The sequence below is a fragment of the Thalia democratica genome, chromosome 9, assembly GCF_965202585.1.
Source record: "Thalia democratica chromosome 9, ktThaDemo2.hap1.1, whole genome shotgun sequence".
Lineage (NCBI taxonomy): Eukaryota > Metazoa > Chordata > Thaliacea > Salpida > Salpidae > Thalia > Thalia democratica.
Window position 1 is genome coordinate 31,888,318 of NC_139173.1, and position 144,179 is coordinate 32,032,496.

The following is a 144,179-nucleotide window of genomic DNA, read 5'->3' on the forward strand; positions in this document are numbered from 1 at the left end:
AAAATAAATGAATTGTTGAAAGAAATAATGAGCAACGTTTTAAAATAAAACAGATTTATCAGTTTTTTGAAGTTAATATAAATGTTCTGGTTTAAATCAATAAATTTTGTAAAAAATAATTTTAAAGGTTAAAAAATGTTAAGTTATAATAATGCTGTATTTTTTAAAGCGGTGCATATATTGAATTCGAATTAGAAATAGTTTTTAGTGTATATTGCAAAATTTTCTTAACTTTTTGATTGAAAAGAAATACTTACTAAGAATTTGTTTAAACTTGCTAAACTTTTTAAAACCTAAACTTTTGTTGTATAATATTTATTAACTTTTATATTATCTTATAAAATTTTTTCTAGTAGTTATATTTAAAACACATATTTAAAATTGAAGATTAATTTTGATAAGTAATTTTGTATATCTCTATTTACAGATTTATATAAAATGTTGAGGCTAACACCAAGGTATTTGAAAAATGCAGAATCATCAGCAAAACTTTTCAACTTATTTTCCACCACTGAGCCTGCTCAGAATTTGACTGAAGCAAAAGGTAAACTAATAAATACACCTTGTAATATCTAAAATTTTCTATATACTATATATTTTTTTTGTTTTATACCTTTTTTATTTTAAAAATCTAAAAGCATATAACTGAATTTGAAAAATGTTTTTACTGACATTCAAACAGTAGAACCACACGAGGAAAACAAAAAAATACCAAAGCCGTTTTTGGACCCTGAACTGCAGGACATCCGGAAATCATCGGAACTCCGCTACATCATTGAGGAGGAACTGTTTCGTCACAATGGGATGACTGACGATGACGCCAGAAACTTTTCGGATCACTACCCTTCCCCTCAGCCCTTCGACCCCTACAAGACCCCCTTCCCTGTCAGGTGGCGATTTTAAACAAAAAGTAGTAATTTTATTTTCAGTAAATAATAAACATTATGCATTCATATGATGTCAGCTTGAGTTTTTGAGTTTAGATTTGTGTTTAGTTTCTGTTTTAATTTTGTCTTTTTTATCAAGTTTTAACAAGACCCCCTTCCCTTTCAGATAGAATTGAAAAATATTTGTAAAATTAAAACTAAATATTAATGATGTTATTCATACTTAGTAGTTGATGTTATGAGGTCACATGATTTCAGTTTGAAGTTTTGTATGGGTTGTAAAATTGATTTGGTGCTTAATTTCTGTTTTTTATTTTGTGTTTTTCGACAAGTTTAAGGACAAAACCATGTATTGAAAATACATTGTTTTATTAATTTTTCTTACACAAGAATTTGGATAAGCTGTTTATTTTACAGTTATTTTGGGATAAGTCTACGTTTTTTTAATGTAAAAGCCTGCCAAAATAGTTTAAAAAATATCTAAAATGCGTAAATGCAGAACTTCTTATTAATACTTTTAACAATTGAAATAAAGTTTTGAATAATTATGTTAAGCTAAAGTTAATTCAAAGTTTTATTAAAAAAAATGTTTTATATTTATGAACAAGCCATAAGTGCAAATATATATTTGAATATCTAAACAATGTACCTCAAAACATTATAAAAGACAACAAAATATTACTTAATTATAAACTTTTCCTTAATTTATATAAAACAAGTCCTGTCCAAGCATAATATCAGTCTTAAAACCCATTTAAAATATCAGTCTGTTTTGAGGCAGATTTACTAATTTAAGCCTACTTAAGCTAATAATTTACAAATATTTATCACAGGATGGGGAAGAAGTTGAACTTGTGCGTCCAACCGGACAAGTTCGCGAGCACCGAGTTCCTGAAGGTTCAAAACTTCCTTCACGCACCACCGCCCACCGTCAAGAAACAGTGCGATGCCATTAAAGGTTTGTTTATGTAGTTTTATAAGTCACGCAGACTTGCATAAAAAAAATTTGTTCTTTGATCATCATTTTATTTAAAAAATAAAACTCATTAGAATTTTATCCCCTCCTAGATTTATTTTGCTCGTGACCTCAAATTTTAAGAAAGCGGTCTTAAAATACATAGAAATTTATGTGATACAAGATTTTGAAATATTATCACTTATCTATCGAAAAACAGGATTCACAAAAGTTTTTTGTAAGTCAATATAAAAATTGAATTAGAAAAAACAGAAAATTAAAAGGAGATAGCTTAAAATATGTTTTTAATGTTGTGAATTATGTTGATGATTGAAATATCGAATATTAAAATATTTTTTTTAAACAGTCTACTTTCGCCTTTGTAGCTTGCACCTTCATGCAGTAGCTGTTTACCTATCAAACTATGATCCCTTAAATAGCAAAAGCTACAAAAAGCTTAGTTAAGCTGTAAGAAGTAGTATTAAAGTTATGTGAAAACCAAGATTAACCCATCTGTGGTTTTAAAATAACTATATATTTATTGTTTTTTGAATTAACATAGCTCAAATTTTAAATATATATTTTTTGTAACTATATGATAATAATATATGTGATAGTTAGTCCTCATATAAAAATAAAATTTGACATTTTTTTCTACACTGCTAAAACCGCATTGTGGGTTGCAACTTTTTTGTAAGTAACTTTCTAAAACTAAATTCATAACATACCAGTGGCGTCGCGTGGTATATTTTTTAGGTGGTGCAGAATTTAAAAAAAATCCCCTACTTTAAAACTTTTTTTTATCTTAAATAAAGACTTTTTTCTATAACAATTACAATAAATTGCTATAAATTTAAAAGACTCAAAAAATGTTAACTTACTTATGAGTATTAATTTTTAAGAAGGCTTTAAAGTTTTAACTAACAGTAGAAAAAATTTAGACAAATCAAATTTTTATTATATTGAAAAATACAGCAACTTTATTAGTTCTTTTTTTTGACTCAACTTTATTTAAAAAATATTTGATTAAACATCATACTAAGAATGGTTATGTTACTAATGTTTGATTTAACAAAATAATAAATGTCTTATTAGACTTGACAAGAAAATTAAAAAGTCTACAAACAAAACAAAAAATGTTTTGTACAAACTGCAAGTTTATTTTAAGTAAAATTTATTTTACTAAGTAGAAAATAATTGCTTATTTATTGCTAAATATTGAAAAAATAAACGAGTATTAACTTATAACTAATTAAAACTGTTGATGTTTGAAAAAAAAAAGCTTGACTACTAAGTTGAAAACACAAAAGTAAAATAAGCAAGCTCATAAATATCAATTATTACGAAGTCTCTAACTTACAAGTCAGAATTTAGATTAAACAGACTAATATTATAATAAGAAAATACAGCAAATGCAACAATATTTCTCTTAGCCTCAACTTTAGTTTAAAAATATTGGATTAATTAAATATCAAACTATTTATATTAGTTTTACTAATATTTAATTAAAAAAACCTATTTATACTTGGCAAGTAAATTAAAAAGTCTACAAACAAATAAAACGTTGTGTACAAATTGAATTTTTTTTAAAGAATAACTTACATTACTCAGTAAAGAAATTTTAAAGAATTTAAAAATACAATTAAGATAAAAAAAAAGTTTGACTAAGTAAAAAACTCAGAAGTAAAACAAGCAAACTAAATAATATTAAGTTTTACAAAGGCTCTAAAGTTAAAACTTAAAGTAGCTTACAGTTTAGATATAACAAACTTATATTTTAATAGAAAACACAGCAAGTATAATAATATTTCATTTTAGCTTCAACTTTACTTGAAAAATATTGGATTAAATACCAAACTAAAAATAATATTTTTACCTATTTTTAACTCAACAAAAAAGGAATGCATAATGAAGCTTGGCAATTAAATTAAAAAGTCTACAAACAAAGAAAACCTTATGTAGAAATTATAACTTTTTAAAGAAAAACTAAACTTGCTTAGTACAGAAAATGGTTACTACTGAATAAAAACCTAAAAATTAATCTGAAGTTCTAACTTTGCAAACATAAACACTTAAACTCTTACTTTTCACCTTTGTAACTATAGTTCATTCTTCTCTCCTTTTGGTTGATAAACTTCTCCATCACCTCTTCCTTGAAATTAGTACAGTTTTTAAGAAGTCCCTACCAATTGAAATTACACTTAAAGAATTTAACCTTGACTGACCCATGGTGTTTCTCAAAAATGTTTTGATCCTTTTCAAAGATGAAAATGTTCTTTCAGCTTCTACACTAGTCATGGGAATAGTTATCAGAATTCTAAGAAGCTTTACAGTCTAGTTAAATATTTTAGTCAGGTTATGTTCTTCAAGATATAACAATATTTTCACTAAAACATCCTGATGCGTTTCTGTACGTGAATAAAATGTTTTCAGTTCTCGTTCTAACTGTTTACATTCAACTACAGGATAACACTTCTTCACTGTTTCTATAAACTTTAAAAGAAAACAAGATTTATAAACAGTAAAGTATTTTGCCAAAAATAACTGCGAAATTCTTAAATGGCATGAAAACTTGAACCTTTCAGTGATGTTGAAGCTGACACTATCACAGACTTCTTTTGCTGAAGAAGAAAGGCTTTTTTTTAACATTCTCTGTACTACTTGAACTGCAGCTTGAAATGTTTCCAAATGTTGTTTAACTTTTTGAACAGTTAAGTCTGTGCATTGCATGATGTTATACAAAACTTCAACTGCAGGCATAATTTCCTCTGTTAACTCTGACAATTGGCATGATTTAAGCTTAGAAACTGTCCAATTTACTTGACTAGTATTTTTCTGCATTTTCCTAGTTATAAAATCTATAAAAATAGCATTTACCTTTTTCAACAAAAATTTGTTTTAGCTATACAGAGTAAACTAATAAACAGTTTCAATATTAAAAAAAAAGCAAGGTTGTCACTCTGAAAACAAGGTTGCCACTCTTTGAGTCAAAAAACTGTCCTGAGTGACCTTGAGTTGGGATGAAACACTTTTTTCACAACTTGATCTTATTTTATGTAGTTTTTACCAAGCTACAAGATGTTTTTTACAGATTTAAAAAATTTAAAATATTTTTTTAGATGGTCAAAGTTGAAGGCAACAAAAGGTTCCTTATGGGAGGCACAAATTAAAAAAGGGTTAAAAATGTTTCTTTAGATGTTTCTTTTATAAAACAAAACAATTTGCTAAAATAGAAATCCAAAACACTACGAAAAAAAAAGTTATAACAAAAGTAATTTTTTTTTGTATATATAAAAATATATATTGATACTTTAAAATTTAAAACTTCTCTTCAACAAAAGTAAAAAAATTTTATAAAAAGTAGGATGAAAAAGTTTGATAAAAATTGCTTTAAAAATTATGGAGCATATAGGTTTTCAGTAAAATTGTATTTTTTTGCTGTTTTGGTTTGCTCCTTGTATAATAAATCATTGTACTCTCTGGCTTTGACCGGTTGTATCTAAAAGTTTAATTGGAAATTTCAAGTTTATTAAAGAGTAACTATTAGCTTTCTGAAAAAGTTAAAATAAGAACAACATAAAAAAAAGAGCCTATACACCCCCCCCCCCCTTACCCCTTACTATTTTGCACAATTTTTTTTTACATACATTAAGATTTTTATTAATCTTTTTTCTAAATTTAATATTTTTTTGTTGGAGATTAAAAATTCAATAATTCTTTAAGGGTATGTTTTCTTTATTTAAATTTAAATTGTTTTTCATTTTGATGACAGTATTTTTATCAGGAGCTCAACTTTTTTAAGTTTGGTTGGTGAGGCTGTTGACTTTTCAATAAATTTAAAGATAAATTATAAATATGTAACCATTATAGCAGTAAAAAAATGGTTAGTTAGTTTTCATGTGGCCATAGGGTAAAACACTTATTTTTTAATTTTAAATAAGCTTGTTATTTTCAGAGTAAAAAACTAAAACTGCTTTAGTCAGCCTGAATATTTTTCTAATTTGGCCTGTTTTAATTTATCTTGGGTCATCTTGAAGTTTTTTTTAATTTCTAAGTAATCCTGATTATGAGGCAAGGCAACCATGTTTCAACAATTTTATCTAAAATTTTTGCTTTGTTTATGAAAAAATTAAACCAAAAGTCATATAAAGTAGACTAAATTTTCCTAAAATGTTAAACTACTCTAAGTAATCAAAGTTTCTAAGTTAGGTCTATTTACTTTATTTAAATATGTGACTGTTTCAATAATACTAATTTTTATTTAATATAAATCTATATTATTTTTCTGTATGAGTAAACTAGAAGTTTATCATAAACTTCTTAACATTTTTTTCAGAACTCAAATTTTACATTTAAATATAATTTAATTAAACATTTTATTAACTTTATGATAACAATAATTAGTTATAGTTAAGGTTATGTATGCAGATTAAAATAAAAAATAAAATTTTTAAGACTTTGGTGATTTAGGTTTTTTATCTATTTTTTTCAAAATATGTAATTTATGACAAGTTTTGCTCTTTTATTGTTTCGTTTTAATCGAAGTGATCTCTTAAATTTAAAATATCATGTGGGTATATAAACTTAAGTTTGCACTTTGCAGTAGCTTAGCTTTGTTTTTAATTTATGTTTACAATAGCTCGTAGATGATACTTAAGCAAGTTCTATTTTAGGGAATTTTCAACTTAACTTACTTACCGCAAGATATTGATTTTGCGGTAATTATTGAAGAAATTTTGCTTTTTTGAGTTCATTTGCGGCAGTCAGCTAAGAGTTTGCGGCAGTGAAGTGGGCAAAATGGTCGTTTTCAAAATTATAGTTTTAAAAGAGATTTCGTTATAAAAAATAACGAAAACGTTATAGATACTTATTTTTTTCTTACAAAATTTCAAGGTGGTGCAGTTGCGGCAGTGCAACACCCCACGCGACGCCCCTGTAACATACTATATTTATACAAATTATTTATAATATAAAATAATAAAAAAATGAAACCCAACATTTAAAGTTTGAGTTTTAGTAACTGTATATTTTAAACAAAAAAAATGTAGGTTTGTGCACGAAATTTCCCGAGCACCTTGAAAACGAGATGGAGTTGGAAAAGGAGTTTCCAGTGGAAGTTCACACCGTGGACTACGTCGCTTCGGCTAAAAACCCCAGGGACGAACGTGCTAGGGTGGTCGAAAAGACTGTGAGTTGAATGAATTATAACAAATTCATTATATGTTTGTTTTAATTAAACATTTATACTTAATTGAGTTATTAAGGCCATAGGGGGGTCCAACATTTTTTTTTACAAAAAATAACTTTGGCATTAATATGAAAGCTTAAAGTACAAACTACAAGCCAGTTTTTATAGAATTGAAAAATATCATTTAACTTTTTTGTAAAAATTTTCTGACACAAACGTATGGAAGGCAAATTTTTCAGGGTCAATTTTCTTGGAAATTTTAAAATTTACTGAAAATCTATCTCCTCCTTCATTTTTCAAGCAATCTTCTTCAAATTTTCAGGAAACGTTCCTTATAATAAAAGGAAAAAACGTTACTTTAGAATTTTAAGAATTTAAAAAAATTAAAATTTTATCACAAAAATTAAAAAAAAAAGTTTTTTTTTTTTAAATATATTTTTACAAATTTTTTTTTAAATTCCAAAGTAACGTTTTTTTGTTATTGTACAAAGATTAGACTGTAAAAGTTTGAAGAAGATTGCTTGGAAAATGTAGGAGGAGATAGATTTTAAATGAAATAGTTTTTGTAGAAAAAATTCAAGATTTGTAGTGATGACAGAAGTACTAAAAATTAACTTTTATTTTAAAGAGCTTCGCTAGAAATTAAGGCTTTGTATAATTTAAGGCCTTGTATAGTAAATAACAAACCCATATTTTGTATCTCAGTCATCAAAATGAAGTTAACTTAAAAAACAAAACTAATTATCAACAATCACACCAGATAAGGCTGTGCAACCTGGCGCTAGATGGTCACGCCAGGAGCAAGATGATGAAATTGGCCAATCAGAACGGCCGTAAGCGGTACAACCCGGCATCCGACCAATTGACGTTGGCCAGTGACAGGTTGAACAACAAATCTTTATAGCAAATTTCTTGTATGGTTTAATTGTTATTGTTATTATTGTTATTATTATTACTCTGTTGTTATATTATATTGTTAGTATGTTATATAACTCTACGCAGGTGCCCGTTAAAGAAGCAGAATTCAGATTTCGTTGATTACCTGTTGACTGCTCTGTACTTTGAATCATGGGTTGGTTTTTTTATAAGTTAATTTCATTACTTTGTTTATTGTTTTATGTTTTTATTGTTATTTTTATTGCTTTCTTTAGTATTTTGTTGTTTATTTATTAAAAAATGTATAAATAGTAAACACGTAAGGTAAGTGATTAGAATTAATTAAGAAGGTAAGCTTTAGTATATACAGCAGGGTTGCCACACGGTCAGGAAAAACTAAAAAAAAATGACAAAAGTCAGGAAAAAATGGGGGTTTTTGAACAAAGTCAGGAATAGTCAGGAAATTTGACAAAATTTAAAAAAAGGTCAGATTTTGTCAGATTAATTTACAAAATCCATTATTTTCCAAAACTTTAAATAGGAAAAAAAAATTTTTAAATCCTTTTAAGTCAGACTAAACTTACAAAATTATTTAATTTCCAATGCCTTTATCTGGTATAAATGAATAAAATATCCATTCTAAAACTGCAAAGTTTTTTTATTAACATATTGAACAACTACCCTACTTGAACAAGCAGTTTTTTTATGCTCTTTAGTATTGATGATCTGTGGCAAGAACACTTCCATAGTGAAACTGTGATATATGCATAAAAATTTTCTTGCATTTCTTTAGTTATGTGATACTCTTTTGCAGCCTTTTTTGACATTGTACTAGAGTACCCAGCCTATTGTTGTCTTTATGCATGAGAACATTTCGTGTTCGGTAATTAAATTTCTGTGCATCATTATGAAAGACGAGAGAGTTACGAACCTCAGCTTAACCAATTATTTAAGGTTGAATTAAATGATCAAGCTTCCCTAAAACCTGCCCTTGATCAAGGTTGTTGTTGATTTAAACACAAATTATAATACAATTATAATAAGTATCTTATAACTTGATCAAGAAATAATTTTAAATTTAACATGTTTGAAATGCATCTTAACTTAAAGCACACCAATAACCGCCGAATCCTCTGCCGAAACTGCTTATATATGCATTAAAAAACGCATTAGTTCTCTCAAATAAATAATTTTATTGTGGGAAAGCTTATCAAAATGCATTATTTTTACAAAATATTCCCACGCCCTAAAGTCATAAAACATTTATTACTTATGATTCCCGTTTTAAATAGATTATTTTTAAGAGTTCCCACATTATCGGTACACTGCAACCAATTTGCTTGCAAATTTGAGGAAAAAAAAAAGACCTAGTTGAGGAACAAAAGATCTTAAATTCAACAAAAAGTATAGATTATTTGTTATAAAAGCGGTTGAAAATATTCGGCTATTGGAAGTACAATTGTAAAAAATATGTCATGCTTAAATCCGCATAGCCTTGAAAAAAGTAGGAGTCACAATTGTTATTAAGCGTTTTGCCAACATTGTGCACTTCTTAACATAGTAAAAAATGTGCTCCCACTCTGAAGGTGATACTAGCATTGAACAATTTAGAACTTTGGTAAATTATCCAATGAATGAATTAAAGTTCAATAGCTTCAAGCAAAAGGAAGATTTTTTGGATCAGTTCTATTTTGTAACATTTAAATTTTCTGCCAAATCTTCTCTCGGAAAGTTGTTGCAACCATTATTTGTGTTGCACAATGACCAGGCTGAGGTCGAACTAGATTAAGTATTAACAAAGCTCTGCTTTAAAATAGTATGAAATAAGAAACTATTACATCCAGAAGAAGAGTTAAAGATTTTATGTAGGCATACAAACTAGAACTGTATCAAGTTAGAAAATAAAAGAATTTTGCTGATAGAGCTGTTTATTGCAAATACATCAATCATACACAGATGGTTCAAGTGATGTAATGGAAGTTAGATGATTGAATTCATCAAAAAACTGTTGTTTTAACCTGTATAAAAATAAGATTGGAAGATTTATATAGTTTCAAGTCTATGATTATGTATTTTAGAATAAGTTTAACTTAAGAGTTTAGATTTAGAAAAGTCAGGAAAATTTTATTTAATAGCCAGGAAATTTTTCTCAGCTTGATCTGATACAGGTTTGCCACTTTACCTGGGAACCCGAAAAAACCTGGAACTCGACAATTTAAGTAAAAATAACCTGGAAAAACCTGGAATTTTCATCAAAAAACCAGGATTTTTTAATAATTTTAACATTTTCAGTATTAATTTCGATTTGACACAAAATATCTATAATGTAAATAAGATTTTTTTGTCATCATCAAAAAGTTTTTTATTAAAAAACACATTTAAATTAACTTAACAGTATCTTTTCAATGCTTTTATACTATTTAACACAGTTTCATGTATAGAAATTAGCTTAAAACTAAAAATAGACCCAAAAATGTGTACTTTTAAAAACCTGGAAGTAATTTGGAAAGCCTGGAAAAAATTTTGAAAAAACGAGTGGCAACCCTGTATATATGAAAATTTTTATACTACTTCAATGAAAGTTAAAATTTATTTTAGTTGTGTATTGTTATTTGTTATATGTTTGTTAATTTTCATAAGAATTTTCGTTTTGTAAAATATAAATGCAAGTTAAATATATAAGTACTGAAGGGTTTTAAACAAGAATTGTTAATCCCAAAACTTAAATTTGAATTGATTTCGCAGTTGATAATTTTTGAACAACAATAACTCTGTTGATCTTGTTTTTGATTGAAATAGTAATTAAAGCCAGTTAGTATAAAAAGGCTAGTGTGTACTTTTAGTATGTAGTATTTACAACGTTTTTTATTAGTTTGTTTCTGTTCTTGAAGATGTTTAATATTGTGTCACATTTTAAAATGCTTTTGTTTGAGGTATCTTGATAACAACTTTTTTGCTTTAACTTGAATCAAATAGTTTTATATAATAAAAACTTCTAGCAACTTAAAAAGTGTACAAAGGACACATACAATGAAAATTGGTAAATAAAACTGTATAATTATTTTTAAAACAGAAAGAAGAAAAGTGGGAGAAGTTCGAGAACGCTGCGCAGGACGGCACCGACAAGTTCTACGAGTGGGAAAGTTCCCCGTCTCGAAACAACCTGAAGAACCACAAAGTTGCGGGCGCGCAAGAGGAGGCGAGGTACCGGGAGGCGGTGACGGCGGTCAAGCTGGAGCCGGATCCGCTGGAGAAGTACAAGTTGGACGCGGACCGGAGGAGGGTCGTGGAGGATTACAAGAAGTCCGTGCTAGGCCTGCTCGGTCTGAAGAAATTGCAAGTCGCTTGATTGAAGTGAAAGTAAAGTTTAAGAGTTTGAAAAATTCAGATTTATAAAATGCTATTTTTTGGTTTGACACTTATTTATTATTCATGCATCTTTTGTGCTGGCTTGCGTTAGGTAACTCTAGAGATAACTTTTTTGTTTCAGTTTAAATTTTAAAAAGTTTACTTAATATAAAATTTTACAGTTAAAAGATTTATTAAGAGATAAATTTAGATGTGATTGAACTGAGATACTTTTATTGTATAAAAAACTGATATTAAATGGTTACATATTTATTTTAGCTTTAGAAATTGCTGGATCTCTTCGTAGGGAAATTGTTAAAAAAAAAAAACTTCCAAAAATTTTAGTTAATTCATAGTTAGTACAATTAATACTAATTATTTTTTTAGTACTTTACTGAAGATAATAATAAAATGTTTATTTATTTCAGTTTCGACTTTGAAAATAAAATTTTATTTTTAGTAAAAGTATGGCTATAGTTTGATTTTTTTTTCAATTTACGTATAAATAAAAAAACTAAAGCTTAGTCTTTTACCGTTAAAAACTTTTTTAAGTTCTCGTCTAGAAAATTATCGTTGAAAACTGAACAAAAGTACTATTTGAAAATATTTCTTACTTCTTAAGAACCTTAAAATTTTATTGGCTGTTAAAAGAGCAAGATGTAGAAGAATTATGCAATTATGAACTTGAAGATTTAAGCAAACACTCTATAAATTTTCAAAAAAGAATTTATGTTTTTAGCATTTGGAATTAAGCTGCAAGTCCTAACAAAAAAATAAGATATATTAAAACATAAATCTAAAGCGGGGTTTCCCAAACTTTTTTTCATAAGGCCCCCTTGCTCGAATAAATAAGTTATTGCCCCTTCCCACTTTTTCAAAAAACTACCATTAAATACGCTTATGAATTTTTTGTTTTTGCTCTTGATCATCAACTCCAGAATATCTTGTGTAAATTTCAAGTTATGGCCCCCTGTGGCACCTTTGCTGCGTATGACCCCCTAAATTTCTGCAATAGCCTACTTTGGGAAACCCTGATCTAAAGCAAACTGCCGATGAGTTAAAATATGAATTTAATAATTCAACATCAAGTTTAGAAATTATTTCTAAAATATTTTTGTTACAGTGGTCTTGGTCATGAAGTAACTACTAATATAATGTTTTTGTTTATATAATAGATAAACTAATGTATAAATTATTAATATTAATAGATAAGTTTATACTACTGTTGTATTTCATTTTTTTACAAATCACTGTAATTCGTAATTGAGAATTTAGCATTACTTACTTGTCTTGTAATTTTGAAATTAAATATTTTATTTTTGATATATTAAAAAATACTTGTACAACATACAGATGGAAAGACTAAACATTAATAAGTTTAAAGTCTTTTAGATAGACTTAAAAAGTTTCATTTATTAGTTAACATCAAAGAAACTAGATTTTGTGGAATAGACTTTAAAATTTAAAAGTTTTTAATCTAATAAGTATGTGTTTTGGCAACTTTCAATTTTTCGGCAAACATTTTTTTAGTAAAATAAAACCTTTCAAGTTTTATTTTAAAATAACGCTTTTAGTTAAATTAATTTAGTCATTTTTGACTAGTGAAGAAAGTCATGAACTAGCACATTGATTTTTTTTAAATTTAATCAGTTAGTTCCGGCTCTAAATAATCCTGATAAGTTTTTATTATACTGTGCATAATTACTTAACATGGGAACCGCTCAGTTCCAACCCTCGATTAATTCCCACCCGATCAAGTTCAACCACTTACCGACCAAGGGGTAATAGTTATATTAGAAATGAATAAAAATAATAGTAATAAATAACGAAAAAAAAAAATTGGGTGGGAATGGTGCGCGGGCGGGAATTGTAAGTACATCTTTTAGTATAAATAATTTAATAATGTTTATTTAAATTATGGTTTATTGGCATTTAAGTTATGCTTATTTATAAAAATTCGACTGAGTGGAGTTAGTTTATTGAGTTTTAAAGTTATGTGTTGCTGGAGATTTTATTTTAAATAAAAAAAAGATACTAAAGTTGAAAAAAAAAACAAGAAATCAAAAGTTTTTCAGACTGCCTACTAATAAGACTGAAACTTGATGCGTTGAACATCATACAAATGCATTGTGGACAACAGTTTAAGTTCCAACGTTTCAATATTTTTAGTAGTTCTGAGTTGTTGTGGATTATCATTTTAATAAATATTTTTCTCGATTTTTTTCACCATATTAATCTTGTTTATTAGGTTAACTATGGCTGTGAAAAAACTTAGAACTTACTAAAGTATTCATACTTTTTATAATTATATATTTTCTTTATGCATATGTTTTTTGAAACTATTTTGATAGTTTTTAGTTACACCTTCATATGAATATTTTGGTTTTCAAGCTACTTTTTGAGGTACATTATTAGTAATATATTACTAAAAGTATTAAGAAAGAATTTAAATTGTCATGTAACTGAACGCTGACCTAAAAGCGGTTACATATGTTCTAGAAATCGATAGCTTGATTAGTGAGAAGCAAAATTTACAGATGTTGGTCATATCAAGAGTTCAAGTTTTAATTACCTGTTTTGTTCTGAAAAGTGCACAGTCTAACTTGTAGCAAAGCAAATTTTGCTTTTGTTCCTTATATTATATAATTTAATAAAGTATCTAAATTAAAATTTGTTGAATTTTTTGTAAAACAAACTTTACTTTAAGTAGTGAACTACCGGATCTACAAATTACGACCTGGCTTGATCCGGATTCAAGCAAAAACATTGTCGGATCTTGGATTCGGTAGATCAATAACTGCAAGTAATACTAAGTTACTTTATTTAGACAGCTAAAAATACGTGAAGTTTGTAAAAAAGTACTCCTTTTATATGAATAGCTTGTTCTATAATTATTTATCTCGTTGGTATGTATTGTCAAATCGTTACATCAAGATAATTAAATGCCTAGCTAGAAACATTTTTACTTAAGTAATTTTTCGCGGATTGACAATTAAAACTTATTGAATTAAAAAACTCTACTTTCTAAAAAAACAAGTCGACAATGATCTTAGATTAAGTTAAATACAGATTTTGAAATAAACTTTAATAAAGAATTTAGTTCACATCAACTAATATGCAAAAGAAGATTGTTTGTTTTTAAAGTTTCAATTGCTAAAATTTCTTCTTACCAAAATAATAAAAAAAATAATAGATCTATTTATTTTGAACTACTAAAGATTTGAGACTAACTAAAAAGTATAAAGTTTAATTATAAACTTATATATTTGCTTAATATCACTACAAAGATCTAACGTAAAGTTTATAGATATTTGATTTAAAAGTTCAAGAATAAAGTCATTTTACAAATAGAAGAAGAAAATTTTTTTGAAACTGGAGTAAATTAACTGAAAAAAGACATAAAATATTTCTAAAGTATATCAAACAAAAAAACTGTTTACCTACTATAGATTTAATTTTTTTAGAACTAAATCTAATTTTATCATATTTTAGATGTTGTTGTACCAACAAGAAAACAATAGTTTGAACAACTTTTAAACATTCTAAAGTAAAATTAATGAGTACTTTGTTTATTATAAAATAATTTTGTCTACAGCAGAGATTTAAAAAAAAACTATTGACATTTAAAAAATCCCTGGTGTGTATAAAGTTTTTAACATAAAATGAAACTGCATTAAAAAGTCAAAGTTCAAACTTACAATTTTATTTCGTATGTATCTTTTCAAAATATTTTAAGCTTAGAAAAATTATGTTATTATTTACTAGCAAAAAAATGCATTGAATTAATCGAATGTTTCCTATTAAGCAGAGCGTCTTAATACATATTTACTACAACATTTACATTAGTTTACGACCTTAGCTAAGTTTTCAATGTATATCAACGGTAGAAAGTGAAAAATGTTGGTAGTAGAAGTATTTAATGTTTTTTGTTAATAAGTAATAAATGAGTGAGATATGTTTTAAATTGTTATTTAATTGTTTTTTAGCGAGAAAAATAGAGTTATAAAAGTTTAGTCTAAGGGGTACGAAGAAACCTTTCGGTTATCCAGTCAGACTCCACGGATACTGTTTAATGTGTTGTCCAGAATAAGCTATACGTTTCAACATTTTTATGTTATAAGATACACGTTTTCAACAAATTTATTTTTTTGTTATTGTTTTTCAAAATGTTTTCAAAAACAGCTTTTGAAAATTAAAGGGAAATCAGTATAAAAAATTTAAATTTTACAGTTTATGTCTTTAAACAGGTTTGTAAATGCATTTTTTTTCCTGTAAACTACTACTATTTGTTGTGTTATATATGGTATCTTTTGATTACTTAATTTTACTGCTTTTTTTCAAATATAAAAATTCTTAATCATTTATAGTTTCAACAGTTAAAGCAAATGAGTGATGTGTAGTTTAATAGTTGAAAGGTATTTTGTTACACCAGGTCTTTTGACCATACTTGTTTTTAGGGTGATATTTTTTATGTTTGCAAGTATTGTTACTTCATGAATAATAAGCTATTAATATTATAAGTAATAATCGGAAAACATTATTTTTAAGAAGGTTGTTTATTAATGCTGCAATCTTTATTTTTTTGACTTTTTGCTTAAAATAAAAATAATACTTGACTTTGTACATTACATACTGCTCACCTATAAAAAAAAAACAGAGTTATTTAATCTGTAGAAATCTGTAGATTTAATGTTTTGAACTTAGTTGAAATTAGTTTTTATTCAACTAAATTATTGTCTTTACTAGTAGGAAGACAAGTAGTTATTCAGGTTATTTTTAGCACAGATGAGGTATTTTTTTTGCCATCATTCATTAAGCCTACGGCTTCTCAGTTTAGTCCTAATAGAAATATTTTATTTCAAAATATATTAGTGATTGATAAAAGTTTATAAACTTTTAGTAAAATAGCATTAAAAGCACATCAAAGAAGTAAATTCGATTCATGTTATACAAAAAAATTCAAGTGTGTACATTTGAATCTAACAGTTAAACTTTATTAGTTAGTATATGAAATTTTTTGTTTGAAGTTAAAAAAACATTCAGTAACGTTTTTTGAATTAAAAAAATAATACAGATAAAAATTTATAAAATACTTTTACGTCCTAAAATTTTTAGTTTTATATCGTGCTTGAGTCGACTGCTTGGTGTTCTTAATATAGTTTTTCAACAAGCATTACTCAACAGAAATTTATTTTGTAAAAAATCTATGTAGAAAAAATAAAACTTAACAAAAGTTAAAAATCTATGATGAAATTCAAAAGAACAGAATTAAAAGTAAACCTAAGAACTTTACTATATTTATTCTATCAAATTAAAGTAAAAATATTAAAAAAATTCAAATTAAAGCTTATTATAAAATACAAAAACTAACTAAATAAAACAAGCGTGTTGAAATGCGTTATAAAACAAATGAAGTAAGTTTATGTAATTGCACAAATGTTAAAGAAGAAAAGTTAGATGCAGATGTATGACAAAAAGTTCAAGATTAAAAATCTAACTTGAATTATATATAAGTTCTGAAGCTCACTATAAAATGCACTAAACAGTGTTGTATGTAATTATAAACTATGGTATATAGCAGGGGTCGGCAGGCAGTTGGTGGTCGCGGGCCAAATTTAGAGTTTCCAAAGTCTTCGCGGGCCGCAGTTTTAGTTTTAGTGACATTTGAATAATATTTTGGTTTTAGTTTTAGTCACACTAAAGAAAGGCTTTAATTTTATTAACCTCCTTATTTTAAATAACTTTTAGCTATACATAGAATGCCTGTTTAAATTAATACTTATTAGAATAGAATTTACATTGACTAATATACTCAAGTGTTAATAAACTATGTACTTTCATAAGCACTTAATAAGTTAAACTTAATACTTTAGTAATTTTACTTACAACCTAACTCTGTATAAAAGCCTAACTTGAAAGACAATTTATGGGTTAATTTTATACATTTGTTAACCCTTTTTACATATTTCTAAGAATATTTACTTCAAAAAAAGTTTTTGCGTGTTAAATAATTTACACTCATTAGAAAATTTATTAATTAGTTAACTTAATAATATTAATACCTGTTTGTATTCCAGAAAGCTAAAACAAATTCTTTAACATAATTTATATTTGAAAATTTAAAAAAAATATCTTATTAGTAATTAGTATTTTACATGGTTGCCACTTTAAAAGCAAAAACTTCTGAGTTGTATCAAACCAGCCTAAGTTTATTAAAAGTTAAAAAAGCTAATAAATAGTTGTTAATCAAGCTTAAATACCTAGTTAAATTATCATCATTACCAAAAAGTACACAAAATGTAAGAAAACAATAAAAAATTACAACTAGTAAGCTACACTACAGTCATAAAAACTATTCTGATAATTAAAAGATTTCTTTAAAGTTTTTGTAGTAAAAGTTTCACACACACCTGAGTTTTCAAGCTCTAAAATAGCCTGTTTGTGTAGCAACCCAGTTAAAATAAAGTTCACAACATAAAGAAATAACGAAGGTTATTAACAGTAAATAAATTACATGCCAAAAAATATAAGTCAGCTGGAATGGACAATTAAAATTTTTAAACAAATTTAACAAAAGTATAAAATTCTGTTGAGTCATTAGCGAAGTAGAAAAACTTTTTAGCAATTCTTTATCTGGAAAAAGCTTTGCATTTAGAAATAGTATTTGTAAAATATAAGACGAGCTACAAGAATAAGAAAACGTTAGTTAGGAGTTATTGCGAGAAACGATAAAAAAACAAATCACCAAAGTCAGTTCTCCAACAAAGCACATGATTATCTTTAGTAACCATAGAATGATCAGAAAAAATTGTTAAGGCAAGTTTTAAAGTAGCAAAATTTATTACTTAAAATGAGATACCGTTTAAAATTGAAAACTTTTCTAAAGAATTTATGTTGGCGGTAATGAAAGGCTTTTGTTTATTTCTTCAATGACAACTAGATGTCGTGTTTAGGAAATGCATTGAGGTCGCATAAATCAGATTAGGACTTTAATCAATCTGTTAACATGAGAGCACTAATAAAAAAAACTATTGCTCATCTGAGAATTTTTATTAGAGATGTTTTTACTATCGTTGACATTTTAGTAGAATTTCTTGGTTTAGTTTCAAAGCAAAGCACAAAAACTGGTGAAATTTTACAAGTAAAGGTGCAATGCACCAAAACAAAGTTTTTGGAAGTACAATTCCTTCTTTTATTTTTAGTATAAAGTTTAAAAAGTTGAAAAAAATGTCTTAACAAACATATCAATATTAAAAAATACTGTTAAGCTACTTTGATATATTTTCTAATAGAAAACTATTTATTCGGTAAGTTTTTTGTGTCAAATCGAAATTTTATTACTTTACATGAAAAAATTGTTTGAAATTCTAAGTTTTTCAAAAATTCTCAAATTCAAGTTTTTTCCAGAAATTTTAAGCATAAATTTTCAAATTCAAAGCTTTTCCTGGATTAAAGTTTTTTGGCAACACTGATTGTTCACACTTAAATGTACACAATAATATAAATAACATTTTGAATTATATTAGCTGCAAGACTTAAAATCAAACATATGTTATAGCTCAAACTAACACTGTTGATTGAGCAAAACATACATCATAAGTTTAATTTGCCACTCTTTCAAGCAAAAAAAGCCAGCCTGAGTCAACAAAAACATTCCTGATATTTTTGTATACAAAAAGCAATTCTAGCCAAAAACTTAAAAAATGACTAAGTTGGCCTGAGATTTAAAGTCTTTTAATAGTGATAGTCTGAGTGTGTGGCAATGTTTAGTTGTTTATTTGCTTGAATTTGAACTATTTTGATTAACAATGTACAAGTTTAATAAACTTACCATCTTTAAATCTAGTTTATATTAAATAGGTAACTCCAAAAAACAGCAACTGTGTGTATTGATATGCAAGGCATAAAAATTAAATAAGTTTGACAAAAAAACTGTTTGAATAATGAAAATGTATACCTAACAAAAACTATGTTAATTTATTTCATATATATTGTTTCAAATGTGTGTGTACAATTTAGATATTACATGTAGAAACAACAAGGTTAGAAAATTACGCATAAACTAAACTTTAACTAACTAAAGTATTAAATAAAAAGTGATTTAAAACATGAGAACCTTTTTAAGTTGGTTTGCATATAAATCAATATTAAGTGCAATAAAAACTTTTAAAAAATTAAAATGTGTCAAAACAAAAATCAAATAAACCGTATTTCTTATTACTATATTATGTTAAATTTTTTACACTAAAATGTAACATTTACAAATAAAAAATCTATAAAGGAAACTTAGGTATAAAAAAATTTGAAAAACGATATCTAAAGCTATAACGAAATGACACTTTAGTTAATTACTGTGCATTACTTTTGCACAAAATGGAAAACATTTGCATTTAGTTTATTTAATATATAGGTATTATATATCTAAATTATTAAAACCAAGCACTCTTTACACTCTTTTTCAGATAATTACTTGCTGTTGTAAAAAAGAGGTTATTATAAAACTGAGAAAAGTATCCTGTTAGAATGCTAAAATGTCTTTTTAACATTTTTAAACTAAAGCAGTAATTTCTACTAACTATTTTTAAATATTATACAGAGACTGAAAACCTAACTACAATCAAATTAAATAAAATTACCAAAAAAATTTAACTTGAAATATATTTTTGCTCGGCGGGCCACATTTACATACTCGCGGGCCACAAAATTTTCTTTCGCGGGCCGCATTCCATTTAAAAAAATAACGAGGTCGCGGGCCGCAGATTTACCCTTCGCGGGCCGCAATTGGCCCGCGGGCCGCAGTTTGCCGACCCCTGGTATATAGTCTAGGCATAATATAAAACATGAAAAAACTTGATGTTTTGAAGTTAAGGATTGTTGAATGTTGAACTAAAGTTGAAAAAAACATACTATTAGTAGAATATGTAACCACAAACATTTAATATCTTTGTTCGAACTAAGTTTAAAAAATACTGCAAGAGTTAGAAATAACTAAAATTAAACAATTTTTTAAGAAGTAGACTCGCCTGTATTCGTTTTACCGATCTGTTTAGTGTTTTTGTTAGCATTCTGGTTCTTTCCCCTGATCCTGCTGGCTATGTTTAGAAGAGAGTACCTCAGTGGGGTCTTCCTGCGAAACGCCGGGTTCTGGGTCGCGTTTTGGGGGGTTTTCGGGTTCTGCTTGGCGTCTTGGGGCCTAGTGATCTGGACCGTCCTCTTGGGCTGGGCCAGTCGGTACAATCGGGACGAGATGGTGGATTTGGAGGAGGCTGAGGAGGAGGGTCGGGAGGTGTTTTGGGAGGAAAAATTTTGAGTTGAAGGTTTTTGGACGGAACTTTTTGGAACGGCCGTTTTTTGGGTGGAACTTTTTGGAACGGTCGTTTTTTGGGTGGAACTTTTCGGGCCAGCGGTTTGAGGTTTTGTTTTGATCGGTCTCGTCCTGGACTGACTCGTAGCGGGCCGGCTTGAACTTTTCTGGGGAGTCGGGATTGGCGTGGTTCGCGGGCTGGTTGCCGGGTTTGAGGCTTTCAGGTTTGAGGTTTTACGGGGTGGTTTGAAGGGTTTTGAGGTTGAAACTGGGTTGGGTGATCGCAGCCTACTTCGTGGTTCTAGATGTTATAAAAAATAGGTTATTTAAACCTTCTTTTTTTAGTTAGAGCTAATTTTTTAGTTAATGATAAAAATATAATTTTTTCAATCTTTGAAAGGTGTTAAGCTTTTTTACGGTTTGATAGTAAAAAGAACAAAAATCACTTTGGTACTTAATAAAAGTAAAGTTTAAAATTGTAGGTTTTGAAAAATATTATTTAGATAACACTTTATATTAACGTAAAGTTTCAACACACAACTAAATAAACTTTTTTACTATACATGCAGCAGTAGTGTTATTAAAAAAAAAGGATTAAGCGCATGCAAAACATAAAAAGTAAAATATAACTTGTAGAAACATTTTTTAGTTCTTAAATTAAAGACTGTATCAACGATAAGTGATTGTTATACAATTAAGTTTATGAAATAAAACTACATCCTAAAAAACAAATTAGATTTAGTATATTTAAAAGTAATTAAAAAATAAAAAATAAAACTAAAGTTCTATTTAATGTAGTTATTTGGAAACAAAACAATGTAATATATACAACAATCGCATGCAAACTTTAATTATATAATTAATTATTAATATAATACTTTTAAAATTTAGTTTGTCTGCCAACTAGTCAGAACATTTTACTGTCTACTAAACTTGGAATAAACTACGTCCAACTTTCGTTGACACCCTTTTATCAGGTTCTTATAACTTTTACCATTAATAATTACCACTGGAAATAAGTTCGTTATATTTTTCAATAACTTCTGAAGTACACAAAAGTTAGTTTTTGAATTAAATAAGTGAAATATTTTCAAAAGTGAAACTTAAGTCTACACCGAAAATTAATGACAAAATACCTTACTTTTTTGGGGAATTATTACCTAAGACGTCTTAAAATCTATTGAATAAGGCATCCTGAAATAAAATGAGCTATTTTTATATTAAGAAACAATACTAGAAATACAAAAGATAAAATAATGCAGGCTGTTCCTAAAACTATTTTCAGCCCAGTTACTAAACTAATGAAGCTTTAAAGTAAAATAGAAATAAATAAAAAAGAATTAAAAAATCGTTTATATATAAAAATTGATCTTACAAAAAAATAGTTGAGATTTAATTGAATAACAGTAAAAATTTCAAAAGGAGAAGCATATGGTGATTTCATAGGTCAAAAGATATTATCCTTCAAGTTTATTTTTTATTTAACATAAAATATAATAAAGAAGTTTTATCAATCTTATGCAATACACATTTAGTTTTTGTTGAAGTGTTTTAACTATACAAAAACTTCTCAACTAAATCTATCCTATAATAGCTTTTTTTTCCCTATTTAATTGCCTAAATGTAGTTAAATATAGTTTAGTTTCAAACAACAAACAAGTTAATGTGCTTTCTCATTCTATAAAGCTCTAGTGTTTGTATTTTTACTCTTACAGGTATTTCTTATTGAATGGTACAGTTGGAATTCTTGTTTTTTATCTTTTTTGATTTTCTTCCTTTTGCATTGCGTTTGAAAAGTTCTTTAAAAATGGTTTACTATAGATTTTGTCTATTTAATTATAAAGCTTAAAATGAAATTTAATAACGTTATACGGTTTTTAAAAATGTATATTTTTAATGTACTTAAGAAATTTAAACAAAAACTTGTGCAGCTATAAAATCAAAAAAGATGTCTATAAAAAAAACTACGAAAACTACTAATATAATGTTATAGCCAACGCGATTTTTTAATGTACTATGTAAAATAATGCTTGCGTGTTATAAAGTAGTTATTCCTCACACTTTTTTTTTTCTATAAACATAGAGTAAGTAAATTAACGCAAGTTAGTATTATGCTTACATTAAAGTACTCATTTAACAAATGTAAAAGTTGTATATCTTGAAACTTACTTTTTATACTTAATTCTCTGAAATAGAACATACTACAGGTTTAAGTCTTATTTCTTAATCACAGTTCATTAAGTACTAATTAAGTGTTACAAAGCGAATATTTTAATGCTTGAAGCAGTTCGGTTTTATTTTCTCAATAAAATTATAGCATTACTTTGTTACTAAAAATTTTATTCAGCTGGCCACAAGTGTTAACAATTTCTTATGACTTTTATAAAATAACTTCTAATACATGTACTTATAGTAGTTTAAAAACAGTTTTGATTGTAATCACCAAGCCTTTAAACTACCACCATACTTAAAGTTTTAAATTACAAGCTTACTACTAAATATTGTTTATTTAATTTAGTTCTTTACATAAAGATACACTTTACAGAAATTTCAAGTAGCTTTTATTATAATATCGCATTAAGGGTATAAAAAGCTTATGTAAACTGAAATTACGATAAGCCTATAAATGCTTTCAGAAAATTATTAATTGAAAAAAATATCCAACGACTAGTCATAAATATTTAAATTAGAAGTAAGAAAAAATTGTAGATTTAACTGCTTTGTAATTTAATGTTAAAAGTTACGTAACGATTCAATTTTCATATTACTACGAACATGTGTATTGTTAGTTTTATGGAATGATTACAAGTTTTACCACCTAAAACTATTCATTAACACCTAACAGGAATCGATTTTTTTTTGCGTAAATAACACTTAATCAAAACACTTTGCATATACTCGAATAAGAATGTACGAACACTTTGTTCAAGCGTTAGATTTTTTTAAGATTTTTTGAGGTTAAAAATTAAGTTAGATCCTACATAAGAACAGTCAGCAGAAAATAGCATGCTGATCACAAAAAGTTGATTGTGACGTACTGTTGATTTACTTTTATGACGTATAATCGATCGCGTCGAAAAATTCTAAGTCTTCGTCTTCGCTTGAGCTCGATCCGTTCCAAGTTGGTTCTTTTTTGTCGTTATATTTATATGTTTGTGGAAATTTATCAAATTTATCAAAATTAAAAAAAAACCATATATAGTTCTATGAAAATACAAAAGTTATGTATAGCTTTGTATTTTGTTTATAGCTAAAAATAAGACTAATAGTTTGAGTCACTTGAATTTGATTAATAATGAAAATTTTAGGATAATTTAATGGATTTAATTAAAAATCATTAGAAAAATTCAATTAAAGTTTTATCGATTTTTTTTCAACTAAAAACGTGGAATATGATTGCAAATTTTCGTTTTGATGTAACTTGATGCTTAATTTTTTATTTACAGTGTTTTTGAAATCATTTGAGAAATTGAATTGATATTCAATTAATTTCGATAAAAACTAAAAAAACGATTGCATTTTTTTCATCAAGTAAAATCATATGTACTTTTATTTCAAATGTAACTTACTGCTGGTCTCCTGACTCGTTGCAGCGGTAGACGCAGGTTTTTTCGGATCCACTGAAGATGAAGCCAATTGATTTGCTTTCTTCTGCGTCAGTCCCGTTGAGTGTCTTTCCTTCGCATTCCTCTGAAAGTTAACTTTCTGCGGCCTGCCCACCGTGGACTTCGACCTGGGATTGTTCCTGGAGAAATTGGTGTCGGGCTGTTTCAACTTGGACTCGTTGCTTTTGCTCGCCACTTTTTTCGCTTCTGTTTTCGGTTGCGCAGACTCGTTTTTAACGTTTACTTTGGGCTTTTGCGTAACTTCACTTGGTTTTTCAATATTTTTACTTTCTGAAACTTGAGCTGCTTTTGGCGTGTCAGGTCTATTTTCTTCCACTTCACCTGAATTTCCTTTAGTTGAACTTTCACCAGACTGCTCTAAACTTTCTTTGGGGTCTCTTGTTTCTTTAACATCGGAAGTTTTTTCTTCTGCTGTTTGGTCCGGTAGCACTTTTTCACTACATTTTTCTTCACTGTCTGAAGAAGCCTCTTTCGTTGGTGGAATTTTTACAGTTGAACTTAGAATTTCAGTTTCTCTTACCTTATCTTTGTTTTGAGGCGTATTAGTTTCAACTGCAGTGTTTTCAATAGCAGGCTTGCTACTTACATTATTTTCGTCTTTAAACGTGGTTTCAACCAAGCTTTCTTCAGTGTCTTTAGTTTGAGACTTGGTAGTAAAACTATTTTCAGTTTCTTTATTTCCAGCATCATCTTGCTCATTTTCGCTCTCACTTGAGCTTGAACTCGACGAACTGCTTCGGCTTTTGTTGCTGAGCTTCTTCTGAAGTTCGTCTAAAACCTTGTTTTGGTTTGCTTGGTGGGCTTTAACGTTTGATAAAATTGATTCTGAATTCGTTTTAGTCTTAAGGTCCTCATTGCTACTTGATTTGTCGTTGCTGTCTGCTTTAGTATTTTCTACAACCTGATCACCTTCTTTGTTTAACTTATCCCCAACAGGTTTACCAGAAGCTGGTTTAATATCATCTAAATCTTTGTTGACGTATTGAATTGCTATACCTTTAATGTTATTATTATTTTTGTTTGAATTGTTTCCTGATTTTTCATTAGTTTTTGGTTCTATAGACTCTGTTTTCTCTAATTTTTCATCAGTTGCTTCTACTTTAGTTTCTTTAACTTCGTTTCGATCGTTATCTACTGATTTTTCGTTCTCTTTCTTATCACTTTTATCAGTTACAACATGATCGACCTTGTGTGTATCTTTGTTGTCAGCACTTGGTTCATCTTTTACTTCTAACGCGTTCGTTTTATCTTCATCTTCAGCAATCTTCACCAACTTGTTTGGGTCGTCATTATCGTTGACTTCTTTCTCTTGTCGCCTAAAGGATCTGTTAGATGAAAAATATTCATAAACGAATTACAACAAAGGTTTAATTTTTTTTGGATTATAAAAGCAAATAAACAGCAAATAAAGTCAACGTTACTCATACAGGCTTACATTCAGTTTTACAGAGATTATTCTAAATATTCATCTAACATTTTTGTGTAGCATGAAATGTTTTTTACGTAGTTTACAAGTTAAAAGGCTTAAAATTTTGTGTAAAATACTTTTTTATTAAAATACTAGTCAGAGTTAAAATCATGTAAAAGTCGATCTATAATAAATTTTTTTTAGTAGAAAAACAAACTTGATAAGTCTTGGATAAACAATACCTCTTATAACAAACATTTGTAACTAAATAATTAAACAATTTTTTTGTCAAGTTTTACAAAGACAAACTTTTTAACAGATCCCAGTCTGCTGTTTTTTCTCCCAACCGGACCTGCGGTCTTCTTAAGCGTGAATCCTCTTTTAATATCACCCAGCAATTGGTCGATGATGCAAACCTGTATGGATAACATATATACTTAAAAGATTTTGTGTTTTACACAATAAAAAAGTCAAAATACTTGTTTCTTGTGATTAAATCGTTATTTTTTAAACAAATAAACAACAAACACAAATATGTCTAAACTTTATAAATTTAAAGTCTTTAATTTGCGTAATACAAAGCTGCTATACAACAAAAGTAAAAAAAATACTAAGCGAGTTGTAATTGAAATAATAAAAAAACAAAGATTTTTTTTTTCGCTCACATCAGACGGCGGCGGGGCTCTTGATTTCTTCTTGAACCCTCCCGGGTTGTTCTTCTCCTTTTCACGCATGGCCGCCTCTCGCTTCCTCTTCTTCTCTTCTTGAACTTCCCGCTCTTTGTTTTCTTTCAGCGCTTTTTCAATCTGTAATTTTTTTTATTTCTTTTTAAAATTTTGTACGGAAAACATTTTACTAACACAACACGTTTTCGTTAATTTACTCATACAAACAACTGCAGTAAATATTTTTTTTTACCTAAATAAAGGTATTGTCTGAATATGCTAAAAAAAAACAAGCAACACTAAACTGTTTAAAGCTTTTGTTTTTATTATAGCAGTAGACTTTACAGTATCATTAATGTTTGATAGAAGGTAAAATCAAGTTTACAGAATGCTGCACTTTAAAGCCAATATAAATAAAAAAGAGACATTCAGTCGTTACTTTATTTAAAACTACTTAATTACCTAATAACTTAGTCAAAACTATATATAGTGAATATCCTTTATGACTTGTCAGTGTATTTGATCATCGTGCAAACTTTAAACAATTTTAAAGTAATAAACTCTTTAAAAACTATTTTATTTGTCCACTCATGTTTCACACACTTGATTGCAGAAGTTGGAGATTGTAGAGAAGCAGTCCTCCAGCTTGAACTTGTTCACATCCTCCACAATGTACTTGGCGATGATCTTCCTCAGCCTCTCCACCTCTGCGAAGTCCTCCTCGATCCGATGGAACCTGGCGGTGGCCTGGGCAAGGAACGCGCTGAACTGCTCCTTGATGTCGTCGCTCCCCTTGTTCACCTGTTTTTCATTTATTTATAAAGTTTAAAATTTTTGTTCACCTGTTAGGTTTTGAGTCGTTGTTGAGGTTTCTTGTGACATTTTTGTGGTTAAGTTTTATAAAAACTTGATAACATTCTTATAAAACGAAATTAACTGCTAAGAAGGTTTTAGTTTTTCCTAAAATTTATAACAAACAGTTTTCAAGACAAAAACAAGAATTTTAAACAGTTCATTTCGATAATCCACTATAAAGGCGTTACAGTAAATACAAAATTTTTTTACCAGTACTTTCTAAACTACTACAAAAATCACCATTCTTTCGAGCTTCTTGATATTGGCTGACAATTTCGTGAAGTCGTTCTTCAGCTGCTCAACCGACACCGTCCTGCACCGAACCACGTCCTTCAGGTCCTCCGGGATCTCCAGCAGCTGCTTGTGGTTCCTGCTCGCCTCCTCCATCACAACGTGGAGGAGGGTCATCCGAGGCTTGTTCGACTTCGTCTCGGCCAGCTGGTTTTAGGTTAATGATTAATTTTTAATCAACACTGAAATTTGTATACTTGTACTAATGTTAAACTAAATACTATATTAAATAATTTGCATAAAGAAATGTTTATTCAAGTTGACTAACGTTTCAATTTGACTACAATAACAAAATTAAATTAATTGAGTAGTTAAACAGCTATTTTCACCAAATTGTTATTTATTAGTTTAAGCACGGTATGAAGCTTTAACAAATTTTGGTAAAAACGAAGATGGTACAAAATCTTAAATCTATGACTAAAATAACGCATACTGTTAGTAAATATAATTTTTTAAAACTAAAGTGTGTATTTTTAGTTAATGTTGAGTTTGAAACTTTATCAAACCTTAAGAAGAGACGTGAACTTGAATGCGAATGCTCCTCCCGAATGAGCTCCGTGATTCATGAAGTTGCCTGTCTTCAAGATCAGCAGGAACAAGTTTTCCAGCTTCTTGCAGTTCTTGATTGCTGGGAAACACAATGTATAGGGTTTTTTTTTTGAAGAAAAATATTTAACACGACTAGACTCGCAATGTTATTTGAATATTAAAGACAACATTTTTTTCCTTTAAAGCTAAATTTGTAAAAAGTTAAGTAGTTATCAAAAAATTGATAAGTTAAAACAAATAAAAAGTTAATAAAAATAAAGTTAAAAACGTTGAGTTATAACTATTTTAATTGCGTTTTATAATTTTAAATTACCATTTGTCAAGACTTAACTCGGTTGTAAAAACAAAAATTTTTTACAAACGTAAAAAAACGTAATCAAAAAGTTAATAAAAATAAAGTTAAAAACGTTGAGTTATAACTATTTTAATTGCGTTTTATAATTTTAAATTACCATTTGTCAAGACTTAACTCGGTTGTAAAAACAAAAAATTTTTAAAAACGTAAAAAAGCATAATCAAAATGAAAAACTCACCGTTACAAGCAGAGATGCTCCTGCTCAGAGGCGGCTCGATGGACTCGATCTCCTCCTCAAACAGCTCCCTGGCGATGCACGCCTCAATCCTCAGGTTGTAGTCCTGCAGGTGGGACAGGTGCAGGAAGTACTTGTCGCAGTTGGCCAGCAACGCGGGGTCCCCCTTGTACGCCTTGATGTTTTCCAGCTCCAGTTTTTCCGGCTTGAACTTCACCATCCCTTTCAGCTTTTCTTCGGCTATATTAGGTTGACTTATGCTTTATACAGTGACAAGTAAGTACAAGTTACTAAAGTTACACAAGTTTAAAGAAAGCAGCACCTAACTCGCTTTGGCTAAAGTAAGAAAAAATATGTTTTATATTCATGCTATAAATTACTAAAGAACATTCAACCCACTTAAAACGTCCCTATCTCCGTTCTTCAAAGCTTCAATGATCTTCTCATTCGGAAGGCGAAACTGCTTCAGAAATATGTTGATGTTCAAGCTTCTGCGGGAGTCGACAAAAGACACCTTTGATAGAATATTTTAAGTTATTAGTACTGCACTTGTTAACTGAGCTGTTAAAGCATTTCAGCTATCATAATCGACTTGATAACTTATAAGCATTTCAAAAAGTAGTATCTTATAGTTGAATTTACTGTACTTCTTTTTAACAAGTTAAAAAAAAAACTTCTGTTGGAGCAGCCTTTTTAGTTTCCTTCTTTTCTTTCTTCTGAATGATTTTTTGAGCAAACAGTTCTTCAATTTTTTCATAATTTGGGTGCAAGTCATTGCTGCTTTTTTCCATAGATTCCCAAATACTATCGGTGCTGTACAAATAAATATAATCTAACACTTGATCTTAGTAACAAAAACTCTAATGAAAAATTGTTTTACATTAAAAGACTAAAAATTTCTTACAAAAATAACTGTAAGTATAGAAAAGAGTTATTAAATATTTAACAGGAAAGTTAGCTTGAAAATTGTTAAATATTCTAAATATTTTTTTTTGCATTAGGATTTATTAGAAGTTAGGCTCATCATAAATTAACCTACCTGACAGTATCACTTATCAACTTCTTAATAAGAAAGCTTATCTTTATCATAAAAAGACCTACCTGACAGTGACTGATTTTTCAGGAATTTTCTGCCAGTTGAGCTTGCGTAGCTTCTTGGTCGGTTTCGGCACCGACACCGCCCTCCTCACAGGTGGCGGGGGTGCTGCCTGTCGGGCGTACGCTCTTGGCACTCCTGGTGGTAACGGTATGCCTGGAGCAGCTGGTATGCCAGGCGGTGCTGGAATTCCTGGTATTCCTGGAGGAGGTGGAATTCCTGGTATTCCTGGAGGAGGTGGAATTCCTGGTATTCCTGGAGGTGGTGGAATACCTGGTATTCCAGGAGGTGGTGGTATACCTGGTAAAGCAGGTGGAGGAGGTATACCTGGAATAGCAGGAGGTGGTGGTATACCTGGAATTGCTGGCGGGGGTGGTATACCTGGAATTGCTGGCGGGGGTGGTATACCTGGTATAGCAGGAGGTGGTGGTATACCTGGAATTGCTGGCGGGGGTGGTATACCTGGTATAGCAGGAGGTGGTGGTATACCTGGAATTGCGGGAGGTGGAGGTATACCGGGAATAGGTGGAGGTGGTGGTATACCTGGAATTGCTGGCGGGGGTGGTATACCTAGAATTGCTGGCGGGGGTGGTATACCTGGTATAGCAGGAGGTGGTGGTATACCTGGAATTGAGGGAGGTGGAGGTATACCGGGAATAGGTGGAGGTGGTGGTATACCTGGAATGGCAGGAGGTGGAGGTATTCCCGGAATCGCTGGAGGTGGAGGTATACCTGGTATAGCTGGTGGAGGTGGTATACCTGGAATGGGTGATGGGGGAGGTATTGAAGCAGGAGTTGATTCCACTTTCGTATTGATTTGTGGTGCAACCAAAACTTTTTTGCTTCCGAGTGAAACTTGAACGCTTTTATTAACCACGCTTGCCGTTTTCTTAACTTCAGTTCTGCTCTTGGGCTTCAGGAACTTTCTTGCTTCTTTCTCCGTTTCAACGGACGTTAAAGACTGGGCGACTTCGGTTACTACTTCCCACAGAACTTTCGACAATGCAGGCCCGTCTTTGCTTTCAGGCTTTTCTGCTTCTTCATCGCTGTCTGCTTCCACCTCCAAGTCAAACTGAAGCAGGCATTGAAGCAGCGTTAGAAGCTGGTTTGACTCTGGCTTGTTGTATATCTGTATATTATTGTTTATTGAATGACAAAAAAAGCGCACAAAATATTTGGTCCTAGGACCTAGTGCACGAAAAAACCTTTCGGTTATCGAGTCATACACCACTTGGATACAGTTTAACGTCTTGTCCAGGACAAAGTATTCTATAAAAAGAATGTTATATATATATAAAGTATAAAACTCTAAAAGTATATTAAATAATTTTATAAACAACAAGTTTTAGCAGCATTAGTTTATTGCAACTTAATTTTATTAAGTTTTAACTATCTTTGTCTTTATTATCTTTTTTTTTTTTGGTTTTAAAACTAAAACTAACATTACTCAAGGGTAAAAAATGTATTTAATTATACCTTTTTTACAAAAATAATTTGTAAATAAAACTCTAGTCCTGATAACTTAAAGTCTGACTAAATAGCCGTTGAGTTTCTTTTGAAAAAAAAAAACTACTTAAAGTTTCAATGTTCCAACCTTGTTGAAAACAGCTGAAAAAAGGTCTTGATGACTGTTTATGTCGAGACCTTCCTGTCCCATCAGGTGGGAGACCTGAAGTTCATCCTCTTCTTTTCGTTCGTTGAAAACCTCAAGCTGAATCGCCAAATCTTCAGACTCGTTTTGACTTCAATTATTTTAAAATAATTTAGCAATTTTTGTAGACTTAAAAGTTTACATTTAAAAAGTATTTAATTAATTTTCATTAAGTTTTTTACTTAACTTAAATTTTATTAGGCAAAAAGTTTAGTTAGAGTTTATTCGAATAAGACAGCATTTTTAAGTTGCCTCTTTAAATATTTTTCCTATGATGTTCTCAAATATTTTTTCATGTACTAGAGCTAAACAAAGAGACAAAACTAAACTATTTATATCTTTTTTGAATTAAGTTTATAGAAGCTCCACAATTTTTTCATAGGCAGATCATTTTAAGCAAATATTTTTAAAGTTATTAAACTTGTGCAAAAGTTAATTTATAACTAGTCGTTGAACAACTGTTCTTTATAGATGTAAATATTAAGTAATATCTAATGATTTGTTTGATTGTAATAAGCTTTATATTATAAAGTGGTTGAAAAATCAAGATGGAAGAAAAAAAATATTTTCATTAATCTTGTACAAATAGCCAACAATTGTTTTTTATACAATGTAATTTTTATTTTTATTCGATGTTTATAGATAACAATTTTTAAATTAATTATTAAGATTACCAGTACGATAAAGCTTTGCGTCGAAAGGAAAACAAATATTTTTAAACAAGAACCACAGTTGAGTAGAATGTGTGTTTCCATGTGTGATAAGGTTATATAAGCTTATTAACTTTTCTTTAAGTTTATGCTTGAACTTTCACTAAATTTTAACGCAAAAAAAAATCAACTAACTTTTTTTTCCTATTTCTGATCAGTAATATATAAGCAGATATATGTAAAAAGGAAGAAATATCATCTATTATTATCTAGGTATATATGTTTAGCAAATTATCTTAGATAAAGTTTTTTTTTGTTTACAGTTTGATTAAAAATGAAAAATAGGGTTCTAAAATTTCAGAAAAAGAAACTAAAGAAAAAAGTTCTATAACACTTAAAACTGTTTTAAAGCGTTTATTTTTTTAAATTTTATGTATATAATATATAAATGAGGCGGTAATAACTAGAAGTGTGTCTGTTATAAATAACCTTCTTTATTCAAAAAAAAAGCAATCGCTATATATAAGTTTAAGTATCAAACATTTTAATTCTGTATTTTTTTAAACAAATCAGGATTTATAAAACGTAACTTAAACTGAAAAATGTTGTTTATTAAGGTAAAATATATTTACAAAGTTTTTTTAAGCAATGCATGCAAATAGATACTTTACTAATCATGCGTTACAACAATTAAGGTTTTTTAGATTGAATTTTTTTTAAAGAATACTAAAAAATTATTTAATTTTCTAACGCAAACTTTTCTAAAAATAGTTTTTTTCCCAAAACATTTTGTACTCCGATTAAAAACTCATTTTTTAACTACGTCTTTTAAACAAACGAAAAAGAGTTATACACAGTTATTTTATAAAGTTTGTTATCTATTTTTGACAACTTTGTAATCACAAGAACTTTTACATTTGATCATATGAAAAATCTAAACAACTATGATTGCATGAACGTTTTTATTTATACTTACTACAAGTTGGAGTCTGTTATATCCCTGAAGAAAGAATTTTTGAATGAAAAAAATAAAGTAAAAATAAATAAGTGTATGTGGTACTATAATAACTTGACATTTTTTACAGCATACATAAGTACTTTCAAAAGTTAGTACACTGGTAAAAGTGTTTAAAATTTAAAGCTTAGCTTAATAAAAATATCTCAGCTGTTAGACACAAAAATTTGTTAAGTTGTGAGAATTCTAACAAAAATTATCTTAACAAAGTTTATCATACATTATAACTATGTAGAAGTATTAATCACTAGTTGTTTTAACATGAATTATAGTAAAACTATGACAAAATATTCTCACTATTTGTATAATTTTTAATTACTTTAACACTTATGTTTGAAACTTTCATTGCGACATCTAAATTATATTTAGTGGATTTAATCTATAAACTGTGTTCCGTATCTTTAGTCAAAAATTAATAAAGATAGGAGAAAACAACACAACTAATTAAATATTACTCACCTGAGTTTTGCATTTACATCTAGTAGCTGAAGACCTGTTAAAATTTTAATAATTAAGTTTTCAAAGTTTTAATAACTTTTTAAAAACAGCTTAGAATAGCTTTATGAATATTAAATTGTGTTTTTGTGTTTTTTTATAGTTGATTTGTCAACATTTTCGTATAATCTAAAAACGCTATAAACGTTATTAATATTCATAACTAAGTAATAAAATGCTTAAAAACTAAATAAAATTATTTTAAAAGTAAATTTTAGATGTATAAGTATGAATTGACAAGTTTGCTTAAAATACGTTTCCAAAATGATAAAAACATACCAATAAATTCATTTCTAATTTGTATGCGTTCCTGTAAAGCTTCGGTAGATAGTATAAGAGCGTTGATGAACGAAATAATAGCTACTTGGTATGGTACATTTTCCGATAGTTTCAGCTCGTTTACCACTACACTGAACCTGTACCTTTGCTGCTTTGCTCGCTGTAAAATATTATACATATGTTAATCTAAGTTAATTGTTATCATATTAAAATAAACTGTTACGTTAAATTTGAATTTCCACTTAGATTAAACTTAACTAAACATTTAAAGTCAGTGGTTGTTTTTTAAAAGTTTTTTTTTAAGTTATCTATCAAAGTTTTAAACATTTAAATATTTTATTTTACTTACAAATTTTTGCAGAAAATTGTATTGAAAATTCTACTACAAATTATATACAAATAATCTTTAAAAAGTAAACTTAACACGTATAAATTCGATATTTCATATGAGGGTGAAAATAAAAAGTTGATAAGATCTTGTTTTACAAAAAATTAAATAACAATGAAGACAAGTTTGTTTATGGGGTTGAGTTTTTAAATGAAAAGCATGTACTGCTACCATTGTTAGAAAATTTACGTAATATAGCAAGTTATTGTTAGAAGAAATTTACACAAAATTATTTGATAAGATTTTATAATGAAGCAAGTTATACAAATAAAAAAGTTGAATATTTTAAAGCATTTTAAACAAACATAAACTATAGTAATATATGTTCAACTTATTTTTAAAGCCTTTAAGTAACTTTTTATACTAAATTCTAAGCTACTTTTTATTTAATTACAACATCTTTATAGCTATTAATATTGTATATGTTTGTTTATATTTAAAACCAAATAAAGAATAGATATGAAAAATTAGCGTTTAAAAAATAGTACTCTACATCAAACTTATATGTGAAACCAAACAACTTTCAAAGCAATTTAGTGATCACATGGGTTTATTTTCACAAGCAACAACTTATACAAAATGTTGTGGTTTATACCACTTGTTTCATTAAAGCTACTAGAATTTCACTAAATAAGTTACTGTAGTACAAAAGTTTTTAGCAAAATTGTATTATCAAATACCACAAAACTAAGTTTTGAATTATTTAAGTAATTTTTTACACTAAGTAATCACAAGTCAATTTTGTTTGGAATAAGATTTTTGTATAGCTTTTAAAAAACAAGCAAAGTTTTGTATGATAGTTAAGTTAAGTTAAGTTAAAAGGAAGCAAGCTATTGTATTAAAATTAAAAAAGCTATCTTTTTACTTTCGCTTGTAATCGTCAATTATTTACTAAATGTTGTTTGTTTTGATCAAAATAAATTCAACCATCAAAAAGCAAACAACTATAACCTTTTAAGTGTATCGTTATTTCTATATAAGGTTTTACGACGTTATTAAAACGCACTTATACTGTGAAATTTTATTAATCATTACCAGATTTGAAAATATCACTACAACATTTAGAAAATATTTAAAATATTTTCATAAATATGTCTAATAAAACTTTTATATTCGAAAAGCTCTTTACTTAAATGATAATTTTAGAATCAAGCAAACTAATCAGTCCTTTTAAATATAAACTATAGATAAATTAAGAATGATTTACGAATAAAAATTTATATAACATAATGTACATAACATAAATACGAAAAAAGAGTTCTATATTGTAGTTTAAAAAGCAAAATAAAATTAAATATTAATTGCCACCTTTGTACTTTTTTAAATTTCGCACAAACTATTTATTTGTGCAAGTAATACTACTAACTCACGTAAAATTATTTGCCAACTTTCAAACTAAACTGTGTTTTCAAACTGAAGTGTAGTTTTATTTGGATTTTGTTAAGAATATTTTAACGGGTCATAGTTGGTAAAAAAAAGTACATTAAGTAATATAAACTAATTAAAAAATTGAACAAAATTTTAACACACTTGTTTCCGATATATAACTCATAATAACTGAATGATACAATAAAACATAGTAGACTGTAAAAATTTAAGCAATTAAGCTGGTTACAAGCAAGTGTTGCTTATTAATTAAAGTTTAGTTTTGTCATTTCTATAAAAGATTTCATTTAATATTAACCCTGTTTGTATTATTTCTGTTGGAAGTTTTTAAAGACCCTCTGTTTGTTTTGTGTTCCTTCAATTAAACAAGGAATTTGTTTAACATGCTTTTTAATTTATTTCAAAAACTTAAAAAGTATTTGTGCGAGATTATGTGCGGAATATTTATTTTACTTTCTATTAAATACACAAAACTTGATCTTTAATTATCTTGAAAAAGAGAGCAGTAGCTTGAGAATATGCGTTGGTTTGAGTTGTTATAAAAAATCTACACAATAGGTTTAAACAGCTATTACAACTCTCATAAACAAAGACACAAAACAAAGTAAACAAATAATATCAATGTATTCAAATGTTAAAGTTGAAGAATAATGGAACTTAACAAAGTAGTTGTATTCTAGTTCCTTTTAAAAATCGAGCACAATTGACCATTAAAAATACCTTATGCTATTAAAAGAATATTTGTGTTTGTCTTTTGGAAAAATATACTTATGTTATTAACTTCTTCTTACGTTTTATATAATCGTTTTGTGGAATCATAATGTCTATATAAATAAAAGTAAACTAAAAAAATATATATAGAGCTTAGTTTTCAGTGTACTTTTTCGGCCTAGTTTAAGTAAACTGCAAAGTGTTTTAAACTATGTTATGTTTATATGCATAACACTTTTAAAACTTTTGACTAATGATAAATATTAGTTTACTATTTCTAAACAAAAATGAAAAGATTATTTTCTTTCGAAAGCTTAATTTTAAGAAATTACAGTTGTATGAGCAAGTAAAAAACTAGGAAAGTTGATATGTAAAGTTAAAAATCAAAGTATATTAAAAGGTGATAAATCTCAAAAAACTTTATACATTAAAGTGGTATTAATTTGATCATAATAAGCCAGAAGGCACAATCACTTCTTATATTAATCAGAAGAAAAGAATTTAATAAATTACAACTTTTAAAAGCAAGTTGAGCCTTACTATTTTTTACAGATCAAAGCTGTTTTTTATTGTGTGTTGACTTATTTTAAAACTTTAAAAATATACTATCAATAATTAATTTATTTTTAACTTTAAAAAAAGTGTGTTATTTATTTACATATGATTGATTGAAAAAAGTGATAGTAATTTTTATATGTAAATATTTACGTACAAATTTTACGTGTACTTATGTAAAAAATTTTATTTTATCAGTTTGATAAGAATGGTAGTTTTAAAAATGTTATAAAACAATTGCTTTAGTAAAAGATAAAACAAAGTCAGCTAAGCACGAAACTTACTTTGAAAAATGTCTTTATAGCTTTTGAAGTTTAAATGATAAAACACTATTGTCAAAAATTTTTTGCCTAGTTTTTACATTTTTCAAAACTAAAGTTTTACTTAAAAAAGCTAGTTTTATGTTCTCTATACGAAGTAAAAAGTTTTAACTTAAAAAGATCTGGTTTTATAATATTCTATTTGATTATCTAAATAGCTAGATGTTTGTTTAACTGTTTAAATCTGTTATATAAGTATGTTTTGTATAAGATTTATAAAACATTTTGTTTACTTTGTTATCTAGTAGCATTTCAGCTGAAGCGGCTAATTATATGCATGAATAAATTGTAAAACAAAAAAAAAAACATAGTTCAAAGTTCGGTAATTGCACTAATAAGTGAAACAACCGAAATACAGCTATGGAATCATTTAATAAAGCATATATTCTTAGTATACACTTCTAGCTTTATATTAATTACAGCTTTCAAATCGTAAATATATAAGTTAAAAAATCTATAATTAAAATGCAGTTATCAAACTTTTAATGAATTTAAGACGGGTTTATCCTTAGAGATAACTTTTATAAATCAATTATCTTAAACTTTCTGAAAACGCTTATTCAAAAATTTAAAACATTTAACCTTACTTATATACAAGTACTATTAGTCCTGTCCCATTAATTTAAGTATTTTTATAAAACATGTTATTTATTTTTTAGTACTTGGATACTAATATATATAAAGTTTGCCTACATAAATTCAAATACACACGTACCAAATGAACCAGCCCCTTTGAGCAAACAATAGTAAAAGTTCAAACATTTAATGTTTATCTAAGCATATAAAACTCACTCTGTAAAATTCCATCGCGTCGAACGCTCTCCCCTTGCCTTCTATTGAGTAAATGCACAATGCGGCCAACAGCTCAAACACTTGCTTTTTCACCATAACGTTCGCACTTGTTAGGGCTGTGTTAAAAAATATACAAAATTTTATTCAAATTATTATTCAAATAGCTTATTTATATGTTTAAATTTCGTTATTTAATTTTATAAAACTGTACACTTATCCCACACTTTTTTAGACTTTTTCAAATATAACATTTGCTTTTGTTAGGGCTGTGTTAAAATAAATATATAATTTTATTCAAACTATTATTCAAACAGCTTCTTTATATGTTTAAATTTCGTTATTTAATTTTCTAAAACTGTACACTTATCCCACACTTTTTACACTTTTCCAAACATAAAATTTGCACTTGTTAGGGCTGTGTTAAGATATTTAATATAAAATTTTATTCAAATTGTTATTCAAACAGCTTCTTTATATGTTTAAATTTCTTTAGTTTTGTACTGCAATTTTCTAAAACTGTACATTTATCCCACACTTTTTTAGACTTTTTCAAACATAACATTTGCTTTTGTTAGGGCTGTGTTAAAATAAATATATAATTTTATTCAAACTATTATTCAAACAGCTTTTTTATATGTTTAAATTTCATTATTTAACTTTCTAAAACTGTACACTTATCCCACACTTTTTTACACTTGTCCAAACATAACATTTGCGCTTGTAAAGGTTGTCTTTTAAAAAGTATGTATATTAAAATTTATATTTGAATATGTTCTAAAACAGTTCTTTTTGTATTAAAATTTCATTAAGTTAGTATTGCTATACTTCAAAACTGAACATTTTCCCACACTTACTTTAAAGGCAATATGCTTGAAATCTATAATTACAAAATTTATCTGGAAAAGTCTCGAAGTATAAAACCTATTCAAAAAATTAAAAATATATATATCTTGGATCAGTATAGAGCACTAAGAAATGACCAAGTTTTATAAATCAAGCGGTGTTTCCTAGAATATCATTATAAATATTAGTTTAGACATATATTTTTACCGTTTATAATCAAAACTGTTAAAGCGTGTAATTAATGTTTATTATTTATTTTAAGAAATAAAAAGTATCATTTCTACATTTAATTTCGACAGTTTCATTATAAACTGTTTGGTACGAAAACATTTTCTTTTGTTTTACATTACTTAATATTTAAATACAATGAATTGTTATTGGTAAGGGAATTCAAATTATTCTCAAAAGTACAATTCTCAACCAGTATTTAAAACCACACTCTTTGTTTTCTCCCGGTACGTAACTAAAGAAGATAAAATTAACGTGGTTTCAACAAGTAGTTGCTAGATTCCATTAAAAAATATCGATTACCTATCTAAATTTAATGACACTTTGTAAGTAATTCTCTCCTGCTTTAAATACTACAAGAATTTAGTATGGCGTGCCTTAGGGTAGCTAAAATTTAGAACTTTACTGACTTTTTATAATATCAACGTTGTTTCAAATTTTGATGAAAATTTTAAAATTATTTTGAAAATAAGGAAAATTTGATATTTTGTAATTAAAATTACTGTTAATAATTAATAGAGTAGTTAATCTAGTAAATATATCTATAAGTTAAAGTTAGTTAGTCATTTTTTTTTAATTATTAAGTTTAAGAAAAGCTATACCGTTTTTAAATGTACGTTTGAACTTTGCACGTTTAGCTAAGCAGCAATTTACTGCAATAAACTTGTTTTGATTTACTCAAAGAGTTGTGCAATTCAACTAAAAGCTTAATACATATAAAACCATAAAAAGAAATTCAAATAAAAACAAATAATTTTTCAAAATAAACTTTGCTCTAGTTCTACTACGTGATGTTCTTGTTAAACGCTGATAAACACTTTTTTATTGAAATCAAATATTAATGTAAAACAAGTTATCCCAAATTTTAAATGTGTTATTTACGGTAAAAAGTCTTAAATTTAGTAACAACCTGTAGCAAGCATTCTTGTGTAATCTTCCTTTGCGATGACGTATTCTAATCCAGTGATTGAATTCATCACTGCTTTGACGCACCTATAGGTTTTTTAGTACTTATTGGATCAAAAAATCAGTTGTCATCTAGAAATTACTTATTAAATAACTTTAAAACCTCACCCGACACACTGCAAAAGTTCCATCGAAATTATCAGACTTTCTTTTTTGCTCGGCTCATTTGAAAGTCGGTCCAGAGTGTTGAAAAGAACGTGTAGACCGTCTTGCTCCAAAAAGCCCTGTATTTATATAATTTAAGTATTTAATTTAATTTAAGTAAATTAAGTATTAAGTTTGTAAGACTTTTTTGACTTTATTTTACTTGTAAAGCCAGCAAAACAGTTTTTTGAAATATACCGTAAGCTAATTTAGCTACTTGTTTATTGTGGTAAAAATCAATACTGTTTTTAGTAAACTTAACATCAAATCTGTTAGCTTGTACATGAGTTTAAAGTAGTTTAGTTTTATTTCAGTTAATTAAACCAATCATTTTATGGAAAGTTTAATAAAAAAGTGTGCACACTCAAATAGTTAAAAAAAACTAATTGCAACGCAGGAATAAATGATCAAAACGAAAATATAAAGTACACTTTTTAAATGTAAATACTTAACAAAAAAAATGTATTGTGAGCTTTTTAAAGTAAAAAAAAAAACAATTTTAATCATCAAACCTGCATCCACTCCTCATCCGACGTGGAGATCTTCTTCTTCAGCCCGGAGAAGTTGTTCACGGAGGGATGGTGGAGCAGCTTGATGCAGAGCTCGGGATCGGCAGCGTCCAGGTTGGACAGCACCTCCTCCACCTCATCCTTCTCCTTCCGCTGCGCCTTCATCGCTATGTTCTTGAACTTCATCCTCTTCATTGTGTTCTATTTGCTCGCTTTTAGATAAATATAAGATCTACAAAAAAGTATGTTTTTTTTTTTTATTTATTGTTTTGTGTAAATATAAATAAATTTTTGTCCTCTTCATCTTCTATTTGTTCTTCACTTTTTTATTGGTAAACATTTTTAGATTTTTGAAAAGTTTTAGATTTTTTCTACATTTGTGTAAAAAAAGTTTGTTGTTTTTACACAAAAAGTGTTTATTACACAAGCTTGTTCTTCGTTTTTAATAGTTATTGGTAGGTCTATGAAATGTTTTACTTTATTTCAAGTTTGATTTATAAAGGAAATTAAATACGTTTAACTTTTTTCTTCAAATAATACATATAAAATCTATATATTATTTTTCATTTATCTTTTGCCTTACTGTCATGTATAAATAAATTAATATTTTTGAACGATAAAGAACTTCATTTTTGTTTGTTCTACTGTTTGCTTCCAATAACAACTGATCAGTTTACTAAAGTTTTACTTTTTTTTTTCAATATTTACTTATAAAATAAGATACAGAAGTATATTTATAACGAAAAACTAAACTGTTTATAGTTGTAAAATTTTCACTTATGGATTTTAAAAATATTCATGAAATCTTTTTAAGCTTTGTTTTGTACATAAGGCTTGTTAATAATTAAACACGCTCAGCTTAAGGTGGAGTATAAGAAAGCGTCATATTTGTTTTTCTATGCATAAATTAAGAAAAATCAAAACATAAAGGACTTAAGAATTTATACTATTACAAAGTTTTTTGTAAAATAAAGCAAATTTTATTAAAAAATCAAAATGTAAATACATTTCATTAGTCGTGTTTAATCAATTAATGATATTTTTATAAGGTCTTTGAGTAAACTTTAAGCATTTATTGTTAAAATTTAAGTACTATTGTTCGATAACTTTTTGTAGTTTCATGTTTACTACGTTAAACAAAACTAACAACTTTAACAGACAAACATTATCATTTAAAAAAGTTTAAATCGTTTTTCAAATTTAAACTAAGCTTCGAGCAGTTTTACTACTTTTCTTTAAACACTTTAGAAAAAAATGTGATTAAAAAAAATATCTTTTTAAACTTTTATAGTTTGTAAAAACTAAATTTAGCTTAAAAAGTTGCTTCGGATGGTATATAACAAGATGTTACTCAACAATCAGAAAGTAAAAACTAGTTTATAAGTATTAAGTAATAATTTTTTATATATTATGCAAAACAGATTTTCAAGCTTATATAGTTTTAAACAAGTTCTAAAAATCAAAAAAACAAACATTAGACTTAAAACGTAAGAAATAGTTTATAAAACTCTATAATATAATCAGTATTAACTGTTTTGAAATTTGTTGATCAGTTTTAAAGTTGTTCTTACTAATTGAACTTTGAACAACTATTAGCGATTTTTTAAGCTTTAGTTTTCAAAAGTTAAATTTGAAGCTTCAATCTTAGGTTACATGTATTATCTTTATAAAACAAGAAGTTTTTAAAAACATGCTATTCTAGAGTAATTTACGTTAAAAAAATATAAATATAAGTTTTTTTAAACAAATTTATAAGCTTTTTACTTTTCTCTAACATTCAATTCTTTTAGATAACAAATTAAAGCGAAATACATAACAGCACTAAAATAATACTTACATTTTCTTATTTCTAAATAATAACGTTGCATAAGAAAACAATATGTAAACAAATATTTACTATCTGAACAACCTAAACATTTATGTTTTTTACTAAGCTTAAACGTTGTTTAAAAAGTTACACTTTGCAAACAGTAAACAACACTAAAAACATAAAAATTACAATTTAACAAAATTTAGCATTTCACACATAACACTAATCTTCAAACCATCGATAAAATTAGCTTCTAAGATTGTTTATAAAGCAAAATTTTAGCAAAAAACTAGTAAAAAATAAAAAAGGTAACTTATGCAAAAACAAAATGTAAAAAGTAACATAGACAGAAAAAAAAAACTTAAATACTTCACTTATCTATCTTTAGCTTTCGATAAGATCAGCTACTAATGTGTTATTGATAAAAAATTTCACCGAGCACACCTGACTGCGCTTGAAGAAGTTTGTGGTTGAATTTGTGTGTGGAAGAAGCATAAGTAATTACGAGCAAAAATCTGTATCTTTGAAGAAAGCTGAAAAGCTCTTTACTACTGCTAACGGACAAAAAGCTATCTGAAAAAAACTTTAGTTATAAAGATAGAAATAAGTTTGAACAAAACATTGTCATGTTGTTCATGCTTGATAGTTAAGTAGGCTTTTTTTTTAGTTAAGTGTTTAATTTAAGATAAAACATTTGTTTTAATTAGCATTTAGCATAAATTTTTTGTAATGCTTTAAAATAGCGATTCTTAAATTGGGTAAAATTATTCTTAGGGGTAAATATTTTTATTACAAACTATATTAATTTATTAATCGCTTTTAAATAAATTAGTTAGTATCTAACTGTACTTTCTTTAAACTTAAATAAACACTTTAAGTTTTACGATTTTTTGTACTTACTAAGCTTAAAGCTCAAAAAATGTAGTTCTTTTTTTCGAAATTAAACACTATTTTGTAGATTAGGGGTAAACTTGGTAATGACCTTCCAAAAAGGGGTAAAAAATGAAAAAAAGGTTAAGAACCGCTGCTTTAAAGTATGTTAAACAGCTATTTCCAAAAAAAAAATCTGTAAAAACTTAATGTAAAACGTAAAACTTTGATTTTTTAATTTAGCTTCTTAGTAACAAGCAAATATTAGTTTATATATATAAATACTTCTTTTTTTTTTGTTCACTTAAAGTCTTTATTTTGATATCCTAAGAATATAAAGTAAAATTTAGTTTTGTTTTAAAATATTATAGTAACTTACACTTATGTGTAACAATGAAAAATAGTGTTTAAAAATTGTTACAAACTTGTTCTACTTGTGGCACTTGTTTTTAATACTTGTCAACCAAAGTTTTAATAGTTCTTCTTTAGAAAAAAATTACGCGCATAGTCGTAATTAAAAACTAGTATAGAAAATCAAAAAGACTAGTTTTATGCTATCAGAATATGTTTATTTTTTCTTAAAAGTTAAATTAAACATACTACCATAATTTACTTTGTTAAGTTAAATATAAAACGAAATTTTTGAGAAAATAGTTCTATGCAGTACAGTACAGTAATAATTCTAAAAAAAAAAACAAGTTTTAAAACTGTTTATTAATAATAAAACGAATAGAAGTTTATGCTTAAAACAACGTGTTCAATCTATCATTAAATAAATTTTGAAATATAAAAACAAAGTGTTCCTTAAATTTAAATATTTAGTTAGTAGTTAAGTTAAATAAATGTTTAGTTACAAGTTTTATTTTAAAAGCCTTCATATTCTTGAAGTTATACTAAGTCTAAAGGTTTTTTTTTTACAAGAAATCGATTTTAACAAGACTCTTTTAATATTAAAAAATTAATTACACTGTAGTGTTGGTTGTATATTTAAAGATAACTTCTATTAAAAAAAGCAAAATATTTTTTAGTCGTTGAAATTCTTTTAGTTTAAAACGTTATTATGTGTATTACCTAACTTAGTAGTATAGAATTTATTTTGAACTAAAATATTTGTTTAAAACATAAAACGTGTTCCTCTAAAACTTATTAATATAAACAAGCACAACACCCGAGTCAATTACCAAGCTGTTTTCGAACCAAATTAATTTTTATAATGATCAATTATTTTTATACTAGTTCCAATATAAACGATTCTGATTGTAATAGTTATAGTTTATTGAACGACAAAAAAAAGACAATCAAAATATTAGGTCTTGGGACCTGGTGCACGAAGAACCTTTCGGTTATCGAGTCGCACACAACGGGTGTTTTCAAACGTCTTGTCCAGGACAGTGTTCTGATGGTGATCAAAACAAAACTGATGTTTGAACGGTTACAGAAAAGTGTTAAGTTTTAGATCAGGGTTTACTAAAGTGGGAAAAGGTTTCTTTGGGGCCATGAGGAGCAAATAGGCCAAAGTGGAGGCCATGGGCTGTAAAGGGGCCTCAGAGGGGCCATTAGGTCATAATTTGAAACTTCCACTAGATATTCTGGAGTTGATGACGAAGAGAAAAAAAAAAAGATGGTACTATAACGTTAAAGCAGTACTTATAAATATAAGCACTTATTTTTTCCACATTCTTACGGTTTGGTACAATTACTATTTTTGTTACATTAGAGTTAAACTGCAACTTACTTGTTTAAATAACTTATAAAACTAACGCATCGAAGTATATAAATTAGATATAAGTTCGAAACTTGTTTCTAAAAAATTTAAGTACAAAATAAGATTAGTTAAAAATCTAAGTTAATGTGTATTAAAGTGATTTGAATTTTGTACCAAATGCGTTTGCGCTACTTTGGTAAGTTTTTCTTTCCGTAAACTTATAATAATGAAAAAAAAAACACTTATCAATTGAAAGTCGTGTATCTTGTTTTTTGAGTTTTAATTTATTTGACAGCTTATAAATTTAATGGTATAAAATTTATACTTTAGCACTTAATTTAGTAAAACTAGATGCATGTCAGTCTAAGTGCGAAAACCCATAACTTTTGTAAAAAATAAATTTGAATAAAATCAAACTATGACAACTGTGCTACAGAACAAGCAAATAAGGTTTGCATTTTAACAGGGATAATTTTGTTTGTACAAAGTTTTAAATTGCAACTTATTGAGTGTATAATAAGATAAACGGAAAAATGTTTTCTTTGATTGATCAATTCATAAAAATTCTTTTATAGAACTTTCTTTAATCAAAATCATTAAATGGTAAATTTTAAGCTTAAAAAGATTTTTTGTAATTCTAACTAATTTTTCAACTATATGTGAATTTATTACTCTCAGAACTTAATGTAAAAGGGTGATAAGTTCATTTTTTTCTTTTAGATCTGGCGGAGAAGTAAAATAATAAACGGTTTTCACTTATTTGTTACAAATAATTAACTTAAAATTTCTTGATTTTGTTAAGTTGTCCAGTAACAAATGCTAAATAAAAAGTACTTAACTTATTGTAGACTAAACTTTTTTATATCATATAAATACAGAGTGAATACTATATTAAATTTAAGAAACTTTCTATTTACAACAGGTGTCATAAATTTTATAAAAAGTAAACACTTTCACAGTCTTTAAATATGTGCTGCTATTTTTAAATAAAAAAACATTAAAACAAGTGATTTACTAAATGAACAAATAGTTAGTATGAAATTATATTACAAAAACTTTGTCGTTTTGAATCATTAGTTTATTGACTTAAAAATTGAACCAAAACTAAAACAAATTTGAAAATTTATGAACTTATCATATTTGAATACGTTAAATTTCAAATAAACGTACATACTAAAATAAAAATACTTCTTTAAAGTTTTTAGATAAATTATTTGTAGGTCGCACTGTTAAGAGAATCTTCTGCGGGCTGTAGTTATTTAAATTATTTGTAGTAATAAAGATACACTATTTTTCACCAAAATGCGAAAATAATCAATAAATTTTTTATAAAAAACAATAATAAAATTACAAGTTTTGTAGTAGTTTTCTACAAAGTTTAGTTGTTTGTACTAATTTTAAAGAATGTTTTTAGCTGAAAAATACATTGCGGGCCGCAACTTTCCGATTCCTGTATAAAAAAGTCCAATTTATTTTTCTAAAACTTAGTCCTCTATTTGAGAATTAACTTTGATAAAGCTTACTACCACAAAGCTTAACATAATTTCTAACATCCCATCACATACTTCTTCATTTAGTCATAGTAGTAACATCTTACTTAATGTAAATAAAGATTATTGAAATAAAATAAAGCTTGAATTTAAAATAGAATTGTAGTTTTGCTTAAGTAAAAAGTAGGGTAATGTTTTATTGAAAAAAAAAACGTATTTAAGTTTTATGAAATGAAGTTTCTAAGAATAATATGTTGACATTTAGATCTGATTATATGCTCAATTACTAGTATATTATGATAGTTTTGATAGATTAAAAATTAAGAAATTTAGGCCATTTAACCTGAAATCTAAAAGTTTATACTGAAATAAGTTAAAATAAATTTGAAACTTTTTGGAAAAAAGTAGAGTTTTGAATATAATTCATAACAGAATCTATAATTTTTAATAAATTTTTGTAAAAATTTATGAATTTTATAAAAGATAAGTATAAACTAATATATATAGAATATAAAATCTATATTTTATTCAGAGTTTTATTTACCAAAAAAAAAACGATTTTAAGTTGCACTTTATTTAAAAAAAGTTATGGTAAAAAAATCAGACTGTCCATTATTGCAGTATTTTATCAGTAATTTGTATATAACAATATTACCTTTCTGTACTAATATTACTTCTGTACTAAATCAGGGACAAAAAAGCTTGTACTTGAAAAAACCTAGATAAAAATCTGAAAACATAAATAAATTTCTAAAAATCCATTGGCTATCCTTAACAAATTATAAATTTTTGTTCTATGTTAATTATAAATTTTTAAATAGTTCACAATCATTTATCAACCTTAAATAACCATTAATTACTAAACTTTAATTACTAGTTAAGGACAACTAGTTTTGCAATTCGAATGTCATTATAGTATTGTTTTAATATCTTAGCAATAAAAGTAATTTAACTAATAATAATACTACTTGTCATAGTAAATCTATATAATTTTTTGAACTCACTATCTACAAGTACTTATATATGACTATATATATATATATATATATATCTGAAATAGTTAAACAAATTTCAGATCTTAATTGAACATTTGCTGAAATGTTTTGTAATAGAAATGTTTGCAAGGCATTCAGGGGCCTCAGAAGTGTTGCAAAGTTGGACAAAGCGTGTGCCCAAGCAGCTCCCAGTTAGTTCTAACTTTAAACTTAATAATTAATATGAACAATTCTATTTGTTAATAACAGTTTTTAAGCACTAATAAAAAAAAAGAGCTAATTGAAATATTTTTAAAGAATTTTCACACAACAAATCAAGATCATATTCAAATGCTTCAAACTCACAAACTTCAAACTGGAAAAATGCAGTTTTGCTGGCAGCTGGAGGAACTCTGTTAGCTGCTGTGAGTTTTTATAAACTGTCTGAAACAATTAGGATAATGCTAATTAGATTTTGAATATTTTAATTGTATACCTTCCATTTGTTTGGATTAGTTATTTTAAAGATTTTCAAAGCTAAAGAGAGTAAATCAATTTTTTAAAGGTGGTCTTATTTTATAAAATTTCTTAAACTTCCAGCTGTTTTTAAATGTTGTTTAACAATCAAAGTAACTATATAAATTATTATCAGGTGAATTTAATGAGTTTAAAACCATAAGAGGGTCCAACAATTTTTTTTACAAAAATTAACTTTGGCTTTTATATGGAAGCTTTAAGTACAAACTACAAGCCAGTTTTTATTGAATTTAAAAATATCATTTAACTTTTGTAATGTTTTATTTTTTGTAAAAAGGGTTAATAGGTTATTTATGGTAAGCAACAATTAAAAAAGCAAGAAAGGCTACTTTTCTAGAAATTTATTTTCTGTGGTTTTTTTTTGGGCAACTTTTATAAACTTTTTAAACTATTATTGACTTTTAGAAAACAATATTATAATTAAAAGTAACTTTATTTTTTCAAAAGTTAATAATTTTTGGTAGTAAAGTTTAAAAAAACTTACTCCACTTCCTACTAGTTGTTTGTAATATTGCATAACAAAACAAAACAAAAAAACTGAAAATAAGCCCAATTTTATTCTATATAATTTTAAATTGGAAACTTAACAAAGTTGATTGAATCTCAAAAGTTAATCGTTTTTTTGTTCTGTAAAAAGTTTTTTATATCATAGTGTATTATACTTTAGGCCAGGGTTTCCCAAAGTTGGCCATGATAGATGTTCAGGGGGCCATGAGCAGTAAAGGGGTAAGAGGGGGGAATGAGCAGTAAAGGAGCCACAGGGGGTCCATGAGGTCATAATTTGAAACTTACACTAGATATTCTTGAGTTGCAGATGAAGAGCAAAAAAAAAGGTTAATTTTATCGTAGATTATGAATAATCTTGTTGAAGGGGGCCAAGGCTTTTTAAATTTCTTTAAAGGGGGCCATTTGCAAAAAAGTTTGGGAAACCCTGCACTATATATTCTGGAGTTTATTATGAAGAGCAAAAAAAAAAGGTCTTAGTGTTTTAAATGGTAGCTTAAGTAATATTGTTTAAGGGGCCCATAGCTTTTTTAATTTCTTCAAAGGAGGCCATTTCGAAAAAAAAATTTGGGAAACCCTGATTTAGGCTTTCAAATAAAAGCTAAATTAACATTCAGCTATCACCCTATGGCCTTGACTATTTTACTTAAAACATTTCAACTTAGTCTGAAAAAAAGTTAAAGTTAACATGTTACAGTGAGATTTAAAATGTTAAAAATTTTGTTTTATTTGAGAAAAATCAATGATCTTTAAAACTATTTCTGCTATACAAAGCTTTTTCAAAGAAAAATTTAATTATTAAAATATAAAACAATTTAAATTTTAAAAAAGTATAGTTATGTTTTCACCCTTTATGAAAAGATTATTATTTATAAATATAGATTTATATGATTCAAACTTTGTAAAATCTATTCAAAATAGTTGTGTAACACTTTTTAGTTACTTATAATAATTTTTCAAACACCACAACTTTCAAATATATTCTAAAATAATTAATTTGTGCAATTGGAATAAAATGTTTGTTATTTAAGGCCATAGGGGGGGGGGGTAGAAGCCATTTTTTGACCAAAAATAACATATAGACTTATATTATAGTAAATTTCATAATCTTTCAGATGCTTTTTTTAGATTTTAAAAATATTAAGTAACTTTTTTTTTATGACCGGTTATATAATGGGTTGTCTTTATAAAGGGTATATAAAGGGTAACTTTAAAGCCGTTTTTCTTGAGTTTTTAAAAACGGGCTTTAAAATCTATCTTCTCCTTCATTTTTCAAGCAATCTTCTTCAAATTTTCAGGAAATGTTCCTTACATTATGAGAAAAAAAAGTTATTTGTGAATTTTAATAATATTAAAAAATAAAAATTTTATGACAAAAAAAAAAAAAAAAAAGTGATTTTTTATCAAAAAAAATTTTTTTTTTCAAAAAAAAGGTATTTTTACTTAAAATTTTTTAAAGTCACAAATAACGTTTTTTTGTTATTGTATAAAGAATAGACTGTAAAAGTTTGAAGAAGATTGCTTAAAAAATGAAGGAGGAGATAGATTTTGAATGCATTAGTCTTTTTTTGCCGTTTTAGTTTTTCCTTCCCCATAAAGAACCTGTTATGCGGCCCGACTTTGGCCGGTCATATCTTAAAAACTAATTCGAATTTTTAAAAACGGTAAAAAGCAACTTGAAGCTTTGCAAAAACTCTATAAAATAAGATCAACTTGTAAAAAACATGGCCTACCCCCCCCCCCCCTATGGCCTTAACTTGCAATAATAATAGAAATTTACTTCACTTAATACTTTACAACAAAAATGATATTTAAATAGGTTAATATAATTATGATACCTTTTTTTTGGTAGTCTAGATAAATAATATTTTTCTTTCAAGGATCATTTAAGTCTTAAGTCTGTATGAAATAGATGAATATTTTTTTAGGGATTAAAACAAAACTTATTCGAACAAAAAGCTTTTGCTGAAAATGACCCAGACGTATTGAGAGAAGAAGAAGTTGTGTTACTCAGTCAAGATGACTTGAAAGTTGAACTTGTTGAAGAAAAGCCAGCAGGTTTTTTTACAAAATAAATTAATTTTTATTTTTCTACAAAAAAAATAGTTCGGTTATGTTAGATATTTTTATGACTTAAATTAGTCAATAAATAAGCCTAGATTTAAAAATAACTTAAAAGATCTAAACAAGCTAATGTTTGTTGTATTTTCAATATATCAAGTTTAAAAACCTAAAATTTTAGCATATGAATTTGTAAACACTATAGAAAATATAGTGTACATAATACATACCTTTGTGAAGTATACTTGACCAGGTTTATTTAGAATTTATTACTTTTTATTAATTTTCAAAGTTAAAGGTTAGAGTGTTTTTTTAACAGCAATTAGCTTTTAAAATGAGTAAAAGAGAACATAAGTTCTGAACTCTTATGAAAGTCGTTACAATGATATGTCTACAATACATGTTTTGTACATTTTTATCAGAGTTTGTTTCTGAAGAGGAGTTTGACGTGTTTAGAGAAGAAGGTGAAAGGAATTTGGGATTTTATTTTGTTAAAGAAAATTCAGAAGGTAGAAGATTTTATAAATTTAGTTATTCTTTGTATGTTTTTGACTAAATTTTTGTTGTATAATTCAGAATAAAAATATAATGATAATTTTACATTAATGAATACCTCATAAACAAAATCTAGTTTTTAATATAGATAAATTAATTTTATTTTATTTTGCTCATAGTTTTATTTTACCAGATATTAAGTTGTTTGTTAATCAGTTCTTTAATATTAACTAGTGTGTAAGAAGTACATAGTTGAAGGTTTATAAAAGTGTAGTACATATCAGAATAAGTATGATTGTTTATTTATAACCTCTAATAAAAACTGCCATAAAGTTTTTATGAATTTTCAATAGAGTTAAGAGAAAAAGAAGTTTTGTTACCGAGTGAAGAAAAAATAAATGTTGAGTTTTTTGAAGAAATAACTGAAGGTAGTTTTTATAGACTTAATTAAAATATGTAAACGTATACAGCATGATTTATTTTAGTTATTTTAATTTAAAATATAAAAAGAGTAATTCTAGGTATTTCATATGAAAAGTGGGTAGCTTAAAATAGGTGATTAGCTATGTTTTATTTTTTTCAAGGTTTTTTTGTTTTGTATTAAATTTATAAAACTTAGATTATAAAACCAACAATACATAAAATTTTAAAATGTGTTTTCATCAAGCAATAAATATTTAAAAAGCCAAAAAATATACATATGGTTCATTGTTTATATGTAAATAAATTAAACTAGTAGGAATTACTCTTCACTTTCTTTTTCTTTATTTAAAAATTCTTATTATCTGTTTGTTTTTAATGCATACCAATAATTTTTACTTAAAAATAAAATAAAGTGTATTTATAAAAAAAAAGGCATTTTAAATTAAGTTCATTGTGCCTTAAATGTAGTTTATTTTATAAAATTTAAGTAAAGTTTTAAAATTATGATACGTTTTGATATGCTAATTAGTTAAGATGTTTTTTAATACTAAAACAACCTAATCTATCTATAAAAGAAGCTGCTCCAGCAGAAGAAACTGCTCCAGCAGAAGAAACTGCTCCAGCAGAAGAAGCTGCTCCAGCAGAAGAAGCTGCCCCAGCAGAAGAAGCTGCCCCAGCAGTAGAAGAAGCTGCCCCAGCAGTAGAAGAAGCTGCCCCAGCAGTAGAAGAAGCTGCTCCAGCAGAAGAAGTAGCTGCTCCAATAGAAGATGTAGCTGCTCCAGTAGAAGAGGTAGCTACTTCAGCAGAAGAAGCTGCTCCAGCAGTAGAAGAAGTTATTGAAGAAATTGTTCCAGGCAAGCCTTTGTTTATTAATTTAAAATTAAAGTGTTTTGTTAATTTTTTGTAATTAAAAAATCTCTTCAATTTTTTTTATGCATCTGTTTATTTATAATGCAAAAATTAGATGCACAAATGCAAAACTTAGTTTATACATATACATTTATGATAAAAAGTGGTTACTAGAGCATAATTTGATAATAAATTTATCCAAAAGATTTTCTAGATACAACACTTAATTCAAGGCCATAGGGGAGGGGGTCCAACACTTTAAAAAAAAATTAACTTTGGCTTTTATATAAAAAGCTTTTTAGCTCAAACTATAAGCCCGTTTTTATAGAATTCAAAAATATCGTTTAACTTTTGAGATATTTTACTTTTTATAAAATGTTTCAGTTAAAAACGTATGGACCGCAATTTTTTTGGGGTCAATTTTCTTGGAAATTTTTAAAAATTACTAAAAATCTATTTCCTCCTTCAATTCTCAAGCAATATTCTTCAAAATTGCAGGAAAATTTTCTTATATTAAAAGAAAAAACAGTTACTTATGAATTTTAATAATTAAAAATAAATATTTTATGACAAAAAGAAAACTTTTTTTTTTCAAAAAAAAATATTTTTACTTGAATTTTTTCAAAGTCCAAAGTAACGTTTTTTTTGTTATTGTATAAGATTTAGATTGGTAAAGATTGAACAAGATTGCTTGAAAAATATAGGAGGAGATAGATTTTATTAAAATAGTCTTTTTTTTGCTATTTTAGTTTTCCCTTCTCATAGGGAACCTATTTACGGCCCGACTTTGAATGGTAATATCTCAAAAAATAATTCGATTTATTTAAAACGATAAAAAGCATCTTGAAGCTTTAAAAAACTCTATAAAATAAGATCAACTAGAAAAAAAAACATCACACCCCCCATGGCCTTAAATAATTGGGTTACTTATTTTTAATTTCTAAATGTATGTCTATGCATTGTAATTGACTAAATTATATGTTTTTTATTATTTAAGGAATCTCATTTATATCTTGAATACAATTTTTATAAAAGAAAAAACTTCTGTAAAACTAAAGTTGTATCCTACTTTTGTTATAAAACTTTTTGAAAACCTACATATGAATGTGCAAATGTCAAATTTTCGTCCACTGCTATCACTGATACTTCAATTAGTCTTACTAAATGTTACCTATTAACTCAAATTGACTCTTACTAGTTTTTAATCATGCTGGTGTTTTTTTATTTAAAATGTGGCATTCTTGGTACATTAAAAGCATTATTACTTTTTGTATCAAATTTATAGTTAACACTAGCCTTTCTGAATTGCAACCCTGAGAGTGGTACGTTTTGTATATAGTTAATGTTTTTTTTTTTACTACGAATTGGTTTTTAATATCACCTCTAAATTCAGGCTCTATCCAGCGTTTTAAAAACTTGGTTTGAACCCTAAAGGTAGCACGTTTTTAAAATACACTTTATTTTCACAATATAATGTTGATAAAACTTTTTGACAGAAGTGCCCCAGTTTCCGGATCATGTTCAGTATTTGCTGATTGGAGGTGGAACCGCTTCCTTCTCAGCCGTCCGTGCCATCAAAAAGCACGACGTCACTGCTAAGGTATTGATGAAGTGTATTTAATGAGCTGATAAGATAGTTTTTATTGAGACAAATTTAGAAATTAATCAAGCCTTTTGTGTTATAAACGTTTTTCATTAACTGAAAAAAAGTTTTAGGTCGAAAAATTTTTTTAATAGTGTTAAATATTTTTAGAACATTATTGTATTTACTTTTAGAAAATACATCAAAATGCTAATTAAATTGTTATTATTATTTTCAAATTAAACTTTTTCAATAATTTATTTTAAGTGTTTTGGAAGGTTTTAGAATAATAAATATCAATTTTTTTTAAAGATGAATTGGTGGATTTGAAGTATTTTTTGGATTTTTTTTGTAATTACTTTGATTGAAAAAGTTCTATGGACTATTTTTGTAAAACTAAAATTAAGTTTACCAATTTGTCTTTAGAAAAAATCAATATTACTAACTCCAAAAACCTCCCAAAACACTAGTAATCATATTGGAAACATGCCAGTTTAGACAACAGTTGTATATCTAAATATGCTTACTCTTGACCCTCATACACTCCAACAGGTGCTGATAGTAACTGACGAGGGAACTCCCCCTTACATGAGAACTCCACTCTCAAAAGAGCTGTGGTTCAACGAGGACAAAGAGGAGGCGCGCGACCTGACGTTCAAGCAGTGGAACGGGAAGAGCAAGTCGCTCATATACGACGGAATGCACTACTGCCAGCCGGAGAGTTTGAATGGCAGGGAAGAGGGAGGCGTGGCAGTCGCTACCGGAAAGAGGGTGAGATTGTTGATCAATTGATTGTTTTTAGTTTTTTAGGTAAGTGAATTTTTTTTTGTGATTATTAGTGGCAACGACTTTACTGAAAAAAGTTTGTTAAAAAATTTAGTTTGCAGACTTGAGTTGGAGAAAAGCAATGCAACCATGTAACTTAAAAAAATAAATAAATTTGTGTTTTTGAATTTTTAAAACTTTTAAATTGAGAATTTTTTGTGGTGGTCTGTAAAGAGAGTGAGATTGTTGGTTTCTTAAAATTGAGATTTTTTTATTGGTGCAGTTTAGTGACAATAGTTGTACTTGAAAAGAATTACTTGTAAAAATTCGGTTTTCAGACCTAAGGTAAACAGTCGCTTAATTATAAGGAAAGTAATTGCTAACAAATTTTTTTTACAATTCAAGTTTTTTTTTTTGATATACATACCTGGACTTAACTTTTTATTTAAGGCAATGCTAAGTATTGAGTTTTTTTTATTTTTAGAATGTGTTTGTGTTTTTGTATTTTAATTAACAAATTAAACAATTATTGACGTTGTTATGCTTCAATGTGTTTTTATTGTTAGTTAAAAAATATTCTTTTATAGTATAGTGTTAAAATCTGACAGCCTAAATAAGTGCTGAAGCAAAAAATATTTTACAAATTTATTATCATCAATAGGTAGTCTCACTCGACGCGCGCAAGAACGTGGCAACGCTGGCCGACGGGACCACCATCACTTACGACAAGTGCCTTCTCGCAACCGGTGGAACCCCCAAATCGCTACCGGTGTTCCAGCAAGCGTCCCCGGAAGTTCAGCAGCACGTCACCAAGTTCAGAAAAGTTAGTTTGAATTTTTTTAAATTTTCAATTTAGTTCTCTTTAAAAATTTTATTTCAAAAGCAAGTTTGTTTTCGCTACACATAACTCTTATTAAATTTTAAAATTAGCTTATTTAAAATTAGATTTTAATCGTTTGTTTTTTGCTCGATTAATTGATATAACTCTAATACAGTTTGGAATTTAGCTTATTAAGATTTAAATTTTATTTATACTTACAAATAAGTTTTAATATTTTTTCATGATATATGTTATCACAGGATGCGTATTATAACATTAGATTTAATTTGTTTAATGTTTTTCTGATTCAACCAGATACGTGTTATAATTAATTTGCTCTCTTACCCATATGTGTTAATAAAAAATCCAAACCACAATAGATTGAGGACTTTTTGGATTTGGAGGAACTGACGGACACGGCCAAATCTGTAACAGTTGTCGGAGGAGGATTTCTCGGTAGCGAGCTTGCAGTTGCACTTGCTAATAAAGGTTTTAAAAACTATTTGTTTGTGCCTGAAGATTTAGTTAAAACCTAAATTTTAGAAGTTCAATTTGCTTTGTATACTTTTCTTACCATTTAAATTTTAAAGTGTATTTTGACTTTTTTTGTTCAATAACTTTATCAGTTTGTTGAAGCCTCACAACTCCTACATCTTTTTGAAAATAAAAAGATTCAAAATTATCCCACCTGTATATAAAGCTAAAAAACACTTAATTAAGATTTAAATTATTCCCACCTTTTAAAGGCAACAAGAGTAGCATGGAGGTGAACCAGATCTACAGAGAAACTGGCAACATGGCCAAGGTCCTCCCGGAATACCTCACAAAATGGACGACCAAGAAGGTTCAAGCTGAGGGTGTCACTGTGATGTCACAATGTGAGGTTGACGACGCCGAGATGGAGGGTGACAGGGTGAAATTGACCTTGAACAACGGTAAACAGGTTTGTTGCGTGTGGAGCAGTGTTTAAAATGTTTATAAGGCAGAGAGGTTTTATTTGCATTGGTAATGAAATTAAATAATGGTAAATCTAAAAGATTATACATAAAGTACATTATTAAGTTTGGAGAATATAAGCAGTTTATAAGCAGGGTTGCCACTCGGTCAGGAAAAGTCAGGAAATCAGGAAAAGTCAGGAAAATTTTTAAAAAATAACAAAAGTCAGGAAAAGTCAGGAAATTTGATAAAATTAAAAAAAAAAGTCAGATTTTGTCAGTTTAAATTTACAAAATTCCTTGTTTTGCAAAGCCTTCAAATGGTAAAAATAAAATAAAAGTCCTTTAAAGTCAGAAAAAAATTCCGAAGTTTTCCTAGAAATTTACAAAAATATTTAATTTTATTTCCAATGCCTTCACCTGGTATAAATTAGTAAAACATCCTTTATAAAACTGCAAAATTTTTCTATTAACATATTGAACAAGTACCCTACTTGAACAAGCAGATTTTGTAAGCTTTTTAGTATTGATGATCTGTAGCAAGGACACTTCCATAGTGAAACTGTGATATATACACAAATTTTATCTAGCATAATTTTAGAATCAAAGTGTTTTTGTTTAAATAATTGAATACTTTATAATTAAGCAGTTAGTTTAGTATTTTATGTAACACGTTAATGTTTATACTTTACCTCTTTATAACTTTTTCAAAGTTGTTTAAACTTATAAATTAAGTTATAAGAGAGGTATATGCCAAGATTAAGTTTGCTTATTGTTTGTATTTTTTGTAGAGTAACTTAAGTTTTTAAAGTAAATAAGAGTATATTTATTTGATACAAATTTTATACTAAATGATAAGATGAAATATTTTATACAACAGATATATAGTTTACTTTTTTATGTCTTTTTTTACAGTTACTTAAGTATATTCTTTTTTAATTGATTTTTAATTTAAGTACTTTATATTAAATAGTTTGGGTAGTATTTTATTAATCTCAGTGAACAATTTATATAAGTAAAACTGATATAGAAAAGTCAGGAAAATTTTTGTAAAAAGTCAGGAAAAAGTCAGGAAAAGTCAGGAAATTTTTCTCAGCTTGATGAGTGGCAACCATAATAAGGCAGTGAGTATATAAAGTATATAATTGCGTTAGTATTAAAACTATGTGTTTAAACAAGATTTTAAGTTAACCTTATCCCAAGTTTGTATTGCTTTTTACTTAACTTAACAGGTTTTTAAATGGACATAATTTTAATTGAGTACGTTTAAATATACAAATAAAAGTAAAACTTTACTAAATAATATATATATATAATTTATTTAAATAGTTTATTATTGGAGTCTATAATGTATATTATTAAGTAATCACAATTATTCATGCGCTCTCTGATAACATTGGGAAACTTTTTAAAATACCCACACAGCTTAAATAAAAAATAAATAAAACTGAATCAAACACACAGGTAGTGACAGACCACGTGGTGGTGGCAGTAGGTTTGGATGCTGACACCTCATTGGCCAAATCAGCAGGAATTGAAGTGGACGAGAAGTTGGGAGGATACAGGGTGAATACCGAACTGCAGGCCAGATCCAATATCTGGGTGGTATGTTACTCACGTTGTTTTTTGTACCTGGTATGTGGAAATAATTATTCTTTTGGGTTGTTTTTTACTGGATCATATGTTTTAAGTACTACTGCTCAAATATTTGTTTTTGCCTTAAAACGTTATATTAAACTTTATGGTAATTTAAAGACTCAATAAATGAGTCCAGTCTGGTTTTAATCATTAAGATTAATAACATTTCATCATATCAAAATAACTGGGCTAAGAGTTAATGATTAATTTGAAAGCTAACTGACTGTCAATTTATTATAAAAAGTATCAAATTGAATTGCGTTCTTCCCTTTAAAAATAACTGAACAAACGTTTAATTATTCTGTCAAGTCATATATCTACTTTCACCTGCATTTAAACTAGCTTTAACAGCAATAGCAAATTTACCATGCGCCAATGGACGCACTTATCTTTCCTAGATTTAAAAATCTTGGATAGTAAGCGCTTCCATTGGCAGAAGGCTCATCAAATGAACTTACAAAAATTATTTCAATAAAATTTGTAAAATGTTTAAAAATTTATTTGTTTCAATACAGGCGGGAGACGCGTCATGCTTCTACGACATGAAGCTGGGAAGAAGGCGGGTGGAGCACCACGATCACGCGGTAGTGAGTGGAAGGTTGGCGGGTGAAAACATGACCGGTGCGCAGAAACCTTACTTCCACCAATCCATGTTCTGGTTTGTTTTATTATATTTACTTCCATCAATTCATGTTCTGGTTTGTTTCATTATATTTACTTCCACAAATCCATGTTCTGGTTTGTTTCATTATATTTACTTCAACAAATCCATGTTCTGGTTTATTTTGTTTTATTTAAAAAAAATATTTTTAACATCTATCAATCCATGTTCGAGATTGTTTTGTTTTATTCTTTAATATATTCAGGGTTGCCACACACTCAGGGAACTCAGGGAACTCAGGGAATCTCAGGGAATTTTCAAACTGTAGAAAATCTCAGGGAAACTCAGGGAAACTCAGGGAATTTTGGCATTTTTCTTTTAACTCAGGGAAACTCAGGGAAGTTTTGATTTTTTCTTAAATTTCAGGGAAGTTTTTGAAAATATCTGGGAAATTTTTTTCTAGATCTAGAATGAAGTTTAGTTAATCCAGTTTCAATATTTTGTTCAAAAGTAGTAATTTTTATTATTTAAGTGGTTATTTAGACCACAAGAAGGTTAGAGTCAAAACAGGTAGCTGACAGAGCCATTTTAATTTGGCCTAATGTTGTTAAAATGGTACAGTACTGGAAAAAACTGCCTGGTTACAAACAGCCACCAGGTCAAGATTTTATAACTATAAGCAATGCTATAAAGGATGATATTGTGAAATTGAATTTTTTTAGCTTTGTTGCCTCAATTTTGGTTCCATATTTAACAAGCTATTAGGAAAACAGCCCAAGCATTCCTTTCATGTATGATGATATACAGAAGTTAGTATACAAGTTAATGAATATTGTTTTTACTACTTCTTTCATGGAAGCCCATTCAAATGGAAAAAAGCTACTTGAACTAAATAATGAGCATTTTCAAGATAAAAGTTTTCACAAAAAAGATGTAAAGTTAGGATGTGCTGCTTCTACTTTAATTCAAGATTTGCTAAATCAAGGTAAAGTTTCTAACATTTTTTTCAAGTCATTTCACAATGAATGTAAACTTTTTATATTTGCTATAATAATAAAAATTAAAACAAGAATGACTGTTGGTTTGAACTTTTTAAGAAGGGCTGCTGTTTTAAATCCGGCATGTCTAATTGGAATGGGTAAAGACCGTTGTGTCAGAAACTTTACAAGGTTGGTCCAACAACTTGTCAGCATGAAGATACTAAAAGCAAAAGAGGGTGATGACAGCATTAATCAATACATTGATTTGTTAAGTTCTTCTAACACTTAAATACTTTTTGAAAATTTTCTTGAAAAAAGTCACAGTTTAGACACCTTTTATTTTGACACACTCGATATCCCAAGCAAGTATAAAGATTTAACAAGAATCCTTGAGGCTGTTTTTGTGCTTCACAATGGCCAGGCAAGTGTTGAACGGGGCTTTAGCTTAAATAAGGAAGTAATATCAACTAATATGGGAGAGATGACAATAAGGTCCCGAAGAATGATCAAAGATCATCTATATGCAAACAGTCTAGAACCAAGCACAGTTGAACCAAGTTCTGAATTGTTAAAATTTGTAAAATCTTCTAGGGCCCAATATTTGGCATATCTTGAGCAACAGCGCTTTGCTAAAAATGTTCCAAATAAAGGTGATGCTTTGAGCAAGTTAGGAGAACAAAAAAGTAAACTTACAAAGACTGAGTTTTTGAAAACATTTTTTTTTCATAAATTTAATGCAGAAGCATACATATACAACCTTCCTTTTATTATTAAAGAAGAAAAATGACAATGAGGTATTAATTATTTGTGTTAGAAGAGAAAATTTTTTTTTTAAGATTTGAAAAATACTCAGGGAAACTCAGGGAAATTTAAGGTTACTCAGGGAAATTTTTGGTCACTCAGGGAAGATTTTTTGGCTCAAAGAGTGGCAACCCTGTATATTCTGCCAGGACATTTTTTAGTAGTTTTTATTAATATTTTATTGTTAAATAATTGGTTGGTTTTATATCAAATAACATTACCAAACAAAAATCACATAATGAAGACTGCATAATTGTCGCGACTCAGTTAAGCTTTTCCAAAATATCATTAATATTTTTGCCCGAGCAAAACAGAAATGTTAAAGTTCTTCCTTTTCAGATCTTGGTAAAGTTGATTTGTTTAACATTAAGTTTTCCGGTTATTGTTTGTATTTAAGAAGGTAGCCACTTTACCTGGAATCCTGGAAAAACCTGGAATTTGACAATTTAGGCAAAAAAAAACCTGGAATTTTAACACTCTTAACACGTTCAGTAGTAAAGTTTTTATTTTACTCAAAAAATCTATCAGATAAATAAAAAAATTTTGTTATCAACAAAAAAAATTTTTATCAAAAAACATATCTTTAGTAGCTTTACAGTATGTTTTCAATGTTTTTATACTATTTAACACAGTTAATGACCTTAAACATATCTTTAAACTAAAAATAGACCCAAAAATGTGTACTTTTGAAAACCTGGAAGAAATTTAGAAAACCTGGAAAAATTTTTGAAAAAATGAGTGGCAACCATGATTTAAATAAACTTGCAAAATAGATTCAAAATGCTACACTAAAATAGTTTTCTATTTAATTTTAGTTTGTTTAATTTCATTTTATTTTAATCTACATTTGTCTTCATAAAGTTATGCTTATGATAATTAATGTTTATTTAAAAATTTAAGACTTTCAATTAAAAAGTTATTTTTGATATTTATATTTAAGTATGATCATACAAAAGAACCTAGGATTTTAGTTATATTTCTTTGTTGTATCGATACAAATGTACTTAATATTTTTATTTTCAGGTCGGACTTGGGTCCTGATGTGGGTTACGAGGCGATAGGGGTGGTCGACGCCCAACTACCCACCGTGGCCGTGTTTACCAAGGCAACCAAGAAGGACACCCCGCTGGGGGCGCTTAACGATGGGTTGGGACACGCCGCTTTGATGGGTGGTGAAGGATCCGGTTCGTTGACTGATTTCAGAATAAAAATAAAATATAATTGTTTAAGAGTTATGCAAAATGAAGTACTCTTTGTTGCAATCAAATTTTAATTAAAAAACCCACTTAAGCATAGTAAACGCTTTGTTAATTAGATGTTTGTTAAACTTTGTTTAGACTAAAAAATTATTAAAAGTAATTTTTATATATTCTTTAAATAAGAAAAAATATTATTAATTCTTAACAAATAGTTTAAGTTTGTTCTGTTTCACAAGTAAACCAATTTGATATATTTAATAATGGTTTTCAGACACAGCAGTGGCAGCTGTTGACGAACCGCGTAAACAAGTGTCGAAAATGGCTTATGACAAGGAAGAGTTTCAGAAGGGGGTGATATTCTATTTGAGGGAGCAGATTGTTGTTGGGGTGTTGCTATGGAACATGTTCGGCAAGATGCCCCTCGCTAGAAAAGTAAGTTTTGTTTGTTATGAAAATAAAGTAATGTAACGTTTTACTTTATAGATTGAAATTTGTATTAGTTAACGAATTTAGGTGTGCCTTAGATTTAAGTGATGATTAGCTGTTTCAATTTTCATGAGATAAGTTGAATTGTTGAAACATGAGTTCAAAAGCTTCTTAATTTTGTTTACATTAAAACTAAAATAAAATATAATTTTATATATGTACATTTGTCTCCTTGTTTTTAAATAAGTTAGATCTATTTTTGTACAATCTAGAACCTCAAATATAAATCTATAGAGTATAAAATGTATAGTAGTTTTATATATTAACTGTTTTAAAGTGACCACTTACTAACTTACGGCCGATAAAAGTATGTTTAAGTGCAAGCTATAATATAAAGTTTAAAAACTGTTTAAAAATATTAGTCAGATTGAAATATTAATTATTTTGAGAGTAACTCGGTTTACTTTTATTTGTTTATTTAAAAGGATACTAAGATTTAAAATGATGTTTTACCTCAAGTTCAAATTATAGGATTCTGCTAACTCTAATTTCATATTTAAATTATTATGAATCTATTAAAAAACAAAGTTTGAATAAATAAATGATTATCAACGATTTGTTGCAAGTTAATTAACTTACTTATTAATACTTTACAATTACAAATATTAAATATACTGTTAATTTTGCTCTTAAAACTGTTTTTCAAAAGAGTATTTCCTGTTTGTAGTAAACGAAAAATTACTTGCTGCACGTGCAAAAGTAAAATTGTTTAGTTGCACAATTAATAAATGCAGATTTTCAATAAATTAACAATTTGTTCTCGATTTTTAGGCGACTTAATTTTTTCTGTCCTTTAAAGATATTAGCCTGAATAAAAAATAGTAATTAGATCTTTTAAATTTTTTTATTTTATTTTCAATAATAAATTTAGTTTAAAAGAGTTTATATAAGCTTACTTTCTATTCTGCAGATAATTGGTGATGAGAATCCATACAACAACTTAAATAATATTTTTAAGCTATGAACTAATTAAAAAAAATCTACGTAAACTTCCTATCTATACTATTTATTTAACTAATCACAAATGTCAAATATGATAACAGTCAAAAAATTTAGATAGTTATATATAATAGTTATATATTAACTTAGTGTTTATAGAAATAATTTAAAACAAACAACAATTTTTTTCTGCAGATAATTCGTGATCAGAATTCGTATGAAGATTACGGAGAACTCGCTAAACTATTCAACGTGTATGATGAAGATGGCGAAGAATAAATTTTATTTGTTTTATTTATTTATTTTCACTAGATAATTGTTTTAGTTTGAACTCACACATTTTTTAAAAACTTTTTACTTATTGTGTTTATAGAACTTTTATTTTCAAATTGTGTATATAGATAGCCCTGTATATTTGTATTTATTAACAACTTTTTTTTGTTTAACATTCGAATAATAATGTACATTCAAGTAATAACCATTAACTCTCTAATACATTTAAAACTATGTATAATATTAGTCAATTTAGGTTAACATGTTTTCATTAAAACATCTGGTTTATTATTTATACTGTATAAGAAGAACAATAACTTTAATTCTAATAAATTTTTGTGTCTAACTGTTAATTTACTTTGCCTTTTATATTAATAGTCCTCTACCAGAAAATTTATATAATCTCTATTACAGTCTCTACAAGTCTGAAAAATATTAAGAATGAAATTTACTACAGTTTCCTTTCTTGCTTTTTTTTTTAAATTTTACGGCCTTTCAAAAGATAAGTAGTTTAAAGAAATTATAATGTTTAATATAAAAAGATTAGTAAAATTACCTCTCTTTTAAAATATTTAAGTTAAATTAGTGAAATTAAGCCTCAAAATGGCTTTTCTTAAATAAAATAGATAGAATATGTTAGTCTTAAATACTAATAAGTTTATAAGAAAGTTATTTAATATTAAAAAAATTGAAACTTAATGTATGTTGCTGTAAAACTTAAGAAAAAAGCAGATAAAATAGATATGGAAAGTCATGAAATTTTAAAGGTTACTGTTATTATTACAGTGCGATTAGCTAATTAACCATAACATAAAGTTGAATTAACAAAACTTTAGATTTGTCTCAGATGGTTACAAGACAATTTAAATTCGAACAACTCAAATTCTTAAAAAAATATTGAAAACACTATATCTCAAAAAGAAATGCAAATTTGAAAAAAACAAACTAAAACATATATATAGATCTTACAAAAATCTAGAAGCCACTTTTTTTTTTGCTAAATCTAAAATATTCTTTGATATTTTAAAACTATTAAAATTAACTATGTATTTTACTTTATTCAAGCCATACATCCAACAAGTCTTCCAACAAATTACAGACCACTGCGGAACAAATAAAAACAGTGCAATATTTAATTACACACACACTGTTAAAAACCTGACATTTTGAAACGATTTTACAAAGCGAACTCTACAGCCTGGAATCAATATTGATTGAGGAAGAAGACCTAAGTTAACTCGCAAATAACATTAAATGGAAACGCAAAATTATAAACAATTTATTATTTAACATATCTTTAGTTTTACTTGCTAAACTCAAAATTTTGTAACTATCTGAATTCATTCATACATAACAGTTTAAACTTACTTTTTTAAATGTTTTATTAATCTATTAATTTAACATAGTTTAGTTAATAAAATTTTGTTATTTATGTCTTTGTGGGCTACCGATGTTGGTTGGCCAACATTTAAAGCCTCAGTTGGGTCAGGTTGACTTACTGTGGGTAGATAGTCAACCTGATCTTTTTGTTCATACTTTTCCTGCAAGCGGGGTGACCTTCTAACAGGCTTATTTTCAGGACCCACTGCAGGCAACTTATCATTAATATTCTCTAAGTTGGACATAGTACTAAAACTAATTTATAAGTGCTAATTTGTAATTATCAGTGGACAATATATATAAAACACTTAAAGCTACTCTAGGCTACTTTATATAAATCAAACAGACAGTTTTAAGTGATGAATCTTTTATATAAAACACAACAAGAAATAATAGCATATACAAAACTATAAATTACTATGACAAACTTTTTAGAAACTACAAGCTATTTAAATCTATTTAAAAGACTTTAAACAATAAACTAAAAAATAAATAAAACTTTTAGTAAAGAAGAAACTGTAAAAGAATAAACTATTAACTATAAACCTGGCTTAAATATTTAAACAATTAAATACCAGTTGAAATATTCACTTTTAAAACAATACTAACAATAACATTCACAAATCAGTTCAAGTTAGTTGTTGCTTCCAGCTGCACACCAAACTAAACCAACTGCTTACAAATAAACTGCCCGTCACGTTCTGATGTTTAGTTGCATCAGAATTAGTTTGAAACACGTCAGATGATTCTCATTGGCTAGTGCAATGAAGCGTATCAAACTCAAAATATTCTCTGAGCTCAACTTTGAACAATGAATTATGCACGTATTCATTACATCTTTATGTACTTAGCAAACCACGTGTTTGAGATTTATCAGCAGTTTCTTTATTAGCTGTTAGTTCAATTCAGTCCCAAACAAGAAATTAAACTGTATTCATGGTGTATGATTCGATAACCGAAAGATATTTCTTACACCAGATCCTCAGACCAAACTTTATAAAAGAATGTTTATCACAGATGTTCTTGTGCTAAAACTTTATTTCAACTAACGGCGTTTCACTGCTCTCAAATAAATTTAAGAACAGATCTACGGAGTCTATAAAATGTTAACACACATTAGAAAAAAAGCAGAAAAAAGCATGTATAATTATGTATAGTGTTTATCTAGGTAGTAACTATAAATGGACTTTATGGTTTAAAAACAAAGTTTGGGATAAAAGCATAAAATTATAAAATTGTCTACAAAAAAAACAAATTTAATAAAAGTTGGCACTAACCTCAAAAAGCTCTAAGAATAGGCAAATTTTAAAAATGAAAATTAAATTGAGTTGTGCAGAAATGTTACGTCATAATAATTTTAACAAATTTTTCAATAATTTATACAGCTTAAAAACATGAAGTATTAAACTTGCAAGTATAAGTTTTGTGAAATAAATTAGTACATAAATAGACAGAGTTATTTAAAGTAGAATCGTCGGTTATGGGGACAGATATTCGATAAATCTTGCCGCTTATTCAGAAGTAGGTCTTTATCTTCTGCTGCAATTACTGCTCTTTCTGTATTGCAAGTTGGGCAAATTCTACTTACTCCGTTGGATGCATGTTTTATCTTTGAAACAATACTCCACTCCATGTTTGGCCTTTTACCGTACCTGTGAAAAAAGCTCCAGACATAATCCGATAAACGCGTGCTTTGTTTTTTATTTATATTTTTAAAAGTATGTTTATGATTAGCATATCTATCCTTGAAACTACCTGCTGTACTTCCGATATAAATTTTATCTGGGCCCTTACTTTCAACTTTAACTTTATAAATTACATTTTTAATTAAACAATTACCTTTTAATGGGCAGTTATCTTTGTTTAATTTACGGCAATTACATGTTTTAGGCATATTACTTAACTTATTACTATTAGGGTTAGTTGGTTTTGAATATTTATTTATAGTTTTATTGTTATGCATTTTGCTTATACTTTTAACGCTATTATCACTTATTTGTTCTAAGTTTTCTTTTATCATTTTAGAAATACTTCTAGTTATACGTTGATTATTATAATCTACACTATTGTTAGTACTATTGATATGGATATTTTCATTATCATTAATATTAAAGTTATCATTAATATTAATGATAATGAAAATATCCATATCAATAGTACTAACAATAGTGTAGATTATAATAATCAACGTATAACTAGAAGTATTTCTAAAATGATAAAAGAAAACTTAGAACAAATAAGTGATAATAGCGTTAAAAGTATAAGCAAAATGCATAACAATAAAACTATAAATAAATATTCAAAACCAACTAACCCTAATAGTAATAAGTTAAGTAATATGCCTAAAACATGTAATTGCCGTAAATTAAACAAAGATAACTGCTCATTAAAAGGTAATTGTTTAATTAAAAATGTAATTTATAAAGTTAAAGTTGAAAGTAAGGGCCCAGATAAAATTTATATCGGAAGTACAGCAGGTAGTTTCAAGGATAGATATGCTAATCATAAACATACTTTTAAAAATATAAATAAAAAACAAAGCACGCGTTTATCGGATTATGTCTGGAGCTTTTTTCACAGGTACGGTAAAAGGCCAAACATGGAGTGGAGTATTGTTTCAAAGATAAAACATGCATCCAACGGAGTAAGTAGAATTTGCCCAACTTGCAATACAGAAAGAGCAGTAATTGCAGCAGAAGATAAAGACCTACTTCTGAATAAGCGGCAAGATTTATCGAATATCTGTCCCCATAACCGACGATTCTACTTTAAATAACTCTGTCTATTTATGTACTAATTTATTTCACAAAACTTATACTTGCAAGTTTAATACTTCATGTTTTTAAGCTGTATAAATTATTGAAAAATTTGTTAAAATTATTATGACGTAACATTTCTGCACAACTCAATTTAATTTTCATTTTTAAAATTTGCCTATTCTTAGAGCTTTTTGAGGTTAGTGCCAACTTTTATTAAATTTGTTTTTTTTGTAGACAATTTTATAATTTTATGCTTTTATCCCAAACTTTGTTTTTAAACCATAAAGTCCATTTATAGTTACTACCTAGATAAACACTATACATAATTATACATGCTTTTTTCTGCTTTTTTTCTAATGTGTGTTAACATTTTATAGACTCCGTAGATCTGTTCTTAAATTTATTTGAGAGCAGTGAAACGCCGTTAGTTGAAATAAAGTTTTAGCACAAGAACATCTGTGATACACATTCCGATAAGCTTAGCTTATCAGGATCTCCAGGATTTAACGCCTTATAACGTTACATCTTAAAAGAATGTTTAGTTAGTTTTCATTACTTTAAATCCAAGTTAAGTTTGTTTTTTAATGCTTTTGATTTCTTACAAAATTTTGATAATTAGGTTTTTATGGACTGATGATTCTGTATATCTTTTTACTTTGATCGCTTAGTTAAAGTTTTTAATAGACTTTTTTTTCTTTACACCATTTGACTTTTTGTTTACAGCATTTTTAAGAAGAGGATTTTGTAGCTGTCACTAAAATTACCAGGTTTATGTTTTCAAAGTTATTCTGTACATTACTTTAAGTTTAGTTAGTTATAAGATGGATTTAAGAAAATTTGAACTAGATTCTGTTTAGATAAGTTTAAGAAAATAAACTAGAAATATTAGCAGAAGTTTTGGACCTACGATCAAATGATGAGTCTTTACTTACTTGAAAAGTCTTTAATACTTTTAGTGGTTTTTGCTCTAAATTTTGTGTTTTGAAAATAACTTTTTAAAGATTTAAAAGTCATACCGTAACAGTTAATGTTAATTGAAAAATAAAAGCAAAAAAAAATCACTGAATTAACTTTTAAGTCTATAATGTTTCGATTACTCTTAGATTGATTAGAATTTTACTTAATTTGATATTTAGTTTTTTTATCAACCTACTTTAAGTTATTATTTCAGTGAAGCACATTTAGGTTAAGTTTCTTAAAATATAGTAAGCATTTTATAGGAAAACTACCAAGGTATAACTTAAATGTTTCGATTAAACCATTTAAGTAGATCCTATTACAGTGACAATCAAATCAAATTAATAAAAACAAACTCAATTAAGATTCTAAAGCAACCCTTGCTTTATTTTTTCATTCACTTCACAGTTTTAAAAGTTTTAAAAAGTTCAAAAATTAATCTAACAATAGTATCATAACAATAAAACTAAAACTTAAATTCTTTATCTGTTTTACTTGGACATATAAGATTATGTTGTGTTAAAACAATGTAACTTTTAATTTAGATTTTAGATTTCAAATTTAGTTAAGTATCTCGTTATGTACTTGAATTTTTGAAAAGTTTTCAAACTTAATTGTTTAATTCTGAATAAACAAGCTATTTATAAAAATTAGATAATTAAAAATATAAGTGATTTAATAGATTATAAACGTTATCAACTTTCATAAACATCAGTTTTAATTTTGGATTTGTTCTGTATAAAAACAATTTAAAAACTAGAAGCATTGTAGTATTAATTCAAATAAACTTACAGATTTACTTAATGTTAACACTATTTTTATTTATTAGTTGTTACTTTTAATATTCTGTACTGTATCTGTCTTAATAACAATGTTTACTTTTTAAAGAAAGTTATTACATGGAAGTATATTGTAATTCTCGTAAAAGTAGCTCGTAATTAAGTTACAGAGCTTTTTGATTCAACAGTTAAACTTTAAAACGCAGAAATAAAGTCATTTGGGTTTTATTCTATACTTTTAAAATATAACTGTTTATTTCAAAATATATTTGATAATTATAATTTATAACTTTAATTTCACTCTTTAATACCTTCTTCTGGAATGCAAGAAAAGACATTACAAGCATTTTAGAAAATAAAAGTTTTTAAGATAAAAGCTTCTTTAACTGAAAGTTGTTCAAATATACTAAACTAAAGTGAAAAACTAAATTTTGACAACATATAGTTAAACCATAAAAATAGATCTAAATTAATTGTTTTTGGGAAAAATACTGTAAAAATCGTATAAATAAATATATATATTTCAAACAAAAAACTTATAAAACGAAATTGTTTCTTACGTAAAACTTTTAACAAAATTCGAATGAAAATTATCAAAACCAAATAAAATCTTTGCAAAATGTTGCACGTTAATAGAAAAATGAAAACTATAAGTAAAATTATTACTTCGGAGATTGGTACTAAAGTGAAAACTGTCACAGGAACAATTTCACCGTGTCCTACAAGCTTTAATGCAATCTCAACAAATGTTACTGATTCGAGTAAGATCTCATCAAGTACTGATTCGAGTAAGATCTCATCAAAAACTATTGATTTGAGTAAGATCTCATCAAAAACTATTGATTTAAGTAAGATCTCATCAAAAAATGCTGTTTCCAATATAATGTCACCAATTCCTTCGGGTTTGAGTGCAATCGCAACAAATGATACTGGTTCAAATAAGACCTTACCAAAAACTACTGATTCGAATCCCAATGCTCAAGGGTCGGCTATTACTGAGACAATTGATCAAAAGTCAACAGGTGAAAAGGTTGATGCTCTCAAGTCAGATGTTACATCTTCTACTCCAGTAGTTAGTTTTTTTTTTTTGTAAAGCTTTTCGCTTTGTGTTAAACAGCGTTTAATTCAAATTAACAAAAATCCTTTGCGAGAATGAGAATTAGTTTCTTATTTCAAAACAGGGCTATGTTCTATTGGACATTTAACAAGCAATAATGACGTTTTAACTTTTAAATAGCGCACCCTATACTTTTTGCTTAAAGTTTAAACTACTAGTAGTATACAAAAAATTGCTTATGTATTTTTTAAAAGTTTTTTTTGTAACTCTTTTTAATTTTAAATGTTTGATAGAGTTAAAATATTTTTCAAAAAGACTTTGTCTATTTAAAACAGCTTTTAACAGTTATATGTACAAAATAAACGTAACTTTATGAGTACTCACAGTAATTGTCAGGTTATTTAGTTTAGACTACAAATATGTTATGCATTGTTTGTCTTTTTTATGTTTAGATAACTCACTTCAATTCAAAAGTATAATACTTTCACTTGAGATTTAAAAAACTTAAAGTTAGCCTTTTAAAAACAAAAACAGTTGAAGCTTTAACTACTCCAGCTTTTTTCAATAAAAAACAGTACTACTAGAAGTCAACAAAATGTTTTTTAAGTGTTTACCTCATTGAAATAACTTAAAAAACTATATTTTTAGAAGAAGAAAAGACGAAGGAGAAAAAAGCGGTCTGGATCCAGTAATAAGCTCAAAAATGAACTGAAACGCGAAGTAAGTAAATTGTTATTCTTGTTAGAAGATTTAACTAAATTATATTTATCTAATAACTTATAGAAAGAAGAAAAAGATGAACTTATACTTAAAATGTCAGAAGAAACGAAATTTTATGAGTTAGTTTCGTTTTTTTACCTTAAGCTTTTATTAGTATTTAAAAGCTGTTACTAGTTTTTTAAGTAGTATAAATGAAAATTAATATTTTGATAACTTCTTTGAAAAAAAAAAAAAAAAGTATTTAAAAAATAGTATTTCAAACTTATTAAAAAACAGAAAGATGATCGCTGCTGGTAAAGAAAAAAACAGCAACGAAATAAGCTACATGGAAAAGTAAAGCTTTTCAATATTCTATGTTTAATTAAAACTTATATAAATGTTTTTCCATTAGGTGTATTTAGTAATAAAAAAGTTATAAAAATATTTATTGCGTTTTGATACACGTTGTTTTACGAATAAAGCTATGAATCTCACAGTTTTACGCTAAACTTTCATCTAGTTGATTATATTATTACAATATTCGTACAGTATTTGAAAATTGTGTTTTTCAGAATTGTTGACTCTGCTGTGGAGAAAATTGAAATGTTATCTTCAAAAGTTAAAGAAGTTGAGCAATCAAACAAAACAATTGAAACAAAAGTAAAAATATTTTAAATTTTTACTAAAAATCTAAGACTAACTCTTTTATTGTTAAATAAAAACCTTTAGTAAAAGATTATTTTTCTTTTTCATTGTTTTATGTTTTTTATTTACAACAATCAACCAAACACTGTTTGTATTTATATTAAAAATATGTTAAGTCATAAAAGTAGATTTAGTTGTTTATAAATCAAACAAATTGCTTGAAAAACTTAACTTTTTTGATAAAAGTCCAGGTTAATTTTGAAGTTAAAACAACTTTTATATTTATAAGATACTTAGCATTTAGTACAAAACACTTATTATTATCAAAGTATAATTTCATTTTAATAATACAGTTTTGCACATTAGTAACTTGTTAAAACTTTATTTTTATTAAACATAACTTGAATAATAACTTACTTGAACTACAATTAAGCTTTTTTAAAATTAAAACTTTTTGAAGAAGTTATTTTTCAGAAAATGCTTTGAGCTAATTCTAGTAGTTTAAGAGGCTTTTGTGCTAAATTAAAAAACTTATCTTTAAAACTTCAGTTGGTGCAACAGAATGTCGATCATCAAGACGAAATGAAAAAAATCACGAAGTATGTTTATTTTTTGAGCTAAGTTGTAAAAGTTTCATTACCATTTCAGAAATTTTTACCTGTACTGTAAATTAACTACTTTCGTTCAACTTTGAAACTAAATTCTCAATAGCAAAATTTTTCTGTTGTAACAAGTTATATGTCAATTTTATTGAATTAGATTAAGCTAAAAAAATAAAACAGAACAACAGTAAAAAGAATTTTTTTTATAACACTTTATGCTATAATATTAATTTTTTAAGAACGCACAAGGAAACAACAAATGGGTTTATGAAAAGAATGTCGAATCTAGAAGACAGAAATAAAGCTTTAGTAAAACAGGTTGATTACTTAGTACTGTTTTAAATAAAATAATTGCAATTTAAATATATATACAGTATACTACCGCTTAAGTACGCACTTTTTTTGGTACGCATCACGCCTTAAGTACGCACTTATCCAGAAAGACAAAGTAAAGGATGTTATACTAGAACTTCTAAAAAATTCCTGTTTTTTTGCCTAAATTTTCAATCATCAATTTTTTCCAGATTGTTTTATGTTTCCAGGTAGAATGGCCAACCTGCTGAGTTAGCCTGCGATTTTCACAACTTTTAAACTAGGGTGAGTAATCCTGAGCAGTCTAAGTGGCCTGAGATTGTGACAGTCCTGTTATTAAATGTTAAAAAACTAAATACTTATGTAGTGGTTGCAGAAAAGTAAAAAAAGATAATTATATTTGAGCTGTAATGCTATAAAATAAGTAAATCTAGATGACAAAGTTAAAAAAACCGACAAATACAAAATAGTTAAATCATAATTTAATTTAAATGTACATACATTGATGTTTTGAAAATGTTTGGTAAACGCAATGTAGTTTGGTACTTTCCCTCTAACAAAACAAAATGTAGCTTAATATTTTTTTTTAATCATTGACTGACATTGACTTTCTATATTAAATGTATGTATTAATTATGTAGAAGCTTTTTATAGTTAAAATAAATCATTTTGCAAATTAGAATTATGTATTAAATGTTATTTAAAATAAAAAGACTTGTTTATTTGGCTTAATTATCTGGTGGCTAGTTGTAAAAAAGAAAACAAACAACTAAATTTCATATTTTACTATGTCATCAAAAAGTACGCACTATCGTGCTAAGTACGCAATTTTTGGTCGGGTTCAATTTGCGTACTTAAGCGGTAGTGTACTGTAATTACAATGTATCATTTTTTTGTTTTGTACTTATTTGTCAAAAAAATATTAATTTAGACTATTAAAAACCTAAGTAACTTTACAAAATTAACTTGATTTTTAACTACTCTGTTACTCAATAAAGCACAAAGAAATGAAAGAAACGGAAGCAAAAAACAAAGCGGATATAAAAATACTAATGAATAAAATTGAAAACATCCAACAAGAAAATTCTGTGCTAAAAAACAAAATAACAGACTTAAACAATGAGCTAGAAAATAATGAAGGTGCTCTTGTTGCTGCCAAGAGCACCAGTTTAAGTTTAAGCGGTGAGTAAAAAGTGTTACTAAAGTCTTTAAGATATTGTAGAAGCGCTTAAAGTATCACTTGTAATCGAAGAAGTAGAAATCGTTAATAAATACTTGTTTATGTTTAAAATTTTTGATAGTTTATTTCTAATTAAAGTGTGCATTTTTTTAATAAAAGCAAAACTAACAATTATCTTAAATTATTTTCAACGCTTTTCGATATTATTAAGTTATTATTTTATTTTCAAATTAATTTTGAACTACTTTATTGCTTACAAACAGCTTTTATTTTGAATAAATTTTTAGAACTGGTGAAAGAGCTCAAAAACAAACTTGCTTTTGACGAGAAAAATTTAAAAAAATTTGAAGTTCAGAACTTTAGTTTAAAAAGCAAAGTAGAGAGTTTAAGTTCTGAATTAAGAAAAATCACCGAAGAAAGGAATACTAAAATGGTAAACCTAGATATAGTTTTAATATTGATAAAACTGTTATTTACTTTAGTTATGTTTTATATTGTTTTAAGCTTTTTTATATACTTATGACTCTTCTTGACTTACAAAACTTTATAACAACTACAAAAGTTTATACAAAGCAAAATTACTAAAACTCTAAATTAATTAATTTTAAAGGAGGAAGCAGAGACTCTTAACAAAAAAGTTGCAGAGTCGGGTGTTTCCGTGCAGAACTTAACAAGGTCAATTGCTGTTTTAAGTGATGAGGTTAAAATCAAGGCTCACGAAGCAACAGAAGCGAGTAACCAGTTAGAAGCCGTCAAAAACAAAGTAAACTGTAGTAAGCTGTTTTTAAAATGCCTTTAACTGAAGGTAAAATCCAGTAAATTTTGTCTATAAAACTTTAAAGCTTTATCTTTCTAATTAGTAAAAAGAGTTATTAAAAAAAAAAATTAACAGCTGCTATCTCAGAGAGACGAAATCAAAGAAAGTGAAAAGCACAATAAATTGTTAGTTTTTATTTTCAATAAATTAAATCTGTTATAATTTTTAAAAGCTTATAACAACAATTTTTTGGTTGGTTTCTAGTCATATTTTATTTATTGATTCAAGACTCAATTGAAATTGGTAAAATACATAAAAATGTTTTAAAATGTAACAAACATCACGTGTTAACTTTTCGTCAAAAACTTGTTTTTTATTCTAAATTAATTATATATAAATATCTAATATTTACTATTAAATATAAACATAAGGCTGAATAAAGAGAAGTTAAACATTGATCGGGAAACTGAAATTGCCAAAAGTGAATTAGAGGAAGCTAAAAAACAGCTTGTAAGTTGATTGTAATTAAAAATATTTTTATGATAAGTATACTGCTGTTGCTCATTATACACTCATTAGTTAAAGTTTTATTTTTTTAATAAGGGTTACGGTTTAATTTTAGTTTTGCAAAATTTTGCTATGTAGTTTTTTTACAAATAAATAAAAGTAACTACAATAAAAACTTCCAACAGGCCAAAATGAAAAAGGCAGGGTTTTTACGTAAGTTTTGTTAAAATTGTGTTTTGTCTTTTATTTAAATTACCATTTAAACAACTTTGAACTTTTTTAAATATTTTTTTCTAAGAGCTTAAAAATAACTCGTAAATAAAAAACACTATGTAATTATTTTTACCATGTTATTTTAGAGTGAACAAATAAACTTGAATGAAAAATATTAATTATTAAAAACAAACTAACAAAAATATTAACTTATTTTTTTATTTTTAGGTCGCCTGTTTAAACGTTACTAGATAACGAGAAGAAAACCAGAAAACGAATAAAATCTAACGCCTAACGCAACAACTAACTAACACAAAGCAATAAAAAATAAGAGATATTAAATTTTGACTCTTTGTATAGTTATTAAACAATTGTTTTCTATTTAAACAAATTTTATAAGTTATAAATTGACTTTATAAGTTTTATCTTCAACTTGTAGCACTTTAGCACTAAATAAAAATTTTTCTAAATTTAAATCTACCAGACTTTAAGCATTATAAACCCTTAGCTGAGCTCTATAGAAAAACAGAACTTTAAAGTAGATGGTTTCTTATTTTTTTCTTTTAAAAGTATAGTTGATGATATTTTATAGATAAATTTGTATCAAGAAAAACTCTTTTTTTTTAAATTCTTTATACTAATAACTTTAAAACAAAATAATAAATTCAATTAGAAAAAAATATATGTTTTACATAGATTATAAAGTTTCTATATATTTTGAAGGTAATAATTATTTTAAGAAAAACTACTAAAAGCCTAGAACTTAAACTTTTATAAAACTGTAGTTTATATTCATAGTCCTATGTAAAAACTAAACAAGAACTTTATTACTTAACGATAAACTATTTTTTATTAGAATAAGTGATGTATCCACTATTTAAAGCTTAAATTCATTTTCATTACACTAATTAATGTAAATTTTTTTATTTTTTATAATATCTTGGTTTTTGTAGCTTTATTAATATTTTGAATTACAACTTAAGAGAGTTCATTAAAAACTCGCTGTTAACTTGGTTATAAAAAAACATACTTTATATAGTCAATAAACTAGAAAACAGCAATAGTAGTTGTAAATATGTTTTTTTAAATTAGTAGTAAAAATTAAGTAACATTACTAATCAAAAGTTTCAAAAGTAAACTGTAATCATTTTTTAAATATTAGGCCAAAAAATGCTGATTTCGTTGCTATTACGCTTAAAACTCAATTTTTCTGTAAACATTGATGTTTATTTTAGAAGACAAAATGTTTACACCATTAAAATATACTTATACATTATAAAAAAGATCAGGTTTTCTTTTATTTTTACTTGGGCTTTCAAAAAGCTTAGTTAAAAAATACCAAAAAAAAAAACTAAAAAACTGAAAATGAAACTTATACAGCTGGAAAACTTTATAACTTTATTAATCTTAACATTTTTAAATTTTAAGAATTCAGACACTGTTCGAAAAACAAACACAAACTCAATGAAGCTGCAAGTTTTCTAACATAGATTGGTCTTGATCTCGCAGAGACCGTACTTATGCCAATCTGTATCATTACAAATTACATCACATATTAAATTTTAACCTTGAGCGACAGCACAATTTTGTGTGTTTTACAAACAAAAACCTCTGAGAAATTATTAAAACTTGACGTAACATACTTACACTAAAAAAGTAAAAAAAAAAAACTTTTATGAACTAAAGTTTATTGTAGATCAATATAAAACAAAAGTTGTCAATAGCGTCTAAAAACTTTTAAAATGATTAATAATTGACGTTAAAATTTTATTTTACCATTCCAAAGCAAAAACACATTACACGTCTTTAAGAGAGCAAGTCAAAATAATCTGTTAATGTGTTAAATTAATCTCAAATTCAGAAAACTTAAACGGAGGAATGCGAGTGATTGGCGTGAACTTAGTGAACTTGGTGATGGGCGAAACTGTGAATATGGGGGACAATGTGAAGGGGTGGGGCTTCAGCTGGATGTATGGGGGAAGGGTGGGGTTGTAATCTTCGGGCAGGCAGAGGAACTTCACCTTGAAGTCCTTGCACTGGTTCCAGTACGAGTTTTCACTGTTGACGCACCGGAAACCGCTAGAGGCGCTCATGTGCACTTTGTTGCCCGACTCGGATGCGTGCCTTTGTTTTGTTAATATATAACTTTATCTATTTAAATAAAGTTTCAGAAAAACTTTAATGCCTTTTAGTCTACAATTTGTTGATTGTTTTTTAAATGTTCAGAACAGGGCTAATTTTATTTATTACAATTATGTTTTCATCAAAATTCTAATGCTTTTTGTTGGCCACAGTAATTTACTAGATCAGTCAAAGCTCTAAACAATAACTAACTTTGCAACAAACATTAAATAAGTATTTAGTTCTCAAGCATTTTTGAAATACAAAACAAATAAATTGATTCACCTTCCGTTAGCAAGCACGACATTAGTGGCGATCGGTACGCAATCCTTTATCGAATTTTCCTTCCCATCTTTCTTGAAACTTTGAATTGTTTCGTGGTCTTCCTTCATAGACGGTCTGTCCCTGTTTAGCCATGGCGTCCATTTGGCCACTGGACCTGGAGCTGTGAAGTAAATGAATTTAGAAAATGTACAATTGGAATATCGTAGGTTTGATTTTTATTAAAATTAAACTTTATGAAAAAAATAGTATATACTGTCTAAATTGTTTGTAAGCCTCTTATTAGGTATTATTTATATACTCAAAGTTTTAGCACGCCCTATATTACAAAATAATATTTCTTAAAAAGTTCACAAAACATAAGTGTTTATATGTTTCAAAACATATGTCTTGTGTAATATTTTTAAATGTAGGTTTTTTAAGTTTTTCAAACTAATGATAAAATATTATCAAAGCATTATCCTACTGCTTATAATAATTTTTTTATTATATGTTTTGATTTTTAGAAAACAAATAAAGCCTTGAAAGAATAAACTCATAATTTTTTTATCTAAACTTCTTTCGATTATTGGAACTAGATACAAGAAATGAGTAACTTTTGTAAATTTTTTTTTACTAACTTTTCTCTTCACAAAGGAAGCGAACAATGAAATCTTCACACCTTCTTCTTCTCATCCTCTGCTGCACTGAGTTGAGACACTGAAGACCGAAAGTAGGACTCACCACAACAAAGTTTCCCGATAACTTGTAACTTTTACTGTTATAAAATTACAAAAAACCTTTACTTTATGATCACTAGTAAAGTTAACATATTATTAGTTTTTTAAACAGTTTCAACAATTTTATTCTCGTGCGGTCAAATAACTTATTTTAATGTTTTCATACGTATCAAAAGATAAAAGAAGTATTTTAAGAAAACTTTTTAGTTATGTTTACATCAATAAAAGTTATTAATTATTAAAGTAAATTTTGAAAAAAATGTGTAATGTTTGTGTTTAAACAAAGTAAAAAAAATCAATATTTTAAGCTTGTTTTTTTAATCACTAAAACTATTGGATTAAAGTAAGTATAACAATATACTTGAAAACTACACTGATAATATAAACTATAAAAATCTAACTAGATTATTGTTTCAATCACAAATACCACCTAGTAGGTCATCAACAGGGTATTTTAAGTTATATTCTTGTAATAAATGACGGCAGCTGACACAAAGACTGTTTTAACTATAACAAATAACTTCTAAAAATAATTGCTTCCAATACTCAAACACTCCTGCTACCTTTTTAAACACAAAAACTACTTGAGGTACCAAACAAAATCAATTGGAACCAACAAATTTTTCTTCATTCTGGCGTCAATCTTCACAGGATTGCTGCAAACTTTGTACTTCTTCCTGATGTCTTTCAGAGTCTCCCAATCCCCTGTTCTCGACGGATCGTCTCTATCTATCCACTGGCTCCAAGAGAACTCTTTGAAATACTTAAATGTTTTTTTATGATATTTTTTTTACTTCTAAATATTCTTGTACTTTTTGTACGTAGTTTCGGCCATGTTTTTTCAATATTTAAAAAACAGTTTTGTTAAAGTTTTATACTCCTTAAAAAAATTTAATTACAAAAATTTTATACTTTTATTCTTTAGCTAGTTTTATTCAATATTTTTTACTGACTTGTATCGCACAGAAAGCGAACTTTGAAATCAGCGCACATTTTTCCCTTCTGATCTGAATTGCGGCATCGGAGCCCAAAAAGCGGTGACATCGATATCACGTTTCCCGATTCCGTGTAGTGTCTGATAAAATAGTAAGTTGTAGTGTGTTTATGAAAAAAAAACGTTTAATTCAAGAAACTTCTCTTTTAGGTATTATTAATTTAAACAGTTACTGTGGTATTCAAATTTTTTTTTTTTAATATACCTTTTTCATATGCAATTTAAAAGATTTTGTATAATTACAATATGATACATACAAAATCATACAATGACTTTAAAAATAATCGAATAAAAGTAAATATCGAGCACATTAAAGACACAATCTTCGTGGCTAAATACGTTTAATTTTTTTTTTATAAAAATGTTTATACTATGTCAAAATAATTGTGATAATTTTTAAAAAGTAAGTTTTTCTTTGAGTTACATATAACTGATCTTGTTAATGAAAATATTTTAACTTTTTTTTATTTAAACTTTTTTCAATAGGTTTCTTTTTCAAGTAATACAAAAAGGTAGTTTACAAATTACAAAAAAGTCACTAGATACTTTACAATTTTACTATTAAAAATTCATACTTGATATTCAACTGAAGTTTATTTTTAAGTTTTAAATATTTTTATTACTTAGAAAAAAATTTCAAGCCAATTAAAAGAGATAATTTTTTAGTAAACTTGGTAATATAATTTTTATCAAACAGTTCATTTTACCTTCCATTGACAAGCATAGCTTCAATAGCTGTTGGTCTCGAGCAAACTTTACCAACAAACTGCTTCTTTATATAGGACAGCATTTCATTGTCTTCGGTTCCCGATGGGTCGTCTCTGTCGAACCACTGTGTCCAGCTGTAATCTGATAATTTTATTTTGTTGAGATGGTAATTAAATTAATTTTAGTTAAAACAATATTGAGTTTTATTTTATTTTGAACAAAAGTTAGATTTGTTTTTAATGTTTTGAATAAACATACCTGCTGTGGTCACAGCGAAACAGCTGAACGCTAACAAAAATAACGAAATGTAACTCATTTGATTGATTTTGTTGTAATCTAAATGCTACATGAAAAAAGTTAATAATGAAAAAATCATGGAGAATATTCATAATGAAACATACTTTCCCTTTTTAAATTTAAGTTATTTCTAAAGTTATTTGATTTTTTAAGATTATAATATATATTTTAAAACGTCAAACGTGCTAATTTTTTCTTTGTAAAAAAATTTGGATGTATAGCAGTTTTTCTGCAGCAACTTAGCTTAGTAATTCGTTTCTGAGTTAAAACTATTTTAATACTATTTTTAGCTGGTATTGTTTATTTTAGAAGAACTGAATTTAGTTCAATGCTTTTAAAAAAATTAAAGATGGACTAAAAATTTTTAACATTTTCAATAACCCAACTAAAAAAACAATTATAAAGAACATTTATAAATTTTTTCATGTTACAGTTTTCATTCCTTTTAGGGACTTAAAAAACTTATGTAACCATAAAAAAAATATAGTGTAAGTCATTTAAAAATTTCTACTCTAAACTAAACCAGGTAAGTATCAAGTATTAAAATATGTGCATATTTAAAACTGTTTTTAAAAATTAAAAGTCTGCCTGCGTACTTATATTCGAACAGATATCAAGTTATATAATAAATATTATTAAAGAACTTTGTAGCTATTGAAGTTTTATTTAACATTAAGTTTATATTTTAAATACTTAAACATTTTTAAAACTTAAAAGGTTCCCTCTACTTTTAAAATAAAAAAAGTATTTTAGTTTTGTTATTATAAACCCTTATTGTAAACTTGTGAAAAAACACTTCTTTAAGTTAATTTTTGTAACTAAAAAAAATTGTCTGCAAATTTAACTTTTGAATCATTTTCGACTTTTAAGCAACTTATCTCGAAAAACATAATAAAATTGTATTTAACTAAATTTACAAACTGTCAGTTTATTTGTATACAGAAACATTTTTAACAGTAAAAAACAAAAACTAGTATCATTTGTGCAGTTTTTAAACCCTTTATTTTTCAAAAATTTGAAAGTTATTTCCGTAAGTTGATTTTTTTTACAAGCTTTAATAAGCTTGTAAGCTTAAATTGAGATGTATCAAAAAAAAAAAAAATTTATATAAAGACTTTTTGTATTAATAGAAAAATACTTTGTAAAATAAACATTTTGATTAGGTTTGAATTTAGTTTCAAAAACTTTACAAAGATATATATAGTTTATATTCTTCTGTAATAATAATTTTCAAAAAAAATTTCACATAAAAAATTACAACTAAGCTTAATTTGTTTACAAATTATCAAAAATTATTTAGGTTTTGATATAAAATCAAGAAGATAGTTTTTACCAGCTAAAGCTTTAAAAACTAATATTTATTAAATATCTAAAGCTGAACATTTATTTCATGGAGCAACTTAATTTCTATCTTTTCTAAATATAACTTTTAATTAGAAAACAAAGTCGAAACACAACTTTGTATAAAACAAATTCTACCTGACTTTCACTTTAATATAAAAACAATCAAAGTCTAATTTTTGTATAGAAACGAATGAAGTTTAGTGAGAAGTTAGTGGTTGTAACTAGTTCAAAACTGACTTTAATGTCCAATAAATATTAAGCGTTCTCTAAAGTTTGCCTCGAGTAAAATATTTGGAATTTTACATCAAGTACTTTTGTATAATTTAAAACCAAACTCAAAATGTTTGTATCAAACCAATTTATAACACGTTTAGAATTTATTATTAGTAATAAAGTGTTATGCATTTTACTTTCAAAACAATCATAAATAAAACAGATTTGCTTTTATACTTCCGGTTTAAAGTTCCAAAAAATAAATTATAACAACATTTGGACGAACTTTACATAGCTTAAAGAATACTATGTTAGGTAAAAATTATATTGTATATAATGGTTTATTAAGTTATTTATTTAATATGTAATGTTTTTTGTCTAATACAAACACTATTAAGTAACAATAAATAATAAAAAAGTTTAAGCATATACAAAACGCGTACTTTTAGCTTAAAATTTTATGAAGTCATGAAAAGTCTCATGTAAAAAGCATTTGAAAATATTAAAAAGTGTAAATAATTCTAAAAAACTCAACTGAAGTAGTTTGTATTTTAGATGAAATAACATTTCACTGTCGAATTTTATATATAACTTTCATTAATTTGATTGAAAATTAAGCTTTCGACAAAAACACATTTTTTTCAACTTAACAACTAGCTTTACGCATTTTTTTTATAAATTCTCCGTAAATTTTTTTCTCGAAATTCAGCACATTTTAAGAGATAACACAATCAAAATTAATAAGCTTTAAAATTTCTGCGAAAATAGGTTTAAAAACTTTTAACAATTGCAGAATGTTTGTTATCAATGTCGTTCAACTGCTGCAAATACACCACACAAGTTTGAGTTTGTTACTATATTAGACAAAAGTTCGAATTCCAAGTACCACACATCTCACTTGAGGCCACAACTTTTAAGGTTTGTTGCGGTAACGATTGAGATATATCGGGCACCAAAAACAAGTTAAACCTGGTTCTTGGTTACTTATTACGTCTTAAGTCAAAATAAGATTTATTTCATAGAATTGACCTTTATATTATTTTTTTATGTAAAAGTGATAAAAAAAAATTAGAAGAACTTTTTTATATAAAAGCCGTCTTTATTTTACCTTTTTATAGTAAAAGTTACATATGTAGAGAAGTCAAAAGCTATGACTAATTAAAAAAATAAGTGCATAGAACACAAGATAAACTTGTATTTATAAAGCTTTGTTAATTAAATAAAAATTTCTAGTAAATTATACTTAAAAAGGTTTTGGTTATTGAAATGTCTACTTTAAATACTTTTCTAGTTCTTCTGTAAATAAACTTATTTAAGTCATAAAATAATAGATACCAAGTGATAGCATAAAGTTATAGTTTAAAAACTATATGAGAAAATTAATGTTTTGTAAACTAGTTAAATAACATAACTGTGCATCTGAAATAAAATTTACTTTCAATAACTACAAGTTTCATAAAATAAAAAGTTAACATACGTAAAAAACAGTGTTTAACTTTTCAAAAAAAGAACTTAATTGTTTAGAAATTGCTAACGATAGTTATTACTTTAGTAAACAAATTTCAAATGTAAGTTAAAAAGTTTGTTGTGCACTATTACTTTTTGTACTCGACTTTTGTTTATTTCTTATAAAGCCTATGAATATATTTCTAACATAGTTTTGTAAATAATCGCTAAAATAAAATGTAAACTATTTAAGAAGAAAAAACTTTTGAAATATAATTTTTAAGTAAATACAATTTTTCAAGCTTTTTTTTTTCGTATATTGTAATAAAAAAGTAATATTAATTATTTTTTTATTAAACTTAGTTTATTATTTTGAAAATAAAATAAAAATACTTCTAAACTCCGAAGCAAATAGTATACGAACTTAAAAAGTATATATACTTACTATTATAATTACGGTATTATAAATAGTTTTTCTTATAGAATTAAAATAAGCTTTCTTTATATTTGGTATATAAATGTAAAAAATTCTACTTTAACTTATAAAAACTTTATGCAAAAATATTTCAGGTAACTTAATTTGGTCTCACTTACTTAATTGTGAAATTTAGAAATATTGTTTTATTATATAGCTAAACCACGAAGGCTTTTGCAAAGCTTTTATCATTATTTTCAATTTTTGAGCAAAAAAAAAAGATAAATTAATGTTCGACCTTTCATTTAGATTTTAAATAGAAGCTTTCAAATGAAATTTTGTTTGGCAATTCTTCTGGCCTTCGGCTATTTGAGCCTTACTACAGCAAGTAAGTTTATACAAAAAACAAAACATACCACAATTTAATCAAATTTGTTTACAAATGAACAAAAATTGTAGGTAATGGTTACACGTGGTCTCAATGGTTCGACAGAGACAATCCCACTTTTAAAGAGGACCACGAAACACTGGCTAACATAAGGAAGAAATGGCCGAAAAGGGTGTGCAAGAACCCGGTGGCTATTGAAGCAAGGCTTACTGATGGCAGGTATGCCAGTGTAGTTATTATATTTAAAATAATAAGGTGTAGAAAAAAAAACTTGACATTTTGACTCACCAAGGTTTGAGTATTTTTTTATTAGTAAAAATTACTCTTTAAGACAAAAGTACATTAGTTTAAAGCGGGAAGCTTGTTAAACGATTTCCACTTTAGTTTTTCGAAGGCGTCGTGAAACTAATGCATCGGTTAGAGTTTTTTATATTGCCGCTTTAAAACAGAAAAATAAAAGTTGAAGCAAAATAGTTTAGCGGCAACATTTTAAAAAGGTCTGTTAAACATTTTTTGTTTTCATAACAGTAATTATGTACTATTTTCGCGAAGAATAAAAAGCTAAGCACCTTTTAAACTAGTTACAAATTTTTAAACAAAATGAATTTCCCTATAAATTTTAAAAACAAAAAGGCTAAATTGAGTAAAAAAGACTATAAATATTGTTATTAATAATTTACTTCTCAATCACAAACTATTTACAAATTTCACTTTTTTAAACAAGCATTAACTATAAAATCTTATAAAGCTGTAAACTTTTAATATTCTGAATATAATTAATTTTGTTATGATCAACTAATTTAACCCTTGTTAAAAGCTTTACCTCAAATCAAATTTGATAGTCAGAAAGCTTATTTTAATTTAATTAAATTAAAATTACGCAAATGTAGGTTATAAAGGCGCATATTTAAAAACTTCAAGTTACATAACTGCCCTCACAAGTATAAAAAAAATTTACAGATTTATCACCCAATCTCGTAATAAGTTGTTTGTCTTTTCCGCTTCCGTAGGACTCAGATGCAGGAATGTAGATCAGCCAGGAAAGAAGAAGGTAAAATGCAAGGATTTCAAGGTTCGCTGGTTGTGCAAAACAGGTAAGTAATAAAGTAAATACAAAAACTGAAAAAAAGTCTCTCGCAAAGAATGAATAAGCTTCTAAAAAACATAACAGTTTTATTCATTAAATAATTCCATTAAAAATGTCTAAGCTTAAACTGTAAATTGAGCTTTATGGATTGAAGTACAACTTAAAGTAGAGCTGAAAAAAAAGGTTCTTTATAAGACAAGTATTTGAAAATTTTATTTGAAAGATTATTCGAACAGATCCTAATGCCCCGGACGCAAAATGGACGAGCTGGCTAAACAGGGACAAGCCCACCTTCAAGGCGGACTACGAAATGTTCCAGGCGTTCAAGGACGATGGCGAAGAAGAGGTCAGTGACTGCGTGCCCATCGCCACAAACGTCTTGCTCGCTAACGGAACGTAAGAAACATATGTTTTGTATTTTTTATGTACTCGATAAATTAAAAAACATAACTTTAGGCTTTTTTTTAAATCCAAGTATATTGGTTTTACTATTAAGTTGTTTAATAATATTTGCAGCACAAAGTGCATTAAGAGTTTGCTGAAAACCCAAGTAAACTTTTGAATCAAATAAAACCAACACTTTTTAAAACAAAAACTTAAAACATTCCAGCCACATATCTGAGTCGGGCAACAAAGTGCACATGAGCGCCTCCGGCGGATTCCGATGCGTCAACAGTGAAAATGACGGCAAGTGTTTGGATTACCAGGTTCAGTTCCTCTGCCTCCCAGATCCAAGCATACCTTAAAAACCGATTATTAGCCTGCCTGACCCGAACATACCTTAGTGATCCGATATACATACTAAGAACGATTTTCTGAAATAAAAAATACCTTTTTTTTGTTTCATAAAATCTTTACAAAAAAAATGCTTGATTTCAGTTTTAATTAACAAACAAATTTACTTATTAAGTTTTGTAATTAAAAAAACAAATGTTGGTCTTTTTTTTATCGTTCTGACAAAAATAAAAATTAACTAATTAAAGTTTTGTTTTGTTTATTAGTCTTAATGTGTAACTTTAGATCTTTAAGTTTGCTCCAAAGATAAGCCTTTTGCCACTAATTAATAGTATAAAAATATAACTTTGATGTGTTATGTTTTTAGTGCTAAAATATTAAAAACTAACTTTTTGAATTAGATTTAACAAAACTTGAAAAAACTGTATATGGCAAATCAACAGCTAGAAGTTTAGTTGAATATCGGCATATCGTATTGCATATATTTTAGTTAATTACTTACGTCATAATTAATTTTAAGTAAATGTATTAATATTTAGATAAGAAAATAGGGTTTTAGATGCATATATATATATAAAATATTGAACAATGTGATTACTGTTTTTGTTAAACTTGTTATTTTACCAGCTTTAAATTTTTTAAATGAGAAACTTTTAAAACATCTTAAAAAAACTAATGTTTGAAAAAAACGTTTAAGTCTTACTGAAATAACTTAAGCATTGAAAAGTTTATTAATATAGTAAATTTCTAAGTAGTAATATTTTTCAATTTTAATATTATCAACGTCAAAATGTGACCTAAACTTCTTTTGGCGTAAAATATTACCAAGAACCAAGTTTAACTTATTTTTGATGCCCGATATGTCTCAACCAAGCCTCTAAGGTTGGCCTCAAGTCAAATGTGTGGTACCTAAACTGGGTGCTTTTGTTTGTTATAATAACAAGCTTGAACGTTTTAGTTATATTTTAATCAAATAAGTGACAAATATAGTCATAAGTTATGCAATCTATTTTCGTAGAAGCTTAAACGCTGTTCAGTTTTAATTTTATCTTCTACTTAACTGTGCCGAACTTAAGGAAGAATGCTTACCGCTAATTTATTAATAAACTAACGAAAGCTATCAGTAAGGTTAAATAACATGTATTTTTATCGAGCGCTTAAACTTTATTCAAATACATGAAATGTAGTTGTAAAACTCGACAGTAAAATTTAGTATTATCTAAGATATAATCTACTTAAACTAAGTTTTTATGAGTTGTTTAAACTTTGTAAAAACTTTTAATGCTTTTAGAATGACTTTTTCATGACTTAAGTTAAAATTTTAGAACTAAAAGAATGCGCTTTTTACATATTTAAGGTTATAAGTATATAGTAAGTTTACTTTTTAACTTATGAATTAAACGTACAAAGTTTAAAAGCCTGAGAAGTATTAAAGTTCTTGCATATTTTTCTTCGCTTTTTAAACTTTTTTGCTCAAAACTTGGTGACTCCATTCTTAGCACATTTGTGACAAGTTTTATAAATGTAATTTTTGTCAAAATTACCAAAAAACTTTTGGAACAATCGGTCAAGTCTGTGGAAAGCAACAAACATAACTTTTTTTTCAAGTTTACAAGTTTAACTAAAGTAACTTACTTTTAAAATATGTTGGAAAAATGCACTGACCATTGACAAATTGATACTACGCATAGAAAATTAATTGAGTAGCTTTTTATCGAAAGTAATTTTTCTAATAGTTTAGATTTTTATTGTACTTTTTGTATCGTATAAGAAACCTTTTGTGCAGTTATAAACAAAACCGTTTTATATAAATTTATTTAATAAAAATGTATTTACCAAATAAACTATTCTTACAAAACAGTCTACCGGCAAAATATTTAGTTTTTATTTTCATTTCGACTCTCAGAAAAAGTTACTTTTCAAACAAACTTTGTATTTTTTGACTTTTTTTAATGGGTGAATTAAAAAAACACTTATACTTACAAACATAGATTTTAGAAAATATACGTTTTAATTATATCAATTCCACTAAAAATTACAAATACATTAAATAAAGTTGTTAGATATTTAATTGTTCATACGTTACAATTATTAAACTGTGTACTTGTACACTAAAAATTTAATAAACTTTTTCAAAGCTATGTATAGAGCTTTACGACCTGACAAAATTAACTTTTATCAGTTTTTAAATCTAAACAGGGTAGTTTAACTGCATTTTAAATTTTAATTACTTGAGTCTTTAGTAGAAATAGTAAATTTAAAGTTACTAAATTTAGGTTATTTGAAAGGATCTTCTACGTTGAATGTTATGAACGTTTAGTTTTAAACAAAAAAGTAACAATTTTTGTGATAATTTAAAAACAACCTAATTTAATTAACGTAAGATGGTTAGACTAATTTTTATCATAAAAAAAACAAGAATAAGTTATAATCGACAGTCAGGGTAAAATGCCTGTGTTTATTCAAGAGTAATTGTATAGTTAAGTTAAATTTTATCAACTTATATAAAACAAATTTTACTTTCAACATCTTTTAAACTCCATAAAATATTTATTTATTGTTTATTTAGATATTGGGTGATTTCATTTAATATAAATACATTATATTCTATATTTTAAATAAAAGTTTTTAAATTTTACAACTAGAAAAAAACATACAATTTAAATAGATAAATAAACATTTGTTTAAGTTTAAACTAAAATCAACTGATAAAATTAAATTGGTAATGAGAGCCTATAAAACTTGTTATTAATTTTAAAAATAACTACTCCTATGCTGTTACAACCTTTTCCTATCATAAAACTTCTAAAATGCTTACAACAATCAAAATTTATCTTTTCAAAAGTTTAGTGTTGTTGTAAATAATGTCTGAAACTGAGGAAAGCACGAACCTTGCTGCTAAGCATGAAGCCTCTGATGAGCCGACTGTGGGTACAACTCCATCTAGTGTTGGTAATGGTGAAAGCGCCGATGCTCCAGTTGTTGCTGATGATGATGCGCTGCAAAATCCCTCCGCAGGTCTTCATGTCACTGCTGGTGTTGAAGCTGATCCATCCGGAATTCCGGCAGCTGATTTGTCTTCAAATGAGCGTCAAAACGCTCCAACAGAGCCTGCTGATCAAAACCTGATGATAGATTTTTCAGCATTTCTAAACGACATTGATGTGAATCAGTCAATAGGAACAAAGCATGTTAATAACAAGTTTTTCTGTTGTCTGCTTAATTATGGTACGACTCAGCAAAACCCTTCAAATAAGCTCCAAAGTTATCTGGACGATACAAAATTATATGGCGAAAAGAAATTGAGTGGTGCATTTCTTTCTATTCAAGACAAACTAAAAGTTGTACTAAGTCCTGATGTAGTAAACGAGATAAACAATTTGGAAGGTGAAAATGTAATATATGATTATCTTAAAAGAAATTATTCATTTATCAATGAAGATTTTGCGAAAGTTCAAGCCAAAAAAGTTCACAACTTTCTTTTAGAAAACTTGATTTTAAATATAGTAGAAAAGTATGATCCTGCAGTTATCAATCAGGTCAATGATCAATATGAACAAAACAAATTGGCGGTAGTAGACGATTATAAAATTGGAATGAAGATTTATAAGCAGTTGAATTTCTCTAAAATTATTGATTCAACTAGACGAGTTATCAAAACAAATCACGATTCTCCGTCTGAACGTTCAGATACTCCAGCTGATGTTTGTGAAACAGTGGAAAATCTGAACATAAATGAGGAGGATCATGAGACCGATTCCGGTACTTTGAAGGATGATCCGGTTGGTAAAGACGCAAGTTCACAGAGTAGTTCGAACAAAAGTGACGGGAAGGATGATTTGAAAGAGAGTGGTGCAAATGCTTCTGTTGGTAATGCGCTGCAGAATCCCTTTGATGAGCCGACTGTGAGTACAACTCCATCTAGTGTTGATAATGGTGAATGCGCCGAAGCCGCAAACGTCGCTGATGATAATGCAATTCAGAATTCTTCAGCAGGTCTTCATCCAACTCCTAGTGTTGATTATAATTTTTTCTGTTCTCTGTTTCACTTTGGTGTGACTCCGCAAGAATATTCAAGTGAGCTACAAAGTTATCTGGATGATACAAAATTATATGGCGATGAGGAATTGAGTAGTGAATTTGTTTCTATCCAAGAGAAACTAAAAGTGATTCTAAGTCCTGATGTAGTAAACGAGATAAACAACTTGGAAGGTGAAAAAGTAATGCATGATTATCTTAAAAGAAATTTTGCATTTGTCTATAAAAAGTTTGAGAAAACTCAAGCCAAAAAAGTTCACAACTTTTACTTGAAACAGATAATATTCAATGAATTAGAGTTTTCAATCAGGGTAATGATCAAAGTGAACAAACAAAAGTGGCTTTAGTAGACGGTTATAAAAATGCAATAAGGAGTTATAAGCAGGAGAACATCTCTCAAAAAACCGGTTCAACTGGTGGAGCTATTGAAACAAATGATGATCCTCCTTCTCAAAGTTCAGATACTCCAGCTGAAGTTTGTGAAACAGTGGAAAACGTGAAGTTAAATGAGGATAAGCATGAGTCTGATTCCGGTACTTCGAAAGATGATCCGGTTGGTAAAGATGCAAGTTCACAGAGTAGTTCGAACCAAAGTGACAAGAAGGATGATTCGAAAGAAAGTGCTGCAGATTTGTAGGAGGTGTAAAGTATTCGAAGTTGCGTGGGAAACTTTTTTTTTCTGTTCTATTTAAATTAGTGTTTCTTTACTTTTTGAATGTGATTCGTTTTTATTCGTACTTCCTGAGTTTTCTGCTAAAATTCCTTTCGTTTTGTACACGCTTGTTTAAATAGTGTAGTTTATTTAAAAATATGTGCGCAACAATAAATTCCATCGATCACACTTTAACTGTGTTATTCTTTTAAGATGTTAATTAAAAAGGCAACTTAGCAATTTTTTGTGGGTGAAAACGAAAGAAAAGCTTCGAAAGCAATTGATGCATAAAATACAAATTAGGAATTAAGTTGGCTTTAAACTTATGTTTTAAGACAAAATAGTGTGGCACAACATTTGCATTGAATATGTATGACAAAATAAATTTATTGTTTAGATTCTAATATATAGAGTTTGATTAGTTCACAATAGTTAGAACGTAAGAACTGAATGAGCAGTTATAAATATATACATGTTTAACTACGTTTTATAAAAATTCAATTTTTCCTGGTAAATAACAATGAATAATTATACAAAACGGTTTATTCTTATTACTTTTTTATTTGCCGTAGTGTTTGTAAAAGATTTTAAAACTATCTTTTTGTTTTATTGAAATATCCTTGCTTCTTAATAACGTCAAAGTTTATAAATAAAGTTCCATTAAATAAAGCGGTTCTTAAACTTTGACTTCTAAAGAAATAAATAGTAAACATATAATATAGACGTTAAAAGGTTTAGTTTAAAGAAAATCTAACTATTCAAACTAGATAACTTTTTTTGTCGGATAAAAGTCTTTTACAGTAATAAAAGTATACAAACTAAATGTTAAACAAGAAATTTGTTATAAATATAGAACTTAACCTTATTAATAAATATTAACTTTTAACACTCTTAAATTTATTTTAATATATCTATTTTGAACATTATAAATATTATCTTACGATTGTTGATCAGTATTTATTTTCGATAAATAATCTTATTTGGCTAACTATTTATAACCTTTAAAACTTGATGTTTTTTTCTTTGTTCTGATTATTTTTGTGTTAAAATTTTTTATAATAGTTTTACATTCTAACCAAAAAAAAGCTTGTATCATGTTAAATATTAGTAACAAAAAATAAAACTAAATAAAAAGATCTTAGATCAAGAAATTTAAGTCAGTATTAGTTGTTGGTAATATTAATTAATTATCTTTTATTGTTAGGGTTCGTAATGCGTAATTCAGCGGAAGTTTAATTTTACTTCATAAGCGTTATCATTTTATTTAGCTTTATATTTAAGCTTAAGATACTTATTTGGAATATAAATAAAGTATAACTATTACAAATTATAAATATTATCTAACGATTGTTGATCAGTATTTACCGTCGATAGTAATCAGAAGGTCGCAGGTTCGAATCCAATTATAACCTTTTTTTTTAAATTGAATTGTAACTAAATTTAATTTATAAAACTGTTTATGTTGAGAACAAAATTAACTGCTCATAATAAAAAGCGCTAATCCAAGATTGCTTAATTCTGGCTAGCAGAATAACCCGTTTTGAACAAGTTTTAGTTTAAATTTTAAAACGTCTCTCTGGAAAATTCAAAACAAATTAAAGAAGTTTTTTTGTTAATCTTTGATCTTGATTCGTTTTTAAAGTTTGCCTCAAGTAAAATATTTGGAATTTTAGATCAAGTACTTTTGTATAATTTAAAAACAAACTCAAAAGTTTTGTATCCAACCAATGTATAACACGTTTAAAATTAATTATTAGTAGTAAAAATTATGCATTTTATTTTCAAAAAATCATAAGTTAAACAGACTTGCTTTTATACTTACTGTTTAAAGTTCTAAAAATAAAATCTAGCCAACATTTGGACGAATTTTACATAGCTTTAAGAATACTATGTTAGGTAAAAGTTATATTGTATTAAATGGTTTATTAAGCTATTTATTTAATCTGTAATGTTTTTTGTCTAATAAAAACACTATTAAGTAAAAAAGTATAATAAAAAAGTTTAAGCATATACAAAACGCTGACTTTTAGCTTAAAATTTTTTGAAGTCATGAAAAGTTTTATGTAAAAAGCATTTAAAAATTTTACAAAGTTTAAAAACTCTGAAAAACTTAACTGAAGTAGTTTGTATTTTAGATAAAACAAACTTTCACTGTCAAATTTTATATCTAACTTTCATGTAATTGACTGAAAATTACGGGTTTGACAAAAACTTGTTTTCTTCAAATAAATACTTTTAAATTTTTATAAGTTCGCCGTAAAAGTTTTTCTCGAAATTCAGTACAGTTAAACAGATAACACAATTAAAATTAATAAGCTTTTAAATTTCTCCGAATTTAGATTTAAAAATTTTCAACAATTGCAGAATGTTTGTTATTGATGTCGTTTAATTGCTGCAAATATACTAAGTATATATGAAGTTTGAGTTTGATACTATATTAAACGTAAGTTCGAATTTCAAGTACCACACATTTCACTTCAGGCCACAGCTTTTAAGGTTTGTTGCGGCAACGATTGAGATATATCGGGCACCAAAACAAGTTAAACCTGGTTCTTGGTTACTTATTACGTTATAAGTCAAAATTATCTTTCTTTTGCTTAAAATTGTGCACCTTGGCACTTGAAAAAAATATAGAGAAGGTAAATAAAAATAACCACAAAAAACGAAAAAATGAAGTACCTCTTAATCTTGGCTAGCTTAAAAATTTCCCGAGAAACAAACATTATTATCTTAATAATATTCAATAGGCTACTACTACATAATTGTAACTTTGATTGTGGACTCACTGTATCAAAAACTGTTGTTTAAACAACTTTTATTACTTAATCGTAGAAAGAAATGTAACAAAAGAAAACTTATACTAGGTTCTTACAAACATGTTAAAATTCCTAGTATATGCACTCTTAAACTGTATGATTAAGGTATAGAAAAATGTCTTATTCCTGATTTTCAAAGAAAATGTTCGAGAATTTTTATTGCTGTTTTGTTTAAGTCTTAACTAAAAGTTTTTATAACTCAGACTGATCTAATCAGAAAGGTTGGTAATTTTACTAATATAACCGAGGACGCCAATATAGTGATAGAGGACCTGAGGACTCATTATATAAACTAAGTATTACTATAAAAAGCCAACCTTGCTAATACATTCTAAATAGGATCTCTTTGTGATATTTACTTAAGTACTGTTCAATAAGTTTTACAATTTATTACACAGTTTAATATATACAAAGTAAACACACACTATAAAGAATACATAAACATAATAGTTGATTAAATAATACTCAGCTTAAAAAGAGTTAACAGGTGGCTTCGGCTAACCATTCTACCAAAAGCAACGTATATTCAAATTTATCATATTTAAGCATTGAGAAATTAATCTTTTTTTTTGCAATCTCTACTCTTATGACAATTAAGAAAGCAGTGAAGCATGCATTACTGCTACAACTGTTCGTTTCCGAAGTGGTTGAATTAGCATACATGTATAGTCATAGAAAAATAAATATTTTCAAAAAGTCTTACAAAAATTTCTTACAAAAATAGTTAATATAAACTCAAATTACTAAATAAAATTTAAATGAAATAAATCTAAAATGATAGAGTAAATAAATGAAGGAAAAGCAAAGACGATGATAATTTAATTTGGTGTTTCCTTCGAAAAGTTGTTCAAAAAATAAACCAGCAGGTACAAAACACAACAAAACATAAATCTGAAGATAAATCAAACAAGTTAAAATAAAACGTTTTAAACCAAAATTATAAAATAAAAAACTTAAATAAAAGTCTAACACTACAAAAAACGTAACTAAAGTTCTTGCTTTTTTTTCTTGGATTTTTTAGGTTTTTTATAGCACAACTTGGTGCGAATCTTTTTGAAGTCTCCAGTTTCGACACATTTCTGATAAGCTTCATAAACCTCATCTTCATCGAAATCACCCAAAAGCTCTTGACACATTCGGTAAAATCTGTATTAAAATTTTTAAGTACTATATGAAAATAATTAAACGTTGTATTGAACTTTAACTCACGAATAACATAATCAGTTTTTGGTGTTCAAGTGTATGAAGTTCAGTAAAAAATATTTAACTTCTTATTTAACTAAAAGTACATTGCTTGTTCAAAACTCAAAACTAGGTCTTTAAAAAATTGCTCGAGTAACTTTGTTTTTCATAGCAGAAATAAAAAGTTTTTTTTGAAAATTATTTATAAGCTATGATTATAAATTAACTTGAGTATTTGGATTTTTATTTGTGCTAAATGATTTATAAGCTATAAAATACGTATTTTCATATTAAGATAAATTGTTAAATATACAAAAAATTCTCCTTTCGATTTTTATATGTAACAAAATGTAGTTTAAGTTATAAAACTTTTATGCAAAGATATTTTAGGTAATATCATTTGGTATCAGTTGAATACTTGTGAAATTTAGAAATAATGTTTCATTATTTAGAAAGAAAGTTTTTACAAAGTTCTTACTACTATTCTTTAACTTTTGAGCGATATAAAAAATAGTTTTATGTTTGACCTTTCATTTAGATTTCAAATAGAACCTTTCAAATGAAATTTTGTTTGGCAATCCTTCTGGCCTTCGGCTATTTGAGCTTTACTACAGCAAGTGAGTTTATACAAAAAACAAAACATATTACAATTTAATAAAATTTGTTTACAAATGAACAAAACTTGTAGGTAATGGTTACACGTGGTCTCAATGGTTCGACAGAGACAATCCCACTTTTAAAGAGGACCACGAAACACTGGCTAACATAAGGAAGAAATGGCCAAAAAGGGTGTGCAAGAACCCGGTGGCTATTGAAGCAAGGCTTACTGATGGCAGGTATGCCAGTGTGGTTACTATTTTTCATTAGTATTTAAAATAATAAGGTGTAGAAAAAAACTTGACATTTTAACTGACCAATGTTTGAGTATTTTTTTTATTAGTAAAAATTACTCTTAAACACAAAAGTAGATCACTTAAAAGCGGGAAGTTTGTAAAACGATTTCAACTAAAGTTTTTCGAAGGCGTCGTGAAACTAATGCATCGTTTAAAGTTTTTTATACTGCCGCTTTAAAACAGAAAAAAAAAGTTAAAACAAAATAGTTTAGCAGCAACATTATAAAACGGTCTGTTAATCATTTGTTGTTTTCATAACATTAATTATGAATTACTTTTGTAAAGAATCAAAAGCTAAGTACTTTTTAAAGTAACTACAAAAATTTTTAACAAAATAAATTTCATTATAAAGTTTAAAAACAAAAAGGCTAAGTTGAGTAAAAAAAATTGCATATTGTTAAATAATTTACTTCTTAATTACAAACTATTACAAATTTCACCGTTTCAAACAGGCATTAAGGATAAACTTTATAAAGCTGTAAAGTTTTAATATTCTGAATATATTTAGTTTCATTATGCTTCATCTAATTAAACCATTGTTAAAAAGCTTTACTCAAAGAATCAAATTTGATAGACAAAAAGCTTGTTTTTATAAGTTTTTATTTTAGTAAATCAAAATCACGCAACTGTAGGTTATAAAGGTGAATATTTAAAATCTAAAAGTTACAAAAGTAAAGTAAAAAAATACTTTGACAGATTCATCACCCAATCTCGTAATAAGTTGTTTGTCTTTTCCGCTTCCGTAGGACTCAGATGCAGGAATGTAGATCAGCCAGGAAAGAAGAAGGTAAAATGCAAGGACTTCAAGGTTCGCTGGTTGTGCAAAACAGGTAAGTAATAAAGTAAATACAAAAACTGAAAAAAGTCTCTCGCAAAGGGTGTACAAGCTTCCAACAAACATAACAGTTTTATATATGAAATAATTCCAATCAAAAATGTCTGAGCTTAAACTGTAAATTGAGTTTGTGGGTTTAAATACAGCTGAAAGTAGAGTTGAAAAAAAAAAATATTTTGTATGACAAGTAGTTAAAAATTTCAACGAAGCTGCTGGCTTGTCCAAAGCGTGTGACAACAAAATCTAGAACTTCAAAAAAAAACTTTTTATTCGAACAGATCCTGATGCCCCGGACGCCAAATGGACGAGCTGGCTGAACAGGGACAAGCCCACCTTCAAGGCGGACTACGAAATGTTCCAGGCGTTCAAGGACGATGGTGAAGACGAGGTCAGTGACTGCGTGCCCATCGCCACAAACGTCTTGCTCGCTAACGGAACGTGAGAAACTTGTGTTTTGTACTTGAGAAATATACAAACATGACTAATTTTTTTTTTTAAGTACATGTATGTTTGGTTTTGTGTTTCTGCTTTTTTAAGAAAAAAGACAAATTAGCTTTGTGTTTAAAGGGAATTTATATGATGTTTCGTTTTTTATTTCTATGTGTTTAAGAGAAAAGTAAAACTCTTTTTTTTCAATTGTTCCTCGCCAATTTAAAGTTAGAAAGTTTCATTTTACCTAGCATACTTGCTAAAAGAATTGCTTTGATAACTTGAGCGTGAAATTTTAGTTTAAAACAAACAAATGTTTATGCACTTCATTACTCAATTTTTATAAAACCGTTAAAATTTTTAAAACTTTGCTATTAAGTTGCTTAATAATATATGCAGCACAAAGTGCATTAAGACTTTGTGAAGACCCAAGTAAACTTTTGAATCAAATAAAACCAACACTTTTCAAAACAAAAACTTAAAACATTCCAGCCACATTTCCGAGTCGGGCAACAAAGTGTACATGAGCGCCTCCAGCGGATTCCGGTGCATCAACAGTGAAAATGACGGCAAGTGTTTGGATTACCAGGTTCAGTTCCTCTGCCTGCCTGACCCAAGCATACCTTAAAAATTTATTATATTTATCAACATAATTGTTTTTGATAAAAAAATGTTTTTTAAACTTCTTTAAATATATAAACTTGCTTTAGTTTTAATCAACAAACAAATTTACTTATTAAGTTTTGTAATAAAAAACCGGATGCTGATCTTTTTTTTATCGTTTTGACAGCAATAAAACTAAATTAAACAAAGTCAGTTTTTTATTTAGTCAGTCTTAATGTGTAGATTTAAATTTTTAAATGTGCTCCAAAGATAAGCTTGTTGCCACTAAACTTATCAATTAAACATACAAAATTTAAATCTATAAACTAACGTACAGCAAAAACTACCAAGAACCAAGTTTAACTTGTTTTTTATGCCCGGTATGTCTCAACCAAGCCTCTAAGGTTGGCCTCAAGTGAAATGTGTGGTACCTGAACTGCGTAGTTTTGTTTTTTATTCTAACAAGATCAAACGATTTTATAATATTTTAATCAAATGATAAAGAAATATGGTCATAAGTTTTGCAATCTATTTTCGTAGAAGCTTAAACGCTGTTCCGGTTTAATTTCATTTTCTGCTTAACTGTGCCAAACTTTAAGAAGAATCTTTACCGCAAGCTAATATATAAACTGACGTAAAGCTGTTAGTAAGGTAAAAAAATATGTATTTTTATCGAGCGTAAATTTCATTCAAATACATGAAATGTAGCTAATTAAACTGAGTTTTTAAGAGTTGTTCAAACTTAGTAAAACTACTGTTAAATGCTTTTAGCATGAGTTTTTATATGACTTCAATAGAATTTTAAACTAAAAAAACTTGTTTTGTACACAAATAATCTATAGGTCTAGCAACTCTCTTTTTACTATAATTAATACAAGTTTAGGTTCATTTTAAAATTGCTATTTAAAAGAACTATTCAATGAAATGAATTTCAAAAAAAAGAGACTAAAAAATATCAAATAAGATGTTGTCATCACATAAGCTTGATTTGTTTAATTTGGTGAAAATTTATGTTGAAGAACTATACAAGCTACTATAAAACATAATAAAACTAAAATATGCAAATTTACAAAACAAGTTCAAGTTTAAACTTATAAGTTAAACTTACAAAATTTAAATCTATAAACTAACGTAGCGGACAAATAAAACTTAAATGAAGGTTTAAAAGCCTAAAAAGTATAATTTTTTTTTGCATACTTTTCTTCGCTTTTTTAAACTTGTTTTGCGCAAAACTTGGTGACTCCATTCTTAGCACATTTCTGACAAGTTTTATAAATTTCATTTTTGTCACATTCGGTCAAGTCTGTGGAAAGCAACAAACATAACTTTTTTTCAAGTTTACAAGTTTGAGTAAAGTAACTTACTTTATAATATGAAGAAAAAATTTATTTATCATTTAAAAATTGATACTACACTATAAAAGTTGTCTGAGTAGTTTTATTTTGAAAATAACTTTTCATTTAATTTGGATTTCAATATAAATCAAAATATTTTAAAAGTTTAGAAGTATAGATATTGCCAAATGTCGACAACAAGCTTTACATTCACAATGATGGTCGTTTTTAAATAAATATCATTAATTTAGAATAATTTGTATTACTTTCTCATCTTTTTTTATTTGAAAAAACAACTTGTACAATTTCAAACAAAATCGTTTTATATAAATTTCTTAAATTAAATTTTGTTTACCAAATAAACTATTCTTACGAAACAGTCTACCGGTAAAATATAAAGTGTTTATATTTATGTTAATTATCACAAAATTTAATTTTCAAATAAATTTTTTTTATTTTGAATTTTTTAGTGATTAATCGAAAAAAAAACACATATTTACAAACCTACAATTTATCTCATAAACGACAGTAACGTAATCCTCAATTATTTTTAATCTTTGTATCGTTTTTAGTAAAAAGCTACTTACATAACTTAAACAGCTTTTAAAAAAAAACTTTAGAAAAAAAAGCTTTAATTTATAATATATATAAAAGCAATCATACTACTGTCAATTATATATTTAATTCTAATTATAGTTCTACTAAAAATAACAAATACATTATATGAAGTTGTATGAATTTTATTGCTCATACGTTATAATTAATTAATTACTTGAATATTTAGGAAAAATATTGATTCTAAAGTTACTAAATTTGAGCCATTTGAAAGGATCTTCTACGTCGAATATTATGAACATTTAATTTTAATAAATGTAATAATTTCTGTATTAAAATAGAAACGCTTAACAAAGTAGTTATAAAACACCTAATTTGATTATTGAAAGATGATTAGATTTATATTTTCTCATATAAATACATCTAGAGGTTCTAATTTCCTTTAATTTATACAAAATTATTTTATTTTGTTCTCCTTAAGTTATATAGCAACTAATGTTTATCAAATTTTATTGCCAACATTTTTTAAATTCCATAAAATTTTTATATATTGTTAAATTGGATATTAGGTGCTTTCATTTACTACAAATGTTTTGAGACTTTATGTTTATTATCAAAGGATTTAAGATTTAGAATAAGATAAAAACATATAACTTAAATCAACTGATAAAATTATACTGGTAATGAGAGCCTACAAAGTTTGTTTTTATTTTAAACAAAACTACTCATTTACTGATACAACCTTTTTCTATCACAACATTTCTAAAATGCATAAAAAAGTTAGTAAATATAAAATTAAAAAATAGCAATCAAAATTTTTCTCTATAACAGTTGTGTAGTAAATAATGTCTGAAACTCCAAAAAACGCGAACGTTGATGCCAACGTTGAAGTCTCTGATGAGCCGACTGAGAGTACAACTCCATCTAGTGTTAATAAAGATGAAAGCGCCGAAGCTTCAGTTGCAAGCTGTTCAAATGCCGCAGATGATAATGCGGTGCAGAATCCCTCCGCAGGTCTTCATGCCACTCCTAGTGTTGATTATAACTTTTTCTGTTCTCTGTTTCGCTTAGGTATTACTCCGCAAGACTATTTAAGTGAGCTCCAAAGTTATCTGGACGATACAAAATTATATGGCGATGAGGAATTGAGTAGTGATTTTCTTTCTATCCAAGAAAAACTAAAAGTGTTTTTAAGTCCTGATGTAGTAAACGAGATAAATAACTTGGAAGGTGACAAAATATTGTGTGACTTAATTAGAAGAAATTATTCATTTCTCGATGAAGACGTTGCAAAAACTTTAGCCAAAAAAGCTCACAACTATATATTGAAACATTTAATATTGAATATAATAGAAAATTATGATCCTGAAGTTATCAATCAAAGTGAACAAATAAAATTGGCTGTAGTAGACGCTTATATAAATACAATGAGGAGTTATAAGCTGAAGAACATCTCTGAAAAAATCGGTTCATCTGGTGGAGTTATTGAAACAAATGATGCTTCTCCGTCTGAAAGTTCGGATGCTCCAGCTGATGTTAGTAAAACAGTGGAAAGCTTGAAGTTAAATAAGGAGAAGCATGATGCTGATTCCGGTACTTCGAAGGATGATCCGGTTGGTAGAAACGCAAGTTCACAGAGTGATTCGAACAAAAGTGACGGAAAGGATGATTCGAAAGGAATTGGTGTAGATTTTTAGGTGCTTTAAAGTCTTCAAAGTTGCGTGTGAAATTTTCTTTCTGTTATCTTCAAATTAGTATTCCTTCGCTTTTTAAATGTGATTCGTTTTCATTCGTACTTCCTGAGTTTTATGTTAACATTCCTTTCGTTTTGTACACTCTTGTTTAAATAATGTAGTTTTTTTTTTGATATGTGCGCAACAATAAATTCCATAGACCACACTTCAACTGTGTTGTACTTATAAGATAATACTTAAATGGGCCACTTAGTAACTTTTTTGCGGGTGATAACATAAGAAAAAACTTTGATAGCAACTGTTGCATAAAGTACTAAAAGTCGATTAAGTTAGCTTTAAACTAATGTTTTAGGACAAAATTGTATGGCACAACATTTGTATGGAATTTGTATGGCATAATAAATTTATTGTATATTTTCTAAATTATAAATTTTGATTTGTTTAAATTAAAATATTGTGTTTCAACTGGAAAATGGATTTAGTTAGAAATCAATTGTTTAAAAAAGAAGCTTTAATAAAAGGACAACATGATAATTAAAAAAAAAAATTTAATGCTGTTTGTTATGTAATTAATGTATATAAAAAATGCAATTTTTCCAAGTAAATAATAGTGTATAGTTTATAATACATGTTTATTATAATATATACATACGAAACGGTTTATTCTTTCAACTTGGAAAATATTGGAAAACTTGGAAAACAGACTATGGTTATTCAACTTGGTGTTTATGTTTCGAAAAGTCGTTCAAAAGATAAACATGCAGGTACAAAACTGAACATAAATCTTAAGATGAAAAAAATTAAAACAAAGTAAAAAATTAGTTAAAGTAAAACGTTATAAAACAAACATAAAGAATTAAAATAAAAAATCTAAAACTAAAAAAAACGTAATAAAAGTTCTTGCTTTTTATCCTAAATTCCATAGATCACACTTCAACTGTGTCATACTATGAAGATAATAGTTAAATGGGCAACTTTGTAGTTTTATTGTGGGTGAAAACTTAAGAATAACTTCGAAAACAACTAATGAATAAAAGTATTAAATGCCAATTAAGTTAGCTTTAAACTTTTGTCTTGGGACAAAATTGTATGGCATGGGTGCTTAATGCAAAATAAATTTGTTGTATAGTTTCAAAAGCATAAAGTTTGATTAGCTTATATGGGTTAGAAAGTTCAACGTTGTATTTCAACTGGAATACGGATTTAGTTAGAAATCAATCGTATAAAAAAGAAGCTTTAATATACGGACAACATGAGCACTTATAAATTTTTTTAATACTGTTTTTTATGTAATTAATGTATATAAAAAATTCAGTATTTCCAAGTAAATTATAGTGAATAGTTAATAATATTTGTTTATTATAATTTATACATACGTAACGGTTTATTCTTGTAACTTGAAAAATACTTTTAAAAATTTAATTAAGTTATAAACGGTAAGAGTCTGGAATCAATAAAAGTTTGCTTTGCATAATATTTCGAATAAATTTAAGTAAAGCTAATTATTTAAGATAAAACTTATATAAATAGCGTTTAACTTAAGTCACGTTTATATGTTAAAATAAAACAAAGCTGGTTTCATATTGAAATTTCTATTTAAAAGAACTAAGTTCAGATACTCCAGCTGATGTTAGTAAAACAATGGAAAACCTGAACTTAAACGAGGAGGAGCATGAGACCGATTCCGGTACTTCGAAAGATGATCCGGTTGGTAGAGACGCAAGTTCACAGAGTAGTTCGAACAAAAGTGACGGGAAGGATGATTTGAAAGGAATTAGTGAGGAGTTGTAGGTGGTTTGAAGTCTTCGAAGTTGCGTGTGATTTTTTTCTTTCTGTCATCTTTAAACTAGTATTCCTTTACTTTTTGAACGTGATTCGGTTTATTCGTTTTTCCTGAGTTTTTTGTTAACATTCCTTTCGTTTTGTACAGGCTTGTTATAATAGTGTAGTTTATTTGCAAATATGTGCGCAACAATAAATTCCATAGATAACACTACAACTGTGTTATACTTATAAGATGTTAAGGCAGAAATAAATTCATTTGTTTTTTATTCTATACTTTTCAAATATAACTGATTATTTTAAATGATATTTGATTTATATAATTTGTAACTTTAATTTCATTCTTTAATACCTTCTTCTGAAATGCATAGAAAATACATTACAAGCATTCTACTAAATAAAAGTTTAAAAGATACAAGCTTCGTTAATTGAAAGTTGTTCAAATATACTAAAGTGAAAAACTAATTTTTGACAAAATATAGTTAAACCATAAAAATTAATCTAAACTAATTGTCCTTTGGAAAAATACTGTAAAAATCACATAAATAAAGCAAATATTTTTCAAACAAAAATCTAATAAAAAGTGGTTGTTTGTTACGTAAAACTTTCATTAAAATTCGAATGAAAATTATCAAAACCAAATAAAAACTTTCCAAAATGTTACACGTTAACAGAAAAATGAAAACTATAAGTAAAATTATTACTTCGGAGATTGGTACTAAAGTGAAAACTGTCACAGGAACAATTTCGCCGTATCCTACAAGTTTTACTACAATCTTACCAAATAATACTGATTCGAGTATGAACTCATCAAGTACTAATTCGAGTAAGATCTCATCAAAATTAATTGATTCGAATATAATGTCACCTATTCCGTCGGGTTTGACTGCAATCTCAACAAATGATACTGGTTCGAATAAGAAGACCTCACCAAAAACTGCTGATTCGAATCCCGATGCCCAAGGGTTGGCTATTACAGAACCAATTGATCAAAAGTCAACAGATGAAAAGGTTGATGCTCTCAAGTCAGATGTTACATCTTCTACTCCAGCAGTTAGTTTTTTTTTTAAAGCTTTTCGCTTTGTGTTAAACAGCGTTTAATTTAAGTTAACAAAAATCTTTTGCGAGAATGAGAATTAGTTTCTTATTTCAAAACAGGGCTATGTTCTATTGGACATTTAACAAGCAATAATGACGTTTTAACTTTAAAATAGCGCACCCTATACTTTTTGCTTGAAGTTTAAACTACTAGTAGTATACAAAAATTGCTTATGTCTCTTTTAAAAGTTTTTTTTGTAACTCTTTCCAATTTTAAATGTTTGATAGAGTTAGAATATTTTTCAAAAAGACTTTGTCTATTTAAAACAGCTTTTAACAGTTATATGTACAAAATAAACGTAACTTTATGAGTACTAACAGTAATTGTCAAGTAAATCAGACAACAAATGTGTTACGCGTTGTTTGTCTTTTTTATGTTTAGATAACTGACTTCAATTCAAAAGTTTAATACTTTCACTTGAGATTTAAAACACTTAAAGTTAGCCTTTTAAAAACAAAAACGGTTGAAGCTTTAACTACTCCAGCTGTTTTCAATAAAAAACAGTGCTACTAGAAGTCAACAAAATGTTTTTTAACTATTTACTTCATTAAAAACCTTAAAAAACTATATTTTTAGAAGAAAAAAAGAAGAAAGAGAAAAAAGCGGTCTGGATCCAATAATAAGCTCAAAAATGAACTGAAACGCGAAGTAAGTAAATTGTTATTCTTGTTAGTAGATTTAATTAAATTATATTTATTTATTAACTTATAGAAAGAAGAAAAAAATGAACTTATACTTAAAATGTCAGAAGAAACGAAATTTTATGAGTTAGTTTATTTTTTTTTACCTTGAGCTAGTTATTAGTATTTGAAAGCTGTTACTAGTTTTTTAAGTAGTATAAATAAAAATTAATATTTTGTTAACCTCTTTGAAACAAAAAAAAAAAAGTACTTAAAAAATAGTATTTTAAATTTATTAAAAAACAGAAAGAAGATCGCTACTGGTAAAGAAAAAAACAGCAACGAAATAAGCTACATGGAAAAGTAACTAAAACTTTACAATATTCTGTTTTTAATTAAAATTTATATCAATTTTTTTACATTAAGTGTGTTTAGTAATAAAAAAAAAGTTACAAAAAATAATTATTGCGTTTTGATACATTTTTAGTTTTACTAAAAAAGCTATGAAGTTTAATGTTTTACGCTTAACTTTCATCTAGTCTAGTTGATTATATTAATAGTATTTGAACAACTTTTGAAAATTATGATTTTACAGAATTGTTGACTCTGCTGTGGACAAAATTGAAATGTTATCTTCAAAAGTAAAAGAAGTTGAGCAATCAAACCTTACAATTGAAACAAAAGTAAAAATATTTTAAATTTTTACTAAAAATCTAAGACTAATTCTTTTATTGTTAAATAAAAACCCTTAGTAAAAGATTATTTTTCTTTTTCATTCTTTTATTTTTTTATTTACTACAATCAACCAAGCACTGTTTGTATTTATATTAAAATTATGTTAAGTCATGAAAGTAGATTTAATTGTCTATAAATCAAACAAATTCTTTAAAAAACTTAACTTTTTTGATAAAAGTCCAGGTTAACTTTGAAGTTGAAACAACTTTTATATTTATATGATATTTAGCATTTAGTACAAAACACTTGTTATTATCAGAGTATAATTTTATTTTAATAATAAAGTTTTATACAATACTTACTTGTTAAAACTTAAGTTTTAAAAACATAATCTAAATATCAACTTTCGTAAATTACAATTAAGCTTTTTTTAAATTAAGACATTTTGAAGAAGTTATTTTTCAGAAAATGCTTTGAGTAGTTTTTAGTAGTTTAAGAGGCTTTTGTGCTAAATTTAAAAACTAATCTTTAAAATTTCAGTTGGTCCAACAGAATGTCGATCATAAAGACGAACTGAAAGAAATCACGAAGTATGTTTATTTTTTTGAGCTAAGTTGTAAAAGTTTCATAACCATTTCAGAAATGTTTACCTTTACTGTAAATTAATTACTTTCGTTCAACTTCGAAACTAAGTTATCAATAGCAAAAACTTTCTGTTGTAACAAGTTATATGTTAATTTTATTAAATTAGATTAAGTTATAAAAACAAACAGAACTCACAGTAAAAAGAAATTTTTCTAACAATTTATGCTAAAATCTTATTTTTTTAAGAACGCACAAGGAAACAACAAATGGGTTGATAAAAAGAATGTCGAAACTAGAAGACAGAAATAAAGCTTTAGTAAAGCAGGTTGATTACTTAGTACTGTTTTGAATAAAATAATTGCAATTTAAATATATATTATTACCATATAATTTTTTTTTTCACTTATTTGTCAAAATAATTATTAATATAGATTATTAAAAACCTAATTTACTTTACAAAATTAACTTGATTATTAACTACTCTGTTACTCAATAAAGCACAAAGAAATGAAAGAAACGGAAGCAAAAAACCAAGCAGATATAAAAATACTAACGAGTAAAATTGAAAACATCCAACAAGAAAACTCTGTGCTGAAAAACAAAATAATAGACTTAAACAATGAGCTAGAAAATAATGAAGGTGCTCTTGTTGCTGCCAAGAGCACCAGTTTAAGTTTAGGCGGTGAGTATAAAGTGTTACTAAAGTCTTTAAGATATTGTAGAAGCGCTTAAAGTATCACTTGTAATTGAAGAAGTAGAAATCGTTAATAAATACTTGTTTATGTTTAAAATTTTTGATAGTTTATTTCTAATTAAAGTGTGCATTTTTTAATAAAAGCAAAACTAACAATTATTTTAAATCATTTTCAACGCTTTTCGATATTATTAAGTTATAATTTTATTTTCAAATTAATTTTGAACTACTTTATTGCTTACAAGCAGCTTTTATTTTGAATAACTTTTTAGAACTAGTGAAAGAGCTCAAAAACAAACTTGCTTTTAAAGAGAAAAGTGTAAAAAAGTTTGAAGTTCACAACTTTAGTTTGAAAAACAAAGTAGAGAGTTTAAGTTCTGACTTAAGAAAAATTACCGAAGAAAGGAATACTAAAATGGTAAACCTATGTATAGTTTTATTATTTGTAAAACTGTTTTTTACTTTAGTTCAGGGTTTCCCAAACTCAATTACTATATCGCCCCCTTTTCAGAAATTTGAAAAATAATCGCCCCCCACGATTTTAAAAAGTAGTTTTTCTTTTGAGTACAAACTTTTGAGCCTAAAAATTTGTGTTCGATATGTAATTTAGTCTGGTATTTCTTATGCACGCACTTTTTGGCTGTGTTTAAAGTAGTTTAAAGGGCTTGGGATATTAAGTTACAGTTGTTTTCTTATAAGCCCAGTAAAGTGTCTTAAATTACTTAAATTTTAAAAAGCCTTGTTTAATCAGTAATCAATCCTGATTAAATATGAACTGTTTTGAAATTAATAAAACTTTTAGGGTTGTTGTGGACAACTTTTGTAGTCAGCAATTCATGTTTACTAAAAAATCTTTTCTTGTTTCAACTCGTTAAAAAAATGTAATTGCAGGCTGCATATTTTAAAAAAATAACAAAGAGAAAATTAAAAAGCTCGAGCATAATTGTAATAAAATGATTTACTATTATTGTGATCTAGGAAATACTAAAGTAACTGAAAACCAAATTGAAATTCTATTTCAAAATCATAAGCATCAAAAAACTAAATTTTGTTTATTTTGCACAAGTAGTTTTCAAGTTACTTAGCAGATCGAAATTTGATTGGATCTGGACCGTACGCTACCCATCTGAAATCTTAACTGAAACCTGACATTATAACTATCTCTCATTTAACGAATTTCGGACATTTAGAAGTGAATACTAAGTAACTTATTTAAGCCGCACAAAATACTTAAATTATTTTATAAGTAGGCATGTTCTAAAATTAAATACCAGAGATTAAAAAACTATAAAAGAATGAACAGATTATTTTACACATAGTAAAATAAATATTAAACCACCATTGCTGATCTAGTTTTAGGAAGTTTGACCAATTGGCTCATTATCTCATGAAAAGTGGTTTTATCAATAGCTTCTGTTAATGCAGTAAAATTATTTATTTCATTGCTAAGATATATAATAAGCAAGTTAGTTGTAAAATTAAAAAATTAATTTTTAACATTTTAAACAATATTTTTTGTAGTAGTTAACCATTAAATAGTTTTTGACTTGGAATAACCTTTAAGAAACTAAACCTTAATTTTAACATTTTTTTTCTTAATTTAAATTCCAAAAAAATCAAATGTTTTACAGTTAGTTATGGGAACAGAAAGTAATCAATTAAAAAATTCTTTAAATTATGTTAAAACTTTGTTTTGTCACTGTAGCAGTCTTTTTGATGGCTTATTTAAAACTGTTTAATTTTAATTTTTCTCTAGTTATTAGCGTATAATAGTTTACCAGAAGAAAATAGTGAAAAACTAAAAGCTATTGTTGAATTATTAAATTAAACAACATATTCTAATAGCTAATATATTAAAAAATAAGATAAAACAAAAACAGTTGTATTAATAGTTTAAAGTTATTTAATATATAGATTTTCTTACAATAATAAATCAATTAGAAAATAAATTTGAGTTTAACAAGTTTTTAAATAAAAAATTTGAAGTCATTTCAAATAGAGACATCAAATCTATACTCTTTTAAAACCAAAAAATAATTTTTGAAATAAAAACTTTAATGGTTATCTTTTTTTTTTATACAGATGAAACGAGTAATCACAAAAATATGTTAAATAAATTTCTTTCAAACAAATACTTTAACCACTATACTATAAAAAATTTTAGTGTAATGTAAATCGACAAATATAAATTACAAAATTAACCAGGTCAAAACAAAGCTAACAACATATTTAAAACATAAACCATTTTATAAATACAGTAGACTTCCTCTTCAGTTCGCATTTTGAACAAAATCAAAAAGTTTAACCTCAAAAATTGTTACCATTTTTTATACAAAATGATAAATTTAAATATGTTATATGCAATAACGTTATGAATAATTATGAAATCAATTAAAACATAAAACAAACATTCATAAAAAAAAAAGATCTATATAAGCTATTAAATATTGTGTATTTTTTGTTTTATTAATACTTAGTTAGTAATAGATTTTATTTAAGTTAAATTTAAGAAAATATAAATTTGAACTTTTTTTTTGGTTAAAAAGTGCGAACTCAAGAGGAAGTCTACCGTAATTAATATATATTAGGAATTATGCAAACCTGTTATAGAATAAATAACTTAGAATAATTTTTAATATAAAAAGACTACTTAAATACAATACAAACTAGGTTAAATAAGAAGTATTTTAAAAGATCAAATAAATAAATAAACCTTTCATAAAATAATGTCTGCTACTGAATTGTAATATAATGCGAAGGATGAGGTTCATGAATGCTTGCAAATTTTTCTAATCTGATTCTAAATCAGTCAAATAAAGCCTCAAGTCACCTCCTTTACAAATATCTAGATTAGATATTTTGCTCAAGATGTTGATAACTAAACTAAAAGCTTTCTCAACAACATAACTAGAAGGAAAAACCATACACAACAATCTAAATTCCTCTCAAATGATTGGATACTTTTGCCTTAGTTTTTGTTGAGTCCAAAAGCTTTCATATCGTTCTTTGGAAAAAATTACTTTAAGTTCAAGGCCAGTTTGTAAGTCTGAGAAGGTTTCCTGTGAGTCGTTTTATTCAAAAAGATCTGTCACGAAAAGGATCTATATTTTTATCTACATGATAGCTTTTTTGTGTCAAATTGAAATTTTACTACTTAATATGTTGAAATTGTTAAAAGTTCCAGATTTTAGATTTTTTTTGCGTAAATTGTCAAATTCAAGGTTTTTAGGTAAATTGGCAACCCTGTATAGTTTTATTTCTTAGTCTAACTTAATAACTTTTCAAAAAACAATTGGAAGTATCATGAGGTTTAGTTAATATAGAAAACATAGATTTTTACAAAGCATTTATGATCCTAAATAACATGTATTTCAGGTTAAAAAATAGGGAGAGGAATTCCGATCGTCTATGATCTATGTAATTGTTAAATAAGAAAACATATGTAATTAACATGAAAGTAGGAGCCATAAGTACTTGATTTTTTCTCTATATTTCACATAAACACAATAAACTTTTTTGTTTAAGTTTTACCTCAGAGTCAAATATTTAATAGCAAGTTAAAATTAGTAAAATAGCAAGATATAAAGTAAAAATTTTATGACAACCCAAAATTTTAAAATCGCCCCCTTTTCGCCCCCTTACTAGTTATCGCCTACCCTTTCGCCCCCTTACTAATTATCGCCCCCCGAATTACTAAAATCGCCCCCAGGGGGGCGATATCGCCCACTTTGGGAAACCCTGTTTTAGTTGTATTTAACATAAAGTAATTAAACCTTACAAACAAGACATAACTTTGAAATACAATTTCATTGTAGTTTGTTTTAAGTTTTTTTATTTACTTATGACTCTTCTTGACTTACAAAACTTTATAACAACTACAAAAGTTTATACAAAGCAAAACTACTAAAACTCTAAAGAAATTAATTTAAAGGAGGAAGCAAAGACTCTTAACAAAAAAGTTGAAGAGTCGGGTGTTTTCGTGCAGAAATTAACGCGGGCAATTGCTGTTTTAAGTGATAAGATTAAAATCAAGGCTCACGAAGCCACAGAAGCAAGTAACGAGTTAGAAGCCGTCAAAAACAAAGTAAGTTGTATATAGTTTGAATAGATTAAAAAAAAGATTTATCTCAATATTTTTGTTAAAATATAGTATTAATATAAATATGTTTTTAATTTATTTATAAATTAAACACGATTTGTCTTCCTTAAACTATATCTTTTATAAAAAGTGAAATAATTATTAAAAATTTATTTTAATTAATATTTTTTTAAATGCCTATAACTGAAGGTAAAATCCAGTAAATTTTGTCTATAATACTTTAAAGCTTTATCTTTCTAATTAGTAAAAAGAGTTAATTTAAAATTATTCAAATTAACAGCTACTATCTCAGAGAGACGAAATCAAAGAAAGTGAAAAGCACAAAAAACTGTTAGTTTTTATTTTCAATAAATTAAAACTATTATAAATTTTAAAAGCTTATAACAACAGTTTTTTGGTTGGTTTCTAGCTTTATTTTATTTATTGATTCAAGACTCAGTAAAAATTGATAAAATACATAAAGATGTTTTAAAATGTAACAAACATTACGTGTTAACTTTTCATCAAAAACTTGGTTTTTTACATCCAGCTTAATTATATACAAACATTTATTATTAACTTTTAACTATAAACACAAGACTGAATAAAGAGAAGTTTAACCTTGATCGGGAAACTAAAATTGCAAAAAGTGAATTAGAGGAAGCTAAAAAACAGCTTGTAAGTTGATTGTAATTAAAAATATTTTTTTATAATAAGTATACTGCTGTTACTCATTATAAGTATACTCAGTATATACTAACCAGTAAAAGTTTTATTTTGAGTTTTCAGTGCTACGTAATACGAGTTTACGGTTTTGTTTTTCAAAACTTTGCTATGTAGATTTATTACAAATAAATAAAAGTAACTACAATAAAAATTCCTAACAGACTAAAATGAAAAAGGCAGGGTTTTTACGTTAGTTTATTTTGTTGCTTCTTAAGTTTTTTCAAACTAGTTTTGTCTTTTATTTAAATTACCTTTAAGTAACTTTGAATTTTTTAAAAATTTATACTAAAAGTTTAAAAATAACTCTGTAAATAAAAAAAACTATGTAATTATTTTTACCATGTTTTTTAAAGTAAACAATTAATCTTGAAAGAAAAATATTAATTATTAGAAAGAAACTAACAACAATATTAAAAGATTTTTTTATTTTTAGGTCGCCTATTTAAACGTTACTAGATAACGAGAACTTAGAAAGAGAAGAAAACCAGAAAATGAATTAAATCTAACCGCTAACGCAACAACTAACTAACACAAAGCAATAAAAAAACTAATTAAAACTAAATAACTCTTTGTATAATTATTAAAAATTAGATTTCTATCTAAACAAATTTTCAAAACTAAAATTTATAATTTGACTTTAGTTTGATCTTAAACTTGAATCACATAAACACTAAATAACTAAACCTTTTTCTAAATATTAAATCTACTAGAGTTTAAGCATTATAAACCCTTAGCGGAGCTCTATAGAATAAGAGAATTTAAAAGTAGATGGTTTCTTATTCAGCAGGTGTATTTTTTCTTTTATAAGTATAATTGATGATATTTTATAAATACTTTTGTATCTAGAAAAACTCTATTTTTTGAAATTGCTTATACTAATAACTTTAAAACTATACTGTATTTAGAAAAAAAACTATATGTCTTACATGAATTATAAAGTTTCTATAGGTTTTTAAGGTATTAATCATTTTAATAAAAACTTAAAGCCTAGTACTTAAACTTTTATAAAACAATAGTTTATATTCATAGTAAAACCTATACAAAAACTTTATTACTAAATAACTAATTTTTTTCTATTAAGATAATTGATATATTCACTATTTAAAGCTTAAATTCATTTTCATTACATTTACTAATGTATATTTTTTTAGTTTTTTTTGACTTAATAAATTGACTTAAACCTATTTTATATCTATAACATTTTAACACTAACTAATTGAATTTGTTTTCCAAATTTAGGTATACTAAGAAATTAGGCGTTTAAATTCGTAGCTGGACTGTTTAAAATAAAAGAACGAAGTATAAAGACTTACTTATTTACAAAGTGGTTTTTTTATGAAGCATTTTTTATTTGTGGAAATCCTTACAAATACAAATGTAAGTAAAAATAACAAATTTTATGAAGTTTATCATTTTACTAACTTTGAAAAATAAACTGCATTTAGAAAATTTAAAGATTTTTATACATTATATATAGAATATAGAGCTTCCTCTAAATTTTAATGTACTTAGCTTAGAAAGTATCACTTCTAGACAAGTTAGAAAGTCCATAATAGGAGTCTGAAAGACAAAAAGACAATATTTTTATAATAAGTAGCTCATAAAATTATCATAACATGTAGTTTTGTGGTTTTCTAAGAACTTCCGTTAAAAATTAGCTATAAGGTTAGTTCTAAAATTTTATCCTTTGGATCAAAAAGTCTTGATAAACAATAGTTATAAATGTAAGTGAACTAGTTCACTTTAATTTCGTTGGTTAAAGCTTAAACATTAATTTTGTTTAAGAACAATTTAAAACGTTTTAACAATATCCAACTTTTAAACATACATTAGTTATTGATCCATTTATACTTTTTAGGACTAGATTAAAAAAGTGTAAAGTGGTTGCTGTTTTGTACAAAAGTCAACTTTTCTGTATATTTCATGTTTATTCTCAAAATAATAATTTATACATCATTAAATTATAATTATACATAATTACAAAAAAATTGCTAGGTCTAAAAAATCATTACTTGAAATTTAGTTCACTTATTTTAAACTAAAACTTCTATAAAAACTAATTAAATTAAAGGTAGTACTAAAATTTTAAACTAAATAGTTAATTTATATATTTACGTATTCAAAGTTTTTAACTTTTTAGAACTTGTATCTTATTAGGACAAAGGTTTCAAAGAGACTCAAATTGTAAGCTTTTCTAACATAGATTGGTCTTGATTTCGCAGAGACCGTACTTATACCAATCTTTATCATTACAAAGTACATCATATATATAATATTGACCATAGGCAGCTGCACAATTTTGATCGTCAACGTTATCCATTGAAGAATCGATAGCCCACTCCCAGGCAGTTAAAGCTAAGTCGTCAAAATTCTGACCTGATCCAATGTACTTCCAGTTTCCTTCCTCAAAATCGTCTGACAGTCCTACAAAAAGAGTCCCGACTCCAGAGTCATAAGCAACTTGGGCGATCGTTTTTATTTGGCTGCAAATGTACAAATCAATCAATTATATATGTTTTTAAATTCTTCAAACGTGCTAAACTTATTGTTTGAAAGTTATTATAATTCTTATTTATTGAAAAAACAATAGCTTCAATAAACTTGCTTAAATAATTCGTTTTATATTTATGATAGATTTCAAAACTATTATAGATGAAAAAGTAAGTTTTTATAGCACAATATTTTTTTTTGAGTTTAATAAATGATATAAAAACAATTAACGACTACTTAAACCGATTTTTTTGTATTATTTACATAGGATGTCTATTAAGTATAATACCTGTGGTAACTAGAACCAACTTCTGAGATGGTTTCCTGTACAAGGTCCCCGCCCATGGCGAGACACATGCCACGGACTTTTGAAAATGAGGACTTGTAAGGAGTTATAATAAACATTCTTCCAACGCATTCCGCTGAAATTAAAACATACATTTTGTAGTTACGAAAATTTCTAACATTATAATTTTTAACAAACTAACATCTTGCTAAATTTCATAAATTCTTATAACTTTTTTATGTCATTAAAGAAATCGTGTTTTTTCTAAAATTTCGAAAATATATTTTAATCCAAAAACAGCTTACTTGGTATGCACTCTCCAATACATTCAGAAACATAGCCGTGTGTTAAAACAGCTTCAAAAATAACAAACAGAGCTTGAAAAACTAAGTACTTTGACATACTTTTATCACTTTTTACTTAAAAAAAGAACTATATTCTACTGTAGGCGTATATAAATAACGATTAATTTTAAATATAATTACAAAGAAAAAACTATTACAACTATAAAATAATAATAATTAAAAAATTTGAATACAAAAAAGAATGAAACAGTTATTTCTACTGTTCCTCCAAACTTAATACAACATTTATACTAGTTTGGGCTTATACAACTCAAACAAATAAGCATATGTCTGTTTTCACTTACTTCTTACTACAAAAATAATACGTGTACGTTATGTTATACAATGTTTGTTTGTATTAACTCAAAACTTTTTGTTTAACTTTTTTTGTTAAACTTTTTGTTTGGCGTCAACCAAATACTATTTCGTTAAACAATTTCAAACAGAAAACAATAAGTTTAAAAGTTTGCTTCATTATAACTTGATACATTTAAATCTATAGACTCTTTATTTATTACACGGTTTGAAACTGTTGGCTTGTAGACTATCTAAAATAGCACTGCTTATAAAATGTTTATTAAAAACTTTAAATATTATTAGAAAGCTTTTTATTACTTTAGTGCTAACTTTTCTCGTGTAAACAAAGATATATTTATCATAAAAAAATGGTTTTGAAATATTTTTATAATTTTCAAACTTAAAAAGAAATTGTAAAAGTTGTATTTAAAAATTAAAAACTATCACAACTTTTCTGTTTATAATTGTTTTTTATAAATTGATAGTTATCATTTGTATTAAAAAATCTAAAAGAAAACTTTTATGTAGAAAAACTTATAGTATTTTATTTAAAACAAAAATTATAATTAGCTTAATTTAACTTTAGCAAAAGTGCAACAAACGATATAAACTACGTCTTCAAAGTTTAAATAGGTTTAATATTAAAGTTTTATAGTATATATTCTATCATAGTAAAGCATAACTAGTATAACTTTTATTTTTAAGAATAATTTTAATGTCAAACTAACATCTAAATCTAGCTATAAACGACAAGTATTTTTGTAAATTTTATAAGTTGACTTTAGATTCTTTTTTAGTATTTCTCTACGATTAGAACGGACTTTGAAGTCTGTTAAAATCGCATTGTAAAGTACAATTTTTACCATATAAGTAAAACTTGAATGATTTAAGAGTAATTTTACATTTTACTTAAGAATTAAGACATAGTTGCTTTTTGCATAAAAACGAAACATAAAAATAAAGAATTTAAGTTTTCTGTAATGTCTTATTTATAAACATTTGTTATAAGGTTTGTCATTGATATATAAACAATTGATTTTTTTTTATGCGTAAAAGCTTAAATAAAGTATATATTTTTATAGTTAAATTAATTGCGTAAAGGTTTAAACTAAACATGATTTAAAACTTTTAAAACTTTACGTTACCTTAAATTGCAATGCTTGCTGGAATTTTATTCTGTATTATAAATATAGTCGCAAGTTTATTAAAAAATTGAAAAAAAGTTGTAAACTAGAAATATAAAACGTTAAGAACTTCTGTGTATAACTATTTTAAGTAGTAATTACTTTTTACAAACAAAAAACCTCTAAGAAGTTATTAAAACTTAATGTAACATACTTATACTAAAAAACTTAAAAAAATAAAACTTTTATAAATTCTAGTTCATTGTAAATCAAAATAAAACAAAGTTAATCAATAGCGTCTCAAAATTAAAAAAGAATTTAATAATTTACACTAAAATTTTATTTCACCAAAGCAACAACACATTACACGCCTTTAAGAGAACAAGACAAATTAATCTGTTAATGTGGTAAATTAATCTCGAATTCAGAAAATTTAAACGGAGGAATGCGAGTGATGGGTGTTCTAGGCGTGAACTTGGTGATGGGCGAAACTGTGAATATGGGTGAAAGTGTGGGCCACACTGTGAAGGGGTGGGGCTTCAGTTGGATGTATGGGGGAAGGGTGGGGTTGTAACCTTCGGGCAGGCAGAGGAACTTCACCTTAAAGTCCTTGCACTGGTTCCAGTACGAGTTTTCGCTATTGACGCACCGGAAACCGCTGGAGGCGCTCATGTGCACTTTGTTGCCCGACTCGGACGCGTGCCTTTGTTTTGTTAATATTTTATTTTATCTATTAAAATGGAGTTTTAATAAAATTTTAATGTCTTTTAGTGTAAAATTTATTGATTATTTTTTAAATAAGTATTATAACTGTTAATTGTTTTTATTAAAGTAAAGTTTTCAGCAAAGTTTTAATGCTTTTTGGTTGTCCACACTAATTTAATAGCTCAGTTAAAGCTTAAAAACTTACTTTGCAACAAACATTAAACATATTTACTTCTTAAGCATTTTTGAAATACAAAACAAATAATTTGTTTCACCTTCCGTTAGCAAGCATGACATTAGTGGCAATTGGTGCGCAATTCTTTATCGAACTTTCCTTCCCGTCTTTCTTGAAACTTTGAATTGTTTCGTGGTCTTCCTTCATAGACGGTCTGTCCCTGTTTAGCCACGGTGTCCATTTGGCCACTGGACCTGGAGCTGTGGTTCCAAATAAGTTTAAAAAGCTTTTGATTAGAACATTAATGGTTTGATTTAAATCAAAACAAAGTCTTTTGAAAAAAGTAGTAAAACTATCTAAAATACATGACTTTTAAGTATTTAAATAATTTATATACACAAATTTTTTACATGCTTTTTTATGATAAGAAGTAGAGTTTACCATTGACATTTTTGCGTTTACAGGTATAAATTTTTAAAGCATATACGTTTTATTATATTTCAAAAGTGCAACATTTTTAAGTTATGTGTTAGTAATTTATAATTTAAGTAAAGTCAAAGAAAAATAGCTTCGATTTACTTAGTTCACTTTTGTAATCAACCATCTTGAAGCTTGTTTTACCTTATAAAATCTTGATTGCTTAATTTTACAGTTTACAGTAAATTTTCACATAAAATATTCTAACCAGTAAAATAAATTTAAAGGAAAAAGAAATTTTTAGTAAACATTTTTTACAAACTTTTCTCTTTTCGATTATTGAAATTAAATTTAACAAATGAGTAACATTTGATAAATAAAATTTTACAAACTTTTTTCCTCGCAAAGGAAGCGAACAATAAAATCTTCACATCTTCTTCTTCTCATTCTCTGCTGCACGGAGTTGAGACACTGAAGACCGAAAGTAGGACTCACCACAACAAAGTTTCCCGATAACTTGTAACTTTTACTGTTATAAAATTAAAAAAACCTTTACTCTGTGATCACTAGTAACGTTAACATATTATTAGTTTTTTAAACAGTTTCAACAATTTTATTCTTGTGCGGTCAAATAACTTATTTTAATGTTTTCATATGTATCAAAAGATTAAAGAAGTATTTTAAGAAAACGTTTTAGTTATGTTTACATTAATAAAAGTTATTAAGTAATAAAGTAAATTTTGAAAGAAAATGTGTAATGTTTGTGTTTAAATAAAGAAAAAAAAATCAGTATTTTCAACTTGATTTTTTATCACTAAAACTATTGGATTAAAGTAAGTATAACGATATACTTGAAAACTACACTGATAACATGGACTATAAACATCTAACTAGATTATTGTTTCAATCACAAATACCACCTAATAGTTCATCAACAGGGTATTTTAAGTTATATTCTTGTAATAAAAGACGGCAGCTGACACAAAGACTGTTTTAACTATAACAAATAACTTCTAAAAACAATTGCTTCCAACACTTAAACATTCCTGCTACCTTTTTAAACACAAAACTACTTGAGGCACCAAACAAAATCAATTGGAACAAACAAGTTTTTCTTCATTCTTGCGTCAATCTTCACAGGACTGCTGCAAACTTTGTACTTCTTTCTAATGTCTTTCAGAGTCTCCCAGTCCCCTGTTCCCGACGGATCGTCTCTATCTATCCACTGGCTCCAAGAGAATTCTTTGAAATACTTAAATGTTTTTCTATGATATTTTTTACTTCTAAATATTCTTTTACTTTTTGTACGGAGTTTCGGCCAACTTTTTCAATATTTTAAAACAGTTTTGTTAAAGTTTTACACTTCTAAAAAAATAATTTAATCAGAAAAATGTTATACTTTTATTCTTTAGGATTTTTTATTAAATATTTTTTACTAACTTGTGTCGCACAGAAAGCGAACTTTGAAATCGGCGCACATTTTTCCCTTCTGATCTGAATTGCGGCATCGGAGACCGAAAAGGGGTGACATCGATATCACGTTGCCCGATTCCGTGTAGTGTCTGAAAAAAATAGGAGTTGTCATGTGTTTGTGTAAAAGTTTAAAAGAAACTAAAAAACTTTTAACTCAAGAAACTTTTCTTTTAGTTATTATTAATTTAAACAGTTACTGTGGTATTCATTTTTTTTTTTTAATATACCTTTTTCATATGCAATTTAAAAGATTTTGTATAACTACAATATGATACATACAAAATTATACAATAAATTTTAAAAAATAATCGAATAAAAGTAAATATCGAGCACAATAAAGACACAATCTTCGTGGCTAAATACGTTTAATTTTTTTTTATAAAAATGTTTATACTATGTCAAAATAATTGTGATAATTTTTAAAAAGTAAGTTTTTCTTTGAGTTACATATAACTGATCTTGTTAATGAAAATATTTTAACTTTTTTTTTATTTAAACGTTTTTCAATAGGTTTCTTTTTCAAGTAATACAAAAAGGTAGTTTACAAATTACAAAAAAGTCACTAGATACTTTACAATTTTACTATTAAAAATTCATACTTGATATTCAACTGAAGTTTATTTTTTAAGTTTAAAAATATTTTTATTACTTAGAAAAAATTTTCAAGCCAATTAAAAGAGATAATTTTTTAGTAAACTTGGTAATATAATTTTTATCAAACAGTTCATTTTACCTTCCACTCACAAGCATAGCTTCAATAGCTGTTGGTCTCGAGCAAACTTTACCAACATACTGCTTCTTTATATAGGACAGCATTTCATTGTCTTCGGTTCCAGATGGGTCGTCTCTGTCGAACCACTGTGTCCAGCTGTAATCTGAAAATTTTGTTATGGTTGAGATGGTAGTTAAATTAATTTTAGTTAAAACAATATTGAGTTTTATTTTATTTTGAACAAAAGTTAGATTTGTTTTAAAGTTTTGAATAAACATACCTGCTGTGGTCACAGCGAAACAGCTGAACGTTAACAAAAATAACGAAATGTAACTCATTTGGTTGACTTTGTTGTAATCTAAATGCTACATGAAAAAAATTAATGAAAAAATTTTGGAGAATATTCATAATGAAACATACTTTTCCTTTTCAAATTTAAGTTAATTCTAAAGTTATTTGATTTTTTAAGATTAGAAAAAATATTTTAAAACGTCGAACGTGCTACTTTTTTCTTTGTAAAAAAGGTTTTTAGCAGTTTTTCTGCAGCAACTCAGCTTAGTAATTCGTTTCCGAGTTAAAACTATTCAAATACTACTTTTAGTTAGTGTTGTGCATTTTAGAAGAACTAAATTTAGTTCAATGCTTTTTTAAACTTAAAAATAGACTAAAAAGTTTTAACATTTTCAATAACCCAACTAAAAAAACAGTTATAAACAACACTTATAAATTTTTTCATGTTACAGGTTTCATTCCTTTTAGGAACTTAACAAACTTATGTAACCATAAAAAAATATAGTGAAAGTCATTTAAAAATTTATACTGTAAACTAAACCAGGTAAGTATCAAGTATCAAAAAATGTGCATATTAAAAAATTTTTCTTAAAAATTGAAGTCTGCCTACGTACTTATATTCGAACAGATATCAAGTTATATGATAAATATTAATAAAAAACTTTGTAGCTATCGAAGTTTTATTTAACTGTAAGTTTATATTTTAAAAACTTAAATATTGTTTTAACTTAAAAGGTTCCCTCTACTTTAAAAAAAAAAGAAGTATTTCAGTTTTGTTATTATAAACCCTTATTATAAAATTGTGAAAAAACACTTCTTTAAGTTAATTTTTGTAAATAAAAAAAAAGTCTGCAAATTTAACTTTCGAATCATTTTCGACTTTCAAGCAACTTATCGTGAAAAATATAATTAAATTGTATTTAACTAAAGTTACAAATTGTAAGTTTATTTGTATACAGAAACATTTTTAACATTAAAAAACAAAAACTAGTATTATTTATGCAGTATTTAAATCATTTATTTTTTCAAAAATTTGAAAGTTATTTCTGTAAGTTGATTTTTAAAACAAGCTATAATAAGCTTGTAAGCTTAAATTGAGACGCATCAAAAAGAAAAGTTTATTATATAAATTATACAAAGACTTTTTGTATTAATAAAAATTTTTTTTTGTAAAATAAACATTTTGATTAGGTTTGAATTTAGTTTAAAAAACTTTACAAAAATATATATAGTTTATATTCTTCTGTAATAATAATTTTCAAACAAAACTCACATAAATAAATTACAACTAAGCTTATTTTGTTTACAAATCATCGAAGATTATTTAGGTTTTGATATAAAATCAAGAAGGTAGTTTTTACCAACTAAAGCTTTAAAAACTAATATTTATTTTATATCTAAAGCTGAAATTTATTTCATAGAGCAACTTAATATCTATCTTTTCTAAATATAACTTTTAATTAGAAAACAAAGTCGAAACACAACTTTGTATAAAACCATATTCTACCTAACTTTCACTTTAATATAAGAAAAATCAAAGTCTAATTTTTATATAGAAGCGAATGAAGTTTAGTAAGAAATTAGTGGTTGTAACTAGTTCAAAACTGACTTTAATGTCCAATAAGTATGAAGCGTGCTCTAAAGTTTGCCTCGAGTAAAATATTTGGAATATTAAATCAAGTACTTTTATATAATCTAAAAACAAACTTAAACTGTTTGTATCAAACCAATGTATAACACGTTTAGAATTTATTATTAGTAATAAAGTGTTATGCATTTTATTTTCAAAAATCATAAGTTAAACAGATTTGCTTTTATATTTACGGTTTAGAGTTCTAAAAAATAAATTATAACCAACATTTGGACGAACTTTACATAGCTTAAAGAATACTATGTTAGGTAAAAATTATATTGTATATAATGGTTTATTAAGTTATTTATTTAACCTGTAATGTTTTTTGTCTAATAAAAACACTATTAAGTAAAAATAAATAATAAAAAAGTTTAAGCATATACAAAACGCGTACTTTTAGCTTAAAATTTTATGAAGTCATGAAAAGTCTCATGTAAAAAGCATTAAAAAATATTACAAAGTGTAAATAATTCTAAAAAACTCAACTGAAGTAGTTTGTATTTTAGATGAAATAACATTTCACTGTCGAATTTTATATATAACTTTCATTAATTTGATTGAAAATTAAGCCTTCGACAAAAACCAATTATTTTAACTTAACAACTAGCTTTACGTATTTTTTATATAAATTCGCCGTAAAAGTTTTTCTCGAAATTCAGCACATTTTAAGAGATAACACAATTAAAATTAATAAGCTTTTAAATTTCTGCGAAAATAGATTTAAAATATTTTAACAATTGCAGAATATTTGTTATTAATGTCGTTTAACTGCTGCAAATACACCACAAAAGTTTGAGTTTGTTACTAGATTAAACGTAAGTTCGAATTCCAAGTACCACACACTTCACTTGAGGCCATAACTTTCAAGGTTTGTTGCGGCAACAATTGAGATATATCGGGCACAAAAAACAAGTTAAACCTGGTTCACGGTTACTTATTACATCATAAGTCAAAATTCACGAAGTTTATTTCATAGAATTGACCTTGATATTATTTTTTCATGTAAAAGTGATGAAAAAAATCAGAAGCACTTTTTTATATAAAAGCCGTCTTTGGTTTATCTTTTTATAGTAAAAGTTACATGTGTAAAGAAGTCAAAAGCTTAAACTACTTAAAAAATAAGTGCATATACACAAGATAAACTTGAATTTATAAAGCTTTGTTAATTTACTAAAAATGTCTAGTAAATTATACTTCAAAAATTTTTGGTGATCGGAATAACTATTTTAAATACTTTTTCAATTGTTCTATAAATAAACTTAACCAAGTCATAAAATAATAGATAACAAGTGATAGTACAAAGTTATATATTAAAAGCTACATTAGAAAGTTAATGTTTTGCAAAGTAGTTAAATAACAGAATCTGTGCATCTGAATTGAAATTTATTTTCAATAAATTTAAGTTTAAGCATTGCCTGTACCAAGCGGATCAATTTGCTTTGCAAAAAGTATAAAAACAATAAAACTAAATTATACAATAAAACTTTGTAAACTTAGTAATAAATATTGTAATGCTTCAAAGCCTGTAATTAAGTTTCACTGTATTAAAATATTTCAGCTTAGCGAAAAACAAATATTTACTTTTGACAAACAATCATTTTGTAAAAATTAAATACTTATACATTTTATCTTATAAAATCAGGATTTAAGTTTCAATAACATTTAGATAAAAGTTCTATTTTTCGTTCAACTAAAATTATGTTTTGGATTAAGAAGTACTAAATTCTATTTCTAACTAATATAAATAGTTTTTTAGTTACCAATTAATTATCTTAATTAAGTTAATTTTAGTTAAGTGAAAATACACTTTTTCTAAAACACTTAAATGTGTTTAAACTGAATTGTTTTTTTTCTAGTTTACTTTTATCGAACTCAAAAAAGTTTTTTATATGATTTTATAAATTTTAAGTGATCTATTAGTAGAGAGGTGTTTCTGCTCATTAGTCACTATTTGTGACTCACTAGTTAAACAAAAAATAGTCTTTAGTTTTTCATTCAAACTATTACTTTATCTAAACTTTTAATAAATTTAATATGCGACACAACTCAACTATAAAAACTAAAAGGGTAATAAACAACTGGGCGGATTTTAGACTGGTTTTATTGAGCCTGTGTTAACACTGATAAATAAATAATAATGAAGTTTAGTTTGTTATTAACCATTCATTATTGTTTATTAGGTAACATTAGTTTTTTATAAAACTTAACTAAACACGAAACAGTATGAAAAAAAAATATTTTAAACTGCTCATACAGTCCTTTTATAAAAGCTTATTTTTTATACAGTTGATTCTTAACTAAATCTGTATTCCTACTATCTAACCTATATAAACTGATCAAACTCTATATTTTAGAATCTATACAATAAACTTTTTAAATAGATGAAACAATATAAAGCAAATGCCTGAAATAAATGACGAAATATAAATGTATTTTACTTTGGTTTAAAACAAATGGTTTAGTATCATTTCTAACCCGATAATATCTAACCTGATCGTTTCTAAGCCGATCATTTCTAACCCAATCACTTCTTACTCAATCACTTCTAACACAATAATTTCTAACCCGAGTACTTCAAACTCGATCATTTCAAACCCAACTAACCCAAATACTTCTACCCCAATAAGTAAAAGTTATTTACTTTATATTTTTGATGAGAATGTATTATAAAACCATCAATAAACTAGTTTTATAATAAAAATTTTTACTTTGTCTCGAAGAAAACTTAATGATAGTTTTAATTTGATAGTATTAACTAATATATATTTTTTTCATATTTAACTTAGTTTAACCTAGATAATTTCAATCTTTTTCATTATTTTTTGTTTTATTATATTTATCAGTTTGAATAAGTTAATTTTTTCTTATTTCGATTATATAAGTTTTACTAAACAGTTTTTTATTTTTATTTTATTCTGCTTTATTTGACTGCCTAAAGTAAAACGTTAAGAATATATTCAAGTTACATCTTCTTGTCATTTACGTAACTTGAATGATATTAACGCGAGTATATAAAAAAAGTTAAATTTTTGCAAATGTATTTTTCAGGTACATAAATATTTGATACGTTGTATATTATAAGCTACGCTGTAAGTCTAGCGCAAACTTTGTATAGTTGTTATCTAATCTAATCTACATTACTTTATAGACTTTATAAAATTTAGTTTTGAAACTTATAAAAATTATTCTATAACCTGCAAAGACCTATTCATATATAAGAACTTAAACAAACATTAGAAGCTTTATTTATTTTAATTAACATTACTGTAATAAACAATGTATACAGTAACAAAACAACAAATGATTCGTGTAACTTAACTATTTATATCAGCCTGATAACCAACTGTAATGCGAATGAGTAACTTAAAAACAGATAAAATTCTGATTCCTGTCACCAACTAAAAGAATATTGATGCTTAAAAAAGATGCTTTATCTTAGTTTCCGAAGCATTAAGGAGTTTATAACTAGCATATAACCATAATGAAAGTACAAATATCACATCACAGTAGTGAGAAGCTACAACTATCACATCACAGTAGTGAGGAGCTACAATTACCACATCACAGTAGTGAGGAGCTACAACTACCACATCATGGTCACTACTGTGTGCTTTTAGTACTTTTATAGTTGATCCTAAAAAGAATAGCAAAAATCATGCTAAACAGATAAAATTTGTTTATTTTGACTTTTTTAGTGGTTATATCGAAATAAAAACACTCATACTTACAAAATTACAGTTTATGTCAAAAACGACAGCAACCTTATCCTAAATTCTTTTTTATCGTTGTGTCGTTATTGGTAAAAAGCTATTTACATCACTTAAACAGCTTTTGAAAAAAAACTTTATAAAAAAAAGCTTTAATTTATAATATATGTAAAAGTAATCATGCTACTGTTAATTGTATATTTTATTCTAATTATAGTTCTACTAAAAACAACAAATACATTAAATGGAGTTGTATGAATTTTATTGCTCATACGTTATAATTAATTAATTAAATATTTACTTGAATATTTAGGAAAAATATTTATTCTACGGTTACTAAATTTGGGCTATTTGAAAGGATCTTCTACGTTGAATGTTATGAACATTTAATTTTAATAAGTGTAATAATTTCTGTATTAAATTAGAAACGCTTAACAAAGTAGTAATAAGACATCTAATTTGATTATTGAAAGATGATTAGATTTATATTTTCTCATATAAATACATCTAGAGGTTCTACTTTCTTTTTGTTTATACAACATTATTTTATTTTATTCTGCTCAAGTTATATAGCAACTAATGTTTATCAAATTTTATAGCCAACATTTTTTAAATTCCATTAAATAGTTATTTATTGTTAAATTGGAAAATAGATGCTTATATTTACTTCAAATGTTTTAAGACTAAATGTTTACCATCGAAGGATTTAAGATTTAGAATAAGATAAAACATATAACTCAAATAGACAAAAAACATATGTTCAATTATAAACTAAAGTCAACTGATAAAATTACATTAGTAATGAGAGCCTACAAAGTTTGTTTTTATTTTAAACAAAACTACTCATTTACTGTTACAACCTTTTTCTATCATAAAATTTCTAAAATGCATTAAAAGTTAGTAAGTATAAAATTTAAAAATAACTATCAACATTTTTCTATTAAACAGTCAAGTGTTGTTGTAAATAATGTCTGAAACTCCAAAAAACGCGAACGTTGATGCCAATGTTGAACTCTCTGATGAGCCGACTGTGAGTACAACTCCATCTAGTGTTGGTAGTGGTGAAAGCGCCGAAGCTGCAAATATCGCTGATGATGATGCGCTGCAGAATCCCTCCGCAGGTCTTCATGCCACTACTAAAGTTGAAACTGCTCCATCCGGAAGCCCGGCAGCTGATTTTTCTTCAGATGAGCATCAAAATGCTTTGGACGATACAAAATTACATGGCGATGAGGAATTGAGTTTTGAATCTCTTTCTGAACAAGACAAACTTAAAGTGATTTTAAGTCCCGATGTGATAAAGGAGATAAATGAACTGGAAGGAGAAAAAGTAATATATGATTGGTTTAAAAGAACTGGTTCACATCTCAGTGAAGATGTTTTAAAAACTGGATCAAGAAAATATCACAACCGTATTTTAAGGTGTTTCATATTGAATCAATTTGATGACATTGATCCTAAAATTTTAACTCAGACCAATGTTCAAAATGAAAATTTAACTTTGTCTGTAGAAAAATACAAAAATCATATAAGGAGTTGCAAGCAGAAGGCAATCTCACAATTTAGTGACTCTACTGATAGAGCTACTGATGTAACAAGTGGTAGTACTGAGACAAACATTTCAGATTTTCAAACTGGTGTAGACTTGAAAGAAGAAAAGCAGCCTGAGGTTGATTTTAGTACTTCGAAGGATGATCCGGTTGGTAGAAACGCAAGTTCACAGAGTAGTTCGATCAAAAGTGACGAGAAGGATGTTTCGAAAAGAATTGATGCAGAGTTTTAGGAGGCGTGAAGTATTTAAAGTTGCGTGTGAAATTTTTGTTATCTTCTAATTAAAAATCCTTTGTTTTTCAATTTGAATTTTGTTTTCATTCGTACTTCCTGAGTTTTTTTAATATTTCTTTTATTTTGTACACGCTTGTTTAAATAGTGTAGTTTTTGAAAATATGTGCGCAACAATAAATTCCAAAGATCACACTTGAATTGTGTTATACTTATAAGATGTTAGTCAAATTGGCAACTTAGTAATTTTATTGTGGGCAAAACTTAAAAAGCAACTGATGCATAAAGTACTAATTGTCAATAAAGTTGGTTTTAAACTTTTGTTTTAGGACAAAATTGTATGTTTTAACATTTGAATGGAATTCGTATGGCAAAATAAATTTATTGTATAGATTCTAAAATATAAAGTTTGATTAGAAAAAAAAAAAAAACTTTAAGGACTACATGAGCATATATAAACTTTTTATACTGTTTCTTAGGTAATTAAGTTATATAAAAGAATCAATGTTTCTAAGTATAGTAAAAGACTAGAATTATAAAAAGTTTACTTTGTTCAATTTTTCAAATAAATTTAAGTAAAACGTCTTGTTTAACTTAACTTATATAATTAGCGTTTAAATTAAATCCCGTTTATTAACTAAACAGTAATATGCACTTTCTTTTATTGTGTAAAAGATTAAGTAATCATACCATACCTCATAAATGTTTTCAAATGTTTATAACATACTTTTTGTGATATATGAAAATATTTTAAATTGAAAAAAAGTATTCTATACACAAACAATCCATAGGCCTAACGATTCTAACATGTACGATAGTATAAAACTGATTTTTTTTTGAAATAGTTAAGTATGTACTCAAATTACTAAATAAAAAATAAATTGAATGAATCTAAAATAATAAGTAGATAAATGAAGGAAAAGCAAAGACGATGATAACTTAATTTGGTGTTTTGTTTCGAAAAGTTGTTTAATATAAACCAGCAGGTACAAAACACAACAAAACATAAATCTGAAGATATATCAAACAAGTTAAAGTAAAAGGTTTTAAACCAAAATTATAAAACAAAAAACTTGAATAAAAGTCTAACACTACAAAAAACGTAACTAAAGTTCTTGCTTTTTTTCTTGGATTTTTTAGGTTTTTTATGGCACAACTTGGTGCAAATCTTTTTGAAGACTCCAGTTTTGGCACATTTCTGATAAGCTTCATAAACCTCATCTTCATCAAAATCACCCAACAGCTCTTGACACATTCGGTAAAATCTGTATTAAAATTTTTAAATACTGTATGAAAATAATTAAACGTTGCATTGAATTCATGAATAACATAATTAGTTTTTGTGTTTAAGTGTATGAAGTTCAGTAAAAATATTTAACTTCTTATTTAATTAAAAGTATATTTCTTGTTCAGAACTTAAAACTAGGTCTTTAAAAAATTGCTCGAGTAACTTTGTTTTTCATAGCTAAAATAAAAAGTTTTTTTTTTGAAAACTATTTATAAGCTATGATTATAAATTAGCTCGAGTATTTGGATTTTTATTTGTGCTAAATGATTTATAAGCTATGAAATACGTTTTTTTCAAATTAAGATAAATTGTTAAATATACAAAAAATTCTCCTTTTATAACAATTTTCGTTCATCTAAATTTTACGATAGTATAAAACTAAATTTTTATAGAAATAGTTAAGTATGTACTCAAATTATTAAATAAAATTAAAATGGAAAATATAAAACAAATTCGGTCGAGTCTGTAGAAAGCAACAAACATAAATAACTTTTTTTAAGTTTACAAGTTCAACTAACGACGCTGTCTTTGCATGACTTACTTTAAATTGAAAACATATTTTAATAAATAGCGAAGAGCATCGCACACCGCGCGCAAAGCGCGCTTTTGTGCTAGCCGAATAAGGCAGATAAATAATATTATAAGTAAAATAAAAATTTTATTAGAATTTTTTTAATTTTATGATGATTTTCAAATACAATTAAAGATTCTAAAAATTTCAGAATATTGCTGTTTAAACTAAGTATTAGAACAAATTAGTTTAAAACAGAAAATTTAAAAGGAAGAATAAAATTGCTCAATATATCTATTCACTTAACTATAAAACAAAAGGAACTACATCAGTAAGAAAATAGTTTGTAATAAATAGCTAAGAGTATCGCACACCGCGCGCAGAGCGCGCTTTTGTGCTAAAAACTTATATTAGTTAAATTAATTTATAAATACTAAATTAGATTACGTATATTAGTTAGTATTTCTAATTAAAGTTCTACTAAAAATGACAAATACATTAAATGAAGTTGTATGAATTTAATTGCTCATACGTTAAAATTAATTAAATACTTACTTGAATATTTAGGAAAAATATTGATTCTAAAGTTACTAAATTTGGACTATTTGAAAGGATCTTCTACGTTGAATTTTATGAACATTTATTTTTATTAAATGTAATAATTTCTGTAATAAATTCAAAACACTTAACAGCGTAATTACAAAAACACCTAATTTGATTTTTGTAAGATGGTTAAACTAATTTTTATCATACAACACAAAAACAGATTTTATTTAAAAGTCGGTGTAAAATGTTTGAGTTTAGTCAAGAGTAGTTTTATTGTTCTATAATAATTGTAATTGTAATAAACAATTAACTTCTCAATTTTAAACTATTTACAAATTTAACTTTCTAAAAAGGTATTAAATATAAAATTTTATAAAGCTGTAAGTTTTGATATTCTGAATATATTTGATTTTGTTATACTTCAACTTATTGAACCCTTGTTAAAACCTTTACTTCATAATCAAATTTGATAGACAAAAAGCTTATTTTTATAAGTTTTTATTTTAGTAAATCAAAATCACGCAACTGTAGGTTATAAAGGTGCATATTTAAAATCTCAAAGTTACAAAAGTAAAGTAAAAAATATTTTTACAGATTTATCACTCAATCTCGTAACAAGTTGTTTGTTTTTTCCGCTTCCGTAGGACTCAGATGCAGGAATGTAGATCAGCCAGGAAAGAAGAAGGTAAAATGCAAGGATTTCAAGGTTCGCTGGTTGTGCAAAACAGGTTAGTAAAAAAGTAAATACTAAAACTGAAAAAAGTCTCTCGCAAAGAGTGTACAACCTTCCAAGAAACATAACAGCTTTATATATAAAACAATTTCAATCAAAAATGTCTGAGCTTAAACTGTAAATTGAGTTTGTGGATTTAAGTACAGCTGAAAGTAGAGTTGAAAAAAAAGGTTTTTTATATGACAATTTAAAAAATTTCAACGAAACTGCAGGCTTGTCCAAAGCGTGTGACAACAGAATCTAGAATTTCAAAAAAAAACTTTTTCATTCGAACAGATCCTGATGCCCCGGACGCAAAATGGACGAGCTGGCTAAACAGGGACAAGCCCACCTTCAAGGCGGACTACGAAATGTTCCAGGCGTTCAAGGACGATGGTGAAGACGAGGTCAGTGACTGCGTGCCCATCGCCACAAACGTCTTGCTCGCTAACGGAACGTGAGAAACTTCTTTTGTATTGTTTATGTATTAAGATATAACTTTATTTTAAACTTTTCTCAATACTTTTCTTTTTTTTTAATAGAAAAATTAACTTTAGGCTTAAAAATAAGTTATAAAATACTTTTTTATGTTTTTAAGAAATAGATAATAATTTTAGCTTTAGTTGTTTCTCGTCAATTTAAAGTTAGAAAGTTTTACTTTACCAAGCACACTTGCTAAAAGAATTGCTTTGATTACTTGAGCGTGAAATTTTAGTTTAAAACAAACAAATGTTTATGCACTCCATTACTCAATTTTTATAACAAACATTAAAATTTCAAAACTTTACTACTAAGTTGCTTAATAACCATTGCAGCACAAAGTTTGCATTAAGACTTTGCTGGCAACCCAAGTAAACTTTTGATTCGAATAAAATCAACACTTTTTAAAACAAAAAATTAAAACATTCCAGCCACATTTCCGAGTCGGGCAACAAAGTGTACATGAGCGCCTCCGGCGGATTCCGGTGCGTCAACAGTGAAAATGACGGCAAGTGTTTGGATTACCAGGTTCAGTTCATCTGCCTCCCAGATCCAAACATACCTTAAAAATCGATTATATTTATCAACAAAATATTTTTTCTAATAAAAAAATTGTTTTTAAAACTTTTTTAGATATATTAACTTGATTTAGTTTTAATCAACAAACAAATTTACTTATTAAGTTTTGTAATAAAAACCGGATGTTGATCTTTTTTTAATCGTTTTGATAGCAATAAAACTAAATTATATAAAGTCCGTTTTTTATTTTGTTATTCTTAATGTGTAGATTCAAATTTTTAAATGTGCTCCAAAGATAAGCTTGTTGCCACTAAACTTTTCAATTAAACATACAAAACTTAAAACTATAAACTAAGGTACAGCAAAATACAGCAAAAATTACCAAGAACCAAGTTTAACTTGTTTTTGATGCCCGATATGTCTCAACCAAGCCTCTAAGGTTGGTCTCAAGTGAAATGTGTGGTACCTAAACTGCATAAATTTGTTTATTATTTTGACAAGATCAAACGATTTTATCATATTTCCTAAATATAATGATAAATTCGTAAATTTAAAAATGCGAATGGATAGCTTTTAAGATAATTAGTTAAGGGCATATAGCGTTTGATTATTACAAGTTAAACTTATTTTTATAGAGTTTTATCTAAGCTATCAGACATTTTTAACCGCTTGAAAAAATTCAAAGTAAATTTTGAGATATGAGCAATTAAAGTCAGTGACCTCAAAAGGTTCCTGGTGAAAGGCCCAAACTAAAAAGACAAAAAAAAAACCTTTTCACTAAAAACCTATCTTCCTATTTCACATCTGATGAACTCACTCTCCCCTCTGCAACGATAAACGTTTTGTGAAGGTCAAGCTAGTGAGTTTGAGCTCATCACGTGTTATTCCACCTGCTCAATTAATTTTATTTATTTATTAAATTTATTTTAGGTTGGTAACTGTGTATTACAATTATTTGTGTTTCTAACCAATTTTTTAACACAGTATATCACATTGAAAAATTTTATTTCAATTTTGTTTTAAAATAAGACTTAATTTATTTTTTGGGACCACTTCACTAATTACTATTTAAACTACATGTTATAACTGATATTATGATGTTAAAGTCAACTATTAGCTAGTATAAAATTATCAACAAATGTGTAACTAAGTTAAACAATATACGGGAAATCACCTAAGTAAACATATCTTTCTATTCAAAATTAAAGTAACTTACTTTTAAAATAAGTTGAAAAAATGTATTGACCATTGAAAAATTGATACTAGGCTTATAAAATCAGTTGAGTAGCTTTTTCTCGAAAATTGTTTTCAACTAGTTTGGATCTTAATAGTACAAAATACTTTATAAGTAAAAAATATAAATATTGCCAAATGTAGACAACAACCTTAACATTCACAGTGATGATTTTTTTTTAAATAAATATCACTGATTTAGAATAACTTGCATCGCTTTTTAATATTTTTTACTAAATAAACCTTTTTTACAGTTATAAACAAAATCGTTTTATATAAAATTCTTTATTTAAAATCTATTTACCAAATAAACTATTCTTACGAAACAGTCTACCGGTAAAGTACATAGTTTTATATTCATGTTAATTCTCACAAAAATTACTTTTCAATTAAACTTTGTTTATTTTGACGTTTTTAGTGAGTATATCGAAAAAACACTCATACTTACAAAACTACAGTTTATCTCATAAACGACAGTAACATAATCCTCAATTATTTTTAATCTTTGTATCGTTTTTAGTAAAAAGCTACTTACATAACTTAAACAGCTTTTAAAAACAAAACTTTTGAAAAAAAAGTTTTAATTTATAACATACATGAAAGTAATCATACTACTTTCAATTATATATTTAATTCTAAATATAGTTCTACTAAAAATGACAAATACATTAAATAAAGTTGTATGATATTTTATTGCTCATACGTTATAACTATTTAATTGTATACTTAATTATTATAAAAATTAGAAAAATATTTAAAGCTATGTCTAGAGCATTATCACCTAATAACATTAGCTTTTACCACTTTTTTAATGAAAGCAGTGAAATTTATTTTCATTTTAAAGTTTAGTTACTTAAATATTTAAGAAAAATGTTGATTCTAAAGTTACTAAGTTTGGGCCATTTAAAAGGATCTTCTACGTTGAATGTTATGAACATTTAATTTTAAAAAATGTAATAACATCTGTATTAGATTAGTAAAAACACTTAACAAAGTAGTTGTAAAACACCTAATTTTATCATTGTAAGATGGTTAGACTAATCTTTTCTCATTTAAATACATATAGAATATCTAGTATATCTTTGTTTTTTTTATATATTCTGCTTAAGCTCTTTAGCAATTAATATATAACAAATTTTATTGCCAACATTTTCGAAATTCCATAAGATAGTTATTTATTGTTAAATTTAATTTTCAAGGTTTTTTTATTGATTTTTGTTCAAAACTCTAGGTTTTTTTTTGCCTAAATTGTCAAATTCCAGGTGAAGTGGTAACCCTGTCTTAGATTAAAAATAAGCAATTATGAAACCTGGGTATCTCGCTGGTCAGCTTTTTCAACGGCTAATATAATATAAGGTATCTATAACGAAACAACACATTTTAAAACATAATCTTTTACTAAAACTTCTACAGCTGCTAATAAAAGTATGAAAAAAACAACTAAATTCTTGTATTTTTCTAAAATTAAAACTACTTTTTACATAATTTAAACTAAACAATTTAGCATTGTATAACTTTAAAAACAAAACTTAAAATATACAAATTGCCACATAGAACAGTTCCAAGACTTCCAAGTAATGCAAGTGAGTACACAATGCATCATTCAAACTTTGTTTTTTTACTTGCAAAATTCTTTTTAACCAACTTTGGTGGTTGTCTTTTTCTTATTTCATTTATCATGATTTTTTCATTGCCTTTTGATACATTACATTCAATATCCCTATCCTTCAATTCATAAGTATCTAAAATTGAAACTAAACTCTCATCATCAAAACCTTCTTGGGAAATCTCAGATGCGTCTTCCTTACTAAACTTTTCATTCAGTTTACTTACAGCAAACTGGTGCAAAATAAGCAACATTGTTTCTAATTTTTTAACAACGTTACTTTTCTGTTCTTTGGCATCAAGATCAAGATTAAAGTTTAAAAGGTATTTATTTGCAACATATTTAAAAAGGAGGTGAAGTATATTATTTTGGTTGTCATAATTGAAAAAAGAAATGTTTGGGTGGTATGATTTGTTAAAGCTAATTTGAAGAAATTTTCTTGTAAGTGCGTCTTTGTTTGAGCTTATTTTATCAAATGGATCACAAACATTTGTAGTGATAAAAAATGATGTGAACCCTATTGGCATACTTAACCCAATTCTGTTACACTTGACGTTTGGTGAAAGCAAGTTCTAGTGAGATGCTTACTTGTGTTATTTAAAAAAAATATATTTCTGCATCATCAACTTTAATGCACTTTTGATGTACAAACAAACTAAACTTCTCAATGCCACTAGCATCTGGAGGAAGAGTTGCCGTGTTGTACAGTTGAGTAAACAAGTTACCCAGCAAACTTTTCCCTGAGCCACTACTTCCAAACAGAGTTACATGCGGAGATACCCTTACAGTTTTCATAAAAAGCTCACAGACAAATGCTGAAAGAGCAATAAGTGCATAATCATTTTTTATTGCAACATCACTTAAAACCAATTTTTTAAACTGATTCACAACGTCAAGTATTATTGTAAGACCTTCTTTAGGGGTAAGAGATCCAAAAATCCTAAATTGGATAACTCTATACCCCTTTTCACTATGTGGTGAAGATGATTAGGCTGCAAAAGATTATACCCTCGGTTTATGGTATTTTTTGGGAGCAACAAAGCAAGGGTTTTTATGACAAAGTGTTCATACTATTTAAATAAAGATTTTCTTCCTTCCTTCTTAAACTTGTCACTTATTTCTTCAGTTTTCCTATTCCACTTGTCAGACATTTTTATTGGATGGTAAGAATATTTTTTTTAATTATGTAAACTCTACAAGGAAAGCTTTTAATTATAAAAACAAGATTAATTTTTATAAAATAATTTTCACAAAAATTTTATTACAATTTAATAGTATTAATAAATAAACAAAAAGATCTACCTAATTGTGATTGACAACTCTATATTTCAAAAATTCCTAAATTTATGAATGTGGATGGATAGATTTTAAGATAATTAGTTAAGGGCATAGAGGGTTTGATTTTTACAAGTTAAACTTATTTTTATAGAGTTTTATCTAAGCTATCAGACATTTTTAACCGCTTGAAAAAATTCAAAGTAAATTTTGAGATATGAGCAATTAAAGTCAGTGACCTCAAGAGGTTCCTGGTGAAAGGAGCAAACTAAAAAGACAAAAAAAAACTTTTCACTAAAAACCTATCTTCCTATTTCACATCTGATGAACTCACTCTTCCCTCTGCAACGATAAACATTTTCTGAAGATCAAGCTAGTGAGTTTAATTTTTTAATTAACTTTATTTATTTATTAAATTTATTTTAGGTTGGTAACTGTGTATTACAATTATTTGTGTTTCTAACCAATTTTTTAACACAGTATGTTACATTAAAAAAATTTATTTCAATTTTGTTTTAAAACAAGACTTAATTTATTTTTTGGGACCATATCATTGATTACTATTTGAACTACAGGTTAAAACTGATATTCTATCTTAAAAAAAAAAATTATGATGTTAAACTCAACTATAAACTAATATAAATTATCAACAAATGTGTAACTAAGTTCAGCAATATATGGGAAATCACCTAAATATACATATTTTCTATTCAAACTCAAAGTAATTTACTTTTTAAATAAGTTAAAAAAATGATTGAACATTGAAAAATTGAAACTACGCTTATAAAATTAGTTGAGTAGCTTTTTCTCGAAAATAACTTTTCAACTATTTTAGATTTTAATAGTACAAAATATTTTATAAGTTAAAAATATAAATATTGCCAAATGTAGACAACAAGCTTAACATTCACAGTGATGGTTTGTTTTCAAATAAATATCAGTGATTTAAAATAACTAGCATTGCTCTTTAATATTTTTACTAAAGAAACCTTTTGTACAATTATAAACAAATTCGTTTTGTATATATTTCTTTAATTAATATTTGTTTACCAAATAAATTATTCTTACGAAACAGTCTACCGGTAAAATACACAGTTTTTATATTTATGTTAATTCTCACAAAAATTACTTTTCAAATAAACTTTTTTTATTTTGAATTTTTTTAGTGATTATAAAAAAAAAAACACTGTATACTTACAAATCTACAGTTTATCTAAAAAACGACAGTAACCTAATTCTCAATTTTTTTAAATCTATGTATCGTTTTTAGTAAAAAGCTACTTACATAACATAAACACCTTTTGAAAAAAAAACTTTAGAAAAAAAAGTTTTTATTTATAATATACATGAAAGTAATCATACTACTGTTAATTATATATTTTATTCTAATTATAATTCTACTAAAAATGACAAATACATTAAATGAAGTTGTATGATATTTTATTGCTCATACGTTATAACTATTTAGTTGTATTCTTACTCATTATAAAAATTAGAAAAATATTTATAGCTATGTCTAGAGCATTATCACCTAATAACATTAGCTTTTACCACTTTTATAATGAAAAGAGTATAATTTAACTACATTTTAAAGTTTAGTTACCTGAATATTTAAGAAAAATGTTGATTCTGAAGTTATAAAGTTTCGGCCATTTGAAAGATGTTCTACGTTGAATGTTATGAACATTTAATTTTAATAAATCTAATTAATTCTGTATTAGATTAGTAACACTTAAAAAAGTAGTTTTTAAACACCTAGTTTAATCATTGTAAGATAGTTAGACTAATCTTTCTTCATATAAATACATCTAAAAGTTCTAATATTCCTTTTTTTTTAATTCTGCTTAAGCTGTTTAGCAATTAATATATAACAAATTTTATTGCCAAAATTTTTGAAATTCCGTAAAATAGTTATTTATTGTTAAATTTGATATTGATTGCTTTAATTTATTACATATGTTTTCAGACTTTATGTTTTCCATCAAAGGATTTAAGATTTAGAATAAAATTAAAACATAAAACTTAAGTAGACAAAAAAGCATATGTTCAAGTATAGACTAAAATAAATTAATAAAGTTATATCTGTAATAAGAGCCTACGAAAATTTGTTTTTAATTTCAACTAAACTGGTCATTTACTGTTACAACCTTTTTCTATGATATAACTTCAAAAATGCATAAAAAAGTTAGTAAATATAAAATTAAAAAATAACTTTCATAATTTTTTGTTAAACAGTTAAGTGTTGTTGTAAATAATGTCTGAAACTCCAAAAAACGCGAACGTTGATGCCAACGTTGAAGTCTCTGATGAGCCGACTGAGAGTACAACTCCATCTAGTGTTAATAAAGATGAAAGCGCCAAAGCTTCAGTTGCAAGCTGTTCAAATGCCGCTGATGATAATGCGGTGCAGATTCCCTCCGCAGGTCTTCATGCCACTCCTAGTGTTGATTATAACTTTTTCTGTTCTCTGTTTCGCTTAGGTATTACTCCGCAAGACTATTTAAGTGAGCTCCAAAGTTATCTGGACGATACAAAATTATATGGCGATGAGGAATTGAGTAGTGATTTTCTTTCTATCCAAGAAAAACTAAAAGTGTTTTTAAGTCCTGATGTAGTAAACGAGATAAACAACTTGGAAGGTGACAAAGTATTGTGTTACTTAATTAGAAGAAATTATTCATTTCTCAATGAAGACGTTGCAAAAACTTTAGCCAAAAAAGCTCACAACTATATATTGAAACATTTAATATTGAATATAATAGAAAAATATGATCCTGAAGTTCTCAATCAAAGTGAACAAATAAAATTGGCTTTAGTATACGTTTATAAAAATACAATGAGGAGTTATAAGCTGAAGAACATCTCTGAAAAAATCGGTTCATCTGGTGGAGCTATTGCAACAAATGACAATTCCCCGTCTGAAAGTTCGGATACTCAAGCTGGTGTTAGTAAAACAGTGGAAAGCTTGAAGTTTAAAGAAGATAAGCATGATGCTGATTCCGGTACTTCGAAGGATGCTTCGGTTGGTAAAGACGCAAGGTCACAGAGTGATTCGAACAAAAGTGACGGAAAGGATGATTCGAAAGGAATTGGTGAAGAGTTGTAGGTAGTTAGATGTCTTCAAAGTTGCGTGTGAAATTTTTCTTTCTGTTATCTTCGAATTAGTATTTCTTTACTTTTCCAATGTGATTCGGTTTTATTTGTACTTCCTGAGTTTTCTGTTAACATTCCTTTCGTTTTGTACACGCTTGTTTAAATAGTGTATTTTATTTGAAAAATATGTGCGCAACAATAAATTCCATAGATCACACTTCAACCGTGTCATACTAACAAGATAATAGTTAAATAGGCCACTTAGTAACTTTATTTCGGGTGATAAAAACTTCGAAAGCAACTGATGCATAAAGTACTTAATGTCAATTAAGTTAGCTTTAAACTTACTTTTAAGGACAAAATTTTATGGCACAACATTTGCATGGAATATGTATGACAAAATAAATTTGTTGTATAGTTTCTAAATTATAAAGTTTGATTTGTTTTTATAGGTTAAAATATTGTGTTTTAACTGGAATACGGATTTAGTTAGAAATCAATTGTACAAAAAAAAAGCTTTAATATAAGGACAAGGGAGAACTTATAATTTTTTTTTTAAATCCTGTTTCTTATGTAATTAATGTATGTAAAAAATGCAATATTTCCAAGTAAATAATATTGAATAGTTAATAATACTGGTTTATTACAATTTATACATACGTAACGGTTTATTCTTGTAACTTGAAAAATACTTTTAAAAGTTTTATTAAGTTATAAACGGTAAAAGTCTGGAATTAATGCTTCGTATAATATCTCGAATAAATTTAAGTGAAGGTAATTGTTTAAGATAAAACTTACATAATTGGCGTTTAAACTAAGTCAAGTTTATATGTTAAACAGTAAAAAATTTTTTATTGTGTAATACATTAAGTATTCATACAATACCTCACAAGTGTTTCAAATGTTTAAAACATTCCTTTTGTGATATATAAAAATTTTTTAAACTGAAAAAAGTACTCTATACACAAACAATCCATAGGCCTAACGATTCTAATACTTACGATGGTATAAAACTAATTTTTTATTAAAATCTATAAACTCAAATTATTAAATAAAATTTAAATGGAAAATATAAAACAAAATCGGTCAAGTCTCTAGAAAGCAACAAACATAACTAACTTTTTTTAAGTTTACAAGTTCAACTAAAGACGCTCTCTTTGCACGACTTACTTTAAATTGAAAACATATTTCAATAAATAGCCAAGAGCATCGCACACCGCGCGCAAAACGCGCTTTTGTGCTAGCCGAATAAAGCAGATAACTAATATTATAAGTAAAAAAAAAATTTAATTAGAAGTTTTTTAATTTTATGATAACTTTCAAATACTATTAAAGATTCTGAAAATTTCAGAATATTGCTGTTTAAACTATGGATTAGAACAAATTAGTTTGAAGCAGAAAATTTAAAAGGAAGAAAAAAAAACTTAATATATCTATTCACTTAACTATAAAACAAAAAGAACTACATCAGTAAGAAAATAGTTTGTAATAAATAGCTAAGAGTATTGCACACCGCGCGCAGAGCGCGCTTTTGTGCTATCTAAGTAAAGCAAAAAATAATAATTAATGATTAATTGTTAATAATAAAGTATATAATATTATAATTAAAATGTTACGAATATTGGAAATTTTTAAATTTTGTACTTTTTTTCAAATACTCTTAAAAAATACTTTAAGCTTTTAAAAAACTGCTGTTTAAACTAAGCAATAAAACATAATTACTCTACTTGAAGGAAAAAAAAAGAATTTTAACTTTAAATAAATCTAAATTCGTTAACCTAAATTCCTGCCTCAGAAAGCTCCGCTTTCTTTCGGTTTTGCTTCGCAAAAAACGCTCGCGCGCTATCTTGCTTTGACTTCCATGCCTCGAAAGCTTCGCTTTCTTCGTACTGTTGTTTTCGAATTCGCTTACCATCCCACCCAAAAAGCGCTAGTCCAAGATTGCTTAGTTCTGGCTAGCAGAATAACCCGTTTTGAACAAGTTTTAGTTTAAATTTTAAAACGTCTCTCTGTAATATTCAAAACGACTTAAAAAATTAAAGAAGGTTTTTCGTAAATCTTTGATCTTTGTAGATAAGTATTAAAAAAAAAATATAAAAGTAATGAAGTATAAGTTATGAAGAAAGCACTAAAGTTGATCAAGTTTTGTTTATGTTGTCAAGTTGAATGATACACATTATTTATAAAATCGCAACACATGTAACTAAGTTCAGCAATATATATGAAATCACCTAAATACACATATATTTCTATTCAAACTTAAAGTAACTTACTTTTAAAATAAGATGAAAAAATGCATTGACCATTGAAAAATTGATACTACGCTTACAAAATCAGTTGAGTAGCTTTTTCTCGAAAGTAATTTTTCAACTAGTTCGGATTTTAATAGTACAAAATATTTTATAAGTTAAAAATATAAATATTGCTAAATGTAGACAACAAGCTTAACATTCACAGTGATGATTTGTTTTTAAACAAATATCACTGATTTAGAATAATTTGCATCGCTTTTTAATCTTTTTCATTTGTAAAAGAAACCTTTTGTACAACTATAAACAAAATCGTTTTATATAAATTTCTTAAATTAAAATTTGTTTACCAAATAAACTATTCATACGATACAGTCTACCGATAAAGTACATAGTGTTTATATTCATGTTTATTTTCACATAAATTACTTTTCAATTAAACTCTGTTTATTTTGACGTTATTAGTGAGTATATCGAAATAAAAACACTCATACTTACAAAATTACAGTTTATGTCAAAAACGACAGCAACCTTATCCTAAATTCTTTTTTATCGTTGTGTCGTTTTCGGTAAATAGCTACTTACATAACTTAAACAGCTTTAAAAAAAAAAACTTAGAAAAAAAAAGCTTTAATTTATAATATACATAAAAGTAATCATTCTACTGTCAGTTATATATTTAATTCTAATTATAGTTCTACTAAAAATGACAAATGCATTATATGAATTTGTATGATATTTTATTGCTCATACGTTATAATTAATTAATTAAATACTTACTTAGTATAAAAATTAAAAAATATATATTAATAGCTGTGTCTAGAGCTATATCACCTAATAACATTAGCTATTACCACTTTTATAATGAAAACAGTATAACTTAACTACATTTTAAAGTTTACTTACTTGAATATTTAGGAAAAATGTTAATTCTAAAGTTACTAAGTTTGGGCGATTTGAAAGGATCTTCTAAGTTGAATGTTATGAACATTTAATTTTAATAAATGTAATAATTTCTGTATTAGATTATAAACACTTTACAAAGTAGTTGTAAAACACCTAATTTGATCATTGTAAGATAGTTAGACTAATCTTTTCTCATATAAATACATCCAGAAATTCTAATAAACCTTTATATATTTTCTGCTTAAGCTCTTTGGCAACTAATATATAACAAATTTATTGATAACATTTTTAAATTCCATAAAATTTTTATATATTGTTAAATTTGATATCAGGTGCTTTCATTTATTACAAATGTTTTAAGACTTAATGTTTTCCATCAAAGGATTAAAGATTTAGAATAAGATTAAAACATATAACAAAGACAAAAAAACATGTGTTTATGTATAAACTTAAATCAACTGATAAAGTTATATTGGTAATGAGAGCCTACAAAGTTTGTTTTTATTTTAAACAAAACTGCTCATTTACAGTTACAACCTTTTTCTATCACAAAACTTTTAAAATTCATAAAAAAGTTAATAAATATAAAATTATAAAATAACTATCAAAATTTTTCTATTAAACAGTTAAGTGTTGTTGTAAATAATGTCTGAAACTCCAAAAAACGCGAACGTTGATGCCAACGTTGAAGTCTCTGATGAGCCGACTGAGAGTACAACTCCATCTAGTGTTAACAAAGATGAAAGCGCCGAAGCTTCAGTTGCAAGCTGTTCAAATGCCGCAGATGATAATGCGGTGCAAAATCCCTCCGCAGGTCTTCATGCCACTCCTAGTGTTGATTATAACTTTTTCTGTTCTCTGTTTCGCTTAGGTATTACTCCGCAAGACTATTTAAGTGAGCTCCAAAGTTATCTGGACGATACAAAATTATATGGCGATGAGGAATTGAGTAGTGATTTTCTTTCTATCCAAGAAAAACTAAAAGTGTTTTTAAGTCCTGATGTAGTAAACGAGATAAACAACTTGGAAGGTGACAAAATATTGTGTGACTTAATTAGAAGAAATTATTCATTTCTCGATGAAGACGTTGCAAAAACTTTAGCCAAAAAAGCTCACAACTATATATTGAAACATTTAATATTGAATATAATAGAAAATTATGATCCTGAAGTTATCAATCAAAGTGAACAAATAAAATTGGCTTTAGTATACGCTTATATAAATACAATGAGGAGTTATAAGCAGGAAAACATCTCTGAAAAAATCGGTTCATCTGGTGGAGTTGTTGAAACAAATGATGCTTCTCCGTTAGAAAGTTCGGATGCTCCAGCTGATGTTAGTAAAACAGTGGAAAGCTTGAAGTTTAAAGAAGATGAGCATGATGCTGATTCCGGTACTTCGAAGGATGATCCGGTTGGTAGAAACGCAAGTTCTCAGAGTGATTCGAACAAAAGTGACGGAAAGGATGATTCGAAAGGAATTGGTGTAGATTTTTAGGTGCTTTAAAGTCTTCAAAAGTGCGTGTGAAATTTTCTTTCTGTTATCTTCAAATTAGTATTCCTTCGCTTTTTAAATGTGATTCGTTTTCATTCGTACTTCCTGAGTTTTATGTTAACATTCCTTTCGTTTTGTACACGCTTGTTTAAATAATGTAGTTTTTTTTTTAGATATGTGCGCAACAATAAATTCCATAGACCACACTTCAACTGTGTTGTACTTATAAGATAATACTTAAATGGGCCACTTAGTAACTTTTTTGCGGGTGATAACATAAGAAAAAACTTTGATAGCAACTGTTGCATAAAGTACTAAAAGTCGATTAAGTTAGCTTTAAACTAATGTTTTAGGACAAAATTGTATGGCACAACATTTGTATGGAATTTGTATGGCATAATAAATTTATTGTATATTTTCTAAATTATAAAGTTTGATTTGTTTAAATTAAAATATTGTGTTTCAACTGGAAAATGGATTTAGTTAGAAAATAAATTGTTTAAAAAAGAAGCTTTAATAAAAGGACAACATGATAATTAAAAAAAAAAAATTAATGCTGTTTGTTATGTAATTAATGTATATAAAAAATGCAATTTTTCCAAGTAAATAATAGTGAATAGTTTATAATACATGTTTATTATAATATATACATACGAAACGGTTTATTCTTTTAACTTGGAAAATATTGGAAAACTTGGAAAACAGACTATGGTTATTCAACTTGGTGTTTATGTTTCGAAAAGTTGTTCAAAAGATAAACATGCAGGTACAAAACTGAACATAAATCTTAAGATGAAAAAAATTAAAACAAAGTAAAAAATTAGTTAAAGTAAAACGTTATAAAACAAACATAAAGAATTAAAATAAAAAATCTAAAACTAAAAAAAACGTAATAAAAGTTCTTGCTTTTTATCCTAAATTCCATAGATCACACTTCAACTGTGTCATACTATGAAGATAATAGTTAAATGGGCAACTTTGTAGTTTTATTGTGGGTGAAAACTTAAGAATAACTTCGAAAACAACTAATGAATAAAAGTATTAAATGCCAATTAAGTTAGCTTTAAACTTTTGTCTTGGGACAAAATTGTATGGCATGGGTGCTTAATGCAAAATAAATTTGTTGTATAGTTTCAAAAGCATAAAGTTTGATTAGCTTATATGGGTTAGAAAGTTCAACGTTGTATTTCAACTGGAATACGGATTTAGTTAGAAATCAATCGTATAAAAAAGAAGCTTTAATATACGGACAACATGAGCACTTATAAATTTTTTTAATACTGTTTTTTATGTAATTAATGTATATAAAAAATTCAGTATTTCCAAGTAAATTATAGTGAATAGTTAATAATATTTGTTTATTATAATTTATACATACGTAACGGTTTATTCTTGTAACTTGAAAAATACTTTTAAAAATTTAATTAAGTTATAAACGGTAAGAGTCTGGAATCAATAAAAGTTTGCTTTGCATAATATTTCGAATAAATTTAAGTAAAGCTAATTATTTAAGATAAAACTTATATAAATAGCGTTTAACTTAAGTCACGTTTATATGTTAAAATAAAACAAAGCTGGTTTCATATTGAAATTTCTATTTAAAAGAACTATTCAATGAAATGGATTTCAAAAAAAAGAGACTAAACATATTAAATAATAACAAATAAGATGTTGTCATCACTTAAGCTTGGTTTGTTT

At 26.7% G+C, this 144,179-nt stretch overlaps 8 protein-coding genes across 9 annotated transcripts; 4 read left to right on the forward strand and 4 right to left on the reverse strand.

Moving 5' to 3' along the window:
- The first annotated feature begins 431 nt into the window (after positions 1 to 431).
- LOC145844066 (small ribosomal subunit protein mS35-like) lies at positions 432 to 11,582 on the forward strand. Of its 2 annotated transcripts, none has more exons than XM_082951405.1 (7): positions 432 to 544; positions 683 to 890; positions 1,721 to 1,845; positions 6,891 to 7,030; positions 7,791 to 7,912; positions 8,033 to 8,102; positions 10,980 to 11,582. In XM_082951405.1, exons 1-7 carry the CDS (start codon positions 439 to 441, stop codon positions 11,253 to 11,255), a joined length of 1,047 nt encoding a protein of 348 aa, XP_082807531.1. In that variant the 5' UTR covers positions 432 to 438; the 3' UTR covers positions 11,256 to 11,582. The 2 variants fall into 2 exon arrangements, with proteins under 2 accessions (XP_082807531.1, XP_082807532.1); XM_082951406.1 differs by having other exon boundaries at positions 434 to 544; positions 686 to 890.
- An 8,117-nt stretch (positions 11,583 to 19,699) lies between these two features.
- Positions 19,700 to 23,321, reverse strand: LOC145845202 (uncharacterized). Its single transcript, XM_082952624.1, has 2 exons — positions 23,303 to 23,321; positions 19,700 to 20,859 (listed from the first exon to the last, which is right to left on the reverse strand). The coding sequence occupies exons 1-2, from the start codon at positions 23,319 to 23,321 to the stop codon at positions 20,261 to 20,263; spliced, it is 618 nt and encodes a 205-aa protein (XP_082808750.1). The 3' UTR covers positions 19,700 to 20,260.
- Positions 20,723 to 40,738, reverse strand: LOC145844630 (inverted formin-2-like). Its single transcript, XM_082952029.1, has 21 exons — positions 40,514 to 40,738; positions 39,966 to 40,081; positions 39,802 to 39,884; positions 37,821 to 37,936; positions 33,669 to 33,828; positions 33,354 to 33,387; positions 32,856 to 32,879; positions 31,173 to 31,320; positions 29,745 to 30,707; positions 29,584 to 29,690; positions 29,157 to 29,295; positions 28,882 to 28,996; positions 28,486 to 28,722; positions 27,910 to 28,031; positions 27,353 to 27,550; positions 26,861 to 27,058; positions 26,258 to 26,398; positions 25,902 to 26,008; positions 24,128 to 25,509; positions 23,608 to 23,686; positions 20,723 to 20,859 (listed from the first exon to the last, which is right to left on the reverse strand). Exons 1-20 carry the CDS (start codon positions 40,703 to 40,705, stop codon positions 23,610 to 23,612), a joined length of 4,659 nt encoding a protein of 1,552 aa, XP_082808155.1. The 5' UTR covers positions 40,706 to 40,738; the 3' UTR covers positions 20,723 to 20,859; positions 23,608 to 23,609.
- Positions 40,739 to 47,458: 6,720 nt separating this feature from the next.
- On the forward strand, positions 47,459 to 63,316 carry LOC145844683 (apoptosis-inducing factor 1, mitochondrial-like). Its single transcript, XM_082952092.1, has 14 exons — positions 47,459 to 47,571; positions 47,678 to 47,784; positions 50,329 to 50,458; positions 51,955 to 52,233; positions 53,725 to 53,828; positions 54,363 to 54,581; positions 55,237 to 55,398; positions 55,776 to 55,884; positions 56,142 to 56,338; positions 57,795 to 57,935; positions 58,484 to 58,626; positions 61,374 to 61,534; positions 61,821 to 61,981; positions 63,170 to 63,316. Exons 1-14 carry the CDS (start codon positions 47,484 to 47,486, stop codon positions 63,251 to 63,253), a joined length of 2,085 nt encoding a protein of 694 aa, XP_082808218.1. The 5' UTR covers positions 47,459 to 47,483; the 3' UTR covers positions 63,254 to 63,316.
- Positions 63,317 to 76,926: 13,610 nt separating this feature from the next.
- LOC145845203 (uncharacterized) lies at positions 76,927 to 80,234 on the reverse strand. Its single transcript, XM_082952626.1, has 7 exons — positions 80,177 to 80,234; positions 79,918 to 80,059; positions 79,170 to 79,291; positions 78,801 to 78,969; positions 78,118 to 78,254; positions 77,501 to 77,660; positions 76,927 to 77,218 (listed from the first exon to the last, which is right to left on the reverse strand). Exons 1-7 carry the CDS (start codon positions 80,232 to 80,234, stop codon positions 76,927 to 76,929), a joined length of 1,080 nt encoding a protein of 359 aa, XP_082808752.1.
- A 3,729-nt stretch (positions 80,235 to 83,963) lies between these two features.
- Positions 83,964 to 85,854, forward strand: LOC145845204 (uncharacterized). The gene is made up of 5 exons (XM_082952627.1): positions 83,964 to 84,021; positions 84,093 to 84,240; positions 84,982 to 85,115; positions 85,345 to 85,504; positions 85,719 to 85,854. The coding sequence occupies exons 1-5, from the start codon at positions 83,964 to 83,966 to the stop codon at positions 85,852 to 85,854; spliced, it is 636 nt and encodes a 211-aa protein (XP_082808753.1).
- A 9,236-nt stretch (positions 85,855 to 95,090) lies between these two features.
- On the forward strand, positions 95,091 to 97,316 carry LOC145845205 (uncharacterized). Its single transcript, XM_082952628.1, has 5 exons — positions 95,091 to 95,148; positions 95,220 to 95,367; positions 96,121 to 96,254; positions 96,538 to 96,697; positions 97,181 to 97,316. Exons 1-5 carry the CDS (start codon positions 95,091 to 95,093, stop codon positions 97,314 to 97,316), a joined length of 636 nt encoding a protein of 211 aa, XP_082808754.1.
- An 18,757-nt stretch (positions 97,317 to 116,073) lies between these two features.
- On the reverse strand, positions 116,074 to 119,494 carry LOC145845206 (uncharacterized). The gene is made up of 7 exons (XM_082952629.1): positions 119,437 to 119,494; positions 119,178 to 119,319; positions 118,412 to 118,533; positions 118,045 to 118,213; positions 117,364 to 117,500; positions 116,655 to 116,814; positions 116,074 to 116,377 (listed from the first exon to the last, which is right to left on the reverse strand). Exons 1-7 carry the CDS (start codon positions 119,492 to 119,494, stop codon positions 116,074 to 116,076), a joined length of 1,092 nt encoding a protein of 363 aa, XP_082808755.1.
- Positions 119,495 to 144,179: the final 24,685 nt, after the last annotated feature.

What these genes read in the sequence shown, in the direction of transcription:
- LOC145845204 (XM_082952627.1), top strand. Translation starts at nt 83,964, where the DNA reads ATGAAATTTTGTTTGGCAATTCTTCTGGCCTTCGGCTATTTGAGCCTT. An exon ending in TTTGAGCCTTACTACAGCAA is followed by an intron (nt 84,022 to 84,092) that starts GTAAGTTTATAC and finishes CAAAAATTGTAG; the next exon opens with GTAATGGTTACACGTGGTCT. An exon ending in GCAAGGCTTACTGATGGCAG is followed by an intron (nt 84,241 to 84,981) that starts GTATGCCAGTGT and finishes AAAAATTTACAG; the next exon opens with ATTTATCACCCAATCTCGTA.
- LOC145844683 (XM_082952092.1), top strand. Translation starts at nt 47,484, where the DNA reads ATGTTTTGTAATAGAAATGTTTGCAAGGCATTCAGGGGCCTCAGAAGT. An exon ending in ACGTCACCAAGTTCAGAAAA is followed by an intron (nt 55,399 to 55,775) that starts GTTAGTTTGAAT and finishes AAACCACAATAG; the next exon opens with ATTGAGGACTTTTTGGATTT. An exon ending in AGATGCCCCTCGCTAGAAAA is followed by an intron (nt 61,982 to 63,169) that starts GTAAGTTTTGTT and finishes TTTTTTCTGCAG; the next exon opens with ATAATTCGTGATCAGAATTC.
- LOC145844066 (XM_082951405.1), top strand. Translation starts at nt 439, where the DNA reads ATGTTGAGGCTAACACCAAGGTATTTGAAAAATGCAGAATCATCAGCA. An exon ending in GAATTTGACTGAAGCAAAAG is followed by an intron (nt 545 to 682) that starts GTAAACTAATAA and finishes ACATTCAAACAG; the next exon opens with TAGAACCACACGAGGAAAAC. An exon ending in CTAGGGTGGTCGAAAAGACT is followed by an intron (nt 7,031 to 7,790) that starts GTGAGTTGAATG and finishes CAATCACACCAG; the next exon opens with ATAAGGCTGTGCAACCTGGC.
- LOC145844630 (XM_082952029.1), bottom strand. Translation starts at nt 40,705, where the DNA reads ATGAAGAGGATGAAGTTCAAGAACATAGCGATGAAGGCGCAGCGGAAG. An exon ending in CAGCACCGCCTGGCATACCA is followed by an intron (nt 29,691 to 29,744) that starts GCTGCTCCAGGC and finishes TACGCCCGACAG; the next exon opens with GCAGCACCCCCGCCACCTGT. An exon ending in AGTTCACGTCTCTTCTTAAG is followed by an intron (nt 27,551 to 27,909) that starts GTTTGATAAAGT and finishes ACCTAAAACCAG; the next exon opens with CTGGCCGAGACGAAGTCGAA.
- LOC145845206 (XM_082952629.1), bottom strand. Translation starts at nt 119,494, where the DNA reads ATGAGTTACATTTCGTTATTTTTGTTAACGTTCAGCTGTTTCGCTGTG. An exon ending in TTTCGCTGTGACCACAGCAG is followed by an intron (nt 119,320 to 119,436) that starts GTATGTTTATTC and finishes CAAAATTTTCAG; the next exon opens with ATTACAGCTGGACACAGTGG. An exon ending in GATTTTGTTTGGTGCCTCAA is followed by an intron (nt 117,501 to 118,044) that starts GTAGTTTTGTGT and finishes ATTTTATAACAG; the next exon opens with TAAAAGTTACAAGTTATCGG.
- LOC145845203 (XM_082952626.1), bottom strand. Translation starts at nt 80,234, where the DNA reads ATGAGTTACATTTCGTTATTTTTGTTAGCGTTCAGCTGTTTCGCTGTG. An exon ending in TTTCGCTGTGACCACAGCAG is followed by an intron (nt 80,060 to 80,176) that starts GTATGTTTATTC and finishes TAAAATTATCAG; the next exon opens with ATTACAGCTGGACACAGTGG. An exon ending in TCGCTTTCTGTGCGATACAA is followed by an intron (nt 78,970 to 79,169) that starts GTCAGTAAAAAA and finishes AGTATTTCAAAG; the next exon opens with AGTTCTCTTGGAGCCAGTGG.
- LOC145845205 (XM_082952628.1), top strand. Translation starts at nt 95,091, where the DNA reads ATGAAATTTTGTTTGGCAATCCTTCTGGCCTTCGGCTATTTGAGCTTT. An exon ending in TCGCTGGTTGTGCAAAACAG is followed by an intron (nt 96,255 to 96,537) that starts GTAAGTAATAAA and finishes TTATTCGAACAG; the next exon opens with ATCCTGATGCCCCGGACGCC. An exon ending in GTCTTGCTCGCTAACGGAAC is followed by an intron (nt 96,698 to 97,180) that starts GTGAGAAACTTG and finishes AAAACATTCCAG; the next exon opens with CCACATTTCCGAGTCGGGCA.